This window comes from Thunnus albacares, chromosome 20 (assembly GCF_914725855.1).
Source record: "Thunnus albacares chromosome 20, fThuAlb1.1, whole genome shotgun sequence".
Taxonomy (NCBI): domain Eukaryota; kingdom Metazoa; phylum Chordata; class Actinopteri; order Scombriformes; family Scombridae; genus Thunnus; species Thunnus albacares.
Window position 1 is genome coordinate 1,509,984 of NC_058125.1, and position 127,517 is coordinate 1,637,500.

At 38.7% G+C, this 127,517-nt stretch overlaps 6 protein-coding genes and 1 long non-coding RNA gene across 9 annotated transcripts; 5 read left to right on the plus strand and 2 right to left on the minus strand.

Moving 5' to 3' along the window:
- The first annotated feature begins 6,741 nt into the window (after positions 1-6,741).
- rfng (RFNG O-fucosylpeptide 3-beta-N-acetylglucosaminyltransferase) lies at positions 6,742-19,172 on the plus strand. The gene is made up of 8 exons (XM_044338528.1): positions 6,742-7,285; positions 15,128-15,176; positions 15,473-15,575; positions 15,772-15,925; positions 16,034-16,119; positions 16,904-17,069; positions 17,337-17,422; positions 17,702-19,172. Exons 1-8 carry the CDS (start codon positions 6,779-6,781, stop codon positions 17,775-17,777), a joined length of 1,227 nt encoding a protein of 408 aa, XP_044194463.1. The 5' UTR covers positions 6,742-6,778; the 3' UTR covers positions 17,778-19,172.
- A 5,500-nt stretch (positions 19,173-24,672) lies between these two features.
- dcxr (dicarbonyl/L-xylulose reductase) lies at positions 24,673-32,885 on the plus strand. Its single transcript, XM_044338702.1, has 9 exons — positions 24,673-24,876; positions 25,085-25,161; positions 27,320-27,417; positions 28,865-29,019; positions 29,161-29,203; positions 29,346-29,445; positions 30,237-30,301; positions 30,775-30,892; positions 32,675-32,885. The coding sequence occupies exons 2-9, from the start codon at positions 25,110-25,112 to the stop codon at positions 32,776-32,778; spliced, it is 735 nt and encodes a 244-aa protein (XP_044194637.1). The 5' UTR covers positions 24,673-24,876; positions 25,085-25,109; the 3' UTR covers positions 32,779-32,885.
- A 1,996-nt stretch (positions 32,886-34,881) lies between these two features.
- Positions 34,882-47,553, minus strand: rac3b (Rac family small GTPase 3b). 2 transcript variants are annotated; one of them, XM_044338235.1, is made up of 6 exons: positions 47,316-47,553; positions 44,199-44,270; positions 41,494-41,611; positions 40,291-40,353; positions 39,553-39,712; positions 34,882-37,592 (listed from the first exon to the last, which is right to left on the minus strand). In XM_044338235.1, exons 1-6 carry the CDS (start codon positions 47,348-47,350, stop codon positions 37,462-37,464), a joined length of 579 nt encoding a protein of 192 aa, XP_044194170.1. In that variant the 5' UTR covers positions 47,351-47,553; the 3' UTR covers positions 34,882-37,461. The 2 variants fall into 2 exon arrangements, with proteins under 2 accessions (XP_044194170.1, XP_044194171.1); XM_044338236.1 differs by having other exon boundaries at positions 37,532-37,592; positions 39,543-39,712; positions 47,316-47,457.
- Positions 37,973-44,470, plus strand: LOC122971531. Its single transcript, XR_006399499.1, has 3 exons — positions 37,973-38,195; positions 39,757-39,761; positions 44,459-44,470. It is a non-coding gene; the product is annotated as an uncharacterized LOC122971531 (long non-coding RNA).
- A 1,079-nt stretch (positions 47,554-48,632) lies between the features above and the next one.
- On the minus strand, positions 48,633-72,112 carry lrrc45 (leucine rich repeat containing 45). 2 transcript variants are annotated; one of them, XM_044337602.1, is made up of 18 exons: positions 72,006-72,112; positions 70,692-71,006; positions 70,120-70,181; positions 69,957-70,027; positions 68,119-68,297; positions 67,190-67,318; positions 66,459-66,571; positions 63,870-63,928; positions 63,532-63,609; positions 61,914-62,049; positions 60,707-60,784; positions 60,483-60,594; positions 60,296-60,366; positions 58,742-58,834; positions 57,736-57,828; positions 55,794-55,967; positions 53,798-53,945; positions 48,633-51,453 (listed from the first exon to the last, which is right to left on the minus strand). In XM_044337602.1, exons 2-18 carry the CDS (start codon positions 70,918-70,920, stop codon positions 51,254-51,256), a joined length of 2,025 nt encoding a protein of 674 aa, XP_044193537.1. In that variant the 5' UTR covers positions 70,921-71,006; positions 72,006-72,112; the 3' UTR covers positions 48,633-51,253. The 2 variants fall into 2 exon arrangements, with proteins under 2 accessions (XP_044193537.1, XP_044193538.1); XM_044337603.1 differs by lacking the exon at positions 48,633-51,453 and adding an exon at positions 55,442-55,559 and having other exon boundaries at positions 53,838-53,945.
- A 250-nt stretch (positions 72,113-72,362) lies between these two features.
- Positions 72,363-78,797, plus strand: trub1 (TruB pseudouridine (psi) synthase family member 1). Its single transcript, XM_044337604.1, has 8 exons — positions 72,363-72,571; positions 72,664-72,762; positions 75,113-75,168; positions 76,379-76,460; positions 76,596-76,668; positions 77,760-77,899; positions 78,015-78,071; positions 78,204-78,797. The coding sequence occupies exons 1-8, from the start codon at positions 72,424-72,426 to the stop codon at positions 78,386-78,388; spliced, it is 840 nt and encodes a 279-aa protein (XP_044193539.1). The 5' UTR covers positions 72,363-72,423; the 3' UTR covers positions 78,389-78,797.
- A 3,859-nt stretch (positions 78,798-82,656) lies between these two features.
- hhex (hematopoietically expressed homeobox) lies at positions 82,657-88,927 on the plus strand. The gene is made up of 4 exons (XM_044337686.1): positions 82,657-83,344; positions 86,799-86,977; positions 88,012-88,062; positions 88,202-88,927. The coding sequence occupies exons 1-4, from the start codon at positions 82,936-82,938 to the stop codon at positions 88,472-88,474; spliced, it is 912 nt and encodes a 303-aa protein (XP_044193621.1). The 5' UTR covers positions 82,657-82,935; the 3' UTR covers positions 88,475-88,927.
- Positions 88,928-127,517: the final 38,590 nt, after the last annotated feature.

A 127,517-nucleotide genomic window follows, 5' to 3' on the forward strand; every position in this document is an offset into this window, starting at 1 on the left:
CTCACAAACACTTGTAGATAGTTGTATAACATGCCAACAAACCAGAAAGAAGAACAGCACAGTGAAGCATGACCTTTTAGAACCCCCATCAGGTTCTTTTGTAAATTTGCAAATAGACTTTGTACATATGCCAAACTGTCAAGGCTACAAATATTTGTCAGTCATAACCGGTTCTCAAAGTGGGTGGAGGGTTTTACAAAAAGGACAGAAGACACAAGAACAGTTGTGAAGTGTCTACTAAAAGATGTGATCCCCAAGTATGGGGTGCCACAGGGAATAGATAGTGAAAGAGGTTCAGCTTTTGTGTCAAAAATCACTCATGGACTGTCAGATATCTTAGGGTTCAAGTGGCAGTTGCATGTTCCTCATCACACTCAGAGTTCAGGTCAAGTTGACAGAATCAACGCAACTATCAAAGAGAGGTTGACCAAAACTGTAATGACAACTTGTCTGAAATGGCCTGACGCACTGCCTATTGTGTTTTATTCCATTCGAAGTGCACCAAACGCAACCACAGGACTAAGTCCTCCTGAGGTGTTGATGGGGAGACCAATGTCCACGGGGACAAGCCCCCCTCTGACACCACACAAAGCTACTCTGCTTTGGACAGATGAGTTCATGACTGAGTATGTGAAAAAACTAACACAGATTCGGTGAAAGTTAAAATGATTGCTCTGCGAGGATGGACTCCACACCTCTCCATGGTGGTGACCCCCTACTGTACGTAAAGTACATGGGTTGAAGACAACAATGTATTGATTATGATGATGATTGTTGTGACTGACTTTTTGATTTTGATTGAAGTTGTTAACCAAGGATGTTTAATCATTTGTTTTATTGTTCTGATGTAGTCAAGTAGGGTCATGTGAGTGCCCTTTAAATTGCTAGAGCTTCATCTAATATGAGACAGAATAATATGAGACAGAATAAATTCGGTCTTCGGTTACGATTACCTTTAATTTAACCATTAAAGATAATGGTAATTAGTAATGATTTTATGATCAATAAGAGGGGATTGTTATGGAATTTTCCATCTTTAAGGGCTAAGAATTGGATTATATTGGGTCCCCTTGTCCTCCACTGTAGGCCTAATGCTCCCCCCCAACAAATAACAACCTAAGAAAGGACATTAGCTATGATGCTCTGGTAGCAAATGTTACTCATATGGAAGGAAATTGGACTTTTTTCATAGACAGATTAATACACATTTGATGTTCTAGTGGGTATTTCTGGCAGCAGGAGGGCACCCAAAGCAAACTAAACAGATTTGGGTACAGCATTCAACTGGTGATATTATCATTTTCATTTATGTTCTGTATGTAGTAGCTATTTCTGATCATTAATGGGGTGGTTGATAATGGCAAGATACAAACAGATAATATTAATAGTGGTGATGTGATATTAATGGATTCTTTCTAGCAGAAGTGCAACTTGTGTATACACTTCTATGTGTATGTTAAATCTAATGTCTGCAGTAATACTTCTCATTGATTTGTGATGCCACCTCAGAAATGTTATCTTTTTGGTCACAGATGTTTCCCTCAGTCAAGCACTCAGAGAACTGAAAATTGAAATCTTCCCGATGAATACATTCTATCATATTGGCAGGGTGAAGGTGCCTGCTGGTGAGGTGCTGCGTTATCACGACCAGCAGAGGGCGTAAAGCTGCAACTGAAAGAAATCGACAACAAAGCAGCACAATCAGGGCGACTGAGAGATGCGTCATTCTCACGAGTGTTAGGCAATATCGGAAGTACACGTTTTTAATAACAAAAGCAAAATTGAAACGTTGAGCATTTAATTGATCAGTTATCTGTGATGAATTGCATAATGGTATCAGTTTTGCATAGACCTAAATGGCTGTAAAAGAAAGAAAAAAGATAAAAGAACCTATGTTAGAGTTACAGTTCTGTGACAGTGTGTCTAATAGAGACAAAGACAACGGGAACATTGTGGATCAGTAGCAGATATTTTTAGAAATTACAAGTCCTTCCCTGTTTACCAATCAAATACGTTAAAAGTTTTCATTTTTTCACCTTCCTGAAAGCTTGGTACCTATTTGATGCTTCAATTAATCTTTTATTTTCAAAGATCTTCACCGGAAAAGCGTGCCCAGCTTGACACAGCTATCCGAGACAGTGCGAGAAGCGGCTGGCAGTGGAAGTAACCTGTGTTTGTACCAGTCCTCTTATAACGTCCTAAATGCTAAACAAGGCCTTTGATCAGACCCGAGAGGACAGAAGAGAAACCACGAAAATTTTATTGTGACGCCGGAACAAAAAGGAAGACAACGAGTGGAGCAGGGGGTCCAGCGGCATTTATCATTCAACTCAGTCCAAACTGAGGATTGTTTTTTCAGTAAGCTAGCCAGCGTTAGTTGTGTTTCAGCAAAAGCTGTATGCTTCCCAGCCGTCTCCCGAGTCACTTAAAAGCGTTACATTGGAAAAAAGAAGTCAAATGTGTCCTCTGATATTTCATGGTAAGTTCTTGCATTTCTTTGGAAAGTTTCACCTCGCCAAACTCCACCTTGAAATCCTTCCATTGTTACGCTCGTGTCTTGGAGAATAAGAGGGTAAACCATACATGAATTGAGATTAAGTCATTTTTAAATGGTCAAACATGTAATTCTTGGTAAATTGTACGTATCCCGAATTTAACAGTGTCTCTCTTTGATGCTTGAAGTTACTTGTGTCATAATTTAACCATGTGTAACCTTGCGTATAAACAATGCGGTGTTAAATTGTTGTTTTTTTGAAACAGAGTTTGCACAGCTGTATGAGACGTAACGTTACTAGTGCTAGCTAAAGTGTCGCCATTAAATAATGAAAGGCATTAGCCGTCAGTAAACTATCAGGTGCGGAGACTATGTTGTTTTCTAGGCAGATTAGCTACTAGACTCCCTCATTTAAAGATGGATTTTTGTAGAAAATCTCATGCTTCCACTCAGAGAGGGGAAGCATGGGTCCCCACTGCAGGCCAGTACAGGGAAACAGATCAAATCGCCCTTTAAACACTGTTGGAAATAGCAGCTTGTTAATGAATGAATGAACTTATATCTGCACCCGCAGCCTACGTAAACTATATTTATATTTTGCTCCTCCAATGTAGCTTGATACAGCACACTGAATGACGATGTACATGAACAATAACAATAAAGGTATTTGTAAATTCGTGAAAAAGATGTTTGTCTTTGCAGTGGGTTAACAATGGGATTTTGACTCAGTATAGCTCTTAGAAAATTAGAATGTGGACTGAATATTCTAAATAAGTATTACAACTGTTTTTCTGATCAGAAATAATCACGTTTAATTTTTTTTAAATCATCATTATATTACAATAAATTATTGGTTCCTGATTTCGTCTCTGTTCCCCTTCCACATCCCCTTAAACATCCTTGTCCTTGTGGGAGGTCAAAGGTCAGTTATAAAGCAGCACCCCTAAAAACTGTTAAAACAGTGTCTTGCTCAAGGGCACTTAAAGCATGTCTCCAGTATACCCATTAACTTTGAAAATGTATCAATTTCTCTCAGTCTTGATTGTTGGAAAACCATGACATAAACCTGATCAGACACCGTCTCTCTCTCTCTTGATCACTCATTTTAAATGTCAGTCTTGTCAATGTCACAGCGCAGCTGTTGTCATTAACCCGTATCTACACTCACATGCAAAATGTTTGTGGAGCTGCAACTAATGATTGTTTTCTGTAGATTATTTTTTGAACAATCTATCAATTGTTAAAGGTGCAGTGTGTAGAATTTAGTGGCATCTAGCAGAATGGACTCGGCAGAAATGGAATATAATATTCATAAGTATGTTTTAATTAGTGTATAATCACCTGAAAATAAGAATTATTGTGTTTTCATTACCTTAGAATGAGCCCTTTATATCTACATAGGGAGCAGGTCCTCTTCCACAGAGCCCGCCATGTTGCACCGCCATTTTTCTACAGTAGCATCAAATCCTCACATTTGAAAAGAGGGAAAATTCAAAGTTTTTGAAGATTACTTTTCTGCTGGTCCATCAATCAATAAATCAATTTAATTGTTTGAACACTGTAAGAGGACTGTGAAGAAGACATTGAACAGTTTTCACATGGCTTTGGCTCTCCAGTGTGGACAGAGCTCAACAAAAACAACCTGAAAACACTAAAGCTGCATGTTGTTTTCACACGTAACCTGCATTTTCAGTTCATGGTGGTGCAGTGTGGACATAGTCTTCACTCTTCAGCAGGGCACAAAATAAGCACCTGCCAAATGCTGGTAAAATATGCAAGTGGCTGGTAGATTTACTTCACTCACCAGCCAAGAAAACAATAGTAATCTATTGAGTGGCTGATAAGATTTGAACATTCCCGAGCCATTTGACCGGTGGACAAAAAAGTTAATTTTGCACCCTGCGTTTTCTGTGCTTTTTTTCTGATAGTGAGGTAGGTAAAGGAATGCATTTCCAATCGCTGCATCATAACAAAAGCCTCTATGAAATATATTTCTTTTAGCTGATTCACAAAAATAATTTCTCAGTGGTTTGCTGGTAGGAGGCTTTAATTTTGAAACTGTAATGTATTTGCCACAGAAATTAACAATCTTTTAAGTGTTCAATAAAAACTGGACTGCAGAACCAGATATGGATATACTCTGAACTGTATATTGAATGTTAAAAAAAAAAAAGGGAATGTTAAAAAAAAGACCAAGGTGAGCTGTAAGATGAACAGCTGCAGTTTAATGCTTTACTTTGCCATGGTCTCCTATGGAAATTGATGCAGGTATGCCCCCCACCATTAAAAAGTGGCACATGTAGCATGAAACCCCTCAGTGTCTTCGTGTGAACTTCAAATTGGGAATCAGTTGGTCTCCGGCAAAAAACAAATTGCTCATGAATTCAGGAGTTATTTTGGTCCTTCTGTTGAGGAACTTGCTAATGGTTTTTAAATCCCTAATGTTGATATAACTAGTTCTAAAAATGGATGTTTTCCTGTTTATAGTACAACAAACAAATCAGGCAGAAGTCTTCACAGTAATAGATTCATTTGCCACTAGTCATTCAAAAGATCATTTTCACCTGGATAAAACAACACAGAAATACTTTGGTAGTACCTCTGAATCATCTCATCAACCTCTCCATCACCAGCGGGAGTTTCTTTAGTGGATGGACACAAGCAAGAGTGCGACCAATTCCTAAATCAGGAGCAGTTGTTTAGGCATGTAACTGTAGGCCAGTTAGTATCCTACCTGTGTTTTCAAAGGATTCAAAAAATGTAGCACATCAGTCAATGAATCAAACAATTATCTCCATCCATTACAGTTTGACTTCTGTCCTAATTATTCCACAGAGACTGCTAATTGCTTTTTTTATAGAGCAGCTTAAATCCTCCCATCCTTTGATAGAGGTGAAGTGGTTGGGGTAGCTTTTCTGGATCTTAACCCTTTCATGCATAGTGGTCACTACAGTGGACAGCTATTTAAAAGCCATTTTCTTATATATGCATGGGCATCAGCCAACACAGTGGACTCTAGTGTGTCATCCCATACAATGCCATCCATTGGCCAGCCTTTGTAAGTGCAATACAAAAATGACAATTAATCATCTGTCCACTAAGTTGGACAAACTTCTTGAAAAATGCATGTTTAAAAAAACTGAAGTTCAAATATTTTTTTTCATGCCTAAAGAGGAATAAAAACACTTAGGAAAAAGTGAGGTTATTATAATTCATGCATGAGCGGGTTAAAAAAGGCATTTGACACATTGAACCATGATATTGATATTTATAAACTTTCCAAATTTAATTTTGCTGATAAAACTACAGTGGTTGAAATCCTAACCATTCTAACTGTGAACAGTGTGTCATTATTAATAATGAGAGATTTTAGTAATTTTTAAAGAGTAAAACAGGAATCCCACAGGGTTCTGTCTTTGGCCCACTTCTCTTTAGTTTATATAGAAATGACTTACCAGAATCATGTCTTGGAGCAGGTTTCCTGATGTATTTGGACGATACGGTAGTGTATGTATCTGGTAAAAGTGTTCTCAGTCTCTACCCAGTTATCACAGCATTTACAGTCCATTGCAGCATGGTGTGAAAACTCATGTCTCACACTCAACATTAACTGTGTCAGTTTTCTTCCAGTGCTTGGTCCTCATCAGAAGTTGAGAAGTTGTAAAAACTAAAGATGAATGGACAATATATTGAACAAGTTTCAGCAGTAAAATATGTCTGCTTTTTTTCTGATTTAATTCCACAATAAGAGGAAACAGGAATTGATGCAAAATGAACATTAAATTAAAAGTTCTTTGGTGGGGGGGATGACTTCACAGTTTGGAGTGTCAGTCGTGATTTACTCAAGTCCTTCACCTCCCCGACTGTTCTCACTCTTTTGTACCCAGTGAAAGAACTCGGTCTGATGTTAGAGAGAGAGAGAGAGAGCAGCTGTGGTCAAGCGAGCTGGAGAGTGAATGAGGAGAAGGAGTGCTGGTAGTGAGAAGGCTGGTGAATCAGATCAATAAAACATTTATTTTCTGATTATTTCACAGTGATTACGTTCTAGAGCACAAGTAAACACACCCACACCCCCACACATCTCCGTTCAACCGTGTGACAGTGGGCTGTACCGCCGGATTTGATTTGAATACAGCGTAAGAGTAGGAACTTGCCTCTAAATATGCCTTTGAATCTTCCTCTTTTGTGCAGGATTCCAGGTGATGGTGTGAGGATGGCACAGGGTGGAGTTGGAAGTGACTGCAGCCCTGGAGGCTGATTAACCAGCTCCATTGGCCCGTCAGGATGCACATAGCTTCAGTGGGTGTCAGCAAGTTCTGCTTCCTGTTTTCCCTCGTATTCTGCGGCCTCCTGCTTCTGCTCATCCCGGCCCTCCAGCCCTCAGCTCGCCATGTGGACCTGCCTCAGCCCCGACCCCGGGTCAGACCTGCACAGGCAGGCAAGGCCTCAACCTACATCTCACACCGCACCGGGGTTCCTGCAGCGTCTAGCCATGTTGGGGACACAGACTGGGCCACAGGGTTGAACAGGAGCTCAGAGGGGCAGGGGGGATCCATCAAGACTGAAATTACCAGAAATGATAACCACAATTCCAAGAGGGGCACAGACTCCAAAATAAGCCCAGAAAAAGGGGCTCTCCATGGAGGAAAGGGTGGTGGGCGTTCAGGCTCCAGGTCACGGGACCTGTTAGAGTTAAAGGACATTTTTATTGCAGTGAAGACTACCAGGAAGTACCACAAGTCCAGACTGGAGCTGCTGATTCAGACCTGGGTTTCCCAAGCTAAAGAACAGGTGAGAAGAGATGGAGTCATTTATTGTTGTACCTGCAGCACCTCTTGCATGAATTAGGAAACAGCTGCTGGTAGTGTTGTAAGCACATAGGATTTACTGGACTGATAAAAACTACTGGAGTAATTCTGTAATTGCATTGTGTTCACTATAGGGACGGACCAGCGCACTGCTATCCTATAACAGTTACACATAGTGAATCAAATAATGTAGTCATTTGACAAAAAATAATTGTCAATCATCTAAGCAAAATTATTATGTTTAGCATCTCACATTTGCTGCTTGTCTCTGTTTTCCATCATTAAGTGAATATGAGTAATGGAAGTTGGACTGTTGGTCAGACAAAACAAACAAATTTGAAGACATTCTCGACCCCTGTTCTCCATACATGGATAACTTAGATACTGATGATTTGACACAGGCCAGGATTATAAAGTTATTGCTGGCTTAAAATGTATTTGGAACTGTTGTCATAGCAACAAGTCAGAAAACCCAAACTAGATAAAAAAAATGAAAGGAAAAATCTTGATTTAGTGCACAGTTAGCAGGATGAGGACCAACACTTTTTTGGATGAACCCCCAAATATGAGCTCGTTATCAGATACAAATAACTCTTTAGAGATCTGATGACATGATGATGTTAGAGTAATATAATTATGATTTTAGATGCAAACATGCAGATTACTGATAAATCATAATGATGTGTTGATGTAATTCTCAGAATTTAATTTTCAAAATAAAACATTATGATCACTGTCCAGTGAAAACCATGTATCTCTGAATTTGGTGATTTAGACTTTTTCAGATACACTGAAGGGTTTTGGTGTTCCTTTATGGGTTGAGAAAATTCTCCCGCTTCTTAAGCTATGTAAACCATTTTAAAACCAACTGGATTATCTGAAAAAAACGTTGTCACAAAGCCAAACGTGGCGTTTTTTTCTTACCTAATACATGTTTTTCACAGGACAGCGACATAGAAATTTCTCATTTGAGCTTAAAAATCTATGAAAAATTCTTGCATGATAAGCACAGACTTTCTGTACTTGGATTGAAACAGTAAAGGAATACTGTATTAAAGAAGGCTTATGAATATGAAGTTAATTATAAATTTCAGATAGACTACCAATCACGTTTTGGAAAGAATGGCCTATGGTGTTAAATCTGTAATTGTGCACACATCAGTCATGGTGTTTAACTATTCACTTGTAAAAGCTAACTGTACAACAATAATAGCATTGTGGAAACACTGTGGTGCACAGTATAAAATATACAACACCAATCACAGTGCTGAAATACAGATAAAATGAGATTTACTGTATGTCCATGCATGTATTGCCCCTGTGCATGCTGGTAGGCTTAGGTTTACACCAACCAATCACCGTTTCAGCTGTCTACTCTTGATGCCTTTATTTTAAAATAAGGGAACACTTTTATTCAAGATGACTTCAGCCACGATGAACAAATCAATCCTCTAACTATGTCTGAAGAGCTATGTTAGTTGGATGAGAATTAACAGGATCATTTTAGCCTGATAACATTTTAGTCAGAATTAGTTAAGTCATGTTTTGAAGAACAGGGTTCTGGACTTGTTTCACAATCTGCTAATGCTTCATAGATTAATAAAAAATAAAAATTGATAATTTGGTAATGAAAATTATTGTTAGTTAGTTACAGCCTTAAAATACTGTGCTTAGCTAGCTTACAACTTGCCATAGTTTCAACACAAAATAAATCATATGCAGCTTGATGTTTTGCATAAATCATATGCAAAACACCACCTAAACAAACTGTGTTTTCTCAATTCTGTGGTAATTTAGAAACCATTTAGATAACCACTCTCCCTAACTCATGTTATACAAGAGCTGAACCATCCAATATGGCTGCCAGGGGTGTGGTCCATGAGCTAAAAGCCATCCATAATAATTTATATGTTGTGATCGGTAAAGCTATCAATTGCACACTGACAGCAGACTACATCTTTAAAATGAATCAAGAGCTCTTATATAAACACATTCCTCCAGCATGTAGCAGCTCTTGTGGTGACACAGGAAGCAGCAGCTTTCTCAACAATGTGGAGTCTGCCACTTTTATTTGGATTAAAGTTTCTACAGTGATGTTAGTGTTAATGAATCTGGCTCTCGCCTCAGGGTGTTTCCTTATCACCACCAGAGATTCCTCGCTGGTGCGGTTAGAATTTGTCCTCATTGACATTTAGTGGAACCACAGGACATTTATAAGAGAATAAATCTTGACTTTACCCCACATCATATCCGTGCCAGAAACCCTTCTAACATTGTTTATTGGGGTCATTATAGAATAATTGTGTTCAATCGTTATATGTCATGCCTCACTCTGGATACGATTAAATACAACCTGAAACTGGGAGACGTGTGCTCAAACACTCTTCTGCGTTCAGCCTTTTAATGATGGAATCTCTGCCCAACCAATCTCCATACACAGCCGTCACTGACCGCAGCGACGCCCTGACTCTCTTCCAATATGTCAGAGTAGCTTCATGCTTAAATTTGACAGTTCATCTGTGACCTTGTTAAACTCAATTTTTAAGCCAAAATGGATGAGAAGTCCTAAATGTCTTCAAAATCATGGCAAGTTTAAACGTCTACAGTTCCTTAACAAGTCCATCTGCTGAGGAGGAGCTTCAGATCAAGTAAGTAATTGGACATTGAGTGGAGAATGTTTTGTCAATTGCTGTGTCCAAGGTCAAGAATGAACTGTAAAGCTCAATTTTAAAGTCAACATGAACGAGAAGTCCTAAGAGTGCCCAGAATAATGGATTGTTTTGTCATGGATCTTGCTTGTTTTAGGTTGGGAAGCACTTGTGATGGAAGCATATTTATTGACTAATTTTCCTTGAGGTGACTTTTTTTTTCTTGAAACGCTCTATTCTTATGACCCCAATTTACCATAAAGATACTGTTATATTCAAGTGCAAATGCATTTTTATTATCAGAACAACTGCCTGTACAAACTTATTTTCAAGACCCTACTCACCAATACAAGTGTCATATATGTCACAAATTCTGGCTAGTTCAACCTCACTAAGTTTGGAGGACCTATGCTGCAAATTACATGAGGTTGGCAAAGTACCAGTAAAAATAGTAAAGATGTTATTTGCCTCACCCTGACAGTGGTTGAGCAACTTGAGGAAAACATCTAGGCTTATCTAATTCAGACTGTTCCAATTCTTTATTTAAATTGTGACTATCTTAAATAATTTCCAAACCTGGAGGTTTGGTCTACACAGTTTTAAACAACATAGGGTTGTACCAAAAACAATCACAAATCTTGATTGCATCTTGATTTCACATTAATATAATCTGGTAAAATAATGCAGTTACTTCTTGTTGTTGTTGAGTTCAGAGAAAGGTCAACTTTGGAGTGAACTTGGCTAGTTTTCTATCAAAAAAACTGACCAGTTCAGCTAAAGCCTGCTGTGACTGCTAATTAATCGATTTGTTGATCAAAAGAAAAAATAGTCAACACATTTGATCATGTTTATTCTCTACAGTGTGAGGATTTTCTGCTTTTCCTGTCATAATGGTTAACTGAAAATTTTTGGGTTTTGGACTGTTGGTTGGACAAAACGAGATCTTTGAAAACACCAGCAACTCCGAGGTGTTATGATGTGCATTTATCATGACTCTCTGATATTTTTGAGATAAGAAGATTCACTGATTAATTGAGAAAATAATTGACAGATTAATAATGAAAGTAATCATTCTATGCAGCCCTAAATCTAGCTCATTATAGTCATGTCTGGCAATATTTTTGATATATGGCTGACAGCACTTACTGCTGTCTACACTGCTCTGAATCCTGGAGGTCCAGATTCAGTGCTTTGTAAAGGCCCTGCAAACCCACATAGGTGTTACACTTATACACTTCTGAAAGGGGTGGAGGTATGATGGAATTTATGTGAGATTCTGAACTCTGTACTAAAAAGAATGATAAAGGAGTCATTTGTCCCGCCCTAACAGGTGCATTTAAGCTAACGGGACAGTCAGGGAGAGGTCAATCAAACACAGTCTGTACACACCCACACAGTGCGTGGGTTTAACCTGGGTGCATAGGGCGTTTAAAAGATTCTGACCATCTTGACATTGAACAAGTTACCTGTTAGCTTCATGTTACAGATACAGTCATGTTTTATTTTTGGCTCCTAAATGGTTAATTCTTGTTGTTTCACTAACTCAGAGAATTAACACTAACTAGCTACAACTGAGTAAATTTGCCAGTGACAGTTAGTCAGTGAAATCTACAGTCTCTGACCAAAGGTGTCAGAATATTCCATTAGAACAGCTTCGGAAACCCCCTCCCCCACACCTTTTGGACATCAGAATTGGGTAGGCTGCGTCTGACAATTTCCGTAACTTTCCAAACTAAGGCTGCAACTAACAATTTATCGATTAATTAATTAATATTATTTTATTTCATTTATTGATTTATTTATAAAGATAAAACACATTAAGCAACATTTCAGTAAATGTGTCAGTATTAGCCATCTGGCTAATTTTCAACTGCAGTCCTTTGGTGAAATGTTCTGAAACCAATGATGTGATGGTTAAAAATTGTAGACAGAAGACAAAAAGATGCCATCAAGACAACAATAGCAACAAAATAAGCATTCTGAAAACAGCTCACAAGCCATACAGAGCAACAGGAAACGGCAAACCGCAAAACATTAGTACAATAATAGAGCAACAATATCCACTGTTGGGTACATGTAGCCATGCAGGCAACACAAAGCAACAAACAGCTTAGCAACAGCAGGAATAAGCAATAAAACAAATAAAATATGATGATCATAATGTTGATCTTGATCAACCATTAAAAGATGCAGTTACAAGTTAGTAAAATGGTAATACCATACACCTGACATATAAGCCATGCAGCACAGTTTTACAACAACTGCAGAAGAACATTTACATGTTACATGTTACATCATTTACATGTAGACCTCATTTGTAAAAAAGCTGAAGCTGAAAGGAGGATGGCATCTACAACAGGATAATGATCCTAAATATACCTCGAAATCCACCATGGACTACCTCAAGAGACACAAGCTGAAGGTTTTGGAATGGCCCTCACAGTCCCCTGACTTAAACATAACTGAAAATCTGTGAGTAGATCTTAAAGCACCTGTGCATGCAAGACAGTCCAAGAATATTGCAGAACTAGTCTGCACTAGATTTTTATCTGGCTACAAAAACGGGGTGTCACGAAGTTCTGACTATGTAGGGTGCCCAGACTTCTGCACATGCAACAATGATGTTTTTATATTGTTATTTTTTTAATCGTGACATAAAATGTATCTATGTAGTAAGATGTGTTTACATCTTTTCAATTAAAAAAAATCACCAAATATGTTATTTGTCAGGGGGTGTCCAAACTTTTGTATACAACTGTATCTCAACACCATTTGAAATGTGATATCAAGCATTTGCACAGCCTCTGTCAATTTTTGAATGAAGACTTGTGGAGATATAGAAGTTAATTGATTTTGCATATTTTGAATTGACCATAGTGAGACGAACTTTTGTCACACACCAGTGTATGTGTGTATAGGTGATTTTCTTTTCTTTTTTTTTTGGAAGTTTGGAATATGAAATGTCTACAAATTTAGATTTGTTGTAATATGCCACGCCCACTTAAATCAATCATTACCAAACTTTATGCAATCGACTAAGTCATGACCCAAGATCGTGCAAACCGAATTTCCTATGAATCCTTGCAGCCGTTTACGAGATACAAACTGCTGGTGTCATAAACTGACTTTGTTTTACTTGACTTGAAGAATGAAGAATCTTACTCTGCTTCACTTGCAGAGAAGCAGAGTAAGTCTACTCGACAACAACAAAATGGACAATAGAAGAAGTATAGCAATATGTCCACCACAACCTCCAGCGCATTGTTAATATTTAGTCGACATGACACAGCCTGTTGTCAACACACAAGTCAAATGTGAACGAAGGCGGGCTTTGAATGAAAGTAGTCCTAAGTACCTCGTATAAAGTTTAAGTAGCCAACACAGAAAGCACTGTGACCAGCTCTGTATTGAGAGCTGTTAGAAGCAATTAGTAAGTCCCACCGCCAGACAAAGAGGCTCACTGTTGTGAGGAGGAGGTTGAACTGCCCCACTTCAGAAATGTCACAGTCACAGAGGGTGGAGGAGTTCCAGCTCAGTTTTTTGCTCCCAGTATCAACAGCTTGGCTCGTACTGGCTCTGAGTCCGGGTTTGTTGTGACAGGGCTCCACTGTGAGTCTGTTCTGTGTTAAATACAGGCCTGTTACCATCTTATTTTACTGCTCTCAGCTCAGTAAAGTCTGCCCCTCCATGTTTACAAGTGCCTGTAAAATTAAAAACTACTATTTAATGTAAATGTGTCAGCGTAGCTCTTCTACTGTTGTTGCCTTTGGTGTATGGAAAAGGTAACTTCACATAAAGAGACAGATGATTGTTATTTAATATAAGGTCCAGTAAAATTAGCCCTTTTGAGGGTGTAGCTCATTTGATGGTGTGTGAAGGTTACAGCCTCCCTGCAGGCTTCAGAAGAGGCTGAGCATGCCTGTCTCTACCTGATGCAGACTGTACAAGATAAACTGTCCATGTAGAGACCTGTAAAGAATCACTTCAGTATCAGACTGAAACCTAGATGTTTAGTTCTTACAGCAGATAAATATACCTGTGACTTATGCTGTTATGTATGACTGGTCACATGTTGTTCCTCCTGTCAAAAGAAGAGCCTTAGTGATGTAATAAGGCAGCAACGAAATCAAGTCTCAGATGTAAAGCAGTTGACATTACTCCCCTATGTAAAAATGGTCATTTATGGTCAAATTTGACTTTGTGCATGTTTGTTGCTTAAGACTATGGCAACTCAACTTAACTCCCCATGTGAGTATGCAAACATGTTTTTGTATTAGTTCTTTGTTTGTTTCAGGTTTTGCTGGCATGCTATCAAGATTTATTCAGAAAACAACATGTAAATTATGTGATGAGTAAACTTTAGACAGGAAAGAATAGACAAACAAGTGATGCTCATTGAGCAAACATGTCAGCCAGAACATTAATATGCAGAAGCTCTGTTCTTGTTGCTCTCAAGTTCACGGTCAGTGTCACAGTTGAACTTGGTGTCTTTGTATGTTAAAACTCTGGCAGTTTGACTATGTTCATTTGGATTTTTTTTTGTACATCAGATCCTAAAGAGAAAAGATAATTCTGCTTGACTCATTTTGGTACTAGTTTCCCCAGAATTGTTACCTGTTGGTAAAAATGCAATCAGTGCACGGATTGCGGGGCAGTGTGAAATGTGCTCTTATCAGCTGTATCTAGCACCGTTGTGTGTGTGTGTGTGTCATTTTTGCCCTGTCTTTGCTTGTCTCTGTCTTTGCTTTTTCCGGGCGGCTGTGGCTCAGGAGGTAGAGCGGGTCGTCCACTAATCGGAAGATCGGCGGTTCGATTCCCGGCTCCTCCAGTCCGCTTGTTAGTTTGGCCTTTGGCAAGATACTTAACCCCAAAATTGCTCCTGATGGCTGTACCATCAGTGTATGAATGATTAGATTTCCTCTGATGGGCAGGTTGGGACCATGGTAACCCCTGTATCCATTCAGCATATGAATGTGTGTGAATGGGTGAATGTGACACGTAGTGTAAAAGCGCTTTGAGAAAGGAGCTATACAAGTACAGTCCATTTACCATCTCTTGTAACAACACACATGTACTCATCACCAAGATAAAACAATGGAGCACTTCATTGTGTCCTTGTAGGAGAGCATGAATGTGTGCTTGCACTGTTTTTAACAGTGCATCTTTGTCTGTTTCAGACCTACATATTCTCTGACGGTGAAGACAAGGAGCTGCGGATGAGAACAGGTGAGAAGCTTGACAGTTCTCATAGGAAGAAAAAAAGGATTTAGTGGTGGTGAGGTTTCAGATTGCAACAAACTTAATACCACCAGTTTCAGGCACATGCAAATATACTTAAAAGTAATTAGAAATGAGCATGTAAAGCAAATATCTTTCAAAATTTTCTCCCAGGGGAGCATGCCCCTGGAACCCCCTAGTTGTGGCAGGTTTTCCCTATCTATGTAATGTTCTCACCTTTATTATCCCTTACCTGTTTGCATCCCTGAACTCAGTCGTGCTGTCCTCTGCTGTGTCATTTGTAGGAGCTAACATCATCAACACGAACTGCTCAGCCGCTCACACCCGACAGGCTCTCTGCTGCAAGATGTCTGTGGAGTACGACAAATTCATCGAGTCTCAGAAAAAGTGAGTGACAAGACATGAATACTTGACCTGAATAGACTGAACAGCAGTGACACAGTAAACAGTTAATAACCAATACAACAGTTACTGAAGATATTTCTAGCAGCTTATAAGCAAGTTCACCAACAAACTGACCTGGAAATGATTTCTGGGATTCATCAGGTACAGTACTGACCGTGTGTGTGTGTTTTTGTTGTAGGTGGTTCTGCCATGTGGATGATGATAACTATGTGATTCTGCCCAGCCTGCTGCGGCTGCTCTCCTCCTACCATCACAGCCAGGATGTTTACCTGGGTCGGCCTAGTCTAGACCACCCAATAGAGGCTGCAGAGAGGGTCAAGAGTGACGGCTCGGTCAGTCACTACATCTTATTAGGATTTACTCACTCCACTAATTGACAAATATAGTTGTTTTTCTTTGGCCTACTACACCTCAAATCAAATCTGGTTATCTCATTTCAGGTGTCTGTCAAGTTCTGGTTTGCTACAGGTGGAGCGGGTTTCTGTATCAGCAGAGGTCTGGCTCTGAAAATGAGCCCATGGGCAAGGTATGTCATGGCTTCTCTTGGTCTTTGAACCCATTCTGATTGAAACTGTTGTACACTCTTAGGTCAGCATCTTGCCAGAAAACGTAACTTCTCAGAAATTATCCAGCTTTTCTTGTAATGTAAGAACATTCCTGGTCTGTAAGCACTCAAGCAACTAAAGATTGATTACAGGAAAAATGTTTCTAAGAATGTCTTGAGGTAACCCTCTGACAATGTGCCTTGACTCGTTGTAATCAGCTACAGTATGTTTTTAGGTGTATGTGGAGAGAGAAATAGGCATATTTTCGCAGCATTAGAAGACAAAAACTTTTAAACTTCCAACCCACAGCCCCCCTCTCTGTCTCTCTTCAGAAAAAGCAGCAGCTCTGCAAATTTTACACTTTCTTTTCCCAGATTTCAGCTGACATTTGTATATAACTGCAGTCCTACATTCGGTCCTACACATTCCTACAGTCTGAAATTACTTATTTTATTATCCAAAACATGCAATTGCACTTGAATGTCAGTTTGCCAGTGCAAAACCTCTGTGGCCCACAGTAAATGCAGAAAAAGAACACATGACTTGTTAGTGCCTAAAAAGCACTTTTAATGTTCATGAGTAAAATTACTGGTACATATTACAGTAGTACAATAATCAGCTTATTAATAAGCTTATTAAAAAAATACAAATGTAATTAATTTTTTCCCCACTCGCTCACGAGGAAAGTGAGTTTGGAAATAGACTGTTGGTGTGAAATCTTGCTGTGATAGGTTTGATGGCTGAAACTTTGTCTTGTGGTTTCAGTTTGGGGAATTTCATCAGCACAGCTGAGAAGATCCGACTCCCAGATGACTGCACCATCGGCTACATCATTGAGGCGCTGCTGGAGGTCACCTTAACACACACACACCTCTTCCACTCCCACCTTGAGAATCTACAGAAGCTGCCCACTGACACTGTGCTGGAGCAGGTGAATATATGTCTGTGTGTGTGTTTGACAGATTAGAGACCTTGAGAAAAAGAGTCGGTGAGAATTAGCTAGAAAATATGAAGTATTTTCAAAGGTTGACGCAGATTTAAAGTTGATCTTTCTGCTTTTAAACATGGCTAACATGCAAAGAAATGTATTAAATGTTTTCATCAAATGGATATATTAAGGATTGAATACTTCATCATTCATGATTTGTGCTCTGAAGTAAAGTTCAAGTGTGTATATTGTATGTTTGTTTTGCATTAGGTGACTCTCAGCTATGGAGGCTTTGAGAACAGAAGAAATGTGGTCAGCATTGTTAGAGGCTTTTCACTGGCTGAAGACCCAACAAGGTAAACACAGTTTGATCTTTATTTAAGATTCCTTTACAGGTTACAGTTTTTAAAAGAGTCAACTGCTAAAAAAAACCTGACTGGAACATCCTTAAATCATGCAATGCACTTTGATTGTTTTTGAATTGATCAACACTACACTGTTTTGTGATAGAAATTCTTTTGCATGAATTGATTTTACTAAGTCATATGTCTAATGTGTCTGGAAAACACATAAGACACTGAACACTTGTAAGAGTAGTTACTATTTCCCTGACTCTCTCTTTTCCCATCCTGCAGGTTTAAGACAGTCCACTGCCTTCTGTATCCAGATACTGACTGGTGTCCAAAGCTCAAACCTCGCCACAAAAACTGAAAGTCACTGTGTTTTTATCCTGCAGCACTGATAACCTCCTAAACCTTTATCCCACTGCCTCACCCTTCACACATGCCATGTGGTGGATGCCCTCACTGAGGGCAGACTCGGTTCACACTTCCTTTCATGAATCCACAGTGCCCATGTTAGTAGGGTTTTTCAGTTTTACTCCTGAGGCAGAGCTCATTGATGGGCAGAACTGATTCAGTATCTCATTAAGTGAAACCTTAATAGATGGAGCCAAAGAATAACTTTTTCAGGCTAATGGAGAAAGCAACTGGGTGAAGCCAGTTGTGGCTGGAGCCAGATTTTTTTCTCCACTGTAAAGTAGCTCTGGAGGTATTTTTTAACACTAACCTCAATGTCCCTCAATAGAGCAGTCTTCTGGATAATTTAACCAAATTATACGTTTCATGTCTTTGCCAGCATGTAGAGATGTTTCAATGTAAGCCCTGATAAATCATAATTTTTTCCTCAGTTTAGTATGTGACATGGCACTAAATGCTTCACTTTATATGTGTGGCCAGCATTATTTCACAGCTCTGGCTGTGAAATAATGCTGTGCTCCTGTTATATTGTTCAGACCATCATCACAATCTGCAAAAGAGGGAAAAAGCATTCACATCAGTCTCCTAATTGTAATTTAGGCATAACCTAATTCACCTGGTGTTACTCCAGGGCATGCAATTGAGGTTTAATAATGAAGTTGTTCCATCGGTCTCCCTTTGTTGACATGTGCTAGCACAGTTAGCCATTGGAGTCATGAAATCAATGCTACACCATAGTTGCTAAATTGGTCCAAACTCTGAAAGATGATTGATTGAAGCTGCTGAATATAATCCACAAGTTCTACAAATCTCAACCACCAAGTTCACTGCACTGTTAGTTGTGAAGCAATGCAACTCGTATCCTAAAAATATGTCAAGTCTGTTATCCAAGTCAAGATGTTTCAGTGGCCAGTTGCCCAACCAAATTTTTCTACTGACCCATTTTTCTACAGGGTCAATTTAAACCACAGTGGATACAGCCAAAGAATCAGATATTATTTGAAGCGCAATGGCAAAAGCAGGATATAGGAAAAATGGAAGCTAGTTCTCACTCTTGCTATCTGTAGATATTCATTCTGAGCTATCTTCATTACTGAATAAGTTGTCATGCTTCAAGCTCATCTTAATACAACACTTACATGCCATATGTACACTACTGTGCATTGTAGACACTAAAAGTGATATGAGAATGCTTTCAAAAATAATGCAATGGAAATTTTTCACAGTATTTATCAATTAACTTGATACAAAGTTGAGTGAAGAACAAAAACCTAAATTAAATCAACATTTGGTGTGAGCAGCTTTGCCTTTAAAACAGCAGTAGTTCTCCTCAAACCACGTGCACACAGTTTTTCAGGTACTTGGCAGGTCAGTTGTTCCTGAATCTTGGAGAAGTTGCCACAGTTCTTCTGTGGATTTTGGCATCTCAGCTGCTTCTGTCTCTTGAGGTAATCCCAGACTGACTCCATGATGTTGAGATCAGGGCTCTGTGGGGGCCAAACCATCTGTTGCAGGACTCCTTGTTCTTCATGTTTATGGAGATAGTTCTTTATGACTCTGGCTGGATGTTTGGGCTTGTTGTCATGCTGCAGAATACATTTGGGACTGATTAGATGCCTCCCTGATAGTACTGCATTATGAATAATCTAAAAATATCAAGTGCCTTTTTTTGCAGAATACTGTATGGTGAAAGAGTTGTAGGTCGCATCATCATTCCTTTGCTTACTGGCTGTGAAGCAAGACTTTCCAAGAGCAACTGCACTGTAATAGATGAGGTCTTCATCCTGATCTTTTGCTCCATCCACTGTGGTTGAACTGAACCAGTAGAGTAAAGATATTCTGGGTTACTGGTTATGGTTGAAGAAGTAATAATCTTAAAATCTAAAGCTATCCTGTGGTTATGAAGGACTATAACATGGCATTGTTTGCCCAATAGCTAACTTGTGCACTGAAATACAGTGGTTATTTGGCTCAACCAATGAGATCATATCTGTCTATGAAAGATAGCGCTAAAACTCAACACAACATATCAAGTGCGGCTCAGTGTAGAGCCCCTTCAGACAAATTTTACAGTATATGAAGGAACCCCTAGTATTTCATTACTTTGCCCAAACATCCATACCATTTTTAAGCCATGGATGTTTGAATGTTTAATGAAAATCCAACCCTTCGTCATCCTAAAGTCAACTTAAAATCAAGATAGTTACTTTAGAATGAATGATGGTTTAAGTACTTTTAGAGAGTGCCAGATGGCTGAACTGAGACTATCATAAATATTTGCCATCAAACAAGAACTGCATTGGTGTTTGATATGACCAGAATGAGATTGTTTGTGAGACTGACAGAAACCCATGTGCAAGGTTTCAGTCTCTGTTGTAATTGTTCTGACACCTTCATATTCTCAGCCAGTTACCTTTTCCTTGTGTTAACCTTTGTCTAACGGGCCCATGTTAATGGTTTTGCACTACTTATGTACAGTACCAGTCAAAAGTTTGGACACACTTTCTAATTCAGGGGACTGGGAAGGTGTGTCCAAACTTTTGACTGGTACTGTAACTGACCGTTGTTACATGTTACAGTTTTAGTGTACATGTGACTGAAGTTCATTTTTTTGTTTGCTCTTACATATCATTTTTAGCGTAGGTTGTAGTTCTAGCTCTGCATGTGTTTCATTAATGTAGAGTCACTGCTTTCTGGAGTTAAACTTCAGTGGGTGGAGCCAAAGATATCTCAACCACATTGCCATGAAATTTGGTATGGATATTTTATATTGGATAATTTAAGTGACCCCTGAACTTTTGTTTGGTACCACCATCAGGTCAAAACTTCCCATTGACTAACACATTGGTCCACAAGATATCATGTAAATTAACAGCTGGGTGTCCCATGAAAGTCACTGTGGATATACAATTTTTTACTTAAATCATGTGCCACCAATAGGCCACAATTTACAAGTGTACACATTAAAATAAAATCAGGTCAGCAGAGGTCAAATTGCCATGAATGCACAATATTGCCATTCAGGCCACACCATTAGATTGCATCACCATCAGGAGAAATTTGACATTTTTTAGCTGTATGTATAGCAAATTATCAGTGTGTTGTTTGGTCCTTTCAACACGTTTGTATTGTTGGATCTAATGAACACTACAGCTTCTAGTGGCTTTAGACCTTTAGTCTTATTTTTATTAGCCATGCTAGCTGCGGTGCTCTAGGGATGGTAATGTTGCTCTGTTGGTCAGTCATTCATGGATTACCGTGAAGTTTTGTACAAACATTCATGGTACCCAGAGTATGAATCATAATAACTTTGGTGATTTGCTGACTTTTATCCTTTAGCACTACTGTTAGGTTAACATTTTTGGTTTTGAGTGAAATATCTCTCCAGCTATTATTGATCGCTATGAAATTCTGTACAGATATTCTGGATCCTGGATCTGGATTACGACTTTAGTGATTTCTAAACGTTTCATCTAGTGCCACCAGCAGGTCAAAGTTTTTACTTATCTATTAAAATATCTCAACATCTACTGCATGGGTTAGAATACAATGCATGGTCCCCAGCTGATAAATCCGAATGACTCTGGTGATCTCTTGACTTTGCAGTCTATTGGTCCACCACTTTGGTACAGATTGAAATATCAACAAATACTGGATGAGTTGCAATGAAATTCTGTACAGATATTCATGATCCCCAGAGGATGAATCCAACGGTCTTTGGTGATCCTTTGACTTTCCCTCTAGCACCACCATGAGGTTGACAATTATGGTTTTTAGTGAAATATCTCAACAAATATTTAAGGGATTGCCTTGAGATTTGGTACAGACATTCATGTTTCTCACAGGATGAATTGTGATAACTTTGATGATCCTCTGACATTTTATCTAGCGCCACCAGCAGGTCAAAATTTTAATTTGCATAAAACTTTGGATTATGACCAGATACCTGAAAAACTAATGACACTCCCAGCAGCTTCAGTTGTATTTTGGTGAATATGGTAACCAATGAATCTGCTAAACAGCTGCATGTTGTTATTGTCATTGTGAGCATGTTAGCATGCTGACAGTAGTATTTTGCTTGAAACACCACTGTGCTGAAGTATAGCCTCACAGTTTCTAGCTTGTTGCTAGAAATGTAACATTCGATTCAAAAAGTTAGAAAAGTAAGTTCTGTTATGATGCCCTATCTTAAAAATAACTGAAGAAATGCCTTACTAGCCAATGAAGAAAAAAAGGAAGTCCTTGCAGACATCAGTTTATATCCAGACCAGTGTTCCTGCTTTGGAATTCAGGTTTTCCCCAGTTTGCTAACTTGTACTCTGATAAACAGGTTCTTTGGCTCCTCCCACTCAGGTTACACCAGCCAGTGTCAGTATTTCTGCCTGTAAAAAGTATTTGTGTAAAACACCAGTCTACCTTTTTTTTTTGCACACAAGACTAGAACCCAAATTCAGAGCATGTGTGTCACTGCAGGTCAGTGGCTGAGACGGTGAGAGATGTAATGTTTTTGTAAAGCCTTTACCACTGATGTATTATTGTTTTGTTTCCATAAGAATAAAACCTTTCAGCATCATCAAGTATTTGACTGTTTTATTGTAGAACTGCTAACATTGAACAGACTTAGACTATACTTTGACAGTATTACAGTTGTTGCAAAGTTATTGGCATCATCTATAATTGGAATTTAAAAGTTCTTTGGAGGCCAGGGAACTGACTGCCTGTAATCAGTTAAAGCTGTTAGACAGACAGGGAGCTCACTGAGCTGAATGCTGAGATGTATGGGGTCTCTCAGATGCTTTATCACAAATTGGGTGGATGTGAATGAAGAAAGGAATGGTGTGTGTGTATGTGTGTGTATTCATATTTGTGTGTGTCTGTAAGGTCATATGTGATTATATGTGTGCTTATTTGTGTCAGTTTTCTCAGTGTTGTAAGTTGTTTTACTAATCACACCAACTGACTCTTAAGATCTTAAGATGTTAATGAGTTTTTGCAAAAGGTGACAAGTTATTAAAAAAAACAAACCTGTACAATATGTGCAATCTGGCAGTTTTTCAGATTGATCCCAAAAATCTACGGAAGTCTACAGCTGTCAATAATCATTGCCATTTTGATAATGAAAGTGAATTTGAAACTGACTTTTCAATTTTAAAACTGGCACACAAAGTGCAAAAATGAACATTTCCATAATTCTATAGGACTCTGTGAAATCTCTCTAACTTAAATAATGAAACTGATTTATTTCTTTAAAAAGAGCTATAGTCAGGACATAATTTAAATTCAAATACAAATGTCCAGTTTGCAGTTTGATTTTGTTTAGGTTGCTTTGTCTACCATTTTGAAAATGAAAAATTAACTTATTAAACAACACTTCAGCCTCATCACTTATACTCATTCTGATGTTTTGGTTGTAAAATTTAAACAGTTACCTTTCTAATGAGACCAGAGTTGTGAACATTAACCTTTTTAATTTGGATACATTATTTTCGGACTTGTGCACAAAACTGAGGGTCCCTGGTAAGAAGTTAATTTCACATTCAATTTGATTATCATGATGGTGTAATGCTTAGGAGTACACTGAAATTATCTTCTCAACAGAGTTTTCATTTTAATGTCCTCTTTTTTTAGTGTAATTACATATTTGCAAACAAGAAAATGAGACTTTTTAATCTAAATGTTAATTTGCAACATGTGCACACAAGTGGAGAAGACATTTCAATTTGATTAAATTAATTTTAATATTGGCAGCCATAATGTCTCTGCCTGTGAGCTGTGTAGAAGCCACAGAATCCAACTTTTTCACTTTTCAGTCCTATCAACTATCATCATTGTAGGGAGATGTGGGGATGCAGCAAGTTTTCCATGAGGTTTTCTTTGTAATGCTTTATTTACAGTCTTTCATTTTTCCACCTGAGTCATTGCAGCTACATCATGTTTCTACTAAGGTAAAACAAGATTCCATCAAATGGAAATATTCTACATGCCTGATGCATCATTTACCCATGAATTTTGCCTTTCATGTTTGATATGTTTGTAAAATTTGTACCAGAAATGTTGTGGTTTTGAACAAAGTTGGCTGCATTGCAAGACTTTGTATTGACTGGGACTGGGGGGTTAAAATAATTTAGCAGGATAAGGTTGTCCTCTCCCTTATCTCATCCAAGCATCATGATTGGATTTCCAACTGGGCAAAGTGGGCAACGGCCCCCTCCTGTCCCCCAGGAGTCCTGAAAGACCCAGCATCATGCTTACATGTTACATATTATATATATGAATTAACATGATGATTTGTGTTATCAAATTCAAAGAGGCAGTATTCCACCATAGAGATACCATAGGCCTACACAATGGACAGAGAGAGTGGGAATGATAGGGAGTTAACAAGAGGCCCAGCACCACTTTTTTTTTTTTTTTTTTTTTTTTTTACATAGGATGCATTATGAATACTTACTTTCCACTGCAGAAATAGTTCAAATGAAAACAGTGAGGTTTGTGGATTATCCATAGCAACTGTTTCTAGACAAATGAAGACAATTAAGTTGTTGTGATTTTTTTTTTTTTAGCTCCAAGTTATAATGCTAAGTTATTGCTCCCATACGAGTCAGAGTGCAGGCTCAGATCTTGAGCGGGCTCTTGCAGCCTGGGCCCATCAGCTCTGGAACTCCCTGCATGAGGGTTTTATTTTCACCATGTATTATCTGAATTATTACTTTTCATTTTATTTGCCCCAATGCACTCTGGTTCAACCATACAAAGCACTTTGTAACTTTGTTTGGAAAAGTGCGGTATAAATATATATTTTTTAACATTATGTGCATGGAGAGGAGTGAGTGAGAAAATGTTTTATTGCCATTTGGATCGGCTGTTCATAGACTGACAGCTGTTCACGTTAAATCGTGTCTGTTCACGGTGACTGTGCAGAACTGACCTGGAAGAAAAACATCTTTTGACCATTAACTTAGTGTAACGTTAATCTTTGAGCCCAGCGGAACCCGGACACGCCGCTTCCTGCAGCCTGCTGCCCGGACTGACGCTGTCTGCTGCTCTGCTGGGTGATCACTTCCACCATCTTCTTTATATCCATTAATCAAGTTATCAATAATAATATGAATGCATGGATATGTTTGGAAGATCTAGGCGAGCGATCAGAAAGTTGTTTATGTTTCATTTACCTCGACCAGACCTTCAAAAAGACTTGAACGAGTCACATGATCGATCGCTTCACTTCAGTGAACTAACTAAACTCGCATGTCTCCGCAGCTGATCTCACTGGACCTCACCGACCATGGAGATCTCATTTTCAGGCAAACGAGCTCTGGTTACCGGAGCAGGAAAAGGTAAAAACACTGAGCACAAATACACACAGAGACGTTTTCAGTAGAACAGTGACACCATCAGGCTGCTTATGAAAGCCCTACAGGACCAGCACAGGCTGCGGGCATTAGGGTTCATCCTGATAATACGAACTAAATTTCCCCACACCTAACCCCTAAGAAAATTTTGAATAATCGCCAAAAAAAAGTCATTTTAATATTCAAGTTGTAGTAGTTTTTCATATTTTATTTTAAAATGTAACTGTACAAATACAGTATATATTCTGTTATTTTTATCTCCTAATATGAGTTGAGTTTAGCTTTGACTCCTGCTGCCAGGTGAAACATAGAACACACACAGAGACTTGAACATATAGAATGCATAAAACATAGTAATGCATAACCATTTAGATCTTAGACCCCCTACATCAGCTGACATAAAATACAATGTATATAAAGAATAGCATATAATAAACCCAGAGTCAACGAACAATAATTATATGTGGAGGGGCTCCTGATAATCCATGTTGTTTTTCTAATTGCAGACCAATTTTTACCATGTTCCTTCAAAATACTTGAAAACATTTGTATATAACATTAATATGGTTTTGTGGACACAGTAACTGTATGGTTAAAAAATATATTTGAAACACAGAACACTTTGTGAAGATATTGGGTTACCATTCTCACAAAAATGACAGTGTGGAGTGCCTCAGGGGTCCATTCTTGGGCCACTATTATTCCACATTATATTAATGATTTAACAAATGTGTCCAACAGAGTCATTGATTAAAGATGTCAGCTCTGGTTTATATATTTATGCAGAATGTTAAACAAGCTATCTCTTAATATTATAAAATCAAATTTCCTTATTTTCAGTGGCAAAAAAATAAAATATACTGTAAAAATTCATCTAAGATCTCACTTGAGAGTAATGATGTGCCTCAAGTGAAAAAACTAAATTCCTCGGAATAATAATTGAGGAGAACTTGGGCTGGAGAGAACACATCGATTATGTCAGTAAAAAAGTAACCAAATCTATTCATATAATTAGGAAGTTAAGTTATTTTGTAGACAAACAATAATTTATCCTTACTTTTCATACTGTGATATAATTTGGACAAGTACATTTCCCACAAGTCTTCAGAGTCTTTCTTATACAAAAATACTACATGCCCAAATCTTTGCTCCCCATCAGCTCCTTTTTTGCAAGAAACTCAGTTTCTCATTTTAATAAACATTTTCCAAACATGTACTGTTATATATGAGATACAATTAAAAACAAACAAAATCAAAAAGGAGGGAAATATTCTAGATCATTTCAGGTTAACTCTCAGATTCACTCTGACTCAACTCAATCATCTAATCTTCATCTTCACAAACATCTGACAAGCAGAGGTCAGTTCTCAATCAGATACAGGGGTCCATATTTATGGAACTGTTCTTGGTTTAAAATGTCTTTGTCCCCACAGTCCTTAGAGCATACTTAAAAAAAGGCTTTAATTTTGGTTTTATTATCCCATTTGTTTTAAATTTCTATTATAAATAGGGATCGAAACTTATTTTTAATATGAATGTTTTTCTTTTATATGTATGTACGTATTTTATTTAGATTGAAGTAGTCAATAAGCCTGCTGGGCTTTTTTCCTCTTGCTGCACATTGACTTTTTTTCTTGTTGTTTGTGTGTATTGGTTTAATTTTTACATGTGTAAATAAATAAATTCAAATAAAGTCAGAATAGAATTATTTGATCAATAACTAAGTAAACAAGATTATGAATCCAACCAGACATTTGATGTCAAGTTTCAATACTTGATAGTTTTTAATGCTCAGTGGTACAGTCACATTTTGGTGGGTAAATAAGTTGTGACACAACCCTAATCATGATTTAATTCAAAATGTGGTGATTGAAATAGAAACGAAACAATTGTATAACCTGTTACAATGTCCTTAATCATCCAGAACTTATTATTGAACAACAAAATCCAGTATACCCCCAAACTAAGATCAGGTCCAACACAGTGAGAAAATGGAATAAAAAAAGCTTTGTTCCTGGAACGCAGTGTGGCAAACTGTGAGACGTGTGGAATGTGTGTGTGAGTGTGTGTGTCAGCTCTGGTGTCACAGCAGCAGCTCCACTCTGTAATAAGTCTTTGTGTTTATGGATGTTTTGTGTGTCAGGGATCGGCAGGGCCACAGCTCTGGCTCTGGCACGCTGCGGGGCAAAGGTCACGGCGGTCACACGCACACAGGCCGACCTGAACACTCTGGTGCAGGAGGTACACAAACACACACACACACACATACACACACACACACCCCATCACCCATCTGAGGGGTCCGTATACCTGACCTCTGACCCCTCCCACACCCTCCTCTGTTTTATCTGTCATTCCATCTCTCCACTCATTATCATCTGAGGTGTCAACTTTACTCTCCACCCCACTGCCATGCTCATATTCTTCTTCTATTGTTGTCTCTCCTCATCCTCCTCTTCATCTTCAGCAGTGGACGAGGAGGTACGAGTAGCTCCGCTTTGGCTGATTGACTTAGTGTCTGCTGTAGTTATCGTATGATATACAAACATTATCTTACTGTGACTGCCACATCCATGTCATGTCAAGACAGTTATATTATCACAGAGTTGGTTGTGTGCATTAACAATATAACACTATATCTATTTAACTTAGCTTTCATTACCCTGAACAGACTTTATCTGATGTGCGGCGTTCACATTTATGTTGTTTCCAGGCACTTCAGTATTATAAGGTGCCAAGTCAGACATGTCAGAGCGTCCAAGTCATAATTATGACTCGGATGTTGACCTGAATGCTATTTACAGGTCAGAAACTTGTGATTATGGTATCTCCCATACGACATGAATGCAGGAAGCAACTTTGCTCCTTAAATACAAAGCAAGAGTTTTGCAACTATTGTTTTATTTGTAAATAATAAGGCAATGTATAAATAATTTCAACAAAATATAAAAATTTGACTGTAGTTGTTTTTAAAAGAATAAAGGGCATGTGCAAAAAAAAGAAAAGATGAATTAAAATATTTTTATGAAATTATCTTAAAAAGAAAAGAAGGAAAGATTATTATTATTATTATTAGTAGTAGTAGTAGTAGTAGTATATAAAAAGCATGTTAAGTTGAGTAAATAATAAATGAGACATTTAACAAATAATGAATGTAAAGGATACATACAGTAAACCATTCACCTTCTCTCTTATGAACTTGCTCTGTTGCAGTTTTACAGAGAAAATTATTATTTCAATAGCAAAAAAACAAAACAAATCCTAAATGATGTCAATTCAATGATTGTATCAGTTAAAGAGATTTCAGTACAAAGGTTTTAAATATCTGAACACTCGCTGGTTTTACTCAGTTATATGAATTTGTTACTACATGTGAGGCAATTTAGTGATTAAATCACAATATGTCCCAATTCCCTCCTAATTACTAATAGTAATATATTCTATATACATTATTCTTATTTTTAACATAGATTTGTGAGTCATTAATACAAGAAAACAGGAAAAGTAGCATTTTGTATTAAGGAAATGATTCTGTTTGACCACATATGTGAGTAGAATGGATCAATACTGGTTGTCTATCAAAGCCTTTAATCCAAACTAATTGCAATTAGATGTTTTTCCCTTTTCCTCCATCATCTCCTTCTCCTTGTATTATCTCCACCGATGTGGTTTTGGCGTCCCCTCACAGTGTCCCTCCATCACCCCGGTGTGTGTGGACCTGGCAGACTGGGGGGCCACAGAGGCATCCCTGCAGGATGTTGGCCCCATTGATCTGCTGGTGAATAACGCTGCCTATGCCAACCTGCAGCCATTTCTGGAGGTCACATCCGACCAGTTTGACAGGTAAGACAAATATGAGATATACACATGACCCCCTTAGGACAATATACTGTTTCATTATTTGGCAAGCTGTCTTCACTGAGGTCTGAGAAAGGATGAAACAAATCTCAAACAACTATGTCCTGAAGTGTCTTTCATCTCCAGGTCATTCAATGTGAATGTGAAAGCTGTGCTGCATGTTTCCCAGGTAAAATAAGCGCTCCCTAAAAGACAAACCCATATCACTACACCTGCACTTTCTCTTTGATAACACCAGTAGTTTAAATTCAAATGTCTCCTCAGTCAAACTGCTTCTGTTGAAACACACAAAGCTCTTTCTCTGTGGTCAGATAGTGGCAGGTGGTATGAAGGCCAGAGGATCAGGAGGCTCCATCGTCAACGTGTCCAGCCAGGCGTCGCAGTGTGCCCTCAGAGACCACACTGTGTACTGTGAGTAACAGAGGAACAGCTGCGTGCCAACATTCACTTGCTCCACTTTCTAGTGTTATCTGGAAATTTCAATTGTATCTCACAATCCTTATCAGTGAATGCAGTTTGTGCCTCTGTTTAGAGATAGTTTCTGGATGTGAATCTCCTCCTTGAGCTTTCTCTGGTCATCCATTGACTCCTGTGCAATGACCTTTGACCTCTTCCAGTGGATGCTGTGATTAGTTTTGGTTTGGTGTTCACAAACAGCTGATGTCTGTTTCTGCTGTTCATTCAGTCTCTTGGCCAAGGTCCTTGCTTTTTTTACCGACTGTTACATGTGATGCCAAAACCCATTCCAGTCTTCCTCTTCTTGTTATCAAAGGACGGGTTCACAATTTTTCAAATTAAGATGTGTACCAGTGTACTCTGATAACTCCCTCATGCCTGCAGTCTTAACAGGCACTTGGACACTGTTGTCAGCTTCCAGAAATGCATCACATTAGTAGTTATTATGATATTATTACTATATAAGTGTGGGTTTCAGGACAGACACGTAGTATTTCTGCCTTCACTGAAGTTCCATACTTTGGTCACGTGACGTCAGCCAACACCTTCACTCACACATGAAGACAGTGAGATATGCTAAGATTATTCTGTCAAACTACTATTCACAAGGTCTAGAGGGAACTTTCACACCTGAGAAAAGTTTAATCCAGTGCTTGGATAAAAAACAGCTGAGTGACAGGAAGTAGAAACTAATTTTTGTTGATCCTGTCCTTCTGTCTGTGTGTCTGTGTCTTCATCTTCTTTAGGTGCCACTAAAGCAGCACTGGACATGCTGACTAAAGTCATGGCTCTAGAGCTGGGACCCCATCAGGTCAGACAGAGTGGGAACTTCCCTTGATAATTAGGCTCCTTAGATACGATGGGTTTATATTTACAAGTTTATATTCAAAGGTCACAGGTTCTATATTTGGTGTTTTTTGCCTGATTGGGTTAGAAAAATGACTAACCAGTAGACTTACAGTTATACTATATGATCACGTCCAGACACATTTCTTAAAGTCGCCCTCCACTCAGAAATGTGTTTTGCTTTTACAGTAGTTTTTGGTATCTTACTGCGCAGAATATGTGCAGAGTTTGTTTTCACATTCATCTGCAGGAGGAGGAAAGTTTCTCTGTGCTCACCTTAAATCTGAGCCTAAGACACGGGTGTAAGTGCGTGATTTGTGACATCACAACTAGTTTGGAGCCAATCACGGTCCAGTATTATGTCCAACTTACACAAGTGTGATGTGGGAACTTGAAGCCTCCTCATTGTTTTAACTTCCAGTGTTGTGTTCTGGTCAGATTCGTGTGAACAGTGTGAACCCCACAGTGGTGATGACTGAGATGGGCCGCCTGGGCTGGAGCGACCCTGAAAAAGCCAAGAGCATGACGTCCCGCATCCCCCTGGGCCACTTTGCAGGTCAGATACAGCAGGTTTTCTATACATGCTTTACTATCTACTTCATTGTCAAGATTGTGGTCACATGGGACAAATACATACATACATTCAATACATACAGTGAAATGTATTTTAGATTGTTATGTAGAACTATGTTTGTGTACAGCTTGAAGAAATAGTTTGACATTTTGGGAAATATGTGTATTCACTTTCTTACTGAGAGTAAATATGCAGCTACAGCTAGCTGCTGGTTAGCTTAGCTTAGCAGAAAGACAGAAAACAGGGGAAACAGCTAGCCTGGCTTTGTCCAAAGTCAACAAAATCAACCTACCAACATCTCTCAGTAATAAACACAATATATGTTGTTAGTTTAATCTGTGTAAAAACAAGTTGTGGATTTATGGGTGCCATGTGCCTAACAATTTCTTGGCTGGGAGCAGTGATTCCTTAAAGTCTTGTCATCTCAGTGAGGTTGCCAGGTTTGGTTCCATTGTGCTTGTACAGAGACCAGAACCAAAACCTGTGCTCACTGACCTATCTGGCAGCTCGCCCTAAGTATGATGCTGCACTGTTGCTGCACAGAAATACTGGATGGTGGATAAACTGTTGATTGTCAGGAAATAGTTTCAGCACTTAACCCCTGCTAAAAGCACCATACGTAATTTTTAAATTTGTTTGTATACAGATTTAAAAAATGAGATACAACATATTAATCAGTGAGCTTTAGAGGTGTTGGCAGGTGTATTTTTGAGATTTGGACAGAGCTTGGCTAGCCGTTTCCCTCTGCTTCCAGTCTTTATGCTAAGCTAGGCTAACCTGACTCCAGCACTGCAGTTTTTCTTAAAACCTTCATTTATTCAGGGATGTTTCTCTTAGAGCAATACTCTCTTTTTCAGGAATGCACTGATCACATTCTCTCAGTTACACATTCATACCTGTAAGCAGCCCAGTACAACCACAGTCTGATCTGCCGGCCACTGAGCAGCTCAACTTGAGTAGTTAGTGTCAGTGTGGTAATGAGGGAGGTGCAAGCCCTGCTTCTTCACTTTTTCCACCCAGATTTATCCTGCCAGTCTGGGGAATTGAATCGGCAGCCCTCTGTTCAAAAGCTAGCTTCTCTAACCCATAGGCCACCGCTGCCTTTACTTAAAACTTACTTAAAACACAGACATGAGATTGATATCCATCTTCTTGTCTCATTTTCATAATGAAAGCAAACTCTTGAACTACTTCTTGAAATCAAGGTTGTCCTCTTTCTAAAGGGACCTTTAGGGTGAGCTCATTGCTCTGCCTCCTCAGAGAGTTCATACCAAGGTGCTGAAAAGGAGGCCGATGGTTGATTCAGATTCAGGAATGTGGATTCCATCGTGGTTATGGAACAATGGACCAGCTGTTCACCCTTGCCTGCCTCTCCAGTCTACATGTTTTGTGGACTTGGTTGGGTCTGGTTATGTCCTCTTTTCAGAGCTGTGTCCTCTCTGTACTGACGTCTAGCATGTCATTGTTACACTCCACCAAACCTTGCCATCAATTATGTTCATGGTTTTTTATCGGCAGACATTATCTCAAAGCAAGGTCAGAAAGTCAAGTCAAATCTAAATCTAATCTTTTTACCAGCATTGGTATAAAGTAAATGTCAGTTTAGTTCTTGTGCACTTTCAGCTCTTTGGATTTGGAAAGCAAAGTCTCATCTCCAGGGCTGCAATCATGCACTGTATACACACACACATTTTCAAAAGTTGCTAACCTAAGTGTTAACTGATATCCCTGTGTCTGTGTGTGTGTGTGTGTGTGTGTGTGTAGAGGTGGAGGATGTGGTGAACAGTATTTTATTCCTGCTGAGTGATAAGAGCAACATGACGAATGGAGTCAGTCTGCCAGTGGACGGAGGCTTCCTGGCCTGCTAACCAACACGACTGAACCTCAGCATGCTGCCCATTTGTTCTTCTGTCTCATGACCTCACTGTTATTCACACAGAGGTCAATTTACGAAATAAACACACCTACTGCACAATTGCCTTGTAGCTTTCTTGTGTTATTTGTATGTAATATTGGAGTATGTCATGGTGAAATGTATCTCCACTTTTCTTTGCCACTTATTTAAAAACATTTTCAGCAGTATGTCAGTAAACGTTACACAGGGCTTCATATATTTGCAGATGATGTTAGAGACAATCTGTGTAATGATGATACAGAGGTTAATTTTAGATGATATGCACTGCTGCTTGTGAATGATACAATGGTAATGTCTGACACTCCAGCAGAGTTACTATCAGCCTGAGGTGCCGTGATTTATAATTGCTAGATGTGGTACGTAACTGTTAATACTGTTGTTTCTTGTGGAAAAGTAAGACAATTCCAGAATTTAATTTAGGTTTAACTGAACTGGAGTTTGTGTCTGACAACAAAATATGTCAGTAGGACAATGTTTGAATAGCTGATGGCACTAGTTCTTCTGTGTGGAAGTGAGGTATGGGGCTCTCAGAATCATGACCAAATCAAAATGTTTCATAAACAATGTTTTTAAAGTTTGCTGCAGGTAAACAGCAAACTGCATTAAATATGGTGCATCTGGGAGGTATAAGTTAAATAGAATTGTAAAAATGATTAATTTTGGATACTTTTAAACGGTGATGTCAAAATAAAAGATCTTTAATTATTTTATTTCATTATTTGATTTGATTAAATTTAAATATTCAATGTAGTTATTTTATTAATTTAATGTAATTGTTCGATTTAATTATTTAATTGTATTTTAATTTATTTAAATTATTTTATTTCAATTAATTTCATTTGAATTGAATATTATTTAATTAAATCACAAGTTCATGTAATTTAAGCTTAATTTATTATTTAATCTAGTTTTTATATTGTATTCAATTTTAATGAATGACATTTTACTTAATTTGTTCCTTGCACCTCAGTATAATGATTAATGTTTTATTTCACATTCACTCATTCGGACCTGTCACCTGTCAACACAGACACAATGATTAAGTTGAAACATGATGTCATTCATAGCAACAGGGTCAACCCAGCCCTTCTCTTAGCATGGGAACTCTTCCAGCTCTCAGCAGCTCTTACCAGGGAACTGTTAGCTGGGAACTTTTAGTGCCATTTAGGAGGACTAAGATAAGATCCGTCTGATCCTATGTTGTCTGGATGGAGAAACATCAGTGAAAATGCCCTGTTTGTTTTCATAAATAAAATAAAGGCTTCATAAATCTGAAAGTGGGTTAAGACTTTAATACGAGTTCTTACACTTGATACAAATATATGTGGTGCAAAAATGAAGAATGTCATCTCATTGATATTTCTCTTAACTTCACCTATAACTATTATATTTTCTGGATTAACTGATTAAATCTTTATAAAATGTTAGGAAAAAGTGTAAAAGTTGTACAATTTCCTAAAGTCTCAGGTGATGTCTTCAAATTGCTTGAGTTATCTAAATAACCATCTAAAACCCAAAGATATTCAGCTCACCATCACACAAGATGAAGAAAGGCAGCAAATCGTTTCATTGGAGAAGTTGGAACCAGAGAATGTTTGGTCATTTTGTTGGAAAAATGACTTCAATGATAAATGATTAAAATAGGTACCAATTAATCTCCTTCTGATTGACTAATCATTAAATTTACCATTTAATCATTAAATTGACTAATTATCTCTTCTGTAAAGAACAAATCTGTCTAAATTAGGCCATAATCTATCAATTATAAGATGAGATATTAACATGATATTTCCAAAAACCATGACAAGCATCATCAGTTAGGCCAAGTTTTTCCTTCCGGCACTGTTAAATGTGAAACACTAAAAACAACAAAGACCATTTTCTCCTTTATTGAATTGTATTTGCCCAGAGTTTGATTTCATTACTGGGCATTAAGTGTCACTGTCCATTTATGTCTTTGTATGTCCATATCTTCATGTGGTTGTTGTGGAACAAAGAGGAAGAAAAGGCTGTGAAGTATAGTATAGTGAAGAATAAACCATGACAGAAAGCAGAGTAGCTTACATATACATTTGTATTTAGTATACAAAAAATTGAAATATTTCACCACACAGACATGTGAAGTAATAAAAAATAAGACAAACAGTTGGAACAAGTATACAAGTCATCTTACATTACATACGTACATGGCCAATGCATTTCATCATACAACCTCTCCTAAGAATTACAGTGGGTCAAATAACCAGAGAACTTCCATGCAATAGTAGATTAGAATTTTTTGCTGCATTTCTCAGCTACATTTCGACACCTTAGCTAGGCAGGACCACACGACATTATTCAACCACACAGTTTGCTATGCCAACCAAAGACAGCGTGACAGAGTGGACTGCAGTGCTGCGTCTCGCCACACGAGGGAGACAGACACACTGCAGTCCTGCAACCATACAGAAATGCATTTCATAAAGGTGCAATCTGCACTGTTTGTCACAACAGACAAACTCCACAAAGATTGGCCCCTTTATTGTACACTGTTAGCAACACTTCTAACTTCAACATGAGTGACTATAATCCCTTTAGTTTGAGTTGTTTTAGAGTTTTAAGAGCTAAATATTAAGGTACATGTAGATAGATATTCATAACGCATTCCTTTTCTAAGGATTATTCTGTACATCACTAGATGTCATTTATCTTTCTTAATGTCAACAGATTGTTGAAAAGTCTTGTGTATTACTACAGTACAATATGAAATAGTACCAAAAACTTGACACTAAAAAACTTGGCTTAAAACAATACTGTCTTTTATGCACTACCCCAAACTGTCAAACAACGCTGTCTCAGCGATACCAGCACGTGCTCATCCACACACACACACACACACACACACACACACACACATACACCAGCATTCATATACACACCTGTGACACACACACACACACACACACACACGAACAGAGACAAGATCTAAACAATGGGATAAATTAAGACAGAATATTTTAAGACCCATGCAAGCTCCTCCATCCTCAGAGGCAGGACTCAGGCAGCAAGGTTGTACAGCCCCCATGTTTGGCATGCTCATCTGTCACATGTTCACAGTTAGATGAAGTTACCCAAAGACACTTGACTAACATCAGATGTGTGACTACAGTAAATCAACAAAGAACATATCCATGTTGGAGGAAAACACTAAAAGTAAAACGATTTCTGGTGATTTGACAAATTAATTTTAACTCAAGCTCCACTTACTAGCTTTTCCTGTAGCTTTCACCCGAGTCATTTGAGTTCAAAGTTATCACTGTTGACTGATTTCAACACTATGTTTAGTCTCTGCCATATAATTCTATAATCATTTAAAGGAAATGTCTAACTGATTATTACTTGGTTTGTATATTCATTGTTTCGGCCATCGTTATTGGTACTAAGAACATTGTACTCACCAAATCAAATGTTGAGATGTTGAGAGCAGTCTATCTGACAGTTTATCCAGATGATCTAAACCACTGTGAAAGTTAGCACACCTGAAATGTTGCTAATAATCCCTCATTGCACAACAAAACTGTACAGGAACAGAAGTTTCATGTTGCATGCCAGAGCATGCATGTGCTCTGGAAATATCTAATGACAGTAAATTAAATTGAAAAGTTGCTTCATCAGGAAATGCTTCAAGCTCAGGTAATAAAGCCACCTTAAGGCTCTTATTTCAGTTGATATTGTCAGGTCCAGATTAACCTGCTAGCAGGCCCTGGGCCCCAGGGCAACAAGTGAGCTGTGGGCCCCTATTGAACCCCCTTACTCCCCAACTTAAACTGGTTTGAGTTGTTTAAATACAAATGTATTTAAGAATAGACATAATAGCAACAGAAATATAACAGGTAGTAATACTAGTTTTTAACACAGGGCCCTTTTCCATTATATTCCAGTACAGACTTATAACATTGCTCCTGTTTGTTTCACTGTCAGACTTGTTTGTTAAAATATTTTGCCACTTTCTAAGATCTCAGAAATTTATGTGGTGAATACAATTTTGTTATTACTGATAGGAATGATGGCCAAAGACTCTAATAAAGTAGAATTTCCAACATATTGCTCTCTTTTCTAATGGAAGGGCTACATTATTTCATCCTCAATTTGTGAAATTTTTTGTGAGTTCAGACAGTAGTGGTTTTACTGTCACTTCAGACAGATGTCAGTGTGACATTTTGTTTCAACATACTGATCTTAGATCAGAAGCTGAGGGTAACTTCAGACCTGAAGGCATTTTCACAGTTCACTTTCTAGCTAGTCAACACTGCATTAATTCAAGCAAGCATGGCTGAGAAAGAAGGGATGTTGCTGTATGAAGACAAGTAATAGAAACCTTTGTCAGCCCTCATGGCAACTTGATGTGTTTCTATGAGTACAAAGTAGGTGGACAGTCAATGTATTTCACAGAGAACCTATGAACCTATTTAGTAATGGTAAAAAAATCAGATTAAATATTGGCCTTGTTACCAATATCACTTTGAAAAAACATCAATATAAAGAAAGCAATCTCAGCAGTGCACACTCACTCTCGCTAGTTTTCTCTCATCCTCTCAGAGAAGTAGTGGTTGTTGTTCATGGTGATGTAGTGTAGTGTTTCAGCAGTGTTTCCTCCTCAGAACATGGTGCACCTTTTCCCCCTCTTCTTCACGGGCGGAGGGCAGAGCACGGCTCGGATGGCCTCGTCAAACACTGTCTTCAGGCCTCGCTGGGTCAGCGCAGAGCACTCCAGGTACTTCACAGCCCCTGAGAACCAGGAGGAGGGCATATTTCTCAGTGATATTGCTTGTCGTGCTCAAGTACAGCAATGGCTATGGAAGGCTAAAGACAGTTAATATCAACAGATATGACCTCAATCACAGAGCCTCAGTATGCTTCAAACAAAGTGCTTGTTGGATCCTTTATCTGCATGTGAAACCTCCTCTCCCTAAAACTGTTCTAATGCCAGAATTGGAGGAGGTGCATCCAACAATTTTTGTAACTTTCCAAATTTGATGATCTGAAAAGCAAATAATCTAAATCTAATTAAGGCAGTGATTAGCCTGGTGTGCTAGTGAGAGACTCTAACTATTTCCTGACAAACAATAATATATCCATCCACCCATAACTACCTGTGCAATGTTTCCATCTGTAGTTTCCAGACACAGTCATGAGCACAGGTCTTGGTTTTTGGTTTCTCTGTACAGACACAATAGCACCAAACTATAGACTGGATATAAAGATGGACATAGCGAGGTGTGATGTCACTCGTTGGTTTCACTGGAGCTGGTTTGAAGCTCAGAGTTGCAGCTTCTGGTTGGTGCCATATTTTCCGTTTGGAGCCAGGAGCTTCAAAATAAGGAGTGTGGAGTGTTGTCTTTCACGCTCTAGAAACACACCCAAGCTAATGCTAGCTTACTGGGAACCCCGAACACTGCACACCATTAATTACGTTAAATACTTTAGCTAAACTGTGCTAACAGGACAGGTATCATAATCAAGTTACATTAAACTTAATGAAATATTACGACAATAGTCCAACTCAGTGTCTGATGGCTCAGTCTACATGTTAATTAGTGAGCTTTAGAGCTGTTGGCTGACTTTTTTCACTTTTGACACAGCCAGGCTAGCTGTTTCCCTCTGCTTGAAGTCTTATTGCTAAGGTAGGCTAACCACCTCCTATCATCTCATGCCCATAAAGAAAGCAAATAAATGCGTTTCTGTTACTTTATGTATTTTTCTGAGGACATATTCTGCACATTTCCAGGTCTATACTTATCTATCTATCTATCCATCCATCCATCCATCCACTCATTTAACTCATACTGACCCTTTATGCAGCCCCTCAGTTCAGCCTCTCTCTGAAACAGGTTTAACTCCTGTCTCTTTAAGGCCCCTCCCCCAATAAACCTATTCTGTTCTGATTGGGCCACTTGGGAGACTACGTCAAACCATGAAAGAATATAGTAGTAGGATTTCACTACTTTTTCATGTTCTTTACTCAAAATGTCAACTTCTCAAATACATCCGTACATGTTAAAGCTGAAATCTGATCTGAAATTTGAGTGGACAACGCAAACAAAAACCTTAGCAATAACCATAGCAACCAAGGCGATGGAATGGACACCATTTCTGGAAATGTATGACGAGCCGACCTCATCTCATCAGCAAGGTCGAAAAAAACGCTGCAAACAAAGCGTTCAGAGCAGGTTGAAGCCCTAACTTTTGACTTCCAGGGAGCATTTCTACATATGTTTACCTCAGGTTTTGGACCTTTGACCATGTTTAGCATAGATATCCAACAACAGAGCAGGATATAAGTAACAGAAAACCACAAAAAGCAGAATATGCCCCCCTTTAAGTCAAACTTCTTTATTTTTTATTTATTTTATGTTCAAGTGTTATATATATATGTACATATATATAATTCATTTGTAATTGACTCATTGCCTTTTCTCTTTACTGGGTGTGGTTCCTTGATGAAACTTGACTCAAATGTGAACACAGCATATATCTGGCAACCTAACAGTATGTAAGGGTTAATATTGGCTTCCTGATACATCTTGTTTGACCTGATTTGACCTGATTTGCAATAAAAACTTGCTCCTTATATTTGATCTCACTGACTGCAGTGCTGATCACTCTTCATTTGTAGCAAAAGGGTAATAAATAATTAAATCTTCAGAGACAACATATCCAGTTGTGCACGTGGCACACACAGCCTCACCAATCTCTCTTGCCATGGCCAGGCCCTGCGGGTAGGTGATGGGGGAGAGCTTCTTGTCTCGCAGCCTCTCGATGGTGTCCTTGTCATCTCGCAGATCCAGCTTGGTGCCCACAAGAATGATGGGTGTGTTTGGGCAATGGTGTCTCACCTCAGGGTACCACTAAGGCACCGCACACACATCCCATATGCATATACAAAGGATAGAGTCAGTGAGAGAAGAGAAAGAGAACAGTTAGCTGGATACACACGCTGAGCATCGGGTGGTGCCTTTCCACGACGAAAGGAAATAGAAAAAGTTGTTTGTAATAGATCTGTCTGAATGGAAGCATAACTGTATGAACACAAAACATCCTCAGGCAAAGCAACCTCCAATCACATCACATCACATGATGAGAGAATCCCGTCAGACGAGAAGCATACAGACTCTACAGAGAGAGAGTGGACCTTCAGGAAAGTCTGATTTCATCTGAGAGTGTCTCATGATGCTCAGCAGATGAAACCACAGCAGGCCATCACGCTCACTCTGCAGAGTGTTTGGACTCATTCAGACCTCGCCTTACAACCCTTCTCTGTACTTCATCCCATAAGGGAATCAGTTCAAATCCAGAGGGTTCTAAGCCAAGGTCTGGACAGTTGGAGCAACGGTGTGATAAAACCAGGTGGAGCCAAAGATGTGCCTCCTTGTGGTCAGACTCGGCGTGGTGGGGACAAAGGGACGGGGTCAGTCAGAGTACTGACCTTAGCTCGGACGTTCTCAAAGGAGGCCGGACTGACCAGGGAGAAGCATATCAAGAACACATCCTGGGAGAGAACCAGAGACATGGCTAGTTGAGAGCAACATCTGTGTGTGTGTGTGTGTGTGTGTGTGTGTGTGTGTGTGTGTGTGTGTGTGTGTGTGTGTGTGTGTGTGTGTTTATGTGTGTGTGTAACCACAAAAATGATTCTTCTTAATTTTAAATTGACACTTAAAGTCCTTTTTTTTAAAAAAAAAAAAGTGTGCTGTCCTCAAAGGAATTCTTGGTCAACTATTCAGTGACTTATTGACTAGTTAATTTACTATAACTAACAATTGTTTGTTATTACTATATGCCAATTATGATGTTATAACTTTTCTTTGTTTCACATCACATCACTTTGTATATCACTATTATATCACTGAACTTTCACGTAGATATGATAAATGGAGAAATGTGTGTGTTTCAGAGTTAGAAGGATTCATGTATTTTAGCATGAGAGAGTTATATTCCCTATTTTATGCAAAGTAACCAATCTCATTTGGTAATTTAGTTTAATGTTACAGGAATAATGTTATAATATGAAACATACTGTGTTCTTTTATACTTTTCATGATACTTATCTAAATCTGCCTAGTTTATTACTTACAATCTGTGCTGATATCGGTTGATTGAGGTATATCGAGGTCATAGTTTGAGTGTGGGATATGAAAACTATAACACTTAATACTATTATTAAAAAATTTCATGTGTCAGGTCAGATACTGTATGTCAGCAGTATTCCATATTACATCCTTTACTCTTCAGGTCACACATTAGCAAGCTAGTATTGTCAGTTGCTTTAGTCAGTAACCAACACTTCCATCTGGCAGTTAGTTGGTGTAAAGATTTGGTAAAAATCAGTCAGTCCATAGGAGCTAGTTTGTGGTGTGCAACCCATTTAAATTTAGGGATTTAGTGATTACATTATAACTAGTTTGAATTTACGATCAGTTGGTGCAAGATGCTCAAAATTGAAAGTTTCAACCCACAGAGACCCATGCAGAAGCCACTTTAAACCATCTGTGAGTTGATCTACTCCTAAAAAGTTGTATACCAATATCTTTAGAGGCTTTAGAGAGAGTTGTGTGTGTGTGTGTGTGTGTGTGTGTGTGTGTGTGTGTGTGTGTGTGTGTGTGTGTGGCTGGGGGAAGAGGTTTTTGAATACCGTCTGTGGGTAAGACAGTGGTCTGAGCCTATCGTAGTCCTCCTGTCCTGCAGTATCCCAAAGGCCCAGATTCACTGGTTTCCCATCCACCATCACATTGGCGGAGTAGTTGTCAAAGCTGCAGGGAGGTGGATACTTCACTTAGTGAAATGCAAGTAAATGTACAGCAAGTGAATTGTCTTAATTCCCTACTAAAGTGCACTTTGTAGACCTATAGAAAGCCCAAGTGAAACCAGAACCGGTTCCTGTGTCAGAGGTAAGAAAAAATCAAAATCACATTGACATCTGTAATAATGTGAATGATTAAATCCAGCCTTAGAACACAACCTTATTCAACAGTATATTGTCTTAGTTTTGGGAAATTACTGTATTTTGCAACTTGGGTCTCATCAACATTTTGGCCATTCTAACCGTGGCCATGATGCTAACTTTGGACTCACCATCTCATTGTAGAGATGGTGGCTAGCTGCATATGTATGTGTCATGCTAGTGAAAATTCATGGTAGTTTTTATACGCTAATAGAAAATTATTGTTAATCAATCTTTACCTTTGTTTAAATCATGATCGGTTCTAATTATTATCTCCTACATCAAGTGCAGCAGAAGATATTCATCTATTGATCTTCAGATATGGATAGTAAGAAAACCTGACTTTTCCAGAAACACAGACGAAAGAAACGCTTTACAGGAAACCGCATTGAGTTACAGAAGCTAGTCTGGAGCTGATGTCAGGACTTTAGCTCTTCTTGACCTTGCTGACACAAATTCAGGGTTTACATCGAAGTAAGTTAAAATTCTTAATCAATTACAAGTTACTCATTGATTACTTGGATTATTCAGCCAGCTACTGAAAATTTTGACATAGAAATATCAACTTCCGGCTCCTATTTTAAAGGAACACTCCCACCTTTAGGGAAACACTCTTGGTTGCACTCATTTTTTTTTACCCCTGTGCCTACACACAGATAGTTCTGAGATGTGTTGTGTCTAGCTCAGCACAAAGACTGGAAGCACAGGGAAACTGCTAGCCTAGCACCATTTACTCTTAATCATGTGTCCCCTAATTAATATTATTGCCAACCATTATGTTTTTTCTATAACTAACTGTATCACTTTGTCTTTCTCTAGGCAACTTTTAAGAGTCAGATACAGCCTTAAATATGTACACACCTGGTGGTAATCAACAATCAGTGACATCATAACCAAGTCAAACGGTACATCTGAACCCCAAGGCTCAACTTTAAGTCTGTTAAGAATCATTGTTGTATTTCTCTCTCCTTTGTTTCCTGTGATTTCTTGACTTGTGCTGTCTAGTGGATGAATAAAATGTCTCAAAGATTGTTTCAAAATATATGTGAATAAACGTGGATGTATTTTTTTTCTAATGTTAATTTAATGAACTCCGGTTTACCTTTTGACTTGTCGATTGTGGCACTAATTGTAGATTGCCACCAGGTGGTGTATGTATACTTAGGTGTAGTCTAAATGTCATTGATACATTAAAATCATTGGAGCTTAGTGTGCGATCATTGTCTTTTCAAATATGAACATTTACATTTATGTCATTAAATATGTCATTGCCATGATCAGAAGCTGATTTTTGTTGGGCATTTACAGAACCAGACAACCCATGCTGATTCAAGAAACTAATGTCTACCTAGAAAAGTAGAAAAAAACATTCAAAAAAGAAAATTATCTGCAGTAACTAAAGGAGATTATTACAGAGGTGGGAGTGAGGAATATACTCAAGGTCCTCTATGACAGTATACAGTATGTCATTTTATATCACAGTATCAATATATGTTGATATATGTTTTTTCTGGAAAATCAGTAGAGAGCCTGTTCATATATAGTCTGACACGTATGAAATGCAATGATAACTAAGCCATCTCCATGACAACTCAGCAACCTCCATCTTCTGATGAAGACTGTAAAACATTGCTGAAAGCTCTGAAAAAAGCTAGAAGATGAACTAAACAGGAATGTCTGTTTTTAGTCAATCCAACAGATTAAATACCTGACAGGCAAAGGTACTTCATCACATCACTCAACCTTTACTTATACTCCAGAGAATCATTGAGGGAGAGCTGCATTTATAATGGTTTCCAGTCAAATTTCATAAACAAAGAAAAGGAAAACAGCAAGGAGATAAACCAACAGAGAGAAGGCAACACCACAATCAATTAATAAGAAGCCATTAACATGTGCTGATTAGGGAAGATAGATAGATTAAGATTATTAAAATAAAATTCAGTGATATAAAAAAAAAGCTATAAAAAAAAAACATTCAAAATTGATTAAAATAATTTAAAATGTAAAATAAAATACAGTAATGCAAAACAAGGTTTAAGATCAAGTTTCTAAAATGTCCAAAAGGTACGAGTGTATTGATTTGAAGAGGGGCTGTAATTTGTTCCAGGAATATATTAAATATATAATATATAAAATATTGTTATAATATATAAAAATCAAATATTGCCATAAAGCTCAGCCATAATGGATTTACACAAACACATTATTAAACTATTTAACTAAAGTAGTGTGGGATAAATATCTATGCATACCATCTCATCTCATATACTGTCATGTTGCCTAACCCTAAACACTAGTATGGTGCTTTAACATGAAACCACTGCTTATGTCAAATAACAGTGAGAGTGTGTGTGTGTGTGTGTGTGTGTGTGTGCAGTGTGTGGTTTACTCACACAGTGGGGATGTATTCACCGGGGAAGGCATTGGTGGTGTAGCTAATCAGCAGACAGGTCTTACCCACAGCCCTGAGGAACAGAGAGGGAGAACACACAACATATGAGTACAGATTTATAATACAGCTGCACACTCGTACATATGTAGTGAAACTACAGGGTAGGACTAGTAGGACTGTATGTACGAGTAGATGCATGACTGTACTGTATGTGTGAGTGTACAAGCAGGCAGCTACTCTCTTTCACTGAGTGCCACACAGACACTGGCCTACATTCATGTTGCCTGAGGGACACAGTAGCCCCCTATGATAACCCCCCCCCCCCATACACACACACACAAACACACACACAAACACACTTACATACACAAGCACAACCTACCTCTCTCTACATATAGTACACACAACCCCCCCTCCCCTCCCCTCCCCTCCCCTCCCCTTCTCTCCCCTCCCACACTGTACTATACAAGCCGCAGGATGCCACACAGATTGGTGGTGGCATGGATGGGTATTGGCTGTGTGCTCATGCATGAAGTAATGAGCAATTTTGTGTGCATGTCTCCATAGACACAGCAAATGGTGGTGACACACAGTGCCAATATGTGTGAGGGTGCCATGAGACTGATTTGAGGTCAGTGAGTTTACGTGGCTGCTGCGATGGAGAGCATGACAGACAGATTGGGGATGAGAAGGAGTTTAAAGCACAGGCCCTAATACTAACAGCTTCTATTAATCTGTTCAATTCTTACAGGGAAGAAGAAGACCACACATTATGGTAAAATCTATCATGAAAGCAAAGCTCTCATGATTTAGAATCATACTGCAACTATAACAAAGAAAAGATTAGAAAAAAGAGTGATCAGAAGCAGCGCAGCACAGGCCAGGATGTTGGGTCAAACTAAAATAATACTGGATCCTACATTTCCCATCATGCAATTCAGTGGTGAAACTTGTTTAAGTGTGTGTTCAGACTGAATACAAAGTGAATTATTCTAGATGGCACCATTGCTATATAAAATCAAATTCAACTCAATGAAGAAAACAGATGGGTGGTGTGACCTCAGACTAGGACGTGCACATGGTGCAAGTTGGAAACGTTACACCTTGAGTGAAAAATTCTCACAATCCTGAGGCTTTATGAATCTAGGCTAGAGGAGAAAGACGGGGGTCTGAAATAAAATAACAGGAAAAGGAGTTCCTTGTAAGTTCTCAGATCAGTCAGTCTGACTTCTCACAGTGTGTTCAGACAGAATGTGAAGAGAATTTTAAATGAGGCAAGATTGCATACAAAGTACACGGAAGTGGGTGAAAATAGATGTGAATTTACCCTGGATGGTGCAAACGGAGGGTTGAAAATGTTTCAACTTGTGTAAGGCTGCTGATTCATCTGCTGATTATTTTCTCAATCAATCGTTTTGTCTGTACGATGCCAGAAAATAGTGAATAATGCCTGTTATAACTTCTTAGAGCCCATGGTGATGATTTCAAACGTCTTGTTGTCTCTGATCAACAGTCAAAAACTTGAAAAATGACTAGAACAATTATTTGATTATCAAAATTGATTATCTGTGGATGAACTAATTGACTGCTCTAAACTTAGAGTAGTTGTCAGGGCTTTATAAATACATTACATGAAGGAAAGAAGACAAGAGGAAAAAGAGAGGGCTCTAAAGGAAAATATCAGGAATAACTGGAGTTCCTGGAAACGTGTGACGTGTAGTCAGGCTGAACGCTGACTGGACAATTGCATACAATATCAATGGAAATACGCAAGTGGGTGAAAATAGATGCAAATTCACCCTGCAGAGTGTAGACACATCCTTGTGAGTAGAAAATATTTCTACTTGAGCAAAAATATTAGCTCTTATCCTGGAGCACAAAACAGACTTGTTATACATTTGGTAAACAGGCTGTTTGGGGGGAATAAACACAGACTGCACACAGCTCAGCAGTCAGAATCATGCAAATATAGAGAGACAAACATTAATTTCTGTCTAACCACACCTTCACACAATCACACACACACACACACACACACACACACACACACACACACAGAGTCAGTGCATGACCTGCTAGCTACTTGGTGCTGATTTCTGCACAAGCTAACAGGGGGGAAATGAACACAGACTGCAAAAACACTCCACATGCAAAAATATGCTTTATGATCAGTCTGACCACACCTTTAGACCCAGCCTGCCTGGTAAACACCCACCTCTGTCAAACTCCACACCTCCAGTTTGTTATTGCAGCCTTTCTGTTAAAAACATGACTCCAAACACAAGCTGAGATAACCCTGATCACTTCACTGGGGTTATTTTTTCAGACATAAGAAAGCTTTGTGTTAAATCTAAGGAATAGCCCTTTAGGAGATGTACTACCTTTGAGAATCCAGAACAATGTCTTCCTGCACATATCATGTGTGATACAGGCTACAGCACCACTCTACTGTACTGTAGAGGAGGGTTAGTGTCAAAACCTGTTTTAAGACTTATGATATTAATCCCACATTTTTTTTAAAAAAATTTGAGGGATTCTGACAAAACAGCATTTTAAAATTACAATTCAATTGATATTTTTTTTTAATTTCTAGGCCTATCATATTGTTTCTACACATTGACATTTTTCCTGGCCTTAATCAACAACCGGCACTGATATTAAGATCTAGGCTCCATGTTGAATGAAATCTTTCAGAAAATGTCAGTACATGCAGTAAGAAACGCTCAGTGAGAACAGAATGAGGGCAGCGGGGCCTGTTTGCCACTGACAGGGCCACAAATTCCTTAGCGTGCATCAGCACTTCAGCCTGCCTCCAGTGGCCTACGAGGCGTGTAGGTGTTCCCGCATATCATCCAAAGGCTCTCCCCGCTCCTACAGCTACGATAAGCTGGAGGCCACGATGAGAACAAACCGAATGCAACCACAAAGCAGATGACTGAGGAAATCTGTCGAGCATCCGCGAGCGGAGCGCAGAAAACCAGGGCGACGACAGATCAGTGAGCCCCAGCCCCTTTTCCTACATAGCATCCTCCCATCCATCCATCCATCCGTGGACACATCACTGAATCACACACAGGAGAAAATCAGCCGGAGCTGCGGTCTGTAAGGATGCTCTTACCCGTCGCCCACCACCACACATTTGATCGCTTGCATTTGTACAGAAGCTGGAGGCTTTCGGGGAGCCGGCGCTGGTGGTTTAATAGATCCGACAGTGTGCGCTGAGGTCTCGGATGAGAGCAGCGGGCCAGTCCGCTCGGCGATGGAGCCGCAGTGAAAGGGGTCGATGACGAGCTGTGCCGAGCGAGTCCGGAAACTACCGAGTGTGTTTAAAGCGACAGAGAGCGGAACAGACGAGTCAGCAGCGGAAGAGAGAGAGGATTCACTTCTTCTACTTCTGTCTTTGCTTCAATCCTTTTACTGAGGACGTTGCTACCACTAGCCCTCTACACTACCATTACTATTACTGTAATTCCACCACTGAAAGAAAAGATCACGTTATGAAGCACAAAAATAAAAATGATGATGCTTAACCAATATTATGACATAATGCGTCAAAATCTCATAATTCTGATTTTATCAAGCTGCTGTGCTGCACAGATAAAACAGACTTCTTATTAATCTTTTATGTAAACCATCGTAACCCCTTTCAAATCTGAATGGAAAGTGTTCTCTCATTTTTCTGAGCCTCTTATTAATTTTCTCAGCTGAACTATTTTTTCTTTATTACATCAAAGGCTATTTATTGCTGCACTAACTGCTCTGAAACTGCATTCCTATTATTTTTGTCATTTTTACTGTTCTATTTTTTAAAATTTTTCTTCTTTGTATTTTTAAATATTTTCCTAATTAATGTATATGCCCTGTGTAAAGCTCTGTATTTATTTGAATGATGCAACACACATAAACTTGCCTTGCTGAACATTTATGGGGTGGCCTGAGTACGTAGCTTTAGCTTAACTGTACAAATGGCCACTTTAGAAGGTAGGCCTATGGTACCTCATTTGGTTTCTTCTTATTACTTATAGTATTTTCTATTGCAACAACTCTATTATTGAAAAGGGCATTACATCACTAGATGACTACCAAGTGGTCTATTTAGCATTCAAAGTGAACACTGCTTTGAGGGGACTTCAAAGGAAAAGGTTCACATCCACTGGAACTAGTGTGACGTCACTGTAATCATCAGCATTCAGAAACTTCAGTTTCTGGAAAGGAAGAGCATAGACAAAGGTTTCATTGGATTGAAATGCATGTGAACTATCTTGATAATGTACACTCTTTGGCTGTAATTTCAAGACCCAGTGACCTCATACATCCCCACCCCATCAGCACACCACACTGAATACTGTAATGTTATCCGTTAAATAGAATAATAGACTAATCCACATCAACCACTAAATCATTCACACACGAAGAGAAACCATGAGACACTTCCTTCAGAAATGACCACATTTTATTGATATCAAAACACAATGCATCAAAAACAGGGCAAAATGGTAAAAACACACCTGCAAAAATAAAATCACAAATATCCATCACATATCTGAAACAATCTCAGGGTATTAAACAGCTGTTTTCATACAAATATTATAAAAGACTGCATTCAGAGTTTAATTTGCAAAATATTACTTGCAAAAACAGCAGAGAACATTTGTGAATCAGTTTACTGCTTTTTGTATCTGAGCTGCAGAGGGGCAGACTTGTGATTTGACAGATACGGTATAAAGGCAAATTTGGACCAAATCTCATTTCGTATGTAAACATGCTAACAATGCTACTCTGCCTTTAATTCATTTATTCAGGAGGAGAAGAAGAATGAGTTGAGTAGAGCGGGACTGGACAGCATGTTAGTGACAACTGTTTTTAAGCACACTTCATCTCAGTTAATGTTAGAACTGAACTATTACCAGTGGACATTTTTTTGCAATGATCTAAGCACATATACAACATTAAGACAGGTCTGTGATCATAGCAAATAAAATGTCCTTTCAACAGTAGTTTCGTCTCATATTAAGCACTAAATTCCTTTCTTAAAAGGTATAGTTCAACATTTTTGGAAATATGCTTATTTATTGTCTTTCTGAGTGTGATGTGTTCAGATAGATATCAATCTCATGTCTATGTGTAAGGTACAAAGCTGTAGTCAAGACGTGGTTAGCCTAGCTGAGCATAAAGACTGTAGGCAGGGGGAAACAACTAGCTTGGCTCTGTCCAAAGTTCACAAATACACCTACCTTTAAAGTAGTATCTCATTTGTTTAACCTATACACAAACAGAAATATAAAAATGACTTTTAATGGCTTTAGTGGGCGTGTCGGAACTATTTGTTGACACCAGCGTAACCACATCCTGACTCCAGCTTTGTATGTAAGACTTCAGACATGCGATTGATATCTATCTTCTCATCTCATGTTCAGAAAGAAAGGAAGAAAATGTATTTCCCAAAATGTTGTACTGTTATTTAAAATAAGTCTTTATAAGTCTATAATCAAGATGCAATAGTAAAGTGGTTGTCTGCTGTTATTAGCACTTCTTGCACCTTTGGACAATCTTAGGAGCTGAAGTGCCCTGACAATGTTTTTGCAGATGGTGATAATCTCATCCAGCAAGAAAACTTTGTCACTTGTTAAAAATGTAAAAAAAATGTAAAAGTCTAATGCACACCTATCAGGCCCTGTGGCTGAAGTGTTCATTATACCCCATAATATCCAGATGTTGGTCTGAATCACCAACATATTGATCATTTAGCTATTCATAGAAGTTCAATAGTAGTTGGGCTAGAAACGTACATTTTGTCCTGACAGTGGTGGTGGTGGTGTAAAGGTCATGGGTTCATTCATACAAAAGCATTCATTCCCTCAGGAGAATGAATGTGCTCAGTAAATCTCATGACAATCTGCCTATTAGATCATAAAATATCGGGTGTATAGTATTCATCCTCTGGGGACCATGAATATCCACAGCACATGTCATGGATATCTGGCCGGTAGATTGTAGGAGTAAATGGATGGATGGACAGACTGGCAGACCAACTAAAAAACCTGCAAACTGCAGTAGATTTATTAAAAATAATAATAATAACATCACACTCAGCTGGATAATTGCTGAGATTGACATCTGTAGGTACATTTTTAAGCTGTTCAATGTGCTGCAGCTGACAAGCTAATTAGCTTTCTAGACTGCAAACTAACATTAGCAGTGCACTTTTTTTTACACTTTTCAGGTTTGTTTGGTCACTTGGTCACAGAAAAAACTTTCTGCAAGTCTGCAACTTGGACCTACTTGTTCAATGAGGCATTATTAGTGACATTTCAGCTGAACTCACTTTCAGTTTGAGTAGTTTAGATAACATGGATCAACTGTTGGCATGTTTTCAACCTGCCTGATGGTCTGACTGCTCGTGTTTGTTGGGACTTTCGTTGCAGTGGTGTCATCATGTTTCCAGATCTCAGCTATTATTTTGATGAGGATGATGTTATCAGATAAAACATACACAAAGTTGTAATACGCTGGCATTATCCTTTACATTTTCAAGATAGCTTGTCACAGTCAAGCAGAAAGTTTGACCTTGGTGTTGTCAGTCAGACTAACTTTACTGGGTAAAAAACAATTAGAAAATATGTTTCCAATCCTTGTTAAAATATATGTCTTACTGTAAATGGTCAAGTACATGTGTTGGGACTAAAACAGTGGTGAGGCTTGTATTTAGATAGTGTGTGGGTTGTAGAGTCCCAGCAGTAAACCAGACAGTTCAAATTGAACCAGTCCTGATGAGGAGCAGTAACTGGGAGTAAAGACAAGGTCCATACAATTTAACATTTAAAATTCCAAACTTTAAAAACCTTCATTTCTTGACTGCATCTGTACTGTGTGATTACTGCTAATAGTCCTTTTTCCCTGCACCAATTATCTCCCCCATATTACTGTAATTCTCCTGATTTTGTTTCTAAATGTTTCAAGTCCACAAAATCATGATATTTTTTCTACCCTGCAGGTTTTCAGACTCCCCTGACCTTTGAGTCCAGAGGTTACAGCTGAGAGGTTGAGGTCTCTGGATCATTTCTTGGGGCTGCTGTAGTGTCCCAGAGGGGAGCCCTGAACATAGGTGAGGATGGCACTCTGCAGGTAGCTTGCTCTGTGGGCCTCGTCCTCCCTCATTCTCTGGATCTCTGCCTCTTTTAGCCGCAACTTCTCCAGCAGAGAAGACATCTCACTCTCTTTGTCAAGGAGCGCCTCTCGGTGGTTACTACTCAGTACTGCAGGACACAACAGACAGAATAAGAAAGGCATAAAAGACAACCGTACAGCAAATGTTTCAAATTTCAGACAGGATACATTTGAAATCTACAATATCTGACTTGATTACAGGACAAATTATTACATTATGTACAGATCGGTGTATTCTTCCCCTTAAAAGTAAAACTCTTTATTTAGGTGTGACGATTGGATTCAAATTCTGGATGACCTGGTTAATTCTGACTTGTTTCAAGTTATTTGTTGCATTTGTGAAACTTGTTCCTAGAAAAGCCCCAGAACAAGTAAATCTGTTGGAAAACTGAAGTGGAATTACTTGAACCTGTTGGTAGAATTTTCTCCATGGTTGAATATCATAGTGTCATGGTCGACATTTTTGCAAAAATTGACTTATCTCAAGAATTCGTATTAGTAAAATATGCTCCTTAAGAGAGAAAGGAGTTTTAATGTAACCAGATGTAAGGTTGTATGATTTTTCTATTTCTTTTGAAATAGCCAGACTTACCATAACTCAGGCTAGAACTACCACTGATTTGGACTGTGTAACAACAGAGGGAACTTGCTCTTCTTACTAACCTTTCACAGCAACAAGAGAAGGGTGATATTTAGAGTCCTATCAGTGCATATTCAAGGAAAGCTTGGAGTCATAAAATAAGGGCTATGTGACTTTGTTTTTATTACAATCTTTGGATTTCCTTTCAAAATTAAGGTTAGTTATTAGTAAGGAGGGTAAAATAAACCTCAAGAAATTCCAAGAAAGTCCAAATGTAATTTGATTGTCAGCTGTGTAAATATTACAAGCTGCCTCACGAACACCACAACAGTTCACTGAATAGTCTGCGTCACACTGCCAAATGGATCTGGCAGAAAGATTTCACATGTGACACTGAAGAAGTGTGTGGTTAAGGCTGTGTGTTGATACCTCAGGGAGGTGAGATGTCATATGTCTTTTACTGTTGTTGGAATATACCAACCCTCTAATTCTAATAACATTTTTTATGACAAACTAAAATCTGTACCAAGACTGAATTAATTGTATTAGGTGATTTTAATATAAACTGGGCTGATAAAGCGAACAGGAAAAAATTCAAAAGTATATCAGATCAGTATAATCTCACTCAAAGAATTCAAGGCCCAACCAGGGTTTCTCAATCATCACAATCACAGATAGACCTTACCTCAAAGACTGACTAAATCTTTCATCTGGTAACAGGTATGTCAGATCATAATTTGATCTTAATTGTGAGAAAACTGACTAAACAATGATTTTTATACAGACAAGAGGGTAAAGGGTTTTTTTTTAATTCAAGCAGTTAGACTGCAATAACATTCTGCAGACAATTTTAAGAGCATCAGACACCAGTTGTCTCCGTCCACTGCAAAGCTTTTTGTACACACAATGATTTTTCCCCATCTGTCTTATTGCATAACAGCCTGGTCACAGGCAGGTGCGACTACACTCAAGCCTGTGTACTTACTCTATAAACAAAGCCAAGGGATCAGCATCACTGTAATATCCTGAAAAAAATATATTTTCCTCAATTTTGATAACTTGTTATTTTACTCTGATGCATGCCTGATGTTTAAAATGATTCATAATCTCGCACCTCCTCCTCTTAGAGGATGCCTTGTCTTTCCCAGCAGTGGTAGTGCTGGTAGGACTATAGCATCTACTAGAGGTGACTGGGTACCACAGTTCAGAAGGACAGCCTTTGGTCAATCTGCTTTCTCAGTTAAAGTAGTGGGGAAGTGGAATTCCATTCCCACAAACATTAGAGACTCAGGAACCCTTACAGTGTTTACAACCAGCCTCAAGCTTTGGCTAAAGTCAGCACAAAAGTGTCACCACCAATGATTGCATTGTATGTATTCATTGTATTTATCATAGTGATTCTATTTATTGTCTCACACTGATGGACTTTTATGTATTGTGCTATTTTATGTAGTGTATCTGCTGTTCTCTAGTTGTTTTTTGTCTCTGGTGCAATTACTTTTAATTGTGCACTATCCCTGCAAAAACAAACAATAACAATAAAAAAAATAAATAGAAAATAAAAAAGGAAAAGCTCACCCAATATAAAATCTTGCATAGGTTAAATTGCATAGTTTGGTTTGGTTAAGAATGATCTATGTTGGAAAGGCTGTAGGCAGAAAGGTACATTTTTACATACAATGTGGGAATGCCTGTTGTCGCTATATTTTGGGAAACATTTGAGAGATTTTGTGTTAAAATTTAGTTTGTACTGTAAATAACTAAATAAATATTTAAACTTTGTCTGTTTAAGGATAGAACACAATTACCTCTTGCATTAGATCTGAGAAAAGAATGAAAAAGTAAGGGTGCACCTTTCATCTCTCTCTCCAGAGCACTGATCTTCTCTTTGAGTCCTCCTTGTGCCGTTCTCTCTGCCTGTAAGTGTCCGATCTGCTCTTGCAGCTCCACCCTCACCCGGCTAACCTCAGCCACCTTCTCCTGCTCCTTACCGGACAGCTCCTGCAACAACACACCACCTGCTCAACACCCACAGCATGTTGACGCTAACAAAGAAACACCCGGACATGTTCATAACTGCTTGAGGCATTTGAAGGAAGACTGAAAATGGAAGGAAGAAAAAACAAACATTGTTTCCTTGCAAGGGGTACACCTTGACAGTCAATTATCATACTAGTGTGTCTAACTCAGGCAGCACAATCCTCATATTAATTTAAGATGAACCACAGAATGAGGACTGTGGATTTTTTCCCTCATCTTTGGAGTCATATTGAAGTCACTTGAGTAGGATGTCGCCACACAATCAGTATGAATGGGAGGATTGATTACAGTGACCAAACACTCCTTTAATGTACATATGGCATGTGAGTGTTGTATTGAGATGGACCTATCCTTTAAGGACAAAAGACAACTGTGACTCCAGAGCGCTTCAGGAAGAACCATCCAATCGCTGAGCTAAAAATTCTGCAGCATCATTCAGTAACAAAGTGTAAGCTTCAGATTAAACTCTGTAGAAACTTGATAAAACATTCAGCTGTACATCAACTCACATACAGATTCTGGGTCAATGTTAGATGAATTCTTTCAGCAACCTTTGGACTTTCAGCAACCTTTGGACTTTCAGCAACCTTTGGACTTTAAGCAACCTTTAGGATCTGAGTGATGCAGGATATTTGAGGCTGATGTCCTAATATATATTTATTGAGATTTAAAAATATTATGATGGTATATTTATATAGTCAATATTTTCTTGCTTTTTTACATAGACACATAACATAAACAAACATATTTATTTCTTTTGAGTTCTTTAAATTTGGTTCTTTAAGAATAGTAACCAAGATATTGTATATAGTAAGACATTTCATTGTATAAAAATCTATTTCAGTGCTCTCTGGTGGTTGTGTAGACTACTGCATGAACAGAAATAATGGCACCAGCGGCGGTTTGAATGCTATACATGTTAAGTCATTGAATAAAAATGATTCCATGTATGTTTAAGTTGAATCATGAATGAATCAGAAAAATATTTTTTGTCATCAGCTAAAAGGCTTTTTTTTCTGTCTTTTCCTATTTTATGTTCCAAGTTCATCTTGGCCCATTCAGCAACATTATTATTAAAAAATATTATTAGAACTAGCAACAATAAACCTGCTAAAGCTCTGACTGCCTTCTGCATAGTATCAGTGGCTGAGGCTCGTGGGTATCTCAGTATTTCCAGCCATTTTTACCACATCAACATCAAAACAACATCATTTCTCAGTAACAAAGTTATAATTATTCAAAATGAACCTACAGTATCATAAATTATCCTGAAGACTCTTGTGTTTCTAAGTTGAGGGGCACTGACTTTGAAATGGAAATTTATAGTGGGGAAAGTATTTCTAGAGCCAGCAGAACATCCTCCCAATTTACAACTATACACACACAAAAACACATTCACACATACTGTACATTCACACACACACACAGTCAGTTCAGCGTTTACAGATTAACTCAACTGAATATCTTTGGACTGTGGGAGGAAACCCACACAGACAGAGTCCAGCTGGTCAGGCTGGCTTCAGGCCTGGGAGCTTGATACCATGAGGTGATAGTGCTAACCACAGTGTGCTTTCTCTGGAAAAGACACATTTAATCCAGTGTTTCAGAAGCCCACATTCATATGTCAAAATAAGTCTGATGAGAATCAGATGATGTTACTACATAAACAGGTCAATTTATGTACAGTGACTTACATTTCATTCTCAACCCTGTTACTTCATTCATAACGTCAGTCTATAGTGTGAACACAGGAGTCACATATGGAATATAGTCTACATATTGTGTGTAACAGGCAGCTGGTGTTCTGACCTGCTGAAGCTCCTCTATCCTGCGGCGCAGTCCGTCCGTCTCGATGCTCTGCTGGCTGTTCTTGGCTTGAAGCTCAGAGATGGTCTGTTTCTGCTGGGAGCAGTGGAGCTGCACCTCCTGCAGGGAGGAGCGCACTGAGCGAAGCTTCTCCTCCAAGGATGACACATGCTCCTGCTGCTCAGAAGAAACAAGGTGGAAGAAAGAGGCAAAGCATTTTGATGTTAAACTGTTTCTCTTGGCTATCCATGCTTACAATATTTGTATTATTATTATTATTATTATTATCATTATTATTAGTAGTAGTATTAGTATTAGTATTATTATTTTATCATCAATCATAATATCTACAATTTGCTACAGTGTAACCAGTCAGAATATTTATTTAGCCCAAACTAGCAGCTCTAAAGGTTGGTTAGAGTGGCCTCAAAGTAACCTTTAGAGCCCGACTGCTACAGGGCGTTTGAGGCTAATATCAATATCAATATCAATATGTGAGAATTTAAATAAAAATCTCATGATGTGTCATGGCCTATATTTATTTATTTTTTATATACTGTATATAAAAAGAAAATTCTGAGTGGGATATTTTACAGTGTAAAAGTTCAGTTCAGTGCTCTCTGGTTGACAAACTATGTCACTGAGACACTGTTTCTAAATGACCATGAACATATCTTTGACATAACTGACATTCATTGTAACTTATTATTACCATGGATTTTACATTATTCAAATTCAAGATAGCTCCACATCAGTTCTGGCAAGTTAAATGTTAAATTGCCAGATGGCAACATTGTGATGGGACAGTAAAAGGAGCAGCTGGCCTGAAAGAACGATACAGTATGATCGCAATACTATAGATTACTGTAGATAAACAGAAAAAACAGCACCAGTAGTGGCTCTAGTTGTATTCATATTAATTCATCAAATAAAAATGATTTGCTGTGTGTTTAGCCTGAATGAATCATAGAAACATTCTTTGGAACTTTGTCTTTTGTTTCCTCGTCAACCAAACGCTTTCTTTTCTTTGTCTTTTCAGATTTTCTGCTCCAAGTTCATTGTGGCTCATTCAGAGAAATTATTATTAGTTCTGCAATATCACATGAGCCTGAAAATTACATACTTACTGCACCTGCAGCCTTTCACCAACAATGTATATGTTTTTCTGCTCTGTTCTTACAGTAATGAACAAATGTTGATTGTCTGTAGGTGTTATTTCAGTCACATGCTGTGATGCACTGTATATATATACAGCAGTCATCGGGTACGTTTCTATAAAACTGTTACATTACAGGACAGTTGAGATGCTGTTTGTCATGAGTCATTTCTGTATGGGATTAATTTTTTTACAAGCCCAAATTATTATCATTCCAAAACATGACAAAGAGCTGCAATTCGAAATGCAAAGAAATATGATTTGCATCCAAAACCAGAGCTTCAGCACACCTAATTTATCTTTGCATTTCTTGGGTCTTCTGCGCTTCTGAGCTTGATCTTTATGATAATTGGATAAATGTTGTAGGGGAAGAGATTCTGTGTGAGGTGGCTCTGCTGCTTTTCTACTGGTCCGATAAACCGCCGGTCATAAACTTACTGTATAAACAGAACAGACATGGGGGAGTAATAAAATGACCTACGAATACTCAGAATAAATTCTATGTTTGTGAAAGACTGCAGGTACAGTATGTCCATGCTTTTCAGCCTCATGTCATATTATTCTAATAATCATTTTCCTGAATGAGCCAAGTTGAACTGAAAAATAAGAAAAGAAGAAAATACGCTATTTGGCTGATGACGAAACAGAAGACAAAGAATGTTTAATGATTTATTCATAATTCGGGTCATAAATACAATTTCTCCATCCTCACAATCACTAGACAGCTGGATGGGAAGTGAGCTGGTGTTGTCTTCATATCAGATCAAAGATGCATCATTTTTAACCCACCTCTTCCAGACGCACTTGAGCACGAACTCTTCCCAGTTCCTCCTCTGCCTGGGCTCTCTCTGTCACACATGCTGCCTTGGCTTTACTAAGTTCCTACAAGAGATGGACTCTTTATTATTACATGACATCACATTAAGAGCACAGGCAGCCCGGAGCTTTCAGCAGCGGTTCTTTCTCCCCAACAAAGTACAGTATAGTGTGCAGGTGTGTATTTTACTGTGGCTACCAGCTGTATGTCCCCTCCTACACACACAAATCATAAACTTGCCACACAGGGCTTTACAAGCACACATCCTCTGTCTGTAGAACCTTGATTTGGATAAGGAAAAACTCCCTAAAAAAACCCTTAATATAAAAAAGGAAAGGGAGGGATCCCCATGCACTAGATGTTGCGTGTACAGAAGAGAGCAAGATAGCACAATGAACTAGGTTTTCCCATGATCTTTACAGTTCAGTTTGATTTCACCTGCTGATAGCCCCACAGCTGCTGATAACTCCACAGCAACACCAGATAAATGTGTCGGAAATGATCAGGATGCATCTTGTTATAATTATACAGTATATCCCACAGTAACTGACAGATGGTGTTGGGCAGAGGGTTTGCAGTGGAGATGTATTTGTTAGATGTGTGCTACTGAAAAGAAGCAGATAACTTCAACTTCCTGAACCTTGTCTTCACTATCACGCTCTCCAACGGCATCAGAAACATGTGGGAAAAAAACACAGGCAGCCCAAGCTGACCAGTCACAACTTCTTGTGGTCTTCAAGTGGTACCTCTGCAGCTGCAGCAGCCCCGACATGTTGTTACATTTTTAAGGTAATATACATGAGCTATGGCAGCTATGGGACCTACATGCATAAGCTCTGCTGCTACACTATAATGCACAGTCAGGCTTTTGACTAATAAATAACCATTATCTGTTATTTGTTAAATTGTTGACTAAATTTCTGTTACATTTCTTGTGTTTTTTTTTGTCTTTTAAAAAAGGACATTCAAAGATCTGACCTCTTCCAGTTGTATTCGCTGTCCCTCCAGTTTAAAGATGCGCTCCTGCAGGGCTCTCTCACTCTCTTCTAGATGTCGATTCACATGCTCCACCTATACAGAAATGTGAGCTTTAATTATTTCACAATTTCTAAAGAATAAAATGAAATAAGTATTATATTACAACAAGAAAAGCTAAAATAAGATAAACGAGAAGCTAAGAAAGTGCTGTACTGTCTGCAAGTTAGCATTTGTTTTTACAGTTCGTCATTCTAAATACATTTGTTTGGGATATTATGTTAAGTTATCCATCAACATCTTCATTGACGTACTGTAAAAGCAAGGCTTTTCTCAAAACTTATTTCCTCAATACTGGCTGATGTTCCTCTCATAGGTGAACAAACTCATTTTAAAAGAATACAATGAATTTCAAACAGTATGTTTAATTGTTTTTTGTAAGCTAATATTGAACACGTTATCCGATATTCATAACACCACTGTGTTCATTGTGAATTGGATTGCTTTTAGAATGGACGTCTGTATTCTGTCTGATGTGATTACAGGAGGCTGAGAGGCCTGTTTTTCTTATTATCAAGGGAATATCAGGCTCTAGTAGGGCCACTGAAAAAAAGATGTTGAAGTTGTAATGTTATGAGAATAAAGTCACAATTTTGTGGAAAAAAGTAATAACATTACAAGAATCGAAGCTGGAGTGCAGGACTTTTGTCTCCCCCTTCTGGCAGTGAGAGTACTTACAATAACATTGTATGTCAGAGGCTCTGCCCTAGCCTAAACTGTCACTACTGTTGTGGCTGTAAAACAGTGGATAAATTGTTTTGAGTGTCATACAACTCCCATGAAATGACTCGTGTCACAATCAGAACATTTGATCCATTCTGTCTTATAACATTGAAAAGTCTAAAATGGCCACACAATTCAATTATTTTATCCGCATTCAAGTTAGCAGGGCGCTAATCGGAAATTAGCCAGCCGGTGTAAATCTCTAGTTCATATGCATTCATCCGCAGCGCAGGAATGTCAAACTCGACACCAGATTAAAAACTCTGTATACTGTGAAATATGGAGAGATTTATCTGGCGGCGATAGGCTTAATCAGCATTGTGTGAACTTGTTTAGCAATATGTAAAATTTCAGCACTGTAGGTGTTAGCCATAATTTTACCACAAAAAGTTGAACAGAATACTACTACAACACTTGAATCTGCTGCTTTTCATATCATTTCATATGTCATAAGTTCCACTTAGCTTTAATCCTTTTCTGATGAACTTCTGTTTTGATGTCTGCAGCTCTCTGGTCCCATTTATCATATGGATACTCATAAGAAATAAATATATCTTAGTTGAAGTATATGTGGGTAATATGTATTGTGTCTTTCCATTTCCCTTATTCACTTACCTAATTCTTACCTAAGGATCAGTTTACCTAACAGTTTAAAATGCTTCTCGTAATCCAATCTCTAAGTGAAATCTTAAGTGGAATAACTGGTGGGATTTGAGCATCAGTCGTGTGATGTGTAGACCACATTTCAAACAAGAACTAAGATCTAGAGAGCACCTCTTTCTGTCGCAGATTATCCATGTCCTCCAGGGCTTGCTTGGATCTTCGCTTCTCCATTTCCAGACGATCTGTCAGAGGGTGAAACACAGGAGATCTCTCCTGGCTTTCATGTGGAAAATGACATTCTCTTTGCCTGTCTGTGATGGAGGATGTGTGTGTGTGCAGTTGTTTCAGTGTGTGTTACCTTCTGCCTGTGCTAATCGCAGCTTGAACTCAGCTGTGCTGTTGGTCAGTTCCTGCTTCAGCTCAAAAATCTGCTGCTGCTGAGACTTACACCTACGCTCCATCTCCTCCACCTAACACACGCACACACATATAAATAAATTAAGCCCTTAGCATTGGTACCATTTTAGTGCAACCATACACACACACAATTCTCACCATCCTGCACAGACACCACCCTCATACCTTATTCCTGAGTTGGACGTTGGTCTCTGTAAGGTTTTGGGTCTCTCGGAGGAGCTTGCCCTCCCTGAGCGCACTGTCCTACAGGGTGGAAAACATATGATCAGCTGAGGTACATTACAGCAATTATTAACAGCGATATCTCAACAAGCACAATTGCAGTACAGCATTCTCATAGTCCAAAAATCTCATTACACTGTGTGAGAGAAAATTGCTTGTATACAGCTGAACTCTCTTGTGTGACGTTGCTGCACTGCAGCAGACCCGGCTGTACACAGACCCCCATGCTCTCTGTCCAAGTTTTTGTCTTAATAAACCTTATAGTTTGGTCAATAAACAACCAGACCTCTACTTGGCCATTTAGTATCATACTATTAGTAATTTCTTCAACAATCTGGTGTCATGAACAGGATCCACTTCAACAGGTATTCTTGATTAGTAGACCTTTAAGAATACTTGCCAGGTGGGAGGGTATTTGGAAGATGACTTTTATTTCAGACTAATAGATAAATGGTTGGGAAGTGGGGGGTTCCTTAAGACAGTACTGTGGCTTTGGACAAAAGAAGGATTTTAAGTATTTCACAGATTTCAGTAAGTGTAATATGCGTTATAGATTAAAGCCAATACCTCACTCTTCCAAATCACTGAATGAGTCGGACTAAGTAGTAGTGATAAAGTCAAAAACTAACCATTTGGCTGAATATATTGTTGCAGTTGTGTTTCGATTTCAGGGTGATGTATACAAAAACGTATATATATATATACAAAGGTAATGCCACAGGCTTCTGGTACTAGAGGAAATTAAATAAAGTGGAAAACACATTGCTTGTGCCAATATTTGCATGCAATAAGGAAATTATTATGGAGCAGTAAGCCTGACAGTTAACTTCCTTCAGTGGAGTCAACAGGCAGTTAGAGAAACTGATCATTATAAGCTTATCTCTATGTGAGCTGCCTAGGTAGAATATTTTCCCGCTTCAAAATCATGTGACCTTGTTTTAACCTATAAAACATCTGCATATTAAAAATGGTATTTTCCTTCCTGGTAAGCGAAGCTATTTTTTTTCAAATATGCAAACATATACGCATCATTCTAACATCAAATCAAGATCCACACAGCCGTTGTTCTGGTTTCCTATGCAAATCACACTGAACTTGAGCTGAAATGACTTGTTTTTGCAGTGCCGTCTCTCCTCCCATCTCTTTATACCTCTTGCTCTTTTTTCCTCTCTCGGCTCTGCCGTTCCCTCACTTCTTCTTTCTCAGCCTTCACTCGTGTCAGCAGCTCTCCCATGTTGTGGTTTTTCTGCTCAGAGAGGGTGAGGGCAGCCTCTGTCATCTGCAATCTGAAAAACATCATAACACCATGTGATCAGAGTCACTGTATTTACTTTACTTTAACTAATAAAAGTTCACATTCATGTACTGTAGTCCCATACTCTGGGATTTGAAATCTAATTTGGCATCTTCACAGAGTACGCAGGTCAGCAAAACTGGTTGATTTTTTTAGTTGAAAGTGTTTAATGATTTTAAGCAGATTATCACTTTACTAGCAAGAGGATCTTTTTGTCAGTAGATATTTTTCACTATAACCAAACTGTGCCAACTGGCAACATGAGTTAGTCTACAGTGCATGTCAGATTTATCACTTTTTGACATGAGAAACAGAGTCCCATAACAAACAGACACACATTTAATAAAAATACATGTGATTATACATACAGTTGAACTGATAGACAACTTTAGTGGTGAGAACACACTAAAATAGATAAGCTGTTGTCTGTTGTCTTATTTCATACTTCAAAGCTGTTTAATGTAATGTGACATTAGTTTTCAGCACTGATGATAGTAGGAAATGTAACATTTCTGAATGCATGATGTTATGATTACTGAGGAGTTCAGTGGTGCTGCAGTGAGTGGTGTCAGCTGTGTGAGGCTTGTGTCAAAGCAGCAGTGGTTTTGTTTGTTTTTGCTATGATATTAATTTTTCCACATTATATGTTTAATATGTGCTGCTCTGTGGCCGCAAACATCAGAGTGTTTGTCTTTAGGTGTCTGTTTTCTTAATTGTAAACTAAAACAGCTTAATCCTGGTTCACTTTGTTGGGCCCTTTCACAGTAAGTGCTGCTGTTCTGAACTACCTTCATGAATAACAGCCCTCTGACAGCAGAGATGTTTTTGCTCCTTTTAAACAAGCAGTTTTTAAACCAGACCCGACTTGAGACATCTGTATGCTCACATTTCCCATGTCGCCATTAGGAGAGGCTGCCTCTGACAACTTCTGTAACTTTCCAAAACCAACAATCCAAAATACATGCCTACTTCACACAGTGATCTGCTGGCTGTGTGATTGGCTAGTAAGCTGACTTTGATCTGCTCTCTTAAGCTCTCTTTTTCATTTTCTTTTTGAGCAAGTGCAAACAAGTGCAACATGATCATATGTCATCAGCAGAAATGTTCATGTGTTTTAACAAAAATGTATATTTTTTAGTTGGAAATCTTTTGCAGTGTGTCTGATTACACTTTGCTCATAACTTTATATGGGTCAGGGTGAATTAATATGAGGGCTTCAGGCTAGGGTCGTCTGTGTAGCAGGAAACTATCAATTACTATTAATAGCTGTCCCTCTAAGCACCTGATGAAATATTCAGTGTGTATGAGTTTTTCAGGAAGCCTGAATAAAAGAAGTATATATACTATGGTTCATACTGTAGGTCTTCATACTACCTTTGTCTAACTGAAAATGAAGAAAGTCACTTTTACACACATACAGACTATGTTGTTCTTCATATTGTGAATATAGAATAAAGGAAGATGAAATGATTACTTGGCAGTGAGTGAGTTGACAGCTGACTTCCTCTCATTCAGAGCCTCCTGGAGTTGACCTATCTGAATGGAAGTGGACCTAATGAAACAGAAAAGAGGTAGTAAGGTCATGGATACATAATTTGATTTGCAATATTGTTTTTAAAGAAGAAGCAGAATGATTTTTATACATAGAAAAATGTGCTTCCTAAATAAAATCTATATATTATCCAAGGTTCATTTTCTTTCCTGTGCAAATATAAAGAGCTAAATACTGATGTGGAGGTTGTCCCTCTTACTGATCTCAATCTTAAACTATGATGATGGCAAATGACTTTACACAGTAACACTTGCTCTCACCTGTTGGAGCGTCCCAGCTCATCCCTCTGCCTGTCAATGGTCTCCATCAGGCTTAGGAACTGAAAGAGAGCCGAAACAACCACAAACTTGATCCTAAATCTGGAATACTTCATGAACTATTTGAAGTGAATATTCTTGTACGCCATCAAGAGAGACCCAAAAATTATTTGAGTATCAAACACACTACCTGTAGGAAAGGTAGCTGCAAAACATTTGTAGCTTTGTCCTTAAGAGAGCATGATGGCTGTGGTCAGCTTCAATTCATGTCAGCTAAGATGAATTATGCTGCAGGAGTTGTTTGAGAAATTTGGAAACTCTGGACGTTTCGATACTTATTTCCAAAAGTGGACATTATTGGAATTCATTCTAACTGACATGAATTCATGCTGCATGACCACACCTTCTGTCCTCTCTACAGGAAGAAACATTTTTTAGCCATGCTAGCTACATGACTCTATGGATGGCTATGTTAGTCACTCCACTCCTTTGGTCCAGACTGAACTATCGCAACAACTATCAGATGGATTGCCATGAAATTTTGTCCAGACATTCATGTTCCTCAGAGGCTGAATCCTACTGACTTTTCTGCTCTAGCACCACCATGAGGTTGGCATTTGTCTTTCTGAGAGCCATGTCTCAACAACTATTGGATGGATCGCCATGAAAAAACTAAACTATGTAAACTAAACTAAACTAAGCTGGTGAACAAAACATGGCTGTAGACTCTTAGGGCCCTATCTTTGCAGCATAAATCGGTGTCAAGCACAACACAAGTGTCTTTGCTAGTTTAAGACCGACGTAGTCGTCATTTTCCCGTCCAGTGCCCATGTCGTTTAACTAGAAAATGCACTTGCTCCCATCTGTGCATTAACATATTTTAAGAAATACATGTCATAATGGTTAGTCATAATATTTATCAGAATTAGCTAATCGCAGTAATGAATTCCCAGGTGAGAAGCACCACAGTGGGGCTGACCATGGCAGGTTCCATGAGCAGCAGGGGCCAGTGTGCACGTTATGGATTGTGCACTTTCACTTCATGCATGAGCAGATCCGTTTCCTCTGCAGAGAAGCATTCCTTCTTACTACTTGGCAAATGCGCCATTTTAATAGCAATCCTCCAAGGTACAAGTGCAGCTGGCTTTTAAAGGGAATGGGAGATGACAGTCTGATTGGTTTATTGCCTGTTACACCCAAAACACACCCATGATTAATTAAGAGACTAAGAACAACCCTTTTGAACCATGCATCTGGTGCTGCAACCATTTTTTCAGACGTTAAAATGGCAAAAGTGGATTTGGACACACCCTAAATTCACTTGCACAATGCGCTTCAGACCATGCTCTTCGATCATTAACATAGGGCCCTTAATCTCGAAGATGTTTCGAGGGTTTGATATGTCAAAAGCTAGACTTTGTTTGGAGTAACACACAGTAGGATTTTGTTGCTCCAGGCGAAGAGACACTAGAATGCAAAGACATTTTCAAAGACATTTAAAACTTTTTGAGTGTTAACTTAAAAGTTTCTTGTGTCATCTGTAAACGGCAGCATGTATCCAGTATCGTCTAGGTTTCAAAGCAAAAACGGTTTGGTTTAGGAACCAAACAATGATATCTCTCATTAACACATTATCTCAGCTGTCTCAGTTGTGGATATTTCAAAACCAAAAGTATCTGCATGGCTAGATTCTTCATGGGGTATGTAAGAAAATCTGGGGGGAGATTTGAAACTTTAAAAAAATTTAAAACTGTAACAGCCTGAGATCTTGCTCTTTAAGCCTCCTTTCACACCTAACCTTTTTGCTTGAGTTCAATCAAACTCTGGTGTGTTCAGTGTGGTTCGTTCAGGCTGGTGTGAAAGCTGTGAATTGAACTTCAATCAGTGTGAAAGCAAAGCTGACCATCCACAAGTCTTTGTGATAGTATATATATGATTTAGCATGAGTCAAAAGGAAAACTACTACTAAATTACTATAATTATTAACCTACTATCAAGTGAACTTTAGAAGCAGTGTATCCAACATGTTTATGCAAATCATTTTGTAACCATAGTAACACACATGCACATCAGCATGAATGAGGGGTCCTCTGTGATAAATCAGAAAGTTGAAAGGCGTTAAAACAGAGGTTTACATGTTTACATGTGTCCTACTAAGTAACTGTCTCTGTTATGGTAAAGGATGCCTCTTTTTGTCCGTTTCTATGTATTCATCATTTTTCATAATTGACTGATTTGATTCTAATTATACTAAAAAAGCTTACAATCTGTTATTTTTTGATGAGCTCTATGTGTAAAGTGCTGCTTGACCTGCTGTCAATCACCAGATTTTCATTTTTCTCTGTGGTCCATATAGTGCTAATGATGCAGGCTGACATCACCAAAACTGTCCAATGAATGAGTTACCTCTCAGTCCATGTGACTTCATGTTTTCTTGGTTTGTTTATTAAAAGGCATTATGAATATGAACTCAGCCAATTCTGGGCAGTAATGTATCTTTTTTTCTTGGTCTGAACCAAATTAGCCACAACCAAAGCTCTGAAAGCACACTTGGAGTATCCAAATTATTTCAGTCTTTGATGCCAGGGTTACCTGCCGGCCCTTCTCCTCTTTCAGAATCTGAATCTCCTTGCTGAGGACCTTGGTCCTGCTGTGGCTGTCTCTCAGGGTGGACTGTCTGTCTGAGTTGTGCCCTGTGGTCTGCTCTGAAAGGGTTAAACAACAGGAGCAACAGGTATCAGTGGATGACAATGTGTACCACATTATAGCAATGATATTACTTCCCAGTAACGAGATGTGTAATAAGTCTTTATTCAAACTGAAGCCATACTGTTACAGTTACAATCACAGATGGTTCTTCAGTTATCACTCCGTCTGATCTACCATCAACACTTTTCAGTTTTACCAAAGAGAAAAGCTGTTGACAGTGAAGTCTGTGTTCAGATTAACCGATTAACAGATTAAATTATTTAGAGTAACTGGGCACTGTTTCTAGAAAATGCTGCGGTTCTAAATTCCATTAACCTCCATTGTAATGGAGTGGATGGAGACAGATATCTCAAAACCTGGACAAATAAAACCAAAACTATCTTTATTAGGAGATACCAGTGGAGGTAACTGAGATTTTTTTTTTTTATAATTTGGATGAACTGCCCCTCCAGAGGCAGACAGAAAGCAACTTCCTGTTTGGGGGTATAACACACAAATAATACACAAATAACAAATTACTTAAAAAAAAACAAGTAATTAGTCTTACAGATCAGAAAAAGACCATGATGAATCATGTTCACTCACACACACACACACACACACACAGACCATACCGAGTGCTTTTAGTACGTCACTGGGTATGTTGTTCCCTGCCATCTCCAGCTGCACTATGCTCTTGTTCTTCTGCAGAGCCTCCAGGAGAGACCTGCCACCCAGCAGACCAATGTTGTTCCACCTCAGATCTGTGAACAGTCAGAGGGTGAGGATAGAGTGGACCATTAATTAGTCATGAAAATACACCCCAATACAGAAAGAGTGGTTGTCCCTCGACCTTCCACAATTTGCATTAGAGTTATTATTTTAAAAGCAGAAGTGTATGATATAGAATAACAGCAGAAACACTTTAGTAAATCTACAGTCAGCACAGAGGATAAGAGCCTCATAGTATTGATGAAACTATATCAGTATTGTGTTAGAATGAAATAGAGGTGCAGTGGAAGCATATAACGGTGAATGGCAGTGCAACATAAACGCTCTGTCTACAACAGAAGAATCTGTGTCTGTGAATTACTGTGTCTACATTTGAGTAGGTCCACTCAATAATCCTAACAGTGTACACAGAAAGTAACATGTGAGCAGCATGTTGTAATGCTGTAGCAGGTCAAGGTGGAAGTCTGATATATAAAAATGCAAGATAATCATCTATTTTGTATGTAAAATGGTGGTGGAGTAAAAAGTACAATGTTTCCCTTTGAAATGTGGTGGAGTGGAAGTCCAAACTAGCAGAGCAAAAATCTAAAGTAAAGTACATCTTCATATTAAATGTACTCAGTTACTTTCCTCCACTGCCTGTCACTTAGTTGCTACTTAACTAATAAAATATGTGTGATCTCCCACTACAGAGCCTGTCTAACCACTGCGCCCTCAATCCGAAAGATGTTCTGGTCAAAAACATAGAAAAAACTGGAAAACAGGAAAGTAATATCACATGATATTGAACAGATTCTTGTGAGCAGGTCATATCTGGTTCATTATGTGTCACCTAGCAGTTCCAGGGTGCCGTTGCGTTTGAGTCCCAGAGCGAGCTCAGACGCTCCGTGGTGGTTGATCTGATTGTTGCGCAGGTCAAGGTGTGTCAGCACGCTGTTGGAGGCCAAACCCTCACAAAAGAGAGAGAAGGCTTCGTCCCACACCCCCAACGCATTCCACTCCAATACGAGCCTGCACACAGCATTTACAAGCACTGTGTTAGACAAGGCAGGCCACGCTGTTGTTAAAACTACACCAGGCAAATTTACTTTCTAAACCTTGACCTCAAAAACAAGAAATCTTGTAAGGCAACATCAGTAAACCTTCTGTTATGAGAAAATGTCCTTCCAGATCTGACACCAGCATTTGATTAAGGTGGAGAGGATGAAATCATTATTTCTTAATCAGTGGGGATAAGACAGGATATGCAACAATGTGCGCTGGTTGACCTGCTCCAAAATGAAGCCAAGACTGTGCTGGCATAAAAGTACTTCAGAAAGCATACATAGGTTGAACAATGACATGTCAGACCAATCTGCCTGCTGCTTAAACACAAGGCTGGATAGCAACCAGTCAAAGAGGGCAACTGTCCAGGGCCCCAAAGCCTCCAGGTTCACTGTGCATCAGTTCCATTTTGGTCATTTGTATTCATTTCAAACCTATAAGGGATTTTGCACCAAGTAAATTTAAGTAAATCAATTAAGTACATTTGCCTGCCCAGGGACTGCTGATGAAATGTAGCTATCTAGCTAACTCTGGGACAGTCAGTGACTATTCATTGTCCCTGTTAAATAAACAATTAAATAAGATAAGCTCAATCCTGCATTATTGCCTACAACAAGCCAGTGTCTTCAAATGTGATTGACTGAAATAAATTATCATAATAATTCACTGCCATGATGACTCTCTCAAAAATCTGAAAATATAAGCAACACCAGGTGATGTGTGAAATATTTTTTAAAAATCTGAATCTAATTGTAGCTATGGAGATATTTATGACACAGTGTATCATATGTATGATATATAAAAGACATGTATATCTTTTTAATTTGTGTTCATATGATTTGAGCAGGAAATTTCACATTTCAACTCAAGGTTACTAGCTTTTTCCTATACTTTCATCCACTTCTCAATGTCATTATCAGCGCACTGATTTTTCTCAGTTGTCATGGAGAAGTTCCATACTACATCTGACTAGCAAATTGAAGATAAAAATCAGATTTCTATGTTATTCTCCTGCTAGTTGGAAGACCACCGTTCAGTCTAGCATTCTGTCTGTGCTTGATTATGGTGATAGAGTATATATACATGCCTCTGCCTCCACCTTAAAACCTCTTGACTCTCTCACAGTGCACTGCGCTTTATCACAGGTGATGAACTCCTTATCTATAAACAACTACTGTAAAAGCTTCCAAACTGTCTCTGTTCTCTAATCACAAATAATACAGTAATTGTAAATGTTAGGTCAGAGGATATTTTAACTTTATCTATACCACATGTTCAAACTGTGCTTGGAAAAACTGGTTTTAAAGTGTGTTTTGAGTACAAAAAGTTTTGAAATTAAAATTTCAAATTTCTTTTGAGGATTTTGATCTCAATGAGACTGCCTATTTAAACAAAGGGTTAAATAAATGACAACTGAGCCATCTCCATGACAACTGAAAAAAAGTTAGTTAGTGGACCTTGACCAGGTTATTCTGTGTAGTTAAACCTCATATGATTTATTTGATATCTTAGGAAACAAAATTTAAGTCATATGCTTACACCATACAGCCATATTTTATATTTAAATATACATGCCCAGTGTTGCAACAACAGAGAATATTCTTACATGAGGAGCATAATTCTCACCTACGCAGAGTCTTGTTCCTAGCCAACAACTTTCCCAACACCTCAGCCCCTGTTGATCTCAGGTTATTTCCCTGTGAATCATATTTTGCATCAACTGACCATCAACACACATGTTTCATGAAATAAAATTCATCATGTCTGAGAGTGTGTCCAGTCTAAATACCTTCAGATCCAGAACTTTCACAGTTGTGTTGCCAAACAGTCCAGTCAGTAGTACTTTGGCACCTGAGAGTCAAGCAAATACTGTTATACATACCATACATACTCATGTGCAGATCCCAACCAACAATGAATTCATTTACTAACAAGTACTGTGTGTGTATCCAGGGCCTGATATATCTGATAAATCTATTTAAAACACATCAATGTTTTATGGAACCAATGGGCTTTGGGCTGAGCACAACAGAGACAGACTAGCACACTGCTGGTTTTGGTCTATTCATACGATTTGTGGACATTGACAAAAATATAGAATATCACCAGGCTTATCTTTTAAAAGCCAGACAAATCACACTGTGTTACACTGGTTAGCAGCTTCTTCAGACAAAAGCAAAGCAGGTTTCAGTGAAGATTCACAAATAGTCGCTTAAAATCCTCCCAGACCACATTGTATCAATCTGACACATAGAAAAATGCACTAAAGATGTATCATGCATACGTTTTCAAATGTATGAAAAATATCTATTACAATATCAGGTTACATATAGGCTGTTTGTCTGCCTTATAGAAACTCACCTTCCTCACTGAGCATGCAGTCACTGAGTGACACTTCTGTAAAGATGATGTCTTTTTGGAAGGCCCTGGCCAGCACTGAGCAGGTATCTGCAGACAGGCTCTGTCCACTCAGGTCCAGTCTGGAGCCCTGAGCAGCCCTGCTCTCCTGAAGCTGGAGCACAACACTTTCCTGGGGCTCCACACCTCCTTCTTTACACAGACGCAAGTACGTCCGTCTGAAATCCTCCATTCTCACAAGTCTTTCCTTTACATCTGAAGTGCACAGTGCTGTCTTCACTTCTTCCTTCCTGGGGAACTGTGTCCCTATGGATTTGACTGAACAAGAAAAGACTAAATTTACTTGCCAGGACTGAAAAAGAATTTTATAACACATATACTCTAATGATTCCCTCTGTCCTGCATCTTCAAGCACATCCAACCCCATCCCAAAGGTGTTTCTCTGGTAGACTAGTGTTTTAATCATGTAAAGAGATCCACCAGCAGTATTACCTTTAGTCAGTAAGTGGAAGTAGGTGCAGGAGAAGAACCAAAGTCAAACTGCAGTAATAAGCCTCCTTTTTGAGGCTGAATGGCATAGAACTCTTGTGTATAGCAGCTGCTGATAGACTTACCACGCTAACAATCCAAAAGGATAGTTTCTGATTCAGAATACAATGCATGGATATTTAGTCCAGAAGAGTTTAACTAATGATTTAGAGATGCCCAACAAAAGACGTTCCTGTTCTAACATAAAACATACAAATTCATTAGGATCATGTGATTAACAGCATCAATTAAATCCATTATAAAAACAAACTCCATACAAAACTGAAGCAGTTTAGAGTGCATCATGATTTAGACAAATATACATACGTCGTAACATAGCAGGCAAAACCTGGCCTACACCTCAAGGTTCAATTCTTCAAATCGGCAAAATCCAATCAAGAAGCAGAACACACATTTAAACTTTCAGTACTGATTTGCCAATTATCTTACATGGCGGAAGCAAATAGTGGGACTCAAAAGGAGTAAATTCAATGAAATAAATGCTGCTTGGTGGAATCATATATGTGCCGAATTAGAAGATGGCTTCTATCGATTCTGAAAAGGTATTGTGTTATATTTTACAATATATGTAGCTTGGCAATAGACAAGCAAAAGTTAACGTTAACGTACATTGCTACATTTTGAATGAGAGTGTCGCTTTTAAGTAACGTTGCAAAGGCTGTTGCTGGGCTATCAAACGGTCCACCGACGCGCTAAATAAGGAAGTTTTTGTTTGGGGAACTTTTCCTGAAAAATAATAATGATAAGTTTATAGAAAAGAACACAGACCTCTGCGACTAGACCACAAATATCTTCGGGGCAGTTACTGTTGTTGTAGAAGGCACAGCTGACAGTTAAAGGAAGCCAAGTGACAAAGTAACTAGGAAGTGTATTTCGGCGCAAAGCATCATGGTCAGTGTAGTCTCAAAACAGTAGCTTTTTCCCCCCAGCCATCTACTATGATTGTGTGTGGATAACTAACTAAAAACTGGATTAAATCAAGCTTAATCAGTCATTAAGTTGAAGAAGGAGATATGGTATTAATGTTATTTTTGCTTAGATCCCAAACAAGACATTCATATTATATTCATATAACTAATATAACCAGCAGATGGTGGTAACTCAATAACGAAAGGCCAGAATTCAGTTGGTTCCTCAAGAAGTAGAAGAAGAAGGTCATCCACCGAAGAAGAAGAATAAAACAAGCATGGCTGGAAACATAAGCAACACCACTGCACCGATAACTAGTTCTCTGTCTAAATTACAGTCTCTGAACGGACTGTTCGCAATTTATAAAAAACAAGGACCGACATCTGCAGACGTCCTGAATACACTGAAAGAAGCTTTACTCAAGGGTAATGCAGGGGCGCCGTCAGGAGATGAGGCTATGTGCCGTTTGGTGAGGCTGAGATTTGACAGTTCTGCTTTAAAGTTACTTTTCTTTCAGAGGCTGGTGTGCAGAACCCAAACCCGCGAAAGAGGAGGAAGCAGAGTCTGAAGATGGGGCACGGAGGGACGCTGGACAGCGCTGCCAGCGGGGTGTTGGGTAAGCGGGAAGCATACGTCCAGGTGCTGGGTTTCATTTCTGCCCGGGCTGACCTGGAGGGCCAGATATGAAAGGAAAACACATATCTTGTTACTACTGGTGTTGTACCTTGAGTAGCCAGGTAGTAGGTTTGGTTTCACAGTTGGTAGGGGACATAGGGATGGAGTTGAATATGTCAAGGAAACATCAGAGGTTACCGTTAAAGTCTCCCTCCACCTAAAATGTGTTTCACTTGGATGTTCTTCTTCTTCTCTGTGCAGAATGATGTATGTGTACAGTTTGTTTTCACATTCATCTGCTGAAGGAGGAGAGTTTCTCTGAGCTCACCTTAAATTGAATCTCAGTTTAAGCAGGATTTGTGACATCTCAGCTAGTGTGATGTGGAAACTTGAAGCTTTCAGTGCACCTACATACACAGCACTTTATTAGGAACACCATACTAATTCTGGGCAGGGCCTCCCTTTGTTCTCAACACAACAGTGTAATTTCTTGGTTGCATGGATTCATTCCTTTGAGATCCTGGTCCATGTTGACGTGATTGCATCACTTAATTCTTGCAGATTTGTCAGCTGCACATTTATGCTGCGGATCTCCCATTCTGCCACATCCCAAAGCTGTTCTATTGGATTCAGACTGGTGACTGGGCAGGTCAGTGAAGTACACTGAACTCATTGTAATGTTGATGAAACCAGTGTAGATAACTTTGTGACGTGATGTGTTATCGTTCTGGATGCAGCCATTAGAAGATGGTAAATTGTCTTCATAAAGGGAGTCACATGGTCAGCAGCAACACTCAGGCTGTGGCATTCAAATGATGATTGATTGGTATTAAGGGGCCTAAAGTGTGCCAAGAAAACATCCCCCCCATACCGTTACACCAGCAGCCTGGACTGTTGACGTGACGTGCCTCAGCAGAAATAGAGATTCATCAGACCAGACTATATTTTTCCTGTCTCCAGCTGTCCAGTGTTGGTGAGCCTGAGCCCACTGCAGCTTCATGTTTCTGTTGTTGGCTGACAGGAGTGGAACCCGCTGTGGTCTTCTGCTGTTGTAGCCTATCTGCATCGTCAAGGTTCCACATGTTGTGCATCCTGAGATGTTTTTCTGCTCACCACAGTTGTAAAGATGTTATCTGAGTTACTGTAGCCTTTCTGTCAGCTCCGACCAGTCTGTCTATTCTCCTCTGACACCTCTCTTATCAACAAGATGTTTCTGTCAACGGAACTGCTGCTTCGCTTGATGTTTTTTATTTCTTTTTTCGCACCATTCTGAGTTTAACTCTAGAGACTGTTGTGCATGAGAATCCAAGGAGATCAGCAATTTCAGGCAACAACAACCATGCCACAGTCAAAGTTACTGAGATCAAAATTTTTTTTCCCATTTCTGATATTTGATGTGAACATTAACTGAAGCTCCTGACCTGTGTTGCATTGTACTGCTGCCACATGATTGGCTGATTGGATAATTGCATGAAGTGCTCGGTGAGTGAACACTGAGAATGGACTTTTTAGTGAAGTAGGAAACATCTTGTTTCCAGCAGTTGAACTTTTGAAATGAACAGTATTTACAGAGTCATACATTCTGGACGTTTTCTATCATGGAGAATGAGGTAATGAATGTTTTGTTTTTTTTGTGGAAAAATCATATTGGACACAGATTATTATTCAAAGCGTAGAGTATTTTTATATGTCTTAAAACAGGATCTTTAAACAATGTATGTTGCTTGCTGTAGACTGCTGCCATCAAGGATGTTGAAAAGGAGAAGGGTCTGTAGCCATGGTTACCCCCAGCCCAACCACACACCCCTAAGAAATGCTTGACTGGACAAAAAAAAACACTGTTTCACATTGTTTATTTAATTGACTGTTAGTTATATTTTTATGTCTGTTGTATATTCTAGTTTGTATTTTTGCTAAATTGTGTTTCAAATACATAATTGACAGAGAAATACTATATTCCTTTATTGTATTAACTCATGTATATATTTTATTTAATTTTAATAGTTCTACCTATAAGCAGTCTCAATTCTGACTCTAAAGAATAGCAGTTCCCAGAAGCAGCACTGAGGACATGACCTCACGACCACATGACCTGTTAAACAATACATGTATAAAATATAGAAAACATTTTTTGTTTTGTTGTTGTTGTTTTTTTGCACACTAGCACTAGCCTCTGACAGAACAGAGAAGATTGTAATAGGACAAACATTCCCTGAGTCACTACTATCCAGACTGCAAAATGAAGAAAATACAGAAGTCTGTGAAACACTTGTTTTTTAATCTTGTGGTGTGAGGAACGTCGCCACCTCTAGGGGATGCTAACAGGACTCTGATGTGTCTGTTTCTTTCAGTTGTTGGTGTTGGGAATGGCACAAAAATGCTCAGTACCATGTTGGCTGGTTCTAAGGTGAGTTTGTTTGTAACTATGTAAAGAGTAAAAGTCAAGGCCTAAAAACAGAGCTATAGAGAGCCACATTACCAGAAATTGTTCCACTTGAAGAGAATGTGTTTCCATTATGAAGAAAACAGTTCATTTAAAACAAAACAAATATAACTTGTTGATTAAATTGTAGCATCAATGTATCATTGTAGTTTATTGCTGTCCAGGCAGCTGTATCACTGTGGGACCTGTTGAGTGGCTACAACACAACGTATGTTACTATATGATAAAGTCCATCCTTATAGGAAAGTTGTAGGAATATTAAACATGGCATGAAATGATAACTAGGTTAGCTAGTGTTTCAGTATTTTAAAGCTTTTCTATCCTTCTAACTCACTGTAGAGAAGCTAAAGATGTGTCTGAAAGAATGATATTATACAGCTTGACTGTATGTTGAACCTCACCTGTATGGTGTTTAATTATTTTGCACATGTGGGTCAGCTCAGAAGGTGACCTGTTCACACTGGTATTGAATGTTGATGACATAATGTGAACAGTTAAAGAAAGTCTTGGGTGGATCTGGGTCTTGTCATTCATATAATAATAAGTTGGTCTTGTTCCTATTGTTAGTCTGCACAGCATTAAGATGCTTTTGGGAAATAAATCATCAACCCCATTTTTTGTGTGTAGATGTTTGACAACATTTTAAATGAATATGAATATATATATGTGTGTGTATATGTGTGCCCGAACACAAATACATTATTCAGCAAAGCACAAATAACACTTTAAATTTCTAAAATTAAAAGCGTAATAAAAACACAAAAAAAGGATTTTTAAGACTCTTTCCACTTTTTTTCGAATACAAATAATTTTGCTGCCTCAATGAATACCAATACAAATACAAATACTGGGCTTTCTGCACATCCCTAATATATATAATGTTTACAAATGGATAATTACTAGGAAAATGAAAGTTAAATAGCTAACTCCATCGACAAATAATTTACAGTGCACTCCATGCAAACATACATTTTCATTTGCAAATGGGCAGGCAGTGTGCAACTCGATCTGGAAAATGAAATTGCAAACTGGACCTTTTGCATTTTAATGAGTTTTTGTCTTGAAATTGTTAGAAAAGAACTAATCATAATGCATTTTCAGAATTCAACAGTTTCATATAAATGGTCATTAATGCACAGAGACAACAAAGTGATGCATACTGTTTATTCTGCAGAAATATGTTGCTGTGGGGGAACTGGGAAAAGCAACAGATACTCTGGATGCCACTGGCAGTGTGACTCTGGAAAAAGACTTTGGTAATACTGCAATCATTTCATTTGAACTATTCATGGTATTGAGATCTATTTTAACAAGAGTCAAGTCTCTGCTGGAACACACGTGATTTTGCTTCTGTTTTACACAAAGTTATTCATATTGGTTTCACTCCACAGAACACATCACCAGGTTGGACATCGAGGAGAAGCTGAAAAATTTTGTTGGTGATATTATGCAAGTCCCTCCACTGTGAGTAAGACCTTTTACTGTAACTGTGGTGTCCCTCAGGGCAGCCAAGTAAAATATAGAACACACACACACACACTAATGTACGTAAAACATGAAAAAAATACATGAAACAATACATGACCTCCAATATGAGGAAATGTTTCCATGACAGTAACATCTGTGTTTGTGAAAGTAAACTGATAAAGGGTTTGACCATCAGATCAAATTGCACTGTTCTAAGGAATAAATAATCATTTTGGGCGTATTAATCACTAATGACTTCCAGTATGGCTGCTCTGAACAGCTCTGAACACTTTTGTCTAGAGATGCAAAGATTAGTGGATTAATCATTAGTCATCATTCATGCTAAAATACCAAAACATTTACTCATTCCAGCTTCTCAGTTGTTAATTTTTTGCTGCCTTTCTTTGTTTCACATGAAATATCTTTTAGTCAGATAGATAAAGCAATTTCAAGACGTCACCTTTGGCTTTAAGAAACTGTGATGGATATTTTTTTTGACATTTAAAATAACATTCTTTGATGTTTTATAGACCAAAAAAAATTCATTGATTAATGGAGAAAAGTATTTTTATCTGTCAAAGTGGTAGTGCTTTCCTCTCATAACACAGTCCATACTCTGGCACCATCTTTCCCACAATGTAAATTGGTCTCTGGCACCAAAACAGCCAGGACTGCCACAGTTTCCTATAATTAAATAATAATAATATTGTAATATATCCCTGAGAAAAACCTTGTGATATATTAAAGAAAAACTCCCTCTGGGCTCTATGAATAGATGGATCATTAACACTCACATTGTGCTGCAGTGAACATTTCAGTCTCTAGAGGCCACTAGCTTCAGACTTTTGGTTTGTTCATCTGTCTAAACCCCCCCCCCCCCACCCCACCCCATGAAGAAGCCTTCCTGCCAGCCTTAATATGGACAACGTTTCAGATTGACTGGAAGGGGATTTCAAACAATGATGTGAAATGATAGGATGTCTGAACTTCACATGAACTCCGTTCCCTTTGCACCTATTTTTTTTTTTTTATCAGGAATAAAGAACAGCAGACCTCATGAGTATGTTTTGATTTGTTTTTCATTTTAGTTACTCTGCACTGAAAAAAGACGGCCAGCGTCTGTCTGTCCTGCTGAAGAAAGGTCACAAGGTCGAGGCTAAACCTGCCAGAGCGGTGACGGTGTACAACCTGACCCTGCAAGAGTTCAAACCTCCTGTCTTCACTCTGGGTTAGCATGTGTTGCATAATACAGTCTTTCTATGTTCTTCTATGTAACTCTGCCTTCATGAGTAACTCTCACTTCAACAAACAAACAGTTACAGTAGTTTTTATATCCATAACAGATATTGAATGCGGTGGAGGATTTTATGTCAGAAGCTTGGTTGATGATCTGGGAAAAGGTGAGATGAAATTCAGTGTTTTTCACAATTCTTATCAGCATGTTTATGGAAAAAGTCAATAATCCAAACCGAGAAATCAGAAATGAAGACTGTTGGTCACCATAAGAATAACCAGTTCTCTCTCTGCTGCAGCTCTGTCGTCATGTGCTCATGTCAAAGAGCTGACCCGTACCAAGCAGGGTCAGTTCACCCTGGAGGAGCACGCCTTACACGAGGAGCACTGGACACTGGAACATATCCTCAGATCTCTGCAGCCCTGCTCAGGATCAGAGGCGGGGGGTCAGGACTGTACCAAACCACCAGAGGCGGACACCTGAGGAAGACGGGACCCGAACTGAGAGTAAAACATGTGGGCTTGCTGTCGGTGTCATGGTGTGTCATGACTCACTGGATTAGCTTTTTTGCAATGAAGAGAACAATCAGGCCTTAATGTGTCCACTTCCTCCTGGATATTAAAGGTGTTTTGTTCCACAGATGAAAGATTTAGCATCAGAGACAAAAAATATCAAAACAACAGCTATCTCGGGTCTTGTGATATCTAGCTCCACATTCCTGTGTTTCACTTGCAATTTATGATGTAGTTCAATTTCTGTGTTTGAAAATGGCAACACACCCTCCACCCTCCACCCTCAGCATCTGTCTCCACCTGCTCATATCCAGTATACAGTACATACCTGTCCCAACAAAATTCCACTGTATTCTGTGATAGGGAACATTGATGACACACAAACAGGCAACAGCAGAGAAGGGTATTTTCAAATCATACAGATAACATGAAACAGATTGACATGGTAAACAAAAAAAAAACATTTCATGCTGCAGGATTTCGAAATATTTGTGACAATTTATTTTTGTATAATGTCTATTGAAATAGATTTTTTTTTTTTTTTTTTTGCAACTACAATTCTGGGGAATCTTTTAAGATCAGCAAAAATATTGACTTCATTTATATTGTGATATTCTGTATATCAATATTGACCATGAGTAGAAGTATTGTGATTGAATTTTGCCATGTCATACAGTTTTGGTCTGGACGTTATCTTCATTCAGGTGGTTTCACCAGTAATTCCACCTTCTGTAGATGTGCTAGACAATACACTTAAATATATTATATGAGTCATTTTACCTGGAGATTAATTTTTAGAAACAGTGCTCTTAAAGAAATTTCACGTGGGTGAAAGCAATTTGTTCTTCCAATGTAGTGCAACTGTTTTTTTGTTTTTTTTTTGAAGACTGATGTGCTCTGCAAGTGTTGTTGTGTACGCAGCATGTCTAATTTAATTATGTCTGCATTTGCAGATTAAATAAATATTCAAGTGGAACTAATAAAGTTTTGTCTTTGCAAATCCTTTTTTTTATACCATTTTAATTTCTTTACCGGTGGAGGCAATCGAGGGAGAACGTTTTCAGGCTTCAGTTTAATATGACAAACTTCAGCCAACGCTGCCTTACATCTGCAATCAAGGCAAGAACAGTACTTTGTGGTTTAAGTCTGAGTAGAGTAATAGTGGATCTGCCAGAGGAATGGTGTGATAAATATACAGTAGTGCCATGTTGTAGGTGATAATAGTGCCACAGTGTGGGAGAGATAGAGCCGATGGCTGATGAACTACTGTATGGAAGCTCGCTCCCACCAGAAAAAAAAAAAAGAAGCTGAAATAGGTATGACCAAAAATAACTGAGCAACTAGTAATAAGTAACTGACTCATTTTTTTGATTTTAAAATGAAGACTATCTCACAATTTAAAAGATCAAAATCAAAAATCATCAAAAGTGAGGAGAGTTAGGTCAAAATAATGACGTATCATTAGCACTTAAGTCAAATTCCTGACGTAATGTCTCATCATTTTGACTTAAAATGTCAATTTTGAATGATCCTATAATGAACTATAATTGAATCATTCTGATTTTTTTTTCCTGGCAGTAATTGGCTTCCATAATTATGAAAGCAATTGATATATAAAAATAATCTAGGGGGGAAATAGTCTCATAGGCAGTCAAAAGGAGAAGATGGAATCAGATGGTTCATGATGGATAATCTGAGCTGAGGAAGAATGCCACAGTTTGGCATTTTTTTATGACGCTCTTGTGTCCCATATTACCAAATATCCCCAAGAAAAAGGTTTTTCAGGATGTGTTCAGGTAACAGCTTGAGGGTCATACATTTGGATAATATTATAATGTTAAATTGTCAGCAGAGTCTTTCACCACACTGACTTGTTAATGGGAAGATATATGGCGCCAGCTGCCAAGGAGCTGCTGCAGCGCCTCTGCTGAGAAGTTATCAATCGTTTTTTGGACAGGGGTCTGACGCCACGGGAAGCTGGCCGGATCAATGGGCTGCAATGATTGTCTCAGTCCAAATATTAGCCGTTTGGTGATTTCTTTCATGTCTTCAAGGCTGCTCATATCCCTGTTTGCTCTCTGAGTCCACTTTATCTAAATTACAGCCGTTGGAAAGTTGTCAGTTAGCGGTGCGCGCTTTAAAGACGCATCAGAAAATCCAACTATTGGATTCGATAAGTGAGCACATTTATCAGTGATAAGCAATAGGTTTCCTCCCAACACTGAAGTGTGACTTGTGTGACCACCTCACCTAGTAATAAAAAAAAATCAAGATGAGCACAACACGTGCAGCTGGATCCATCAGAACCAGAAGTAGCTATTGGTTTAACTCTGAAACAGAGAAGTTATCAGTTATTCTTTAACATTATGCGGAAACGTGTGGGAGGAATAAACATGCACTTATTGAGCTATTCAAGTGATTTGCATTTATACCCGTTAACATAACTATATCACCTCAAGCGCAGTGATAGATTTCACAGGAAAGCGTCAAACATTTAAATCATGAGTTAATCACTCGCCATTCAGCTGCACGGTTAGGGGTGTGGATTGCAGTTCACTTGTACTACATTGTTATTGTTAAAGATAACACTCCAAGCTGTTTGATTAGTCAAAGACCCGTTTAACGCTCGTTTGGGGCCGTGCGTAAAAACCAGGGCCGTAACTATAACACTGAAGAGATCACAGAGGTCATGTCAGCTGGATTTCTTCTGAGAATCTGGGGAGATTTAGGGACCTGGGGGGGGGGGAGTTTCACGGTTTCACACGGTGGGTATTTTACAGGTTTATTAGTGTTTTTAGACTTTCATTTAGTCACCTTTAGCTAGACCAACACAAAATAAATAAAGAATAAATAAAGGATTTAGTATTTTCGCATTTTATGCATTGCGTTAAAGATAAAAAAGAGCAGAAAAATCAATGAAAGTGATATTAGCTTATATGGCCAAATGATTAATTTGATTACATACTATATTCAAAGTATGTAGCATGTTTGAATACATGTTCTTTATGCTTATCATTTATAGGATAAAAGTAACTAAGTACTCAAGTACTGTACTTAGGTAGAATTTTGAAGTACTTACACTTTACTTCCCATTTCATACTTTATATCTATACTCCATTTATCTGACAGCTATAGTTAAGATTTTACTTGCACAACCTATGATCATCTTATATAATATACCGTATTGTTAGAGAATTAACCCCCAACGGAATCATCTCCACCTCGACCAGATAAAACATTAAAATACTGCGGACACAGAAAATGCATCAGTGATAATGATCTAATATTATAATGTCAAATTTTATAACACTCTGAAAGGAGCCATTCTTCAGTTTTAATACTTAAAGCACCTTTTTAATAGCAAGTTTATGAATGCAGGGGTTTCACTTGTAAGGGGGTTTTTACAGTGTAGTGTACGGCGGTCATGTTTTGATGTCTGTGATACACTGGTTATCACAGAATCACGGTACCTACATTTAATTTAGTCTTTATTAGAATGTCAGTAGATTCCAAAAGGCTCACAACATATGAGGATTTATTTTTACATCAAAATGAAACCATCACCGATATAAAAAAAAACAACTATTTGGCTACAGATATGTTTCAAATCACTATTAAACCAAACCTAACAGGGGATTTTTAAAAATCTGATTTAAAATTTGATTTCCATCTTTTCTTCATCTGTTAGTCATATATGTCTCTCAGTAGAGATCATCTACATTTGCCATCCAATCTTTACTTATGCTTTTGATTGCCGATCCCTGGCAGCTTTTAATACTTTAAATATTGAACTTCGATTTTTGAATAACATTTAATGTCCAGTGCAGATATTTACTGACACAATGCGTTTTATACCTGACTTTCTAAATCTATGATTTGTTTGGTTTTAATAGCCGTTGTCTGTGCAGTGAAACCACGGGCGTATATGATGGTCTCACTGCTCTGAGTAAGACGACTATTTGGGTGACTCATTTGATAACACAACCCTTCTATCAGTGTCATCTGTCGTTCTTCCATTATGTCACATTAAACCATAGATTTTTCGATTTACTTTTGGCCAGTTTGGCTGTAGTGAACTGATTCTCCTGGAATACAATTATCTCTTCACTACTGTCATCTGATCACTGTGTGGGTCGATTAGAGCTGTGAGTAAGCCAATCAGAAACTGCCGCTGGCCACCTGCAGGAAGTTGGCCGTCCACTTATCTCCTCCCTCCTCTGCCTGCAGCCAGATAACAACCCCAACAGTTGGATCAAGTACCAGCTAGTTCACCACCGCAAACTGATGGACACCAAAACACTCTAACGGTCTCCTCCGCAGCACAGACAGCCTCTCTCTTCGCTTGCTACAGGGTTAGTCAGTGGACTGTCTGCGCTGGAAGTTACGGTAGATGTTTGGTAGTATGTAAAGACGTGTTTGTGAGATATTGTCGATAAAGAGGAAGGCTGTTGGGAGAGAAGGAAGGGACGCGGCTTTCCGTTAATTCGCTTCTAACGCGCAGCGGCAGCAAACGGCACCATGAGCGTCCCGCTTTACGCACCGACTCCCATCCAGCCGGCTCACCCGACTCCCTTCTACATCGAGGACATTCTGGGAAGGACTGGCACCACCACCACCTCCTCCTCCTCTCCCTCCTCATCTTCCTCCTGCGCCTCCTCATCGTCCTCCTGTTCCACTCCGGTCATCCCCACACCGACTCTCCCGTCGCCCAACTCCTCCTTTACAAGTCTCATCTCGCCGTACCGTACGCCGATTTACGAACCCACACCGATCCACCCGGCACTGTCTCATCACGCTGCTGCGGCGCTGACTGCGACGTACGCGTCTGCGGGGGCTTTCGCCGGCTCCATCTACCCTTTCCACCATCACCAGCACCACCGCTCCATGGGGGAGTACGCACAGGCGCTGCTGAGGCACGACCCTCTCGGTGAGTTGGTCAAAACGCGTGCGTAAAAAGTTAAGAATAATATGTTGGTGTGGATATTCTTTCTTCTTTGTGGTGAATGAGATTCATGGCGTCACTTGGGGCAACATACAATCATGAAACTCACTAGTCTAGACTGTTGGCCTTGTGTTTTTCTCTTCTTCTGGAATCAGACTACATGAAAACTTTTCATACTTGAATATGTGGTATGTTGCGTTTTTTATCATGACTTATTGAATGACAGTCGATGTTCTGTCCTCTATGAAAATCTGAACACATTGAATTAGTCCATTTTGGCGTAAAAGTAAATTATCAAAGTTGCTTTGATGATGTGGCAGTAAGAGAGTTTTTAACCTTTGCATGCGCCCAAAACTTTTCTGTCTTCACAAGCTTCGTTTCAGCGAACGAAACTATTTTTGCATAAGAATATCACGCTTGGCCATGCATGCATATCGAAGTCAAGACACTCTGTTACATCCAGTCTACATAAATAGATTTCAGAGTAAATGACAGAAAGTTTTGACATTTCTTTTCCAAAGCATTCAGCACATCTCCGTCTCAATAAGAACATTTTTTTTGCATGATGCCAGACCACGCACCTATGAGTCATATTGTTATTGTGACAGACATATTTGGGGCCACAATAGCAGCAGCCTTATCCATTCAGTCCGTTAGTGATGGGGGGGAGAGGGGGGGCTGTATGGCAACCTTGACTCGTTTTCCTGACTCCCATTGTTCTGAAACATCAGAGGAGCAAGTCAGCCAGTGACTAAAACATAACTGGCCTCTAAATCACTTGTTATTTCACTGCTCTGTTTGTGTGTGTGTGTGTGTGTGTGTGTGTGTGTGTGTGTGTGTGTGTGTGTGTGTGTGTGTGTGTGTGTGTGTGTTTCCTTATACTTGTGAGGACCAAAATACATGGTCCTATCCAGGTATTTGGATATTTTGTTAGGTTCTTCCTTTTTTAACCCGCTCTTCTGGTCAACATGATAAGTTTAGAAGGTATGTCATATGTCAGATTAAACTTTTAATAAATCCATAAAATAAAATGCATCACACCAGATACTAAAATATGTGATTTAGGGGTGCTCCTATTAAAATTTGGTTTAAATCTATGACGCAATAATCATAGTAATATAAGGATACATTCGTGCCCATGAACACGTCAGGGTTTAGATAAGCGGTTGAAACTTGTTTTATAGGATTTGGTTACAGGCTGTGATGAGTGATGGTCCTCTTAAGTATAGTATGACAAGCAGACCGTCTGACTTTGTGCTGCGTTGAACAACTTGGGCCTTTTTCCGTTCATAGCGGAAGCCGTGAGCCTGTCGATAGGAGTAAATCTGGTTTCAGAAGCTGTTAAATGTTTTCCTGGCTCACCCCGGCCAGCCGCTTCCTCGGGAGCCCGCTGCACGCTGCTGATTATTTTATCGACATCCTCAATACAGACATATTCAGGAAACACTCGGCCTCTGATAGCCCGGGATCCGTTTTTCACATATTGTTGCACTTCCTCTGCCTGGCCAGCGAGGATGTGGCTGACTTTCTTTATGGTTGGCGGCGAGAAGAAAATAAAGCAAACAGAGCAGCACATCAAGTCCAACGGGATCAACGAGAAAAGATAAAGTCTCATTTGTAGGCCACAAAAATAAAGGAGAACGAAATAGTGCTTCAAGTGATGTAGATACTCCTTATGGTAAATAAAAATATCCCATGTTACATTATCATATCATAATAGCTGAAATGAGTTTGGAAACAACATTCATTTCAGTTTTACCCATCAAAAACTCCTCATAAATACTCAGCACTCAGTCAGTTTGAATTGGAATAGACTGATAAAACTAAAATATGTTCAGTAATACAAAGGTTGATTCATCATGACCATAGGTTGATTTTCCAGTCATAACATCCACATTTTCAACTATGTGTATTTATTTCTGTAGATATGTGTTTATTTAGTTATCATCAAAACCGAATAAATGTCCTATTTAAATAGACAAAATATCAGCATCATAACATCACCATGAACAGCTTTATAGATCTAATTCATTATATCTAATAACAGAAACATGAGCAGACTATGGCTACCTTGCGCACAAAGTAACAGAAAGTTAGAAGGAGAACTGTAGAGATTGAAACGTCTGTATCTGTAACCAATCAGAAAAAATCATAGAAATGTAGACACATAAGCAAAACTGCGTTAAAAGTAACCAAATAAAAAAAAACAAAAACTCCATTCTAACGAGTTTAAAAACCTTCTATTATCCACAAGGTAAGATTTAGGCTATTATGAATAGAATTAATCGAAATAATTCATTTGAATAAACATTAACGGAACTTCTACTGTAGCAGAACTATTTATAGAAATGTGTTTTTCATCAGTATAGTCAGTGAAGCCTATCCCACTCACAAAAACCTTTAGTTTATAATAAAGGTTATTCAATTAAGAAGCTAATCTTTATTGTAAGCCTATTAATCTCCTCTTTATTATATTAGGGGTTTGAGATATAGGCCTATTTTATGAATTAGCTAACTTCCTCTGGAAAACAGCAGCAATAAGAAGGCCTTCGACAGCAGTTTCGACCACAACAGATTTGTATTGTGTCAGTGAGAGCAGAGGACATGAGTGTCTATTGGTGGATGCCATCGCCTATAATCACACCACAAAGCAGGAAGCACATGAAGCGGATATTTGGCCATAGTTTTCACTCTGTCACGACCTTCCTTTAAGACAGCGTGCAGCAGGCCGGTGTGGCGGCCGCAGCTCTGCTATTGTTTGTTCCAGGCCATTAACCGGAGAGGAAACCAGACAAGACAAAAACACTCCTGATTGCGCTGCTGCGCTGTGTTGCTCCAACAAAACCTCTCCATGTTCATTTCCAACAATATCATCTGCAGCTCATTATTTAAACTCTCTCAACAACAACAACAACAACAACAATAAGAATAAGAGTAAGAATAAGAATAAGAATAAGAATAAGAATAAGAATAAGAATAAGAATAAGAATAAGAATAAGAATAAAAGTAAGAATAAGAACAAGAACATGAATAAGAGTAAGAATAAGAATAAGAATAAGAATGTACTTCTGACCGCTGCTTATCAAGTTAAATTCTATAGGCCTATGTAAATTGAAGCAATCTTAGAGATTAGGTTATGTATGCAGACTATAGATTATAGTCAAATTTTGAAATGATTTATAAAGGGTAAGAGTCGGGGAAGGAACTGTGTGGGGGGTTTTGTTTCCTCTGTCATTTTCTCTCTTTTCTTCACACTTTTTTTTCTTCCTATCCTTATTCTTATGTCTTGTTTTATGTATGCTTGTGCCAGTCTGTGTGAATAGTGTGAAAACAAACGTCCATTTGTCGGTCACAGATGACTTGTGGCTATCCTCTTGATATTTTGAGGCTATAAGGCCCTTAAATGAATACTGTGTCATCTGTCTTCCTTCCTCTGAAGGGAAACCTCTGCTATGGACTCCATTCATCCAGCGGCCCTTACATAAAAGAAAGGGCGGTCAGGTCCGGTTCTCTAACGACCAGACCATCGAGCTGGAGAAGAAGTTCGAGACGCAGAAATACCTTTCACCTCCGGAGAGGAAACGACTGGCCAAGATGCTGCAGCTCAGCGAGAGACAGGTGAGCACAGATCATCCCTACATTGTAATGAATGCACGTTGGTTTATGAAGCATGAAGTGCCTTCTCAACAGTAACCAGATTATTTCACTTGATTTATTTTTTATCTCGTATTCTTTTATTATAAAGTTATGCGATATATCAGCTCTTAAATGAAATGAGTATATTTCCTTACAGGAGAAATTATAGTTTGCTTTCTTTCCCCTTGAAATAGCTCTGTCATCCTGTAACTAGCTATAGAAACATCAATAACATATAACTACTCTGCATAAGTGGCCCTTAGCGGACACCGAAATAGAAACGCCTAAGACCAGCAGAACTATTCCTTTAGGCAGAAAACGTCGGACATTGTTTCAAGTAGAAACTTCTCCGGTAGCTTAAACATCACTGAAGTCTATTCCACTCAAAAAAAAAGTTTTTGAAAATGTGTTATTAAACGACAGTCATGCTTGAAATATTTGGTACAAAGTGTTGCATGTTTATTTGGTTAGAAATCAATCTTCTTAATAGACGAGTGCGTCTATTAACAGATGCAGACGTGTCCATCCACTATTATGTCTTCAATGGATTCGTGTCCAGATCCACCATAACTGTATCCAGGATATACTACACTCTGTTTTTTTTTTACTATCTTTGTAATAAATGTTTGGAGGGAACATTTCAGAGTTTAAGTGTCAGTAAGCAGAATTAATAATCAGGGCCTGTAATAAATAAAGAAGAAACGCTGACATATTAAACTAGCCGCAAAATAAAATGGATAACTTTTAAATTACTGCCACAGAAATAAACAACACGATAGAAAATGTACCTGAGCTACGGGATTATTTGATCCCATTCATTTCTGTCAAAGCGAATAAATGATAAATGAGTGAAATCAGTTCGAGCTGGATTAAAACACTGAGTTCATGATGTGATCTGCAGCTGAACAACAGTGCATGGCTTTATTGCATCAGTGCTCTGCCTTCTTGTTTCACTTCAAATAAACTAAAACCCCACAGAATGAGTGTAAATCCTTTGTTTTTCATTTGTCTTTCAGGTTAAAACCTGGTTCCAAAATCGACGAGCGAAGTGGCGAAGACTAAAACAGGTGAGAGTTTCTGACATATCACTCGATCGAAGTGTCTTTTATTTCTTATTGAATTATTATGAAGCGGAGATCATTAATGACATTAAAAGGCAGCCCGACAGGCCTCTTGACTCATACAACTATCCGTTTGGATCATCAGGAAAATCCCCAGGTGGGGAAGAGGGAGGTGGAGGATGACAGTTCCGCCGGGAGGAGTAATAAAGGAGACGAGACGACCGATCTGTCCGGGATCCAGAGCCCGGAGCAGAGACACACTATCCCGGTCTCTGAGCTGGCGCAGGCGGGCCGCTGTGCGCGCTCCGTGTCCCCGCAGCAGTCCCACACAGAGCTGGACTCTGACGTGTCAGACGATACAGACCAGGAGCTCGACATAGAGGACGACGACGAGTTCACACTGAACCCCCAGCTCTGAAACACAAGCTCAACACATACTGATCCACTCGGAATGCTGGATGAGCTGGATGATGAAGACTACTGGACTCCTATGACGCTGGAGACAGACAGGTGATGGACTAGTTCCCGATGAAATATTTGGGTGAAAAAATCCGCGAGTTGCCGGAACTATGCTCTAACTTTTACTTCACCCTCATCAGTGCCTGCACACAGGATTGTCAGGAAACTTTTTGTATATAATGCATAGCCCTCAGCTATATTTTGTGTTGATTGTTTCTGTGTTTCTGTAAATGAATATAGATCATTTCTCTGTACTGTATGTCCTTGAATGATTAACGCTCTTACTTGTATAGGCCTTTGCCTTAAAATATAATATTTCATTAAATAATCGATGTAGCGCAAATTCTGTTTTGTAGGGTGATAACTAATAAACTATTTTTTTGTGATAATAAATTTGTCCCTTTCGGTTGTAGCTCAAATGACTGTGATTTATTTTGCATTTCTTAAAATTACACCACAAAAAAAATATATTTAGTCATGTTAAAAATCATAGACTGATTTCTGTGACAAATAATTAAAATGAAAAGAATTCCACCATTCCATAAAAAGAAAACCAAACTGGGGTTTCCAAGTATTTTCAGTCAGATCGCCTAAATTAAGTTAAATAGTAAATTAGAAGCCTAAAGTAAAAAATTACACAAATATAACTAGATACTGTAATAAAATGATTGAAAAGCACAATGCAGACAGAAGCTTTGTTATCACAAATTATTCACAAACACCGAGTTAGATATATATATATCTAACTCAGAGAGAGAGAGAGAGAGAGAGAGAGAGAGAGAGAGAGAGAGAGAGAGAGAGAGAGAGAGAGAGAGAGAGAGAAGCAGTATATATACCGTATATTTAGATATATTTACATTTGCATGTTGACTAAATTATTATAGTGCAACGCATGAATGAAAGTATATGGTTTCGCTTATGAATTATAATCAATGAAAAAAAATGCAGCGATGATGCAACAAACTTAAAGGACCATCAATGCTAAATTACAAGCATAGAAATAAAATTTAAAAGTTACGAACTTAAAGTTATAAATAGCAGATATGATAAAAAAAAAAAAAAAAAAAAAGTGTAGGAGCCTGGGTGTTTGAGGAATGTAATAACACTGCATGATAATACTTTTCTCAGTGACTCAGTTTAATTGCAGTTACAGTAATTGCTACTTTTATGAAAGACGTGTTGGTTCCATAAATTCCATAAGAAGGTGCGGGCCTAAAGTATCATGATTAAAACATTAAATGACTGACTCCCTCTGGCCGGTGAAACTTATTGATTTTCATGGTGTTGCTGAATAGTCCATTCACTGCACCACTTGTTGCCTAATGCCACCTACACAATACAACATAAATACAATGAAAGCACACATCTATTTTCCAGTCAAAATTGAACTAATATTATGGGGATCTTGCCTAATGTTACAGTTATTACTGTGTATAAAATGCATTCTAATTTAAATACATCACAATTGGAAACATTTGTCCTTCTTATGTGCACCGTTACAAAAAATTGGAAATATTTTAGATCGTATTTCAATTTTCTCACAATTCTGCCTGAGTTCTGTGCATGTGAACCATGTTGGCTACACAACAGTAGTCTGTAATGACCCAGTGGGTCCAATAGGTTGAAGACATTAAGGTAAGAAATTGTTAAAAAATGAGAAGAAATATTGTGAGAGCTGAGGGCCATGGACAAGGATGAACTGTACCAGAAGGATACAAGTATCCAATGACACTGACACTATTGACAATACATTATGAAGGTATGTAGGCATGGATGACCTAATTTTCCTTCCACAACATGTTTAATTGGATCTTATAAGAGCTCCTCAACTCAGATCTTTTCATTTCTGGTCCCCCACTCTAACCTCACCTCAGACAGCAAAGATAACACGAGACACTCATTGTGCTCTTTAACAGGATGTTGAACCCAAAGCTGCTCCAATAGACTTTTAAAGTAACTAACGGTGATGATACAGCGTGTTGCTGTTGGGACAGAGGATAGACTGAAATTAAAAGCCAATCATTACTCTTCTTTCTGCTCTTTCACTGCTTCCTGGTTTTGTGAAAAATCAAAGGCAACCACAGATTAGCAAACAGTTTAGTCCATGTCAATGGTTGTCCCATCACCACATTCAACTTCAAATAGCTTATCATTGAGCTCTCATGCAAACACTGTGAGTAGGAGTTTTCAGTAAGTAGATTAGGTTAATGATTGAGTGAACCCTCAGAACAACAAGGACAGATAGCAGGGGGACTGATTGATAGTTGTACAATATATGTTCACAGTACCTTTTAATAGAAGAGATCATTGTAGTTGTGGAGACTGACAGTTAAACTGAGACTGTGGGATGTATCAGGAAGTCATTAAGTCATTTTTGGCATTGTGTGATATTTTTGAGGATCTAAGCTTATTGCTCTCATAACTTTGTTTGAGTTACATTACTGAGGTTCAATGGCCTCACACCTACAAGACACACATTGATCTCAGCCTCTGTATTGTGTAATGGTTCACAAATTTCGCAGGGTAAAGTCAACATTTGGAGGAATAGCACACACAGTTGGTGGGTGAAATGCTCAGCAGATAGCCGGCTGATTCCAAAGTGCCGATGTGATCTGGTCAATTCACACACACACACACACACACACACACACACACACACACACACACACACACACACACACACACACGCTTAAATTTTTTGATAGATGATAGATGTGATCAATTCAGTTTTGGTAACGTGAAAAAAACAGGTTGTTTTCTAGCTGACATGTCAAAGTGGACATGATTTCATCAAATATTGTAGTATTCTAAAATCATAGGTCTTTTTATGCAATGAATTTAATTAATATGTTTTACATACATTCGTGCATACAGTATTAAAGACTAATACTGTTGAGCCTGGTGGATCAGAAGTGAGTGCTGCTCAGAAGGTTTCTGCACCTCTATTGATTTAAAACATTTTTTTTTCATTTATCATCTTCTTCGTCATCACTATCACCATCATTTGGAACATTTAATATCATTGCTGTCATGTAAACCTGGAATCTTAAGATAAGTTTCTCAGGAACCACCAGATAATGTCAAAATGTTATGAAGTTGCTGTCCTTACAGCAATATACAGTATTATTATAGATGCTTGGCTGGTGTTAAACTACATTTCTCTTAATGTCAACAATTCCATCTCTCAATACTTTCTGAAGACGTAAATCTTTAAAAACATAAATATATTGTGTCATTAAAAATCGGCTCAGCAAAGCAAACATTACTCAAACAGGAGGAAATAGCTCTATTTCAGCTGTGGTTTCATATACATTTGGTTCTTTGGTGAGTATTTGGGGTATTATTTTGGATCTGTTCACAATAAGGAAAATATAGAATATCACAAGACTTCTGTCACAAGAATCTTCTATACTCCACATATCTCTGTTCTGATTGGCTCTTCCATCTGTATAAAAAGAGCTTTATTTAACCTGAAATCCACCTTTTCACTGCAATATGTTCAAACAACTGTAGACCATGTTGACTCAGCCACTGTGGCTTATTTATCAAATGAAGTGAAACTGAGAGTAACCTCAACCTAAATCTAACCCACAGTTACTCTGACCAAAGTCATCTCATCCAATCACAACTCTGAAAAACTGAGCCAATACTGAGGAGGTAAACTTTTCATCTTCAACTTTTTTTTTTTTGACTTTTCATGTCAGAAACAGATATCAGGGGGTCATCTGGGTACTGATGGGGTAAAGTACTTTATCTCTCTGTAGCTCTTATCTGAAGTCAACCATTCTGATATTCTGCTGATATTCTGACCGGGGAACACAGACTTTGTATTAGCTCCTCAATAGGATGAAACCTTAGACATGCAGGACAGTATAACCGCAGCTCAGAAACTATCTATTAGCTGTGTATGTGTGTGTGTGTGTGTGTGTGTGTGTGTGTGTGTGTGTGTGTGTCTGTTGGTGGACACAAGTTAATGTGTGGTTATATTTGAACGACTGAGGAATGTGTTGACTGTTGACCTTGGCCAAATGGAAGCCATTATCTCCCCTCCTCCGCCGAGCTGATAAATTAATGAGAGAAAACAGCGCTTACATCGATACTAGTGTCGCCACCAGCCACAGAGACAGAGGGAGGGGAGGGAGGGGAGGGGAGGGGAGGGAGGAGGAAACAGAGAGACAGACATGGAGAGAGACAGATATCAGTGGTAAATATCGCCGGTGAGACACAGATAGGCAGAGTGAGGAAAAAACTTTTAAAAACAGCTGTTGTTTTATTTTTGTTTATTCAGTCAAGCATCTATTTATTTTCTTATTTATAGAATTCATTTAGAAATATAAAAGAAACTGAATTATGGAGATTATATGATTAATAGAAGTGAAAATGCACAACTGTTCAGTTCCATTTCATAGGATTTACAGAGTGGTGGGTAGTCAGTCTAAAGCTGGGTTTATATTTGATGTGAGAGGTTAACAGGGGTCTAATAGCTCATATCTGCAGTGAAGGTTTTGATTTATAGTTCAGCTTTGACATCACCACAACAATACAAGACTGATCTGTTGTACTGATCAAGCCCCAACCGTGTTAATATTCTTTCATTCACTTTGTGATACAAATGATGGTGTGCTACACACATACTTTTAGAACTGGAGTTACATCCATGTAACTTCTATTTCTCTTTGTCTTTGTCTTTATGTTCATTTATTCACTGTGACAGTGAACACATACAGTGGAAGGTTTGCACTGAAGATGGCTTTGCAAGATGTGTGTTAGTGAAAAGCAGCAGATTATCAGCAATCTCCAACTAAATCAGAAACTTGTAAGAGAAAATGCAAGCAGTAGCCGACCAATCACAGCTCTTGTAGTCTCCACATGGTCTCTCTGTGGCCTACAGCAGCTCTGTACTTAGCAGCACATTCATAAACAGGCCAGTTATATGCTTCTGAATCATGAAAGATTCGATCATTATGTTATTCATTATAGGTGTCTAGGCTTGAGATGCATGATACTTTGTGTATTAGTTAACATTTTACAGTATAGTGCTGTACATCGATATCTATCTATCAAAACACCACACCAACAATGCTTCACTGAAACTGACAGTGAGAGAGTTTTTTTAATAATCTGCACAGAGCTTCCAGTGAAGATTATTAATGAGCATTAGTGAGACCATTGATGAGGGCCCCATCAGCTCTCTACATAGACAAATAACACTGTGGTTAACAGAATTATCATGGCAGCCTGAGACCATTTAGTCATGTCTTCACCTCTCAGTGCAGAGGAACTAGGAGTTAAATTGGCCGTTTGCTGATTTGTGTTGAAAGAGAGCAAACAGCGGCTCATGTGCTGTGCAGGGTGGCACACAGGACCAAACAGCTTTCTGAATACTTGTAATGATGACAAATGTATGTTTCTGGGTGTACCATGAAGGAAAGAGTGAGCTGCTTCCCCCGCCATTAACCTGCCATTAGGAGAGTGTGCTGTACCCTGGTATTGTTAGTGATGAGAGGTGTTTTATTATAGTTTACATTTTGTAAACACTCACACACAAATTTTTCTGTAATATTTCATTTGTTAATTTATCTGATACTGTCTGTTATATTTGAACATTTTAATTTTTATGATTTTTTTGTTGATTTAGCAGGGTGTGTCAATGATTGTTACATAATGGAGTAATGGTGTACATGTAATTATTATTATGAAAACAATGTCCAAAATCCCTATTTATCTTTGTAGTACTATGTTACCTCATATCCCTGTATTATTACATACCTGTATAAACTTGTAATACCTATACATGTAATAATATTTGTGTAATATATAAACATAGTCTATGTACAGTTAACCCTTATTTTAATCTATGCAACTCAGCCTAGGACCTAGCACAGTACACAATACTACCTTCTTGCACTAATGTAGTATGACTGTATTACTGTCAGTGATGAAAAGTAATTAAGTACATTTACTCAAGTATTGTACTTAAGTACAATTTTGAGGTACTTGTAGTATTTCCATGTGATGCTACTTTATACTTCCACTCCACTACATTTGAGAGAAATATTGTACTTTCTACCCCTCTACATTTATTTGACAGTTTTAGTTACTTTTCAGATGAAGATTTGACATAAAATAACATAATACTAAGCTCATAAATCACATGACATTATTAAAGATTACACCAGCGGCTCCCACGATTTTTGGCAAGTGGCCCTTTATAAAGAATCAGTGTGTATTTGTGTCTCTTTGTCATGTTTCAGATGTCTCTGAGTTGTTTGCAGTTCCACCAAAGAGACATTTCCCCTCATATAACTGTTATAATAACTGTTCGAGGCCAAAAACAAAAAAAAAAAATGCAAAGATTAAAGGAAAGAAAACAATAATTAATCCAAATGGCTGCAGCAGAACTTTGTTTTTTCTTGTTTCCTTATCTATCATCTCACCACTCCTCAAATTTATCTGATGACCCTCAGAGAGTAGTTCAAACTAGCTCCACGTCCAGCAGCTGCAGCTGACTCATCACTATTAATAATGTACTTTGTTTAATATATGTCAAATATTACAGCCTGATTTTCTGCAAAACCAGAACTTTTACTTTAATACTTTAAGTACATTTTGCTGCTAATACTTATGTACTTTTACTTGAGTGGGATTTTAAATGCAGGACTTTTACTTGTAATGGAGTATACTTGGAGTGGTACTTCTTCCACCACTGATTGTGGCACTATCACCGTACACTGTACACTCAATATATATTAGGGGTAGAATGTGGAATATATAGAATATTCTCACATTTATTTTTATTCTACTCAATTGTTTATTTTTATGACTTTAATTTAATTTTGTTTTCTTAACTACCTCCTCAAAATCATAACTTTATTGTCTAATAATGTCAACAGTTTTTTTTATCATCACTTTTAGTTATCTCATTATCTCAAAATAACAAATGATGCTCATATTTGCTCTTTTAAGCTTGCTATCAAGCTGGGCTGATTGTTTAAATTCAGCATTATCTCCACAAAACAATCATTGTTTTCTTGAGCTAAATGTCTCATGATGTGTCTTTATCTCAGAATGACAGACTTCTGTATTTCAGGGAGTATCCAAACTGGTTTCATCATGGAGTCACTCTGCTGAGCTTTAGTAGAAAGGAGCTTTCTAGAAGAGAACACAGCAAAAAGTTCAAATACCTACATGTACAGTATGTCATGAGCACAATTTCCTCAGCTCCAGATAACAAGATAAATAAGAAAAGCTCCAGATAACAAGATAAATAAGAAAAGCAAAGCTTTCATATGTAACCATGTTCTGAGTGAAGAGACTATCTCTCCACCTGATTACATATTCTATCTGTATGGGGACTGTTTGAATAAAGAGAATGACAAGAGACAGATTATTTTTTTTTAATGATCAAAATCAAAGCAGCAGAGGCAGAGATATCCTGACTTTAAGTCATGAAGATAATAATAAATGTGGATGAGACACATCAACTGGCAGCAGTACATATAGAAGTGCAATCCTAACACCACATATTCAGTTTAGTGACACTGTCAACATTTTTAAATGTCTATGTCCAATGTTCATGGCAACTATAGCATGCAGTTATAGAATGATTATGGTTACAGAGCACTTCTTAATTCTTAATATATATTAATGTTTTTCAGCTGTGAGCAGCTTCCCCATTTTCTGTGTACAGTGCTTTTTAGTGTGCATATTGACTCTCTTTAGTATACTCTGTGTGAGAACACACAGCTTTGGTTAAGGCAAGAGAAGGCAAACTCCTGTCTCCTGCATGAACGTGCACACAATCCACCACCCTGACCTCCACATCCTTTGTGTCAATCTGGCTTCATAAAGGACACACTCGTTCCTGCACTAACACTGAGAGCTGGCACTGACATAAATTTTAGTGGTGAATCGTTCGATATGGAGGTAGTTCTTTGTGAGACTGGGATGACAAATGAAGGCAAAACTGAAAGTGCCTCAGTCAGGTGTCGGTCATCAATATAAGTACCCATCTCCCCTAAATTCCCAAAATCTCCCAAATGATAGAAAAGTGTAGCTGTAGGTTTACATGTGACAAAAATAACAAGATAATATAACACATTTTGTTGATGACGTAGCAAGAAAGAACATATGTTATGATCCCTCCATTATCTGACACCTGCACTTGTGGTGAGAGGCAGTGGACAGTGACAAGTCAGGACCAGTGTAGACCTGCTGTCTGAGGGTGTTATTGTCCACCCCAGTGGAGCTGCTCCGGAACAACCCTTAATATGCAAACTCTTCAAGCGAATGCTCCAGTGAAGGTGGAGAGGATATGGTGAGTGTGTAGGAGCCAGGTTGAGACTGAGCCACACTGTCAAAGCCCAACTGGACACAACAGTCTGCTCTCTACATCAGTCCTCTGTGGAGCAGAGAGTTCAATCACTGGTCAAAATGAAAGTCAGGGACTAAATAACATGCAAGTGAAAACACGTTCAGAGTACATTTCTATAGCAAACTAGAGAACTCACCTCAGATATTATATGATGACTACCTCAGCATACAGCCGGTCTTTCACATATTATATTCAGATTGGCAGGTAAACATCATGTAACTATGGTATTACAACGAACCACAAACTGCACAGAGCAGATCCCATCCTTAATGTGAATGATACATAATATAGGACAGTCTGTGTACAGTCTCTTAAATTGCAGGAAAAAGTCATGTGATTATAGTAACATATTAGATTGTAATCCATTACCACCACACTGCTGCCAAACACATCCTAGCTCACAACTGCAATCATGGTCACAGATGTGATTTAGTGAGAAATGAGTCTTAGATGGCAAACATCAAAATCCACTCAAGGCCTTACTAAGTCTAAATATCAACTATTGTCCTTTGTCTTATCTCTACTGTAGTTTCCATTATCTTCTGTCCATTAACAGACACACACACACACACACACACACACACACACACACACACACACACACACACACACACACACACACACACACACACACTTGGATCTGTGCCAAACAGTTGTGATTGACGCTGTCTATGCTGGTTGATTGAAATCTCTTTTAATCATTAGAGAGGACGAGGAACAAAGAACCCTATTAAGGATATCACATATTTAAACACACACACACACACACACACACACACACACACACACACACACACACACACACTCATTCTTATTTGTTTTATTAAGTCTATATAGACAGTATTCAGTTCTTGCTTTAGTATAGTATAGAATAGACATTATTTGAGATGATCCAATATGTAACTCATTAGGTTAAATCCTTTTTGAAACACTGGTTATACTTTTTTACTAAAACAAAGGTCAAGTCATTATAATGATTATGATGCAGAATATAACAGTGAATGATAAAATGGTACAGTGAAGTGACAGAGACGTGCAGTTTTGAAGTGAAAGTGTTCACATGATGCAGACTTCAGCCTTTGTTTATTGTGTAAAAAAATACTACAAATAGTAATTTCATACAAGGGAAGGTAACTGTATTTATATAGCACATTTCATACCCAGCTTTACAGAACAAAACAATTGAAATTATTAATAAAAACACCAGTGTGAGAATAATAAAAATAACTATTAAAGCATATAAAATTAAAATAAAGAAAGAAAATGTAAAACTGAATATTAAAACCATGGAAATACATGTAAAAGAAAATTTTAAAATAAATAGTTAAACGAAATTGACAACAGTTAAATTCAATTGACATTTGGGGGTCTGTTCAAATTCCCCAAATATAAATAGTAATCCTAAAGTAATCACAACTATTATTTTCCATTTGGTCATTTTGAACAGTTTTTGATGAGCATCATTTCCCATTTTGGAAAAATCCTCTCCACATTCACCTTGAAGGTTGAGTGTATCAGCCTGTCTTTGTTCAGCGTCCCATCTGGTGAGTCAACAGTCAGGCCTGGAGTTGTCCCAGAAACCACTTACTGTGTGTGTGAAAAGGATTCACATCGAGACATTAATCCCCAAAACAATAATCCAATAGACTATGCGTGAGGGAGGCCATTTGAAGCAATGGAAAACAGGAGCAGGGCTGAGGGGGCCCGGCAGGACAGATTCATTCCTCCGGCAGCTAAGGAGATATCACTCAACGATTCATGGGTGCACTCAAGTGTACTATTTGCTTTTCAATTAGGCCATATCCAAATGGAAGATAGGGAGGTTTTAAAAGTATTCACATGCTAGTTAAAAGAGTACAGGATTTTCTGCCTCATCATCCAATTTAGATAGAGTCCATCTGAACGATTAGCTGCTCAAACAAGCTGCCCCGGCAGAGCACACACACTGATAATAAATAGTTATGGCCAAATGTTGCAAACATCCGACTGAATTAAGGTGATATTAGGGCACAAGTGACATTGTGGGAACAATATAACAGGATATCTCCTGAAAGAAGGTGAGTAGCTGCTGGAAAATAGAGACCTGTTGAATTTTCCATTGTGATAAGATCTTGAAAGTCAGGTTGTTTTGTTTTTTTTTAAAAATAAAACCCATTCACATTCCTAAAAGGCAGCCCATCACTATTTACATACAGTTACTTTTCCCATGAGTCTTTTAATGTGACAAGCTGCCAGTAAAGAGGAATAATTATTATCTTGAAATAAACACAAAGATCGTCTTTCTCAGTGGACCACAATAAAACAGAGCAATGTCTACTTGCAGCCACTCGTCACTGGTTGCATGTGTCTGCCAGTGTCACCAGTTCACACTTCCTCTTGTTTTATTTTATTATTATCATAAAATGATCCAGTAATTCACAAAAAAACAAAGGTAAGAGGAAGTTTGAAAAAATCAACATCATTTTTTGTACCACAAAGAAGTTTTTTCCTGCTTACGTGTTAATCATCTCACAACCCATCAGATTTATCTTGTGACCCTTTGTGGGTGTCTTGCACCCCAGTTGGGGAACCATTGATCCCGATACCTTATTCCAGAGGTGTTTCCATACTTTCAGTAGTGTGCATAACCAAATATCCAAAAACTTCAGTGACTCACAGACCAGCCACACATTCGTAGTGTGAGAAGACGAAATGAGGAAACAAACAAACAATAAATAAATCTGTCATTTTTAAACATTTTATCAACTGACAATACATAAAAGACATGCTCATACTGTCATGTTGTGTTTCACTGACATCTCTCTCAGAGGAACAAAAACAAGGACCTGAAATTCATGTGATAAGCTTATGTTACCAAAATGTCAGAGTTGAACCCTGGTTCAACAGGACACATGGCCAGATATACATGGTTGGGGAACACCGGGGCAAAACCATGTATCATGTCACACACAGGAGACGGCAGACCCAGGAGATGGAGGCCCAGAAACCAACCAGTGTCTCCATGCTGGAGTAAACCTGGCTCTAGGTTTGATGTGTGTCATTAGTTTGTGGTAATTGGAATTAAACACAACTTTATTCAGGGATATGCACATATTCTTTACATATTCATAATATTTAATAATGATCAAAGAGAAGTGCTACATTTGTCTTTCATTTCCTTCCCGTACACAGACCAGCTTGAATCGGCACGAAACTCTCCTGGTTGAATCATCAGTATAAAAGAAGAACAAGTGCATTAGAAAATATGCAATTTTTTTTGATAAAAAGGTCAAGGCCTGTGGACATAAAAACTTTGGAGAAGTTAACTATGACTCCCAATGTGCATTTCTGCAAGAAACATCCAATAACTGACTTTAAAATTCTGTCATGTGCACCACTAATTGACAAAAATGTTCCGTCCAATGCCAATGTTTTTAAAATTCTCACTTTTTACAGTATCCGCACATGGTACATACAAATATGTGTGTACAAATACATGATACTCTATGCTTGGCAGCTACAGTTTATGGTTTTTGTTGGGTTTTTTTAGCTTATTTTTTTTGTTTCTGTTGTAATTTTTTTCTCTATGCAGCTAAGGGGTATAGTGTATAAGCAGTTGGTGGGTAAAGGCTGCTTTTGTTTGTTGTCTTATTTTGGTAAAAAACCCTGGACAGAGATATTGACATTTTGTTTGAGTTTCTGATGCATGCAGAGTAAATATGTTTAGTATGACAATTCCTTTCATGTTATGTGCCTTGTACCCTTACCAAACTACATGGGAAAAAGAAATGAGAAAATGAGTCACAAAAACTATCTGCACATGGCAGATGGAAAGATCCTGATTATGGTTAATAAACACTGCACTGCACACTGCTTCCTGCATTGACACTGAATGCTAAAACTGAATGTAAACCTAGAGGTGCAGAATCATCCAATGTGGATGGAATTTTAAGGACACTGGGCAGTGGAAGTCTTAAGGAAATGTTACTACATCTGACGTGGAAGCTGTGACTTTTACAAGAATGTCATGAGACTTTAACATAAAAGACCTAATGAGATCCATGTCTGAAAGGGCCTTAAATGTACACAGTATTATCCTTAATCCAATTCAGATGACAATCATATCTGTTTAAAGTGCATCATTAGTTCATATCTGAGTCATGTATGTGTATTCAATTCCAGCCTCGGTGTGTGTGCACATATGTGTAGAGGTATGTGTGAATTGGATCAACACATGCAGCTTGTATCTAGTTTTACAGTGTTGAATAGCAGCTCTTATCAACTCTTTAGAGACAAACAGACCTAAATGATCCAGTTATAAGCTTTCATTGATCTGCTGCTGGGTGTTTTATGACATGCCTTTGCTGTTGCTCCCATCCCAGACCATTGATTTTTACTGCTTGTGTAAACAGCAGCCCTCCTTGTAAAACTGCATTAATTCACAGCAGTGTGTTGGTTGGGCACATTGTGTGTGTGTGTGTGTGTTTGGGTTCATTGATATGGTGATAATCTCAGATCAATGCCAGATACTGTTTAGAGATGCACCCCTTTCTGCTGACATATGGGAGCTGTGACAAGGAGCTGTAAAATGTTTTACTCTGTTTATTTTACTTTTCACTTAACCAAGCATGCCTAGTTTACTGCACATGTTCAAAGGCCTGCCTACTGCTCATCCACTGGTCCACTGAGTGATGTGACAGGGAGCCAATCATTAAACTACAATAGAAATGGAGACCAACACATCAGCTGCAGCCTGTCAGACTAGCCTGTCATAGCTGCTACCTCATCTCCACAAACACCTGCATGTGATTAAACTTCCCTTTAATCCATGCACTAACTTCTGCTGTTATCTCAGAACCTGACACTCACTCTGTGTCCAACACACAGACTGTACATAAAGGTGGATGTAGCGAGGTGTGATGTAGCTCGTTGGTTTGCATTGAAGGCAGTTTGAAGCCCAAAGTTGCAGCCATGGATGTATTATAAAAGGTGAATACTGGACTCGAAGATGGCACCTGTTCAATCCAGTAAGAATTGCTCACCTGGACCATGAGCCAAAATAGTTTCTGAATATGTGCAGTAGTGTTTCTCCCACCGGCCCCACCCGTGAGTTCCCACTCAGCCCAGACTTTACATGTTGTGACGTCAAAGATTTTAAAATCACTTTTCTAGGCTTGAGGACAGTTTTACGAATATAATACCCTCATGGATTAAAATTCTTAATACAAAGAGTAGTAATTAACCTTATTTGCAGTTCGAGGTGTCCTGCCAACAGTTTTACAAACATCTCTTTTATAATGACAGTCTATGGGGAAAATGCTTTCTGGGCTGCAGGGGTATTTTTCGCTGCGATACCGTGAATGGCCACTGGGCAAAATTGGAAGCTAGGCTGGGCAGCGGTGCTATATCCAGATATTATTATACATCCATGGCTGCAGCTTCCAAATGCAGAGTGCGGAGTGTTGCCTTTCACACTCTGGAAACACAAAATATTGCAACAATAGTCTGACTCAGTGTGAGTCCCGGAGCCGGGGAGAGCAGCAGGTGAGCGACCTTTCAATCATAGCTGTCAATCAACGTTCACACAGCAGCCCTCAAAGCTACTATAAGTCTTAAAATCTTATTAACACAGCAATCATTTCCAAAAAGACCACCAGCACATTATTAGAGGGCCTGAATTTAGAGACTGAGACTATAATGACTTGTTGAAATAAATGACTTAGTATTATATATTAGAGAGAAGTTGAGGATTTTTGAATGGGATTCAGTTGGAGCATGGTCCAGCAGCTGCGATGTCAATGTGTCCCCACCTTCCCACATCACATGACCTCTGCACCTGCACACCTGCTCCCCTTATCAGCCTCCCAGTATATACACTGTACCTGCCCTTTAGCTATTGTTCCCTGCTAGATTGTCTGTTGTGCCTCTTTGCCATAGTGTTCTTGCTTTATTTTCTTGTGTCAGCCTAGCTGTTTTTTGAGACTTCATCCCTACTAGTTTGTGAATTTTTTTCCTGTCCGCCTGATCCCTTTTGGCTTTGTTTGCCACAGCTACCTGTATCTTGACACCCTGTTGCTAATCTGTATCCTGCCTCTTTTTATCCTTCTTTTGCCTGCTGAGTCTGCTTGTGGGTTTCAGTCCAGAATAAGTGAGCTAGGACAGAGTTATCTTGACCAATGGAAGAGCAGACATGCAAAACAATGATTGCGCCTGCTCATGAGCATGAGATTGTCGTGCATGACTGTTGAAATGGAGGTCAGCCACATCTGAGCAAGAGTATGACTATTTCACACAATGATGGATGGTTGGACAGTAGAGAAGTACAAATGTTCAAGATTATGCAAATACTTAAATGACAAAATGGGTTGTTTCTCATTGCACGCACATACACACACACACATTATTGAAAATATATCTAAGTAGAACTTTAAAGTTTGTTTTGCAGTTCATTCCAGTAGTGAGGTGCATAGTACTGGAAACCAGTCTGTCCTAGTTCAGAGCAGGTATGAGGAAGTTTTAAAGCTTACCTATTCTTGGATTTTCTGTCATGGTTCTTCACTTTGATCTGGGCAGTGGTTCCACTAAGAACTAAATATCTCAGCCACTTGTTCTGGTACAAGAATCCCCCCTTTTTTGCCGCAAGGAATTTAACATGAGTTTTGTAGGCCAATATGATATCTAACCAAATTTTTCTTACTTGGGAGTAAGTCAGGAATGAGTGGTTGGCTGCAGTGTGTGTAAAGCCAGAGACAGGCTGGGGAATTCAAAGTTAGAGTGGAAGCTTCAAGTCATTTACTAGGCCTCACACACAACACACACACACACACACACACACACACACACACACGTTTCACCAGTGGCCTTTGCTTATTAATGTGGGGTATCAGGAAACTATTGCTGCGCTGATGTTTCCAGCTATAATGTGACTGGCCAGAACAATGCAGTGTTAATTTGTTTGGTTTCCGGCGAAAGACTGTGAAAACAGCGATGGCCACAGAGACAGGAAAGGACATTAATAGATGAAGGAATGCTGGAGGATGGGAGGTGGGGGTGCAGGACAAAGAAGGATGTGGGACAGAGACAGACGTTAAAAGATAACAAGTTAGCAATAGATTGTAATAGAATGAACATGTAGTGGTATCAAAGAGCATATGAAGACACAGCCTCAGAGACACTGTTAGACTAGTGGACCACATCCACTTTCTAAAATAAAATTGCACGTAAGCAAGCAAGTAAAAGTAAAGTAAAAGAAAAAAACTTTGTCTATGTGGAAGTTGAAGTGGAAGAATATTAACAGCAACAAGATTGTAACCCTCAAGAGAGAGATTACAATCACCAATGTATATGCACAGGAACGTGGTTCTGTTTACAGTTTTGCTAGCTTGTTGTGCTACATATCACAACCTCTTGACTTTGTAATAGATTATATCTAAAAGAACTTCAGTACAAAGTCAAGAGGTTGTGATATGTAGCACAACAAACTAACGAAGCTCTGTAAAAGGAACCACGTTCCTGCAGTGGCGTCTGCCGTACAAGGAACCTCTCTCCTGAGGGTTATCATCTTATCACTGCTTCTACTCTTTGGAGCCATTTCTAAACAAGTTAAAGTAGCCTCTGTCTTCAGGGCATGACATGTTTCTAATAGTTTTTGGACAACAATGGAGCTCTACAGCAGAGAGGAATAAGATATGTCAGACTCTGGATACACACAATACTTGTAAGTAGATGAGTTCATTGTTGGTTTGGCTCTGCACTTGAGATTTGTTGACAATTAGATAAATATAGAAAATTGTCAGCCTTAACAGTCTGAAGACTTAAAGTTAACAAATTTATATTATCTCATGCTTCCTCAACCTAATAACAAGGTGAATTATCTTTATTTGAACATTGCCGGATAAAAAAGTTATTAGCTCTTCAACAATGGAGAAATCTTAAAGGGCAACTTCACCAATTTCCAAATTGATTTCTATGGTTCTAACTTGGGAAATACCTATATATGAATGACATTAAATGTTCCTCTGCCTTCCATATATCCATCCAGCTGCAGAAGTCTACCTGATAACGTGTTTGAGACTACAAACTACTTTTCCCCATTTTTTGAAGTGGTTCCTTTAAGGACTGTCAAAGGGAAGTCTTTGAACTCAGGATTTCATGATATAATGTTGGAATCAAAGATGTGGTGCTACTCTTCCGAGGCTGAATATTGTGCTGTAGAATCAGACACAGCAGAGTACGGAGGAGGAAGTGACGTTACAGTTGCAGGTGAAAGAGAGGCGCAGTGGTCAGAGTGGCTTAACAGCTTATCACTGAAAGACTGAAAAGATTTTATGGTCCTTATTTGCAGCTGAAGCTCATACATCTCTCAGTGCAGGACCTGCTCCTCAAAGGTAAGGGTAGAGTCAAATATGATGTCTGTTGTCTAGTAGAGCATGTAGCATAGGGAACTACAGTGGAGAATCTATCTTGTGCTATTGTTGAGCTGCAGGTAGTTTCGATGCATCCACTCTTTGATTGCACTTGGTAGTCCTGCATTAGACCCCATAAAGGTGTGTTAAGGGCTCCCACATTCATCATTCACAGGGGTCCTTATTTGTCCTTTATTTTTTTACTTCAGTGTTTTAAACTGGGATGAGAATAATATAATATAATCCAGTGTTTTCGTATTTTGTGTATACATGGAAAATGACTGTCAAGGTTCTCTGTATTCCACAAGTAACCAAGGTGTGATGATGCATGGAAACTTCTACAAAATTCATGGTAAGTTAGAAAGGTGGTGGGCAGAGTACTTGTGGGTTTGTTGTGTTGGGTCAGTCTGAGTCACATTTCCTTTTGTTGGTGGGCACGTACATGAACATAGTGCCAACAGTTCAACATAATGTTATAGACAATCTGCTTTGTAAAATAATTCAGAAAATAATTCAAATTTCGTTTCATCACCCACAAACAAAACATTGTTTTAAAGGACCAGTGTGTGTAAGATTTAGAGGCATGTATTGGCAGAAATATTGGCAGAAATGGAATATAAGCCCTTTATATCTACATAGGGAGCGGGTCCTCTTTCATGAAGCCTGCCATATTGCACCACTATGTTTCTACAGTAGCCCAGAACAAACAAACCAAACACTGACTCTAGAGAGGGCCTTTCACATTTCTCACGAGTTTCGTGGCCACTGTAGGTTCTCCTATATGCTTGGAAGGGGAAGAGGTTTATTCAGTTGATTGCATTCTGCAACCTGGCCACTAGATGCCACTAAATCGTATGCACTGGTCCTTTAAATAATGATTCAAATTTGAAATATGTTCCAAAGTTACAAAGTGCCACCAGTTCTTTTTTCAGAGCATGTATCATTTCCTTTCTACATTTCTTACATAAAGCACTTTACTGAACTTTAATATTCTGCCCGGCACAGCAGACCAGTCAGTTGTGTATGTGAAGTGTTTGTCTATAATACAGTCTAGTGATTTCATGTCAGAAAACAAGGTCTCTGTGGACCCTATTGCATTCTTGTTATCCATGGAAAGTGTTATCTCAGACAATGAGGGTAACAGGATGTGCTGTTTTATCACTTCCTCCCAGTCCTACTTTGTTTAGGGCTGCATCACAGTGAGAGAAGGAAAAGAAAAGTAGGTGGAGAGAAACTAAAGAATTGAAGGGATAAGGAGGAAGTTGGGTGACAAGCTGGCCGAAAAGTAGATTTCACATGTAATATACTTGCATTCAAAGTGAATTTATTAAAATTAAAAACCATGTCTATCTTACTGATGGGATAATTGTAGATGTTCCGATAACCATTGCATCTCTCTAACCCTCTGTTTGTTTGTTGTCCCACAAGCATATGAGCTTGGACACATACAGTGCTACAGCAAGCAGGGAAATAATAAAAGAATAACTATATAAATAAACAATACTGTTTTCCTCCTGTATACTCCTCATGTTGCTTGTGAAGATAGTTTGTCGTCTGAGCTCCTTGATAGCAGTGCTGCTCACAGAAAAGCTGCTTCTGTGGACACTTTTTTACGCTGCAAAAAGTTTGTGTGCATTGAGCAGATGGACACTTCGGTGACATCTGATGTGAATTCCCAGTAAGCCATATCAAATTTAGCCATAGTTTGTTTGTTCATTCCACCTGTGGATGTATTAAGAGAGGTCCCAACTGACATTCACCCAGGCTTCCTTTACCTTAGACACTGCATCCATGTTTTTCTACAGGCTACAGATTGTGCATGAGTTACCATGGTTACACAGATGACTGAATATACATTTTAAAAACTTCAATGCAATTTTCTTTGTGCTCAGATATTCAAGATGGTCTTCCCATCTCACACCCACCTGTGGAGGCCTGCTGTTTGACTTTTTTTGGGGGGAGGGGGGGTAAATCCTTACAGGTATGCACTTGATCCCCAACATCAACCTCCAAGTCTTTTTATCAGTGAGATCATGAGGACAAGTGTATTGTCATTATATTATAATCTCCCTCGTCTCCCTTTTCTATACATCTTTTTTTCCCTCTCCCTCACACTATCCTGTGACTTCTGGCTCTGTCCCTGTCTGCGTGTCTGTTGAGTTGGTTGTGGAAGTTCCTTCTCCACCAGCTGAAGCAGTCTGAATTCAGTGATGGTACCCAGAGGATTTGCCTATCAGTAGCAGCACATGTTCGCCTGTTCAAAAACAACAAGCTATCTAAGACCACACATGTGTCTGCTGGGGCGTGTGACTGCACTGCTTTACTGAACACCCTGGTGTGTGCGTGGGGGTGTTTATTCGTGTACGTGTGTGTGCTTATCTCTGCCTCTCTTTCACTTCCCCATTCTAAATGAACGCTGAACCAATTTCGCAACAATGGCAGACAGACTGGATTAGCATGCACATATACTGTCAGACACAAACACAAACGTGCACCCTGACAAGGTCAAGATCAGAACAAGACATTCAACTTTTTAAGGGAAATGTGTGTGAGTTTTGTCACCTGTTACTTTTGCAGTCACTGTTTATCTTTGAGTCTGCATGTAAACACAGAAGACTGATGACTGAAGACAGACATCAGGTCATTCAACACTCATACTAAAGTATACTTTCAAGTGCTCCACATCCCTCAGTTTGATACGATTGATTGATTAACTGATTATACTTTTCTCTTTTTTCCTTAAAGGTGCAGTGTGTAGAATTTAGTGGCATCTAGTGGGATGGACTTGGCAGAAATGGAATATAGTATTCATAAGTATGTTTTAATTAGTGTATAAACACCTGAAAAAAAAAAGAACTGTTGTGTTTTCATTACCTTAGAATGAGCCCGTCATATCTACATAGGGAGCGGGTCCTCTTCCATGAAGGCCATGTTGCACCACCATATTTCTACAGTAGCCCAGAATGGACAAACCAAACACTGGCTCTAGAGAGTTCCTTTCATGTTTTTTGCAAGTTTCACAGCCACCGTAGGTTCCCTGGAAAGGGAGGGGAAGGGGTTAGGGAGGTATTCAGTTGGTTACAATCTGCAGCCTCACCACTAGATGCAAATAAATCTTACACATTGGTCCTTTAATCTTTATTACAATTATTATTACAATTTCATATTTACATATATACAATAGTAAAACATGCACTCAACACACACTCAACATCTGCACTAACTGTTCATAAATCATAAAGAGGAAGCTTTGAAAACTGAAAATAATCAGCTTTTAGAGTGTGGATGTGATCAGAACAGATCTGGTTTGACTGGTATGTTATAGGAGGTACGGTTCTTTGAAGCTTTGGCACAAGTTCAGTAAGAAAGTTCTTTTCTCTCACCTTTCAACTTTATGCCTCTATGGGTGATCTTCTCTGTCACTTTCCCCACATTAAGAAATATCTGTCCATCTGCCGTGTTTATGAGCCAGTCGAGCCAGTTCTTGACTGTTCTATTAAATGTGATTGCAGCTCTGTGATACTGTCTGTTAGAGCTAATATTACACGACCCACCACCTCCTCCATCACCACAATAATCCTCAGGATGTTTCAGGAGATTGAACTGAGAAGTTCCATCTTCCACCTGCTGGCTTTACTCTACCACCACCACCACCAGTGTGTAGATTCCAGGGGATCCTACCCTACCTACTATGTTCATGGTCTTACTAACAGCATTGTATGTTATACACCTCTTGTTGAACTCTCCGTATTGAAATAGAGACACAATATAAAGTATTAAAGAATCAGTGATTTAGTCACACACATCTGCTTCAGTGACCTCACTATGGTGTCTTTTACTGAAACAAGAAGATGAACAGTAAACATTGACATACTTATTGATATTTCCCACCCAGTTCCATACTTTTAATATGCACACAATATTCACAGAATGTTTTTTCTCATTTGTCAATTTGTGTCACATTCTCAAAATGATCCAACAACTACAAATCTTTTCTATACATTTGCAAATTGTATCTGTTTGCATACATTGTTTTTACAGGTTCACAAATTGTGATACACAACTGCAGGCTGTGAAATTACATCTGAACATAATTTCACAAGCTCACAATCTGTTACTTGACTTCTGTTCAAGACTGTGTCTTGAGCCAACAGAAGGCGGAGCAAGGCCATTATCTTTGTTTGACTTCCTCTTCTTAGTGTTTAATAAATCTGCGTGGTAGGATGAGCTTGACCTCTTCATTCAGAGAATCAGAGGTGAAGAGTCCACAGCAGTGCAGACAGAAAGACTACACAGTAAATACTCACATGCTTAGCCGGCTGTGATTCAACATGCAAACTGCAGCTCCATTTGTAGACTGAGGCTCCTGTTTTGTTAGGCTTCTAAATCGTGAGTGACTTTTGAATATTTAACCAAGACCACCACCTAACCTAAAGGTTCACAATTTTTAAGTCTGTCTTAAAACAACAGTCAGGTGCCCAAATGAACATTGACAATGTAGAATTTCTTGCTGTTATCATTCCTCCTGTTCATACTGGCTATTAAAAGATCCCCTTCAATTGTGCTTTCAATGTAAGTGATAGGTGCCAAAATCCACAGTCCTCCTTCTGTGCAAAAAAAGCTTATCTCAAGCTAATATGAAGCTTCAGCCATCTAAATGAATGAGTTTTGGTGTTCATACCAAACTTCTTGAGACACCTCAAAAAGTACAGTCTCTGCTGTGCTTTCTTGAGGATAGAATTGGTGTTGAGAGACCATGTGAGAGTGTCTGAGATGTGGATGCCAAGAAATCTAAAACTATCAACAATTTGAACAGATGACGCATTGATGGAAATAAGAATGTGATTTTCTCTGATCTTTCTGAAGTCAACAATGACCTCTTTTGACTTATTGACATTTAGAGAGAGGTTGTTGTTAGATCTTCCACTTCCCTCCTATAGGCCCTTTCATCACTGTGGCTTATTAGTGCAATCACTGTGGTGTCATTTGAGAATTTTATGATGCTGTTGTTGTCATATTTGGCAACACAGTCATGTGTAAATAGACTGTACAATTGGAGACTGAGACAGCAACCCTGAGGTGTGCCGGTCCTAAGAACTAATGTAGATGAGTATGGTTTACCTGTTTTCACAGTCTAGGGCCTGCCTGACAGGAAATCAAATAGACAATTACAGATAGAGTTGCAAAGACCAGACCCCTGAGTTTCAACACCAGTTTGGATGGTACAATTGTATTAAAAGCAGAGCTATAATCAATAAACAACATTCTGACATACAGTAGGTATTTTTCTTTTCTTTTTTTCTTTTCAAGGTGTACTAAAGCAGTATTCAGAGAAAGTACGATAGTATCATCTACAGATGTATTGGACCAGTAGTCAAACTGTAATGGGTCAAGGGCAGCAGGAATGTTACTGAGGTTGCTGAGAAAGTTGTCATTAAACAACTGACGTTTCTTAGTACAAGCAATTTTGGTCTACATTATATGCAGTTTGGCTTTAGAGCAAATCATTCCACCGAAACTGCTACCTTGCACTTAATAGAGCAAATTAAACCAAGACTTGACAAAGGAGGAGTAGTCGGTGCTGTATTTTTAGATCTGCGTAAAGCATTCAACACAGTCAATCATGATCTTTTAATATCGAAACTCTCTAAATTTAACTTCTCATCTAGAGCACTGGCATGGATGTCTTCATATTTATCAAATAGGATACAATATGTTAAAGTTGGTGACACACTGTCTAGTAATATGAAGTGCACAATGGGTGTTCCACAAGGGTCAGTGTGAGGTCCCCTATTATTTAGCCTATATATTAATGATCTCCCTCAACAGTGTCATGATGTAGAACTACAAATGTATACAGAGGACACCATTGTGTACACACATGCAAAAACAGCTGAGTTAGCTGCTGTTAAGCTAACAATTGCATTGGAAAGGATCACACATTGGCTTAATCAATCATGTCTGAGTAAATGTAAACAAGACAAAAGGTATGTTTTTCTCTAAAACCATGGTAAACACTCCTAATGCTGACATTTTCATCAAAGGTGAAAACATTGACATAGTCACTGATTTTAAATATCTTGGTGTGACACTGGATCTAAATTTGAACTTTAAGAAACATGTTAAAAAAAAAAAACAGCTAAAACCATTAAGTACAACTTAGCAAATTTTAGACATAATAGAAATTTTCTGTCTTTGGACGCAGCCAAGATATTTATGCATGCTATGATTCTTTCCTATATGTCTTATTGCATCACATGTTGGGCAGGCTGGAGAAACAGCCATAAAACCTCTTGAGTCCTTATACAAACAAACTCTAAAAACTCTGTACAAAAAGCCAATGCATTTCCATCACTGTAGGGTACTGAAGAAATACAATTTACTGAGCTTTGAGAATTTTAGATTATTCTCATATTTGTGCCTAGTTTATAAAATTTTAAATGGTTTGGCTCCTCCTCCACTATGTGACTTTGTGTACACTTGCTCAGTAAGTTCTATAAGATCCTCCAGAATATCCTCTATACATGATTGTACCATACCATTTCATCGCACTCCATTTGGACAGTCAGCTTTCTCTGTGAATGCCACAACTCAGTGGAATATCCTGCCTGATGATATGAAGAGCTGTAGTTCAATCAGTGCATTCAGACCAGGTTGAAGAATCTGCTGAAAGCTGCTCAGCTCTGTGACCACTAAGTCTGGACTTGATCTCATGGTCTTCTCAAATAATCTTGCTTTTGGTTTGACATGCTTGCATTGTTGATTTCTGGTTGACATTGTGGGTGTATGTGATGTGCCGTTGTGTGTAGCTTTGTATTTTGGTAGTTTGTTATTGTGCTGTTATATGTTTGAATTGTAAGGGACTGCAGATGAAACTGTACACTAACCCGATAAATAAATTCAGTACAATTTTAAATATGATATAACCAGTCTTTCCAGGCACTTCATAATAACAGAGGTCAAAGTCAATCATTAAGGCAAGAGAAGGGTGTTTACCTTGGTACAACAATGTCTTGTCTTCTCAAAAGACAGTGGAGCCACACAAAATGACAGAAACAGGTTAAAAATGTCAGTAAAAACCTGAGATAGCTGAGTGTAGCATATCTTGAGGACACAGGAGGCAATGCTCTCTGGGCCAGCAGCTTTATGAGCCTTAACCCTTTTAAAAGTTTTACTCACATGAGCCTCTGTCACCTGTAGATTGACTTCATTGTGTGGGTACTGTTCTGCTGTCACTGGGTCTAAGTTGTGAGCTTCAAAGCAGGCATTAAAGTTGTTAAACTCGTCCAGGAGAGAGGTAGAGGTGTTGGTAACCACACTGGGTTTAGATTTCTAATCTGTAATTGCCTGCATCCCCCTCCACATGTGCCGCGAGTCACAGTTACTGTAATAATTTTCCAGTTTGTCCCTATATAGTCCTTTAGTGACTTTGATGGCTCTCCGTAAGTTATACCTGGGTTTTTTGTGCCATTCCTGACTTAAAAGCAGTGGTATGACCTCAGGCGAATGTTGCTGTTAATCCAGGGCTTCTGGTTGGGATAGGAGTGAGTAGTCCATACTGAATGGTTTTCACCTTATTGTTAGTTGTTCCAACACTGGTGAACAGGGCTGAGAGATTATTTCCATGTCAGTGCACCATGAATTGTTAATTAGGAAGCATACACCACCTCCCCTTACCTTGCCAGTAATCATCATGGACCGGTCCATGAGGTGCACAGAATAACCCTCTGCTTGTATAGCCCTATCAGGTGTATTAAGGCCCAGCCAAGTCTCTGTAAAGCAGAACACGCAACAGTTCTTCATGTCCTTTTGAGAGCTGACTCGGAATTGAAGTTCGTCTAGCTTGTTGTCGAAGGACTGGACGTTGGCCAGCAGTATGCTTGGAATTGGGGCCTAGTAGGATGCTGTCATAGCCTCACCAGGACGCCACCTTCTTTACTTTGCCTCGCCTGTAATGCCCACATACGCCGTAGTGTTGCGGCCATTACACCACAGTGGTACCTGTCTGTTGTGGACAATCTCTTTCAGTAAGTCCTGCGGCTTCCAGCTGTTGGAAACATCTAATCTTATGTCCAGTAAAATCTGGTGGTCATAGACAATTATGCAGGACATTTTGTGCAAAAAAAGTGACATATAACACGAAAACAAACAATAAGGCGAGAGCAGCATGTAGTGAGTCACCAGTATACAGTGCCATCTTGACGCACACACATACTTCCACTGTAGCTCAACAGGGAAACACTGTCCAAGGATACACAAAGAAGTACTTTGATGCTAAAAAGACTGTATATGTGGCAGATATCCACTTGATATGACTAACTCAGACATTTGATGGGGATCTTTAATAGCCAGTATGAAAGGGAGGAATGATTACAGCGAGAAAAACCTCTTTCACTGTTCATATGGACACCTGACTGTTGTTTTAAGACACACTTGAAAAATTGTGAACCTGTCCTTTAGCCAAGAGCTGTGAGTGTCTAAAGACAACCATAAAAACATTTATCATGCTTTAGTTCCTACAAGCTGATATTGTTGGAACACAGTTGAAATACGCTGTCAGTGAACATTTGCAGATACATATTCTGTATCAACATTTTGCAACCTAAAAGCAAATGCTTCCTCATTATGTTGATAAAAAAAATGTAATTGGGGTGCATTATGTTTCTAAGAAAACCAATTTGCTGTTAAAAAATTAGTAGTTTATAAAAAATAATTTCTAGGAGACAGCAACATTTCCACAACACTGCCCCAACCCTGTTTTTTACACACAGCAACATTTTTGGTCTGAGCACCTACTACAGTCCTGCAAGTCACCCCCAGTGCCTGATGTGATTATTACACAGACACAGAGACAGATTGGCAGGCTGCTGCTTGTCATGGTCTTTAGGCCCCATTTGTAGTGGGACAGAAAACTCAGCATCAGAACCTTGACATCTACCCTTGGCAAATGTGTTGCTTTTCCTCAGGTTTCTTCTTTTTATTCCCTGTTAAAGGTTTTTTTGGGTTGAGTTTCTTGCCAATGCTGTCGATAAAAACGACAAAGCAAATTTGTAATTTTGGGGTACATAAATAAAATTGACTTGACATACAATGTGTTTCAAGACGATGTCCCTTCTATCAGTTAAAGAATCTTGAGATTAACTAAATTTTGTACAATGACCAGGCAGATAGTTTGACTAAAACCATTCTGTAAGGCAAACAAAATGGAAACACTGCCAGACAAGCTGTTTTGCAGCATGTGAAAAAGTAAGGAAGAGAAGGGAGAGAGAAGGCAAGGAGGCAGAAGTGTGTCCACATTAGTTAACATTCCTCCTGGTTCTTAGTAAAAACCTGCCCACTTGAAGGAGACAGGAGAGGGAGCTGACAGCTTCTGAGAGGTTTATGTCTGCTGAGCAATAATCATGCATGTCACACACAGGTGTGTGTGTCTGTGTGTCTGTGTGTCTGTGTGTGTGTGAGTGACTGTGGCTGAGTAAACTAGACACTGAGAGAGACACTCAAAGGCCCATCAGAGCTTTTTGTCCTGCTGACAAGAGCTCTTTACAGAGACAAACACCCACTGAACAGCATTTTCAAAGCCGAGACCACTGCCCATAAATGTTACCTCCAACTGCATGGTCACCTTTCAAAACAAGCTTAGTGTAAAAGCTTACTGTGCTGAACACCCACTTTTACAAGGCTTAAATGTCTTCATCAGGGGCCATATTGATGAACATTCTGAGAATAGAGAGAGGAGTAGAGAGCTCCTAACTTAGCCTAAAAATTTCTAGCAAGGAGTCCTAGCTTAGGAGTGATTTAGGAAAATTCTCAGAGCAACTCTGAGCAAGGAAAGGACAGAACCTTTTACCTTAGCCTTAGTGAGGAGGTGTGCTTGACCCCTTTGCTAGGTATGACTCATTCTTTTAAGAGGTGTTATCGGTTGATCAAAAAAAAAAAGAGAATAGAAATAAAAATGCACTCGTAATGATAATGGTTATAGAATGGAGAATTAATTTGGTCTCTATTAACACTACTTGATAGAAATGTTCATTACTATTTTATGTAATGAATATTTCTGTTGAATAAATTGTGAGCCATACTTTAAAAGTAGCCCATGGAATATTTGAAAACACAGGCTTACTTGTACATTAGCCTATTCACATGTTGATAGTTGTTACATTTATGTTATATATATATATTATATATATTAGTACTTAATCTCAGCTTAATTTCAGCTTTCATCAATTTCTGTGATTGCTGGTCAGTCTATATAAGAAGCAGTGTTGGTTGGCATGTAAATCTCTTTTTTTTCTAGCTGCCAGCAAATTCCAAATTTTTCCAGTTGCCAAATATCTCAGTGTTGTGATCACTTTTATTTCTGGAATTATAGAGTTATTGTGTTGGATGGGAGATGTGAGTGTATCTCTAATGGGGTCGACCACAAACTTTATTCCTGCACCATCTATCAATCAATCAATCAATCAATTTTTATTTATATAGCCATATCACAACAAAAGTCATCTCAAGGCACTTTTCACATAGAGCAGGTCAAGACCGTACTCTTTAATTTACAGAGACCCAACAATTCCCCCATGAGCAAGCACTTGGCGACAGCCCCTCATGGGGGAATAATCTGCAGTGTTTCATTAACTCACTGTCATCAAGCGTTTTGAGAATATTTCTCCTGCCTTTTTGTCTTTCCGCCATTTTCTCCTCTGCTTAAGAAAATCTTAAAAGCCTCTTAAAAGTCCTCCTCCCTACTACTAACAGTTTTTCACCGTAGGAGCTCTTTTAAGGGCTAAGATGCTTTGTGAATAACATTTGTCTTTACCAGGATATAGTCTTAACTGTAAGGGGAAAACGTCATAATTCCAAGAATTTTCTTAGAATTTCATCACAAGGAGCAACTCTTTGGACTAGTAAGCTTTATAAATACAGCCCCAGGTCACCGGGCAGGAATTGAGGTAAAAGGGGCCAGAGCATGGATGTATTATGAGGACGGGACACTGCACTCCATGATTATGATGGTACTCATTCATTCCAATGAAAGCTTCTCACCCAGCACACGCTCCATTTTTTTTTTTTTTTTCTCGTCTTGGTTTGCTTTCAACTGTGCAACCCACTGCACATGCTCATTCCTTTGCTCATCCCACAGAGTTTACATTAAAGGACAGGTTCACAATTTTTCAAGTGTCTCTTAAAACAGCAGTCAGGTGTCCATATGAACAGTGAAAGAGGTTTTCCTCGTTGTAATGTAATAATGTTTATACCGACTATTAAAAACCCCCTTCAAATGTGGTTTCAATGTAAGTGATGGAGGCCAAAATCCACAGTGTGTCCACACAGTCATTTTGTGAAAAAATGTATTTAAAAGTTTATCTGAAGCTTATATGAGGCTTCAGCAGTCTCATATCAAGTGGATATCCTCCACATTTACAGTCTTTTTAGCATCAAATTCCCTCTTTGTGTTTCCTCAGACAGTGTTTCTCTGTTAAGCTATGGAGGAAGTATAGTAATAAAAAGAGAGACTTTGGCACTAAAAAGACTGTAACGTTGAAAGATATCTACTTGATTTGACTCATTTGGACGCTGAAGCTTCATACTAGCTTCAGATAAACTTTTAAATAATTTTTTGCACAGAAGGAGGACTGTGGATTTTGCCCCCCATCACTTACATTGTAAAGTGCATTATGAAGAGATCTTCTAATGGTCAGTATGAACAGGAGGAATGATTACAGCAAGAAAACCTGACTGTTGTTTTAAGACATTAAGGACAATATTTAAAAACATTGAAGACTGGACATAATATCTATCGTATTCGCTGATGTTGGTGAGATAAAAATAAAAATATATAATTTATTTATATGAAGGAAGCAAGTAACACATAGACACAAGATCATTTGATTATAATATGATATTAACAGAGACAAGCAATGAGTTCAAATGATGGCATGCTGCATATGTAGGTGTGATTCTGTGTATGTCCCTGTACTGCTGACTGCAGATGACTTGGAGAAAGCCAAACTGGAGGCCTTCACATATTTTCAATGGCTCCCTCTGCAGGCCAATATCAGTCAGTGCTGCATCACAATCAGCTGCCTCAAGTGTTATGAGAGTGGTGGACAACTGGTTCAAAGTATAAATAAGACGCACAAACAATACCATTAACAAGTGTATTAGATAGTATTAGGGTTTGTACCCCAAAGCAACAGATGGCAAAACAAATCACCCCAATAATGTGATATTTTATGAATAGTGTTTTATTTTATTTTTATTTTTATTTTAGTTCAAGCTTACAAGTGTGCTTTTATTTTATTATTTATTAAGTATGTCTTTATTGTGACATGAACTGTGAACTACAAGTATTGACTTGTCCTACAGGTATTGACATAACATTCTACTGATGAAGTACATGTAACAGTTTCCCTACTTGTTAATATATGGAAACAGATCCAACCAGGCCTCAAAGACTCTACATTTTGAAGCATTTGAACAGCCATCTGTGAGAGAAGAAAGACCTAAATAGTTGCATTTTTATCCAAATCATAGTACTGGGAATGGCCAGTACTAAGATTCCACACAGAGTTGAGTAGTGCATACTTTTTAAAGATAATGTAGCAAAGGTTTAGGTCACATAATGCCTGACAGTGTGTTTTAAGGGTTGATTTAAAATGAGAGTGCAACTTACAGTCTAGCAGCAGGAGAAGGCAACTATGAGTCAACTTTTTTTTTCAAAGAGTGTTTTACACTACTGATCCAACGTTTTAGGCCACCTCAATTTTTCCAGTTTTTATTGAAATGTACATAGTTTAATGTCTCAATTTACTCTAAAATTAAAGAACTGAACAAATAAACAATAGGAGAAAACTTTTCTTTTTTTTTGTTTAATAAAATTTCATCAAAATTTTTGACTCATCAAAGAAGTCCCCTTTTGCAGATATAACAGCCATTCTTTCTACAGTGGAAATCAAATATTGGTGGAAAGTTCTGCACAACACTGTTATAGAAGTTAAATATGCTGCACTTGTGGGTTGCTTTGCTTTTACCCTTCTGTCCAGTTCATCCCAAACCAGCTCAATGACTGTGGTGGTTCCATGATTTGAAGCCTACCATCTTGTTCTTTTCTTCTAAGGGAGGTCTGATAGCCTGGTGGTTTGTTTTGGATCATTATCTTGCTGCAGGATGAACACCTGACCAGCTAGGTGTAAACCAGAGGGTACTGCACGGTTCTGCAGGATACTGTAGTAGCCCTTTGGGTCCAGGCTGCCAGTCACTTTGTGCAAGTCACCAATTTTGGATCCAGCGAAAGAGCCCCAGACCAACATGCTTCCTCCTCCATGCTTTTATACAGAGGGTTTGGCAGTAATCAACTAAAGCTGGGACACTTGTAAGAACTGTTTGCATCAACCTTCAAGGCTTAATTTACTTCCATTGCTGAAGAAAAGCTGTGAGTTGTTATTTGATCCCTGAACTTACATACTTTTTCAGTTTTTGGTAACCTAAAAATTATTTTCAACTTTGTTTACAGCTTACCTTTGTACCATTTATGGTTATTTACTGGAGTTGAACTGCTTAAGAACTGGAAAAAAGGGTGTGTTCTAAAACTTTTGACTGGTAGTGTATTTAAAAATAAAAATCTATAATTGAATTGCTGCTGACAAGAAAAGAGAAATGAGTCCACTGGCTGAATTATTCTCTAACAGATAACCCAGTCTCTCTTCTCTCTCAGCCAGTGACTTTGGGCTTTGTTCACCCATGGTGTCTCCCTGTACAACTGCTGATTTACAATCAGATGTTGCCTCTGGGATCATAACAGACTGGACTATCTCCACTGGGGATCTCCACTGTTACATACATGATTTCTTTGAGCACGACATACTAACTGACAAATCATATCTCACAAACCATATGTAAAATTATACTGTCAGCTGCAGTCTCAGCATCTGCATGTGTGCTGTGCTGAAGGTGAACTGGGAGAATGTAAAAGAAGCTACCACTGAAAAACACTTTGAACCTGCAACTATAAGAAAAAAACCCTATGACTAAGTATTTACAACTAGAAATAAAATAGCCTGGGATTTTTCCATGTAAAGTCTCATTTTGTAAAGATAGGAGATAGAACAGAAGGCCCTCGGAGTCAATCTGGTGGTGGTGGAATAGAGATTGGAATGTAGCTTAGGTGGAAAGATGTAACCTCTCAGTTGAATCTCCAAGAATAATCTAAAGTAGGCAACCGAGAAAGTCAGGGAAGGTCTCTTGTTATTTCACATTCTGTTGATAATTTTAGTTAATTTTAATTTTTTGAACTAGAATTCTTACATAACTTCCACATATTGTATCTTTAAGGGACTATTCGTTATTTATGAGAAAGAGGGGTGGTGCAAAATGGGCGTACGTCAAATAATTTTTCAAGCACTGGAGAGGGACATATGTTTTTTATTTTGGCTTAGGGGACATACAACTTTAAATAGTTGCATTTTGTATTATTTTAAACACTTTTTACACTCCATATAAAACAATGCAAGGTTAATGTGTGAATGAACAGAATCCAAATCAAACTAACTGTGTGGTGCTAATTGTTTGGGTGTGGGTTTGGGTTGGCTTTAAATGAAATGAACCTGTGTAGGAAAGCAAACTAAGGAGGTGGGAAAATGTGAATTAAGTTAATATTACCATGTGTGGCTGTGGCCATCACAAATGTTATAGACTTGACTTGGACAAATGTAACAAACCAACACAGGTATGATGTGTCCTCATAGTGGTTGTGAACAGGTTCAGCTTAACTGAAACTGAGGGTTAAAACATGGTTTAAACATGGTTGCATGCTGAGTTACCACAATTGAAATGCATCCAGTATTATTATCATATGACGAAGTTACTGCACTATGCAGGTGATTCAGCGGAAAACTGCAGAATACTTCTGTGTGCTATAATTATGAGAGTGGTCATTAAGGTAATTAGTTGTTGATTTAGGAATTACAATCAACAGCAAATATGTTTTGCTTAAAGCGTAATGCCAGCTGAATTATGTTTTCTCACAATATAATGAGAAAATATCTTTAACGTAACGTAACATGTTTGCAACGCAAGTTGCAAAGAAGTTGATACTGAACATATGAGTCAAATGTTCACAGATGTACCTATTTGTTCTATCTCACAAAGGCTCCGCCCTCTACTGGACTCCATGGGTAATACTCTTGTCCAATCACACGCATGCAATCACCCACTGAAATTTGCATGTACGAAGCCCACCAATCAGTATGCGCCTACTGATTATGTGTGTCTTGCACAGTATATAATGAAGCATTTTGTTGCCGCTCTTATCCTTTCTCACTTCAGTGACAGCGAATCTGCCCACTGATCTTACCTCTCCACGAATGGAGTTGCCACTCCAGCAAGCTTGTTCCTGTCCGTCATACCCCCGCCTCATTGTGGTCGCTAACGGACATCTCTTCTGTTTCAAGTGCCTCAGATGGCACCACACAGAGAGCAGCATGATGCAGCCACTACCCTTCCATTTATGGAAGGTTTGGCAGCAGGGAGGGCCGAATCAGAGTACCACAGCTTCCTGGCTGCTGCTCCCCAGCTGACCACCTGCCCTCTGACACAGTTTTACGAGGAATGGCATCACGGCTGCATGTTAACGGAGTGGATGGACAAAACACTGAGACTGGGTTATTCACTCCAGCTCTGCTGTGTTTCTCCTCCGTTCTTGGGGCACCAAGGAGATAAATGAATCCTCCCATGAGTAGATAGCTTCTCTCTCCGAGGGGATCCAGGACCTGTTTCTAAAACAGGCTGTCTCGATTGTTCCCATTCATGACAGACAGAGGGGGTTTTACTCTGCCTACTTCCTGGTTCCCAAGCAGATGGGAGGTTTCAGACCCATTTTGGATTGTGAACCAGTGCATCACCCAAAAGACATTCTTCATGCTAACCATCAGGACATTGATGGAACTGGTTCAACCAGGCAACTGGTTCACCACCATTGACCCGAAAGATGAATATTTTCACATCAAGGTGGCACTGAAACACAGGAAGCTCCTGTATTTCGCAGGCAGGGAGGAGTCCGATCTAAATATCCTGTTAAAGATGACAGAGAACCTGTTGTTGTGGGCCTCAGAACACCTCCTGTTTCTGAGAGCCCTCCACATTCCGAGTCCGGAAAACAAGGGTGCAGACCTCATGTCAAGAGGCAGCCCTCTGGCAGACGAGTGGAGGCTGCACCCTGAGGTGGTGCAGCAGATTTGGAACCGGTTCGGAAAAGCTGAAGTGGACCTTTTTACCAGTTGGACACCCACTGCCCGCTCTGGTTCTCCCTGACGCCACAAAATGATCCACCCCTAGGGGTGGACATGTTTGCACACACAACACGGCCAAGGAGGCTGCTTTTTGCCTTTCCTGCTCTTCATCTCATTCCTCCTTTGCAGGAGAGGGTGAGACAAGAGTGGCTGTTGGTCATCCTGTTAGCCCCGGACCACCATTTGGCACCGTGGTACGCAGAGATGACCCGGATATTGCTGGCCCAGCCTTCGTCCATCCCCCAAGTCTGGAGGACCCTGTCCCAGGAGGCAGGCTTGATAAGTGTGCTGTCCATGTTGGGCCAACCTCTCTGTCTCATGCCACTGTTAAAGTGTATGCAGCAGCAGTGGACGATTGTGTGCGTGTGATTGGAGGAAAGTATTAGGGTTACAATATTGTAACCTTCATTTTTTTCACACTGAAATATCCCATCATCCAGTACAATATCTGTCAGTAGAAACTACAGCAATATTAAACTTTTATGGTTATGTTTTCACTTGTATGATGGATCAGTTGTGCAATATGTTGTTTTAAAGTTTTTACTAACAGCACTTGAATGTTGAATGTAAATATATAAAAATACTGGTATGTGTTTGACTGATTCACATATCTACCTACCTACTTATGTAAAATGTACAATGACATTTGATAAATGCAGCGACACTGAGCCCAAGAAGGGGACAATAAAATATATTGTATCATATAAATATATATGAAGCCACACCACAGTCTTTCACTGACATTGACCAAAGTGCTTTTATTGCCTAAACCCTAACCACATGCAGTACTCAGGATGTGAACTGGGGTCCTGTCCTTGAGTCCTGCATCTTGTACACCCTCCATCCACCCTGGTGTCCTTACTGCAATCTCAGAGCCATATATAAATGTAGCACTTAATTCATTCAAAAAAAAAATGTTACCTGTGAACATAAACCAGGCAGCAATTACGTTTGCCAAAGCAATGTAATTGGGAAAACAATTTAGTTGTATATGAACGTCATTTCTAGGAGACAGGGTTGGATTTCTGATATTCTAGTAGTTCATCTGACCATATCACTGACTGCTGCAAGAGGAATTAGAAATACAGTACCACTGGAACTACAGAGCACATTTTAACTGTTATATTCTAGTTGTCCTTTTTATTATCAAAAAATACATTTTTGTACATACTTACAAAATCATATCATAGAATATTTATCCTCCTCTTTGCAGGTACTGGTGTATTTGTTCACACATGGTGTCTATAACTGACCTCTTCAGATCATCAGTAACATTCTGTCTGGAGTCAAAAATGAACTAAGGCATTATATTACAGTTACATTAGTTTGACACTTATGATAGTATGGCTTTCATAAGAGCATACATGGGGAAAGATTTAGAAATTAATAAAAATGATTTGAGTTGTCAAGATCTGTCCTTTTACTGAACTCTATGAGCTTAAACTCTAGTTTAACCAGATGTGCAGCAGGTTCAAGTCAAAACCCAGTTAAACCAGGTGTGCCGCAGGTTTTAATTAAACCCCAGATAGATACAGTGATCTCTATTGGCATTTAAGATGATTTCTAGAGGACTCAGGAGCTAGATTTAGACTAATTCACTGGTGCAGTTTTAACTGCAGCTTCCAATCTTGATTTTGCTTTTGAACATGCTTTTTGTGATTTTCTGTCATTTATATCCTGTTATAATGTCAGATGTCTATGATAAACAAGGTCAAAGTTCCAAAACATGATGTGAACGTATGTAAAAATGCCACCTTCAAGTCAAAAGCCAGGGCTTCAGCCTGCTCTGAGCATTTCGTTTGCAAAGTGACCTCTACTTCCCCATTGAATTGACATCAGATTATTCGTACATGCCCACATATAGCCGTCCATTCTGTAGCCTTTATTGCTAAGGTTTTTCCATAGGTTGTTCATATTGGCCACTAGTATATTTCGCATCAGATTCGAGCTTGAACATGTATGGATGTATTTGAGAAGTTTGAGTGTGTGTTTGAGAGTTTTGAGTAAAGAACAGGAAAAAGGAGCAAAATCAGACTGCTATTGTCCTTTTATGTAGATTTTGGAGCTGGAAGTGTGTTGGGAGGAAGCTTCCTGAAGCTGGCCAATCAGAGTGGGTACAGAGTGGGCTCTTAAAGAGGCTGAACTGAGGGGTTGCATAAAGGGTCAGTATAAGATAAATAGTTTTTTATGCTGTAAATTGCCACAGAATACAAATATAGACATATGCATGTTATGTACTCTTTAAAGTTTAAATCTGAGCAAACAGAGCCAAGATAATTCTTGGATGTATACATGATGAGCCTTCTAGCTAACAACACAATCAATGCAGTCTTTGAAGTTGTTAGAAGTTGCTTTTTATATTTGTTTGTTTTTCACCACTTTAGGCTAACTACCAGTCCTTGTGCTAAGCTAAGTTAAACACATCCATGACCTCTCTACTGGAGGCAGCATCTTGATTTGATAGCAAACCAATGTATTTCCCAAACTTTCAAACAAAGTGTGTTAAAATGTGATCTAGTGGGCCTCTGTCCTTGCCCGAAACATCTGGACAACCTCCCTGGTGTTAGCAATGGACTGTCTCCAGTCCAGGATGTCCTTGGTTGCTATTTGTTTGGAGTGTAACTTACAATGGGGGTCAGCAGTTGTATAGCAGAGCCTGTGCTCCGGACAGACACAGGAAGCTGGCAGGAAGCTGGCAGAGCATGGAGAGGAAGAGCACAGGGCAGAATAATAGGCACAGTGACAGTTCACAGTGGACCCTCACTGCTGTGATACATACAGTATATCCTTTTTCAAAAGGGACACATGCACTCATGATAATCACTTGCTATGTATAATACAGTCTCATTTTCTTCTAAGCGTACTTAGAGCATTCTGATACAGAAGATTTTTGGTTATGCTTTTTTTGATATCAGATATTAATGAATATGGCTGGAATGAATTATTTTTGAAGTTTGTGCCATTTCACATCAACACAGCCTAAAGAACTCTAGACATCACCTGTCCATACGCTGGATGCTCAATGTAAAGACTGTGTTTGTACTGAGCAGCTCCATGTGAGTGCTCAAACCTGTACAGATTGTAATGATTAAAAAAGAAATTGCAGATTTAAAGAACAGGATGTAGAATTGGACATCCAGAGGCCAACGGCAGAATGTGATACCCCTGCTGACACTCATCAGCTTTCCTTTCTTCCTGTTTTCTTTCTCCTTTCATTCCCTTCCTTGTCACTCTGATGCAACACTATTACCGTTCAAAGTAACTGAGCCAATAGTTTTCTTTCCTGATTAAATTAAGCCAAATGACAGTTACCATGAATGTGTTTTCATGACTGCTAAACGAAACAAGTAAAGGTGTCCAATTTCCATGCTCACAGTCAAAAAACAACAAAAAAGTTGTTCCATTTTTTTTTCTAACTAAAATAACACAACTGTGTCTCTATTTCCCCCATAATTAGTACTAGATTACACAGGTCTTATAGGTAACGTTCTTATAAATTATTAGGACAGACCCATAATTCACATGTTTCCATTTTTTCCCAACCTGAAGGTCTAAATGTTTGGAAGCTCTCTCTATGCTGATTGGAATTAAATTCTAGTGGAGAAATACTGAATCCTTTATTCATTTACAGTACTGTGTAAAAGTTTCAGGCACTTGGATGTTAAGATTCTCATCCATTATGCAATATCATCAGGGAGGCATCTGATTAGTGTAGGGCTTCCGCCCATGAACTCAGTTTCCCACAATCCTCCAAGTTTCACACCTGTACCTGAACTCAGCTCATGGACCCTCCGCCTACGGTCATCATTCATCATTGTGGCCTATGACCCATGACATCATCTTATCAACAAAACCCCAGCTCCTCTTTGCTCTCTCTCTTCTCTCTTACACGGTTCTCCTCTGATGGCTCTCTGACCTCCACTGTGCAGTCTGCTCAGAGCAGACACACCAAACTCTGTCTTTACAACATAATATAGATTCCTGGTTAGCTAAGTATGCATTGCTAACTGATAGTAAAGTTTATTTAGCCAGCAGCTATGAAACAAAGTCTCCCAGCTAATTTTACAAGCAAAAGGAGCAACAAAGCAAGTCAGTGCCAAGCTGATAACTCCACGAGGAGAACAAAGGAGCGACTGGTTTCCTCCGACCTGCACCATCGGGACATTGAACAGCAAAGACTGCATTCAACATCAAAACCACAATCCTTCCCAGCCTGGCTCATCCACAACCGACAGAATCACCAGCTAACAAAGCAGTACAGCTAACAAAGAACACCATGGAAACCTTTCCCTTCATGGACAGGTAATGTTAACTGGGCATAGCATAGTGTAACGATGTACACAGCTAAGCACGGGACTGCTTAACTTTTGTCAGTGTACAAAGTGCATGCAAACTAATCCTTTTCCTAACCTGGCACTGTTATCCTATACAGATCATGTACATATACTGTAAATTGGCCTGGCAGAACAAAGAAATGTACACACGCACACTCACACACACACTTTCTCTCATATACACATGCACACACACTCCTTTTTGTTCTTTAGCTAAGTACATTTAGTTAGATTATATATTGTGTGTTTTATTTTATTATCTTTAAAAAAAAACACTTTTGAATATACATGCTTAACTATTTAATGTTGCACAAGTGTAGATGTTGCCAACCTGTGTGTGTGTGTGTGTGTGTGTGTGATAGAGAGAGAGAGAGAGGGGGAGAGAGAGAGAAAGAGCTCTATATGCATTTTCCATCCATCGATCTGTCATCTTAAATCTTAACATACGTTCTTGCCCCTCTCTCTCTTCCATTGTGCAGCATCAAGCCATCTGTGTGTCTGTTCCTGCAACTCTGACACATTTCCTATACTGCAAGTGTGTGTGTGTGTGTGTGTGTGTATGTGTATGACCCACTTCTTGTTTTTGGTGAAGTAATAAGGAAACTCATAGTCAGTGCTTTAGTAAAGAGCTTATTGTCAACCACTATATCCACACTCCTAATGGGCCAATCCATTTCAAGAAGAATAGCAGGAAATAGAAAGTGGTTGTGTAAGCTGGTCAAGGCCTGCTGCATTACTCAAAATGTAGAGTTCAAATGTGGTTAACATTCAGCGGTACCATTTCTTTTTATCCACACCTTTCAAGTGGCTCACTTACACATTGATATAATTTGACTGGTGTGTCAAATATTATTTATAACACCTTATAACAACTGAATAATAGGATAATACGTGGAATGCTGAGTCTCTGGCTGATTATAACACCCCCATACACACACACACACACACGCACTAACACACAATATAACTAGATGAGTGCATTTAGTACAGTGCAGTCAAGATGGCAGCGAAGATAAAAAATGAGGATTTACTCATCTTGTATTGTACCTAACTTTAGTGGATCATAACATATCGGGTATAGAATTAATCTGCAAATGATGAGACCAAACTTTTCTAAGTAAGGGCAAAGGCCAAAATATGGCCTGCAACAGACTTGTTTTTAGCCTAGCCGATTACCAGAAATGCCTTTAGCTATGTTGTTATGCATATTGTAAAATGGTGAGGACTGCTGAAAAGAAACAACCGAACAACAACGTATGTATGATCACCTCCAGGCTTACACCTGGCTGAGATAATAAAACTTTATTTGCATAGAACTTATGTATTGTATATGAAGAGGTGCTGTGGACTACTTGGAACTACTGTGAAGGAATTAAAATTGTGGTAAATGTCTGCACTCCACCCACAACCTACTGGTCAAACAGCAGAGAACCCTGAGCAAGAGGTTGATTTATTTCATTTCATTTCAGTTATTTATGTGACTCAAGAGGATGATCACATGGTAGTATTACAAAGGTTGCAGATCCTCTGACTTCTATCTGGCCTTTTATGTCTTCCAATCTGCTGTAGGAAAGAATGCTGCCTGTCTGTCCTGTTGGTGTTGGAAAGGAAGCTCCTCTTACCTTTACTT

Excerpts from the sequence above, each read along its gene's own strand:
- rfng (XM_044338528.1), top strand. The coding sequence starts at position 6,779 with ATGCACATAGCTTCAGTGGGTGTCAGCAAGTTCTGCTTCCTGTTTTCC. Across the intron at positions 17,070-17,336 it reads CTGACACTGTGCTGGAGCAG|GTGACTCTCAGCTATGGAGG; the intron begins GTGAATATATGT and ends GTTTTGCATTAG. Across the intron at positions 17,423-17,701 it reads CTGGCTGAAGACCCAACAAG|GTTTAAGACAGTCCACTGCC; the intron begins GTAAACACAGTT and ends CCCATCCTGCAG.
- dcxr (XM_044338702.1), top strand. The coding sequence starts at position 25,110 with ATGGAGATCTCATTTTCAGGCAAACGAGCTCTGGTTACCGGAGCAGGA. Across the intron at positions 29,020-29,160 it reads ACATCCGACCAGTTTGACAG|GTCATTCAATGTGAATGTGA; the intron begins GTAAGACAAATA and ends TTTCATCTCCAG. Across the intron at positions 29,446-30,236 it reads CAGAGACCACACTGTGTACT|GTGCCACTAAAGCAGCACTG; the intron begins GTGAGTAACAGA and ends CATCTTCTTTAG.
- rac3b (XM_044338235.1), bottom strand. The coding sequence starts at position 47,350 with ATGCAAGCGATCAAATGTGTGGTGGTGGGCGACGG. Across the intron at positions 41,612-44,198 it reads GGTGAATACATCCCCACTGT|CTTTGACAACTACTCCGCCA; the intron begins GTGAGTAAACCA and ends ACCTCCCTGCAG. Across the intron at positions 39,713-40,290 it reads TTGAGAACGTCCGAGCTAAG|TGGTACCCTGAGGTGAGACA; the intron begins GTCAGTACTCTG and ends GCGGTGCCTTAG.
- lrrc45 (XM_044337602.1), bottom strand. The coding sequence starts at position 70,920 with ATGGAGGATTTCAGACGGACGTACTTGCGTCTGTGTAAAGAAGGAGGT. Across the intron at positions 68,298-69,956 it reads AGGAACAAGACTCTGCGTAG|GCTCGTATTGGAGTGGAATG; the intron begins GTGAGAATTATG and ends TGCTGTGTGCAG. Across the intron at positions 63,610-63,869 it reads GAGCTGGGACGCTCCAACAG|GTCCACTTCCATTCAGATAG; the intron begins GTGAGAGCAAGT and ends CTGTTTCATTAG.
- trub1 (XM_044337604.1), top strand. The coding sequence starts at position 72,424 with ATGGCTGGAAACATAAGCAACACCACTGCACCGATAACTAGTTCTCTG. Across the intron at positions 72,763-75,112 it reads CGCTGCCAGCGGGGTGTTGG|TTGTTGGTGTTGGGAATGGC; the intron begins GTAAGCGGGAAG and ends TGTTTCTTTCAG. Across the intron at positions 76,461-76,595 it reads GACTCTGGAAAAAGACTTTG|AACACATCACCAGGTTGGAC; the intron begins GTAATACTGCAA and ends TTCACTCCACAG.
- hhex (XM_044337686.1), top strand. The coding sequence starts at position 82,936 with ATGAGCGTCCCGCTTTACGCACCGACTCCCATCCAGCCGGCTCACCCG. Across the intron at positions 83,345-86,798 it reads GCTGAGGCACGACCCTCTCG|GGAAACCTCTGCTATGGACT; the intron begins GTGAGTTGGTCA and ends CTTCCTCTGAAG. Across the intron at positions 86,978-88,011 it reads TGCAGCTCAGCGAGAGACAG|GTTAAAACCTGGTTCCAAAA; the intron begins GTGAGCACAGAT and ends TTTGTCTTTCAG.